The sequence below is a fragment of the Marmota flaviventris genome, chromosome 19 (genome assembly GCF_047511675.1).
Source record: "Marmota flaviventris isolate mMarFla1 chromosome 19, mMarFla1.hap1, whole genome shotgun sequence".
NCBI classification, from domain to species: Eukaryota; Metazoa; Chordata; class Mammalia; order Rodentia; family Sciuridae; genus Marmota; species Marmota flaviventris.
In genome coordinates, this window is record NC_092516.1 from 33,648,647 (window position 1) to 33,773,301 (window position 124,655).

The window sequence follows — 124,655 nt, forward strand, 5'->3', positions numbered from 1 at the left end:
TGGCTTTTCCTCACTGGAAAGAGGCAAGAACAGGAAGCTTAGACAGTTTCGAATTGTTTCTGAGAAAAAACTACAAATATAGACCTAGAGGGAGTCTGAAGCTGCCTTGTGACTGTGACACTACTGCGGGGCAAAGGGCAGGTCCCAGGCCCAGAAAAATGCAAAGGGTTAAGGTCATCTGAGCTTGGAAGCAAAAAGCTCTGACGCAGTATCGGCACCCTCCCCAGGCCCCCAGGCCATTCTTGCCATCTCATACAGGTGTCCCATGGTCCAGGTTGTCCTTGCAATGAGATGAAGGGACTCACGCTACGGCTCATGCAGCTGCCCGTGTCTGCCAGCAGGGAGCACAGCTGGGCCTCGACGCCCAAGCCTTGGGTAGCTGTGGCCTTCCTAAGGCAGGTGGGGCTCTACCTAAGCCTCATGTCAGAGCCTCACCCTGCTGGGCAGTCACTGAGGTCCCTGCAGGTCCCTGGGAGGGACACAGACGCCACCTCTGAATGGAGGTGTGGCAAGTTTCTGGAAGGACGTACCACTTGGGGAAATAACATTGTGGCCATTAATGAGAAGCTGGCCGTGGTTGGTGTTGGTGGCCTGGGTTTCACTATCATGACGGCCACATGGTCTTACCTGAGGCCACTCTTCTGTCCTCTGCAAGAGGCGAGTTACTGGAGTGGCGGAAGATTTAATGGGGGTGACAAATAGCCAGGTGTGGATGGAGGGCAGGAGGCCATCAGGGTCATCCGCCCCTGGCCTTTGGCTTCCAACTGTCATGAGTCCCAAGAGGGCACGTGGAGGTGGGAGGCAGCAAACCACTAAAGCCAGAAGCTTCACCCAGAGGCTTTTGAAGACTGGTGTTGGGAGGACGTTTTGAAAAGCAGCTTCCTCTGCCATGTTTCCCTCCTCACACGCTGGCCCAGGTTCTGTCCTTGACAGGCGAAGGGTAATGGGACAGTCACCACAGGAGGAGGGTAAGGAGAGGAGGAGCCAAGTGGGGCTCACAGACCTTCCTAAACTCGAGCTGGAGATGTCGCAGCTGTGGTGTTGACAGGTGTGGTCTGCAGGGTCCCGGGGCCATGGCGTCTAAAATGTCAAAGAAACGCACAAGCTGACTCAGCTGCTCCTCACCTGCTCTGTCAGGGGTCCCTGGGGTGCATGAGGACAGGTTGACAGATCCTCCAAGAGCCTGGCACGTCTTGGTCAAGCTGGAGGCGCTTGAGAGGAACTAAGTAGTTTGGGGTCATGACACGTCACCTGTGTCACTAGGACATCGAGCCCTGGGTCCACATGTTCCTTTCCAGGCTCAGGGTCACGACATGTCACTTCCATAGAACATCTAACCCCTGGCTGCACACGCCCTTCCCCAGGCTTTGACCAGGGGCCAAGTTGGAGAGGCCCTAGACAGAGGGAGCAGATCCCTCTTTCTACCCAAAGCCCAGACTCGCCATCCAAGGAGGGCAGAAGCATTTCACTCCTGCCCATGGTGGGAACCCTCATAGAGCAGGAGAGCTAGTGTAGCTCTGCACCCCATTTCCAGGGCTGAGTCTGAAAAGGGGTGCTGTCCTGTGAGCCAGCCCATGGGACATCTGATACAGACCCCTCTGTGATGAAAGAACTCTCCAGAGGGCTTAAAGCACAGACAAGCACTGGCTGAGTCAAGAAACTAATGGTGGGGCTGTGGTTGTGGCTCAGTGGTAGAGCGCTTGCCTAGCTTATGTGAGGCACTGGGTTCAATCCTCTATTTTTATACCTTTATTTTATTTATTTATATAAAATATAAATAAATTAAATAAAGGTATAAAAAACACAATAACCCCAGCAGCTCGGGAGGCTGAGGCAGGAGGATCGTGAGTTCAAAGCCAGCTTCAGCAAAAGTGAGGTGTTAAGCAACTCAGTGAGACCCTGTCTCTAAATACAGTACAAAATAGGGCTGGCGATGTGGCTCAGTGGTGGAGGTTCCTGAGTTCAATCCCTAGTACCAAACTAAACTAAAACAAAACAAAACAAAACTCCCCCAAAGCCACAATAACATTATTAAAAAAAAATAAATAATGGCAAGGCTCTGTTCAAATTTAGATGCCACCAAGTTCAAAGGGCATGCTACAACATTCAAGGTATATGCCCACCTATAGAAGGTCTACCCACAATCCTAAGACCAGCCACTCTCCAGACCCAAGGGTCAGGGACAGCCAGGCCTCAGAAGGATCAGCTTCTGATTCTCCACATCTTAGGGGGTCCCTCTGAGGACCAGGGGATATTGCATGCCCATCACCCTCAATTCTCAAAACAGTGTTGGCACATGTCATTGTTGACATCTGCTCTGTGGCTGTGGAGGCTGAGATGCAGCTTGGTGACCTGCCCAAGCCTCAGTGGTGGTGGAACCAAATTCAGGCTCCTTTGCCCCAGAGGGAGCCTCTTCGTTTCCCCACCATATTCCACAGGCTCCTTAGGGAAGGAAGCAAACTGGATGTGTCTGAGCAGGAAGCAGAGTGGGGGTGGCACAGGCATCTGGGGGGCTGCACCTCAGCACTGAGACACTTCCTGATATCACCAGGAAGCTCCCCAAGGAACATGGGGTGGGTGGCAGTGCTCTTAGGTGCCAACCACAACAGAGCCCGGGGTGCTGTGGCTCTGTGGACTTGCTTCTAGAAAGAGGGTGAATCCCCAGGAAGGATGCCGCCACCCAGTGGATGGAGCAGCAGGGTTTCCTGAGGACGTGCTCAGATCTGCAGGATGGAGGTCGCTTTCTCTGTGGCTCCCCTGGAGCAGCTCCAGCCAGGCTGGAAGGACACAGGTGCTGTCCGGGGAGAGGCCTGCACAGAGTGGCTCCCAGAACTGGTTTTATTTTGTGAGCCCATGAGCCTGATCCCAAAAGATGGGAGAAACACAGAAGGACCTGGTTTCGATGAAAAACCAAGGAATTTATGGCCCTTAGAACAACAGGCTGCCAAAGACACACACACTCCTGAGTAATTGAGGAATCAGGGAAAGCCCCCTGCCTCATGTAAAGGACCTCAGCTTTCGAAAGCTACTAGAATAAATGCAGATAGCCAGTGGGAATGGCTGACTGTCCTTTCCTCTCCCAGCATCACCTCAATCCACAAGAACCCAAAACAACAGGCTTATTTTTTAAAAATATTTATTTTTTTAGTTGTAGTTGAACACAGTACTTTTACTTTATTTATTTTTATATGGTGCTGAGGATAGAACCCAGGGCCTTGCATGTGCTAGGCGAGTGCTCTACTGCTGAGCCACCACCCCAGCTCCCAACAGGCTTATTTTTGAGCTTAGCTTCTTGGTAAGAAGACAACAAAAATAAGCTTCAGTCAGGGGTTTGATTTAAAAATGAATTTCCAAGAATTATCTAGGAGTTACTGGGTTTTCAGTTAATCCCTGACTCCCAGACTCCCAGTGATGGTCAGAGGCAACCAGAACACTCACAAAAAACTGGCGGGCTGCAGAGACCTGCTTCCTGCAAGGAACAGCTCCACCAGGGTAACTTACCAACCTGTCCACCCTCAGACCCTCTCCCAGATGATCCCAACTCTCCATTTTAACCATAAAGCAGAGCAGCCAGGCCCATGAGCAAGGCCACCCCAGATGCTACTACCTGGGCCTGCAAGTGAACACTGCACTCATTCTGACATGGGCCAGGCCATTGCACCTGGGCTCTCCGCTCCTCCTCTGGCCCCAGCCACAATGTCCCACCCCTCACGGCATGTGCTGTCTTACACTGTGTCCCACCCAGGCCCCTTCCTGGCATAGGGTGCCTGTCTCCCACGGGTGCCTGGTTTTCTGGTTGAAGCACAAATGCTACTTCTTGGCAAAGGTGACGTGTCTGCCCGTTTTGCCCCCATGCTCCACATGCACCTTCTGTTTCTTTATGAACTTTACCACCATCTGTAGTTTGTTTCTGGGGCTGTTACGGGTCTGTGGTCAGCAGGAGCTCACAAGGACCACGACTCTTGGGCACACACACCCACCTGCCATGCAAAGCAGCTTGGATCAATTGGAAGCCACTCCTCCTCAGGGGGCCTTTGGGGAGCAGGAACATGACTTCCTGTTTCTTCCAACACCCACCTACACGAAGGCCATGTTGCTGACCACTCTCGACTGCTGGCCTTTTTCACCTGAGGAACTGCTTTCACTGGGCTTGCTCTGTGGTCAGCGCCCAGCTGGGCCCACAGTGCGGAGGCCAATCAGGCCCAGCGGTGGAGGTCCCTGTGGTCAGCCCATCAGTGCTGATGCCCTGGAGGAGCGTGGCCTCATGGGCAGGCCTGTTGCCCTGGTTTTGTTAAACAGGGAGTCCCAGAGACCAGGAAACAGAGGTTGTCAAAGGGGCCCCTGGGAAGAGGGGACAGCACATGAGGGCCCAGTGGAGAGAAAGCACACTTTCCCTGGGGGTCACTGGAATGACTGGCAGGGGTGTGGAGGGTGCCAGTCACGGTCCAAGTGGGCAGTAGGAGAGGAGTAGGGTGGGAGCAAACATGAAAAGGTTTTGTTTTTCTGAATGAGATCGGGCCTGGGAGTGACCTACGGCATTTCCTTCATGTCCCACCAGGGGCTCCACAGGTCCCTCTAGTGGATGGGCAGGGCAGGGCAGGGCAGGGCTGGTGTCAGCATGGCACCATCCAGCTCTGAAGGGACAGAATGGAAGCTGCTGGGGCTGTGAGGGCAGGGGTCTAAATGTCAAGAATTCCCTCTCATTCCTGCTGCTGCTGCCTTCCCATCACATCTCCCTGAAGCAGTCACTTTACATGGGGCTCTTGAGAGTCATGGACCCCAAGCAGGAGAGGTGCTCATAAAAGGTGGTGGTGGGGTGTCCCAGGAGAAGTCCCCTGCCCTGGTTGCAGCACCTGGCTGTGACAGGCCTCCTGTGGTGATGGCTTGCCTGCTCACAGGGCACTGTTCCTAAGTCCACCTAAATTCAGGAATCAGTACTGAGACCACAGGTGATCGACACACAGCATGTTCTGTGTTATCCAGATTTTTTAGAGTGCTTCCCTGTTACATCTCAATACTGCTGTAAGCCCAAATCAGAAGTGTAAGTGACATGGGAGAAGTCCTCATTTCAGCTCAGTCAGTGCTTCCTGTTTGGAATGCCAAGCTCCCACGGGAGTCCCTCTACAAGGTGCCATTCCTCCTGCTTGTGGCAATGGATGGATGGTCCACTCGTCCCTGTGCAAGGCCTCCTCTGAGTCACTCTTGCTGTACTGCTGAGGATGGGCTGGGAGCCCTGGCCACGTGTCCTCATGGACATCCATACATTGAGTGACCAGCAGGCGCCTCCCATCTTCAGTCATTTGCTGGAAGTCTTAGAAAGACCTATTAAACTGTCACTTCATCAGTGCTCACGTTTCCATATTTTTGAGCCAGGGTTGAGGCTTTTGATGTGATTTAACAAAAAGGGGCATGTGTGGTGGGGGACCTCATATGCTTGTGCTCTCGTCACCGGGAGCATTTTCCCCTCGGCCCTGCCGGCCCAACCGTCCTGCTGACTTCTCATACTTCGCCCACACCTACAGGCCTGTGCTTCTGAGGGCTATTAAGTTGAAAAATGGCTGACTGTCGCTGAATAAACACTGGGTAGGATGTGAGACTGCTCCAGGGCATGAGGAAGAGCCAGTGTTCAGCACCTGGGGGGGAAGGCGGCAGAGCTAAGGAAACACAGGAGAGGGGCTGGGTCAGAGCTGGGCACGGGGCACCCACTTACCTCACTTGCCCACGCATGCATCTGACACATGCACTCTGTCCACGGTGAGGCCACAGACACCTCTGCTTCAGGAGCGGTATCAGACTGAAGATGGAGATTTACCCCAAAGCCTGTGAACCCAGCTACACCTGCACTCAAGATCCACCCAGGTCACTGTTCGGCTTTGACACAGTCAGTGGATGGTCACATTCAGGGGCACGCTGTACGGTAGTAGCCTGTGGGGTGGCAACTGGCTGTTTGATGGGAGGCGACCCATCAGGAAGACACATGTCGTTTAAGGAAACTTTTAATAGATTCATCAAAATGACATCTACAGAACCTGCTAACTAACCACCAAGGTAGGAAATACACTTTTTACCTGTCGCAGTGCAGTGGCCCCATCTGGGCAGTTCTGGTGCACATCGGTGCTTCCCAGGGAGGAGCCCAAGGCAGAGCATCAGGCTCTCAGCACTTAAGACTCCTGACAGCTCCCTGCTGTTTTGTCATGAATGCTTAGGTGCCAAAGCTACATGCCACCCCCACCTCATCCCACACCTGGGGCTTCAAGCTTCCAGCATGCACAGCTGCTCTCCATGGGTGACAAACCAAGCACGGAGAAAGTGGGCTCAGGACTAAGTGGTTCTGAATGGGGTCTGGGCATATCAACACTGAACTTCCTGATCACCTGGGGCCACAGCCAGTAACAGGCCAACTGGTTTCACTTAGTTCTAATGGAGTTAAGAAGGATGTTTAGAATGCTTTAAATCAATTTGCATAAGGTCCAAAGGTAATTCTCCAAGGTTCTAGAGAGTCACAGGCTCCATGAAAATCTATCTCTAAGTTTCTCCTAACTAGGCCTGTTGAACCCTGCAGGTGAACTCCCCATGTGATGGTGTGTATAGGTGAATGGGTTCCCCCGGCCCCTGGCCCCCAGTTCAGCACCCTTCACCCACCCCCAGGGACTGATGAGCTTCTGGCTGCCAACATGCAGGTGAACCTGGGAAACTTTTTCAGCCCGACAGCTGGTATGAGCAGAAGAGGCACAAGAACTGACTACTGCTCTGATATTGAGGTACAGGTCACTGCAATTTTTGACATCTGAGTTGCTAAGCACACCTGAGGTTCTTTAGAGAGAATGGCACCAAAAATCTGCAGGGCTGCGACACACAGAGAACTACTCATTTGCAAGGGTTTCCTATGGTCACACCCAGTGAAAGAAAACCCACCTTCCTCCTGAGGCAGGCTGCTGGCCACAGCCAGGGGAAGGCTGGGTGGGTAGCAGTCCTCACTGTGCTAATCACAGTTCCACAAGCCTGGAAGGAACCTCAAGTGTGTGTACTTTTGTGGCCCTCAATCCTGGCTTTGCATCTGAATCTCCCAGTTCTCCAGTAGGAATCCATATATATGATGTTTGAATCTGGGCAGCCGTGGGCAGTGCCCAAGTGCATCCCACAGCCACCTGGACAGCCCAGGACCCAGTGTGCTCCTGGAGGGAATCCCTCTGGGAAGTTTCTGCTTTTCTCACTTGTGGTCAGTTCCAGACACCTGGCCACACACAGACAATGGCATTGAGCAGCAGCCCCAGTCCTCTTTCTAGAAACCTGCTTTTAGGGCAAGAGACAATTAGCGGAGAACCAGTTATAGTGGAGTCCGGAGCACAAGAAAGCTCTGGCTATGAACCATACTGATGACCTCAGCGTTCATCTTCATGAGTGGTCACCCACAGGGTTCCACCTCAACACTCCCACCCTGCCATTCTCTGGGGCTTCTCTAGTCAGTCATCAAATCCCTCCCCTTGGGGCTTCCAGATCTTGCACAGTAGGGTGTCTCACTCTGATGTGCTGCCTTTATATGCTTTAAAGTTGTGCCCAGAGGCTTTAGTTCAGAGCAACATTTATGGCTGCTCCCCTATGTGCCAGACTTGGGATGTGGAAGTAAAACTGATTAATAAATAGCAATCTTCAAATGAAATTAGGATGGGAGTTATTTGCTCTGAACTTCTGGGATTGAAAAATTAAAACTAGTGTTGGTTTTGAATGCTGAGTGATATTTTATATTCAGCAAAAAAACTTTAGAATTTATTTTAACCAAATTCTAGAGACTAGGGTCTTCAAGGCAGACCCTGCCAGCAAAGGCCACCACGGGTATGTGACAGACTGGTCCTCATCCACTGGTGCGTGACAGGCTGGTCCTCATCCACTGGCCCCAACCAGTGCCTCTAACCTAGAGCATAACTAGTAAGGTGTTCAGGGACTTTCAAGTTAGTCACAGCTAATCAGATTGTTTCAACATTATGTTTTGATGTTGGAATTAAAATACTCTGACAAATTTTTCTTTTGTCAAAGAAGTAGGAAAATCACAAGAATAAAAATTCTAGACATCTCTATAAATTACAGAGCTATGGCTCAAAATCTTTGAAACAATTTCTCTATAAATGAAAGAGTTAAAGTATATATTTCAGTTAAAAACCGACATGTGCTCTTTTGTGTAAACAGCAGAATTATGAGGAAGATGTCTTATTTTGAGGAAGTTTATTGTTACATTTTTTGCAATAATAGATGAGGCACGAATACCTCCTGCTTCTTCGACATTGCAATTAAAAAAGACAACAGTCAAGGGTAACAGTGAAATTAAAATAAAAAAATACAAAAGCTTAAGGTTTTGGAGACAAAAAGAACTACAATCTATGTGTAGAAAAATTGTAAATGATTTCAGTTTGGCCTTGCAAACAGTTATCTCCTTCTCCAATGACAACACTTCACAGAGTTCATAGTAGGGATGTCCTTAAAGGTGTCCTAATCCACCCCAATTAGAAAGAGAAGGCCGTCCAGGCTCAGCTGGCGGGGGCCGTAGCCAAGGTGCCTGGACAGAGGCTGAGCTGCATGAGGACCCTGGCCTCTGGCTACCCATGGCTTTCTGTTCAGTGAAGCAAAGTTGCCCGTGCTATCACTCACATGTTTCCAGGTTTGAAAGTGACAGGCACACATACTGACTGCTGGAAGGGAAGAGCTCTTGCTGCCCACGCTGGCTATGGCGATGCCACTGGTTACCCTAGCCACGGCGGCAGAAGCCTTCAGAGCCAGGGAGAGCACCCCAACATCGTGGAGAATGGCTTGCTCCCCTCCTGGCTCTTAATCCTAATAGACGTGGGGCACACAGAGAACTGAGAAGGTAAGGAAAGCTCTCTGTGCCATGGACCAGGCCCTTCTTCACTGTGCCCAACTGAAGATGTGACCTGAGTCCATCCTGATGAGCCCTACCAAGGCTACTCATCTCCTTTAAATAAGGCCATCTGCACTATGTGACCCTGAGGTCACATCCTTTCAGCTTGAAGAGTTATAGAAAGCAGCACAAAAAAAGCAACTATTTCTTTTCAGCTAAAGAAAAGAGCCCAAACCCAGCAGACTCTGACACAGACCGTTGAGCACCACAAGGGAGAGTCTCATGTGGTATCATAATTGAAGTGTGGTGATAATAGGACGTTTCAAGCAGGCCTTCCCTCCCTTTCTGGTTTAGCATCTGCCACAAGACTCATATTATCTGGTTGCTGAAATGAGCCAAGCGTGAGAGGCAAAAGGGACACACGGTCAGGAGCAGCGTGGTGTCAGGACAGGGCTCTCAGCTATGTTAGTAAACCCCAGCAACGCTGGTGCCACTTTCACCTTTGTTTTAAGTGCCAAGAAAAGCTGTCCACCCCACCCCGACTGATGCTCAGAGGGGCAGTTTGGAGTACAGGGCATTCTGAACACAGTGAGTCACCGGGAGGCCCCTTAGATGTACCAGCCCGTCAACATGGCAGTCTTCTGTCCTCCTGGGCGAGTGTGCACTCTGAGCACTTGCTGCTCTGTGTGCACAGTCATAGGAGCTAGAGGCCCGGCAGGAATGAGGCAGAAAGAAGCCACTGCCCAAAGATGCTGGCGGACAGGCCATCTGCAGGGTCTGGGGGTTTAGGGGGGCCAGCTGACAGAACTCCCTGAGCAGCTGCAGCAGGATCAAAGGCTGCGGCTGCAGCTCGTACCTTTGCCAGCTTCCAGAAGGAGAAGAAGATCCCCACTATTTCCCAAAGAAGGAAACTCACATGCTAGCAAATGTTGGGTCAGAAGACGACTTGCAAGTAAGATGGAAAAGCCATCTGCAAGGCCACTTGGTTTATGTGTCTTTGTGCCATTAAGTGGGGAAGAAGGGTAAGGAGAAAAAAGCACCACTGTGAGCATGTGAAGGGAGTGACAGCCATGGCCCAGGGCTGCCCCCACTCCACACTGCTGCTGGGGCATTAAGGCAGGTCCATGGCTCTCAACCTCGTCCTCCATGGAAGGGAGTGGGGACCCTGACACAGATCCTCGGCTCAACCTAATATACCTGGACTGGGGGCACTTAGGACATTGGCACAAGTTCTAAAGGCAGTGAGTTCACTTGGGAGGTGGCACTCAGGCCCTGCGCCAGAGATGGAGGGCCAGCAGGCACTGTGCCCAGCAGCACTGGCATGCATCTCTACAAGCTACCACTAGGCGAAGCTTTTGGGTTAGTCTCAGTGAAGACTCAGAGGTTAGAGAGAAAAGCCATGTGCAAGGCCAGCTGGTTTTTGTGTTTTAGTCATTAAAGAGAGAATGTGTGCGCACACACCATCCTCGATTAAATTGTGTCAGGAAAGGAATGCAGTTCCTGTAAAAAGAAGGCTGTGTTATTAGGTATTGCAGATTAACACCAAAGTGAGCACTGGGATTTTCAGTAGTTTCACTAGTCCCCAAATCAGTAGCTAACATGGAGTTCCCACGTCCTCTTGCCTAGAGCTCGTGGCTGGGCTGGAGCCCAGCGTTCTTGAGCCAGGTATTCGACGGCATGGATCTGAGAAGCCCTGCAGGACCACACAGGCCACAAGTGCCAACAGCCACGCAGGCTGCCTCACAAAGGCACGAGGGGGTTTCCTCTCACTGCAGCATGATGTCCTTCAGGTTCTCCTGCAGGATCGTGTCTTTCACAGCATGGAACACGAAGCGGATGTTCTCGGTGTCTATGGCAGAAGTGAAGTGGTGGAACAGAGGCTTGCTGCGGTTCCGTCTCTTTTTGTCAAAACACTGGACCAGGTAGCGCTGGACATCCTCCAGTCGGTGAGGGTCACCCTTGAAATCTGGGAAGTGCTTCTTGATGCTGACTGTCTTCACCTTCTCCACCAGGAGGTCCATCTTATTGAGGAAAAGAATTATGGAGACATTGAAGAAGAGCTTGTTGTTGACGATGGTCTCAAAGATGTTCATGGACTCCACCAGCCGGTTGGTGCGCCTGTCCTCCATGAGGACCTGGTCGTATTCGCTAGAGGACACCATGAACAGGATTGATGTGATCCCATCAAAGCACTGGAACCACTTTTGGCGCTGGGACCGCTGGCCACCCACATCCACCATCTTAAAAGGGATTTTTTTAATAACGAAGTCATGTTCCACAATCCCCTTGGTGGCCTTCCTGGCCAGCAAGATGTCTTGCTTACTAGGGAAGTAGTTCTGCAAAATACAGGATGAGGGAGACATTTAGGAGAAAATAACAACAAAAACACAGCAAAAGGAAAAGGAGAGAAAGTTACGTGGACTTTGTAAGAAGTTTAGCCAAATATCAGAAGCAAGTTTCATTTACAGAGTTATGAACTTACTGTGCAACAAGGTGAAAGAATCAAATGCCTCATTTCAGAATGAATGGGGTCTCATCAATCTGAGGAGGAATGATCAGAACTCCTACTGCCAGGCCCCGGGGGAAAAATCTCATCCAGTTTCTTCTCCAGAGGAAACTATCTTTTTTTCCCCCCCCCTGTATCATAGATATCTTTTATATTTTTAAATTCCAGAGTATAAAAGTTCTAAAACCTTACTATGAATTAATTTAATTTAGGTTTTACAATAGCATTTATGAAATGAAATCAGATGTATATGTGATGTGTTCTTCTTGAAAACCTTTGTTTTGGGTGATGGGATGGAATCCAGGCTGTGCACATGCTAAGCCTGTGCTGTCCCACTGAACCACACCCAGCCCTTGGAAGTCTTCGGCACCACAGACAATGTGGCTACTTAAACCACTGTGGTCCTGCACTGTGACAAGCCCTTCAGTGACTTGGGCACACTGCCACCCACACAGCTAGCCCAGGACTGGGCAGAAAGTGAACAGGCCTGGACCTGGAGGCTAACTACAGTTCACAGGGGATGGAGGCATCATTAACCACACGGGGGATGGGACAGAGAAGTCCAGACTAAGACCCTACAGGATGGATGATCAGTTAGTTCAGCCAGTAAATCAAAAAGAAAAAAAAAAAAAAAAAGATGGGAGAAGAAACCTATAGATTAAAAGAAATTTAATCACATCAACTGATTGGGATGGTGGATAATATTAGGATGTTGATTCAAACTATTAAAAAAAAAAAAAAACACCAAGAAAACCTTAAGGAGATGACTGAGAAAATCTCAGGGCTGACTGGAGACTGGCCGACAGGGATCCTTGCTAATTTTTCGGGAGTACAATGGTATCGTGATGATTTTTAGAGTCTTTCTATATAGGACAGATCTATGCTAGAGCATGACATTACGTGCTGTCACAGGACCCAGGCAGGACGAGCGGGCCCATCAGCATAGCCAGGGCCCTTGTTGCTTGCTTTGGGCTGCAGAGTCCTGCGGGGTGGTCACTCACCAGCTGGCCAATCCGGTCCAGGTTATCCAGGAAGTACTTCACTGATTCACCCTGTCACAGAGAAAAACATTCGCAGCTCAGTCTTAATGGAGGAACCCCAACTGGCAAATTAAAGGACTAAACAGGCAACAGCAGGGACACTTCACTGTGCAGACAGGAAAGCAAAGTAAAAAAGACAAAGAGTATTCATGTGATTTTTAAAATTAAAACCACAGAATTTCTACAACAATGCGGTTTCTGCAGCTCTAGCCCCAAGATACGAACTCTGTTTTGAATGCTCCTGCTCCAGGCCACACTGCCAGCGGGGGACAGGAGCTTAGTTCTGTCTGCAGTTCTGTCTCTGACAAACTTGGCCCAAGGGACCCAGACATTGTTTCTAAAGACAGTAAACCCTGAACAGAAGGGGCAGTCTTTCCAGTTTCCAGAAGCGTTCCATATGATTTCACACACTTTTATGACTTGGTGCAGAACAAGGAGCACCTTTAGGTTGGGTTTCCGAGGTGGATTGATACATCCTATGGACTGGGCCAGGTCCCATGGCTGGAGGCACACTTGAGGACACGCCACTTTCTGTTTCAGAATGTGCTTAGTGTCTAGGGCAGTGGCACTCACAAGGCACAAGGGGGCTCAGGGACATTCCAGTGCTGGCTTTGGCTCCAGTGGAGCTATTGGAGGAAGGAGTAAGTGAACAGGCAAGCAAAGGCCTCTCTTAGAAGGCAGAAATGAGTGCTCCCAGGTACGAAGATCTCACCAGAACCTCACTCTGAAAGCTGGGTGGCAGTGAGGCAGGCCTGGGCTTCACACACTGCCCCTTGCGGGGTTTGTGCAAGAGCTGCTCTGTTCAGGTCACTGTGCACCTTCCCACAAAGTGTACAAGAGGCAAGGTCACCCACACACTCGGCCAGTTGACACTCTAGATTCCCAAGGAGGAAAGATCACTGGAAAGGCACCAGATTACAGCTTGTGACTTCATAAGAAAAAGGGGGAGGACCGATGGGAGCCACCAGCTCTCAAGTTAGTTTCTTATGCTCCTCTGTCTCGGATGGCCCAAAGGCAGAAGAGTGACTTCCTTTACTGAAGAGTCAGCCTTCTGCTCCAGAATGTGAGGATGACTCAAGAGAATGTTTTGTTTAAAGGGGTGGGAAGGCCCCTTTCCGGCATTACAGCACTGATGATAAGCAGTAAAGGCGATTTTCCTCCTTGCTGGTTCGGGAACACAGGCTGCTCCAAAGTAGGAAGAGCCACCCCTGTGCCTCCTGGGGTGCCCAGGGCTCTACGCAGGGTGGCTCCCGCCCCCACTTCCCCTCCCACACCAGACCCTTGCATGAGAGGAAGCCATCGTCCAACAGAGTGAGGCAGCACAGCCCTTCTGCTGGCTGTTCTGGTCCTTGGCTTTGTTTGCAATCTGCCTCCCCCATGCTCGGACAGGAAACAGCTGGGCAGTGAGAAAGCTCTGCAGGGACCGCAGTGCACCTGATTAGGACATCCCGCTTCCCTGAAATGCCCTTCTCTTCTCCCTCCTACCTCTCACCAGAATCTTGGAGGTGTGGAGACCCTGTACCTCACAGGCCCTCTGCCACTGCTGGCCACAATGGTGCCCACCATGCTCTCCAGGCAGGTTCAACAGGGACAGCACCTCAGAGCCAGGGCTGCTCCTGCCTGGTTCCACTGGGGAAGAAGGAAGCACTGGGCAGAGGAGGGCAGATGAGCTCTCTTTGCAGGGGGGTGGCAGGTTAGGCATAAAAAGTCACAGCAGCTAGGCATGGTGGTGTACGCCTGAGATCCCAGTGACTCAGGAGGCTGAGGGAAGAGGACTGATTAGGAGTTTGAGGCCAATCTTAGCAGTTTAGTGATACCCTGAGCAACTTAGGAGACCCTGTCTCAAAATAAAAATAAAAAGGACTGGGATGTAGCTTAGTGGTAAAGATCCCCTGGGTTCAATCTCTAGTACCTAAATAAATAAATAAATCACAGCAACGCAAACCACAGCCCCTACCATTCTGGCCACCAAGAGATAGGAAGACCCGGGTGCAAGTGTTTTACCCAAATGGAAGTGCCCAGACACACAACCAGAGATGAGGTAAAATATAAAGATTTAGACGTAAGGACATTCTCCCCCAGTTTAAATTTAATTTAAATATTCCTTTTGAATTTGAAATCAAGTTCATCTAACTCCTGTAAAATGTATCAGATGCCAAGATAAAAAAGATCTTTCTCTACCAGGATGGCTTCTCCCCATCTCATGGCTGCGTCTCTTTGTACTTATTTGTGATCCTTGGCCATTCTGCACACGTGGAGACCTCTATCCTCCTAGGAAGAACAGCACAGGAGGGAGGGGTCAAATCCAGTTTCAGGCCAGGTTGCCTCGTCAGGATGAGAAGGTTGTTAGAACTGCGCTGTCGACCACCCTGCTCTTCAGCAAGGGGCTGGAGGAGAGGAGGCAAGGAAGGGAGCACCAATCAACCTTGCTGAAACCAGAACTTTGGTGACTGGCATCCACACTCTGTGATGCTGTGCTGGGGCAGATCTAATTGCTTCCAGGGCAGTCATTTGCAACAGACTTCTTAGTTCCCACAGCATCAGCTCATTAACACGCCGGTTTAAAATCCCAAGATGGTCTCAACACACAGAGTGTTTCTTTGGAGAACTAGCGTGTAACAGCCATGGAGATGTTAAAATGAAATTGGCAGACAGAAAGTGCACACGGGCATGCTGAACAGGACTGCTCCTCTCAGGACAGCAGCTGAATTCATGGCCTCGCAAACAGGAGGAAGGCCCAGACTGTTTTTTTCATTCATTTGAAAATCTAAGTCACTTAAGGTGAGTAAGAACGAGGATTCATGGATTAAAACAAGAGGAAACAGTTCATCAGGTTGGGATCCTAGGCCCTGGGGCCCATGCTTGCTGGGGTCCTGCCCTCCTGAGTCAGCCCTCTCAGTGAGGCCTTCCCCTCCTAGCGCTGAGACCACTGGGTGGAGAAGCGGGTGGCTGTTTCAGGAAGCACAGCAGGTATATTTGGGGTTATGCACCTATGATAGGCACAGATAGGCGAATGGAATGAAGCTGGCTGCATCCTTCATAAGATCACCTCGGGAATAACCTGCCACCTACCCTGCAGTGGGCACATGCCCAGGTCTGCCCTACTGCAGTCTGTGGCCCCTGCTTCGATGTTGCTGCACCAGAGAAGCTGCCGTCCATGCCATCTGCTGGCCTCACACAACTCCCTGGGGCTGCAGGACCAAGAGAAAAGAACCAAGAGGGCCCTCAAAGTCAACACACTAGAGCTGACTTTGGTTCCCCCAAAGTGTGGATGGTCTACAAGGTGGTGGTAAAGTGGCTACAGAAAGCACACACCAGCTTCTAGCCTGGGGCCATAGGTTTTGAAGTCTGAATCCTATCTACACGTGTGAGTCCTCTTACTGTTAGTGACTTAGTAAGCACAACTCTAAATTCTCAAGTGGGGCAGCCTGCCAAGGTGAGCCAGGATCTTCTACTGGAAGAAAAAAACAAAAAATCCCCCCAAAACCTAAAGGACAAAATCAACTCTTCAAAACTGAAGCCAAACTGAAATGAATTAGCTAAGAACCCTCAGGTTGGAAGTTCTCCTCACGCTTTGGCCCAGCACAGGGGCAAGTGTGGAGGAAGCTGCCTCTTTTGAGCTTGAGGGGCCTCGTGTCTGTGCTGTGAACACCCCAGGTCCGACTTAAGTCCTCGACCCTCCATCCACAAGCAGCTGTCCACGGCAACTATGGGATCCCCAGGAGAAGGGCCCACAGGGCCTCGCAGAGCTGTACCTCTCCACACCTGGGAACCAGGGTCTGCCAGTCAGTTTCCTATTAAAATTCCAATGATATGCTTCATAGAACTAGAAAAAGCAATCATGAAAATCATTCGGAAAAACAGACCCAGAATAGCCAAAGCAATCCTAAGCAAGAAAAGTGAAGCAGGAGGCATCACAATACCAGATCTTAAACTATGTTACAGAATAATAGTAACAAAAACAGCATGTTATTGGCACCAAAATAGACATGTAGACCAATGGTACAGAATAGAAGACACAGAGACCAACCCACATAAATACAGTTATCTCATACTAGACAAGGGTGCCAAAAATCTATATTGGTAGCCATTTCAACAAATGGTGCTGAGAAAACTGGAAATCCATATGTAGCAAAATGAAATTAAACCTCTATCTCTCACCATGCACAAAACTCAACTCAAAAAAGACCAAGGACCCAGAAATTAGACCAGAGACCTTATGCCTAATAGAAGAAAATATAGGCCCAAATCTTCATCATGTCAGATTAGGCCCCGACTTCCTTAACAAGACTCCTAAAGTACAAGAATTAAAATCAAGAATCAATAAATGGGATGGATTCAAACTAAAAAGCTACTTCTCAGGCAAAGAAACAATCACTGAGGTGAAGAGAGCCTACATGATGGGAGCAAACTTTTACCACATGCACATCAGAGAGAACACTAATCTTCAGGTTATATAAAGAACTCAAAAAACTTAATACCAAAAAAACCAAACAACCCAACCAATAAATGGGTTAAGGAACTGAACAGACACTTTGCAGACGAAGATATACAAGTGATTAACAAATATATGAAAAAGTGTTCAACATCTTTAGTAATTATAGAAATGCAAATCAAAACTACTCTAAGATTCCATCTCACTCCAATCAGAATGGCAGTTATCAAGAATACACGCAATATTAAGTGTTGGAGAGGATGTGGGGGAAAAGGTACACTCAAAGATTGCTGGTGGGACTGCATATTGGAAAGCAGTGTGGAGATTCCTCAGAAAACTGGGAATGAAATCACCATTTGACCCAGTTATCCCATTCCCCAGTCCATACTCAAAGGACTTAAAATCAGCACACTTAGTGACACAGCCAGGCCAATGTTTATAGCAGCTGAATTCACAATAGCTAAACTGTGGAACCAACCCAGATGCCCATCAATAGACAAATGGATAAAGAAACTGTGGTATATATATACACAATGGAATATTACTCAGCATTAAAAGAGAATATAATTATGGCATTTGCAGGTAAATGGATGGAGTTGGAGAATATTATGCTAAGCGAAGAAGCCAGTCCCCAAAAACTAAAAGCCAAATGTTTTCTCTGATTAGTGGATGCTGATCTATGATGTGGGGGAGGAGGGCATGGGAAGAATGGAGAAAATTTGGATTGGGCAAAGGGAAGGGTGTGAAGAGGTTATGGGGGTAGGAAAGATGATGGAATGAGATGGATATCATTACCCTAGGTACATGTATGATTGCATAAATGGTGCATCTCTACATCATGTACAACCAAAGAATGGAAATATTGCACTCCATTTGTGTACGATGAATAGAATACATTCTGCTGTCATGTATAACTGAGTAGAACAAATAAAAAAAATAAAAAGAGCAAGTCATGAGCTGCTTTAGGCTGACAGACCCGATATCCACGAGGATTTGGACAAACAATTGTTTAAAACTCAGCTTGCCATGAGCGATGGTACATGCCTATAATCCCAGTGGCTCCCTGGTAGCCCCCCCACCCAACAAAACCCTCAGTTTACCTAAAGTGGCATGCCAGGAAACAGAAAATCTGAATAGAACTACATTTATTCTAAAAAATGAATTTGTTATAAAAGAAATCTTCCCCAAAGGTAAACTCCAGGCCTGGATGGTTTCCATCAAACACTGAGAGAAGAAAAAACACTAATCTTCTGCAAAGTTTTTCAGAAAAATCAAAGCAGAAGGGATAATCCCAGCTTCTTTTACGAGGCCAGCACAATCCTGACACCAAAACTGACAAGAATGTTACTGAAAAAGAAAGTATATTCCAATATCCCTCTTGAACATAGACACAATCAATATCCCTAAAACACCTTAGCTAATCAATCCCAACAATACACAGGAAGTATAATACATCAACAAAATAGAAAACAAACACCATTTTAACAAAATAACAAAGAACATACAAACATTTTAATAGATGCAGTAGAAAGTACTTGAAAACTTTGACGTAAGCTGGGCACAGTTGCACATGCCTGTAATCCTAGTGATTTGGGAAACTGAGGCAGGAGGATTACAAATTTGAGGCCAGCCTCGGAAATTTAGTGAGGGCCTAAACAATTTAGCAAGATCCTGTCTCAAAATAAAAAAATAAAAAGGGCTGGGCAGGTACCTCAGTTAAAGTGCCCCTGGGTTAAATCCCCAGTATCAAACCAAACCAAACCAAAAACCTTTGACCTACATACATGGTTAAAAATTCACACCAAGCCACACATAGGAAGCTTCTTAGTCTGACGAAGGGAGTCTATGAAACACCTACAGATAACATCTTAATTAATGGTGAACTTCTGAATTCTTTTACCATAACATTTGGTAGAAGGCAAGGGTGCTCACTTTTATAGCTTCCAGTCATTACTGTATGGGCAGGTTTACCGGCACATACAATGGAGACAGTAGGCAGGAGACACACAAAACAAGGAAAAGACGTGGGGACAAGGAGCAAGAAACGAAACTGAGTTTGCACATCACGGAACTGTGAGTACGAAATCCCAAGGAAGGAACCTATAAAATAGCTAACAATAGAACCATAAATGAGTTTAGCGTGTTTACAAGATAAATGGCCAGTATACAAAAATCAAGTGCATTTTCGTATACTAGCAGTAAACAACTGGAATACAAAGTTTAAAAAAAGCTATTTCAGTCAGGTGTGGGGACACATGCTGGCATTACCAGTGACTTGGGAGGTTGAGGCAGGAGAATCATAAGTTTGAGGCCAGACTGGGAAACTCTCTCAAAATAAAAAATAAAAAGGGTTGGGGAGATATGTAGCTTAGTGGTAAAGCACCCCTGGGTTCAACCCCCAGTACCAAAAACACCCCCCCTCCCCCCGCAATTCTATTTACAATAGCACTAAGAAACAAAGTATTTAAATTTTCTTATTTGCTGTATGTTTTGTATTTTAAAATGGTTACATCTTAGAAACACTTAGTACAATATCAAAAGGAGGAAACTTACTGGATGACCTGTGCATTTTATGCACTTTATCACCTGTGTGAGCTCCTGAGACACCACTACAATCAAGGTGAGCTATCCCCTACCACAAGGGGCTCCCTCGAGCTAGAATTTACAGGCACACGGGCCCCTGCCTCCACCCTCCCTGCCACTGCTAACCTGATTTCCATCTCTTGTGTATGGTCTGTCCCCTGCCTTACCGTTTTGCCTTTTTCTAGACTGTACTTTAAATGCAAATATACAGCTTTCCCAAACTGGCTTTTTCTCAACTCAGCGTAATGCCCTTGAGGTCCACCCAAGCTGTCAACAGTTTGTTCCCTTCTGTTGCTGAGTAGGGATCCACCGTTAGGACATGGCTAGAGACATCATAAGTAAAGCTGCTCTTGATATTCAAGGACAGGGATTTGTGGAATACGAGTTCTCATTTCTCTAGCATAAATGTCTAAGAGTGTGACTGCTGGGTCATAAGTGTATGTTTAGTTTTTAAACAAAACCACCCAACTATTTCGCAGAATGGCTGTGCATTTTACACCTTCACCAGTAATACATGGGGCATTCAGCTGATCAGCATCCCCACCAGCACTTGATATTTCACAAATTTTTATTTTATCTGTTCTAAAATGTATGTAGTAATATTTTGAAAAGGCCTAAGTTTACATTTCCCTTAATTTGCAAAAGCCAGTAATGCTGAGTGTCTTTATTTATTTGCCATCTGTGCATTGTCTTTGGTAAAACTCCTCATACCTTATTTTGTACTTGGACTTTAGTGCTCCTGTGTACTACTTCAGTACAGTTCTTGGAGTTCTTAAAAGATTCTAGACACGAGTCCTTTGTCAGATATGTGGTTGCAAATATCTTCTCTCAGTCTCTGGATCATCTTTTTCAATCTTGATTTCTTTCTTTAATGGGTGACACTTTAGATGTTGTGTCTGAGAATTCACCAAGGTCTAGGTCCCAGGGAGTTTCTACTACATTATCTTCTCAAAGTTTTAGAATTTTACATTTAGATCTATGATTCAGTTTCAGCTAATTTTTGTATAGGGTAAGATTTAAGACAGGGCTTAGCTTTTTGGCCTGAAGATATCAGACTGCTTAAGCATGGTTTGTTCAGAGGCCTGCTTCCTTCAAGTTTGCTTTGTCCTTGTCAGAGATCAGCTGGACATGTGGAGGAGCTGCATGAGCTGCTCCACCCACCTGGGAGTTGTCCTTCACCAACACCACATCTCCAGTGCTATAGCCATACAAGACCCGAAGTCAAGGGGCGGGCTCCTCCTGCTGGTTCCCTCCCTCCCTTCCCTATTCCAGTGCCTTCCCAGATACATTTTTGAATCATCACATCTACAGCTACAAAAAATTTTGCTGAGATTTTGGTGGGAATTGTGTTAAATGTGCCCATCATGTCTAAAGAAATGATGTCTTTACAATGTTGATTTTTCCATTCCGTGAATGCAACATGTTTCCCCATTTGCTTGGATCTTCTTGGATTTCTTTTATTGTTTTTAATCATGCAAGTCCTACACATCTTGTTAAATTTACACCAAAGTATTTCATTTTTACATGACTGTTAATGGTGTGACATTTAAAATTTCTTTCCATGTGTTCATTACCAGTAAATAGAAATAAATTTTACTTTTGTGTATTGGTTGCATATCCTCTGTAACCTTCCTAAACTGACACTAATCTACTACCTTCTTGCTGGACTCCCTGGGATTTTCCAAGCCATCTGCACCAGGAACAGTTTCATTTCTCCTTTACTGTAGATTTCCAATAAGGCCCAGGCCTTACTGCATTAACTAAAACAGGATGTGTTTTTTTTTAAATGTGACAAACCTCTTCACAGAAACTATCTGACCATTTGTGTAAAAAACTTAATACCTAAAAATTGGAGAAAGATGTCATGTTCATGAACTGAAAGAGTCAATATTGTTAAGACATCAACCCCCAAAATTGATCTACTGATTCAGGAGAAACCCAAGCAAAAATTCCAGCAGGAAGTCTTTTAATATACATGGATAAGCTTGTGTTAAAACATATCTTTTTAGGACAACACAGAAGAACTCAAACAATTCTATAAAAGAATAGAGTTTTTATAATGCCTGATTTTAAGACTTAATATAAAGTAATGCTAAGAGATTTTGGTACCGGTGGAAGAAAAGCTACATAGATCAACTGAAGAGAAATGCGCGTCCACAAAGTAGCCCAAATATCTATGACCAATATGATTTTTGAAAAGTTGTCAGAGTAATTCAACGTGAAAGGGAAGTTACATGAGAAACCCAGGAGATCTTTATGGACAAAATGACAAACACACACACACACACACACACACACACACACACACACAAAACAACGTCCCCAACCACTTCAGACACAAAACAGATGCAAAATGGACCCCAGATCTAAATGTACAAACCAAAACTCTTGATTGTAAATAGGAGAAAATCCTTGTGATTTTTCAGTTAGGAAAAAATTCTGTGCTGCAAAAATTCTCAGATGAACCTCAGTGATACATGCCCTGGTACTGTTTCATCCTCCAGAGTGTGGGAGGAGCCTGTGAACAAAAATCACCTTGACATTGTGCAGTCCTTGAAGGAGTCCTGGGACCCCAGAGCACACGCAGAGACCACTGTTATAGGGAGATGGGCACACGTGGACCAGACTGCCCTGCAGCAGGATCACCATGGTCCAAAGCAGAAGTGACCACTGTCTACCTCCAAGTGTGACAGATGAACTGCAATCCTGTACAACAGAACTGTAAAGAGCCAATGAGGAGATCATGACCACTTGTCCCAGTGTGTGGAGTCTCAAAATGCCACGGAACAAAGAAATGAGTCAGAATAAAAATTTCAAGTGATTCTTTATTTACATTCTTTATTAACTTTATTTATAGTTAAAAAACAGACAAAGCTAAACACACTAGTTATAAGAATGAAAACACATACAGTGCTCCCTCTGTGGCAGATGCTACTGCAAGTGTCTTCTGTTACTAACTCTGCTGTTCCTCACAACACCTGAGGCAGGTGTCAGCCCATCTTGCAGAGGAGAGGAGACACAGTGGTCATCTGGCTCCTTAGATGACAATTTAGGTATAGACAGATGGCAAAAATACAGGAAAAGGAAAGAAATAACTACCCCAGTATCAGAACAGTGGTTCTGCTGGGTGGAGGTAATGGGTACAGGGGTGTACAAGTTCCTGTAGAAGTTCTAAATCTGAGTGGTGGGCACTGACATGTTTGGTGTTTTTTTTTTGGGGGGGGGGGTACTGGGGATTGAACTCAGGGCACCCACCCACTGAGCCACATCCCTAGCCTTTTTTTTTTTTAATTGATTTTTTAAAAATAATGACATGGGGCTGGGGTTGTGGCTCAGTGGTAGAGTGCTTGCCTAGCATGCGTAAGGCATTGGGTTCGATCCTCAGCACCACATAAAAATGAAATAAAGATATTGTGTCCACCTACAACTAAAAAATAAATATTAAAAACAAAGAAAGTAGGGAGTATCAGTGAGCAGTGTGTGATGATTGAATAAATATATTAAAAAAATGAAAATAAATGACAGTGGAATGCATTACAATTCATATTACACATATAGAGCACAATTCCCAGCCTCTTTTTTGTATTTTTATTTAGAGACAGGGTTTGAGTTGCTTCATGCTCCGATGTTGCTGAGGCTGGCTTTGAACTTGTGATCTTCCTGCCTCAGCCTCCCCAGCCTCAGGATTATAGGTATGCGCCACTGCGTCCAACCTTGGTTTGTATTTTAATCTGTGCATGTTTCAAACCCTCTTTTGTAGTCATATAGGATATGAGGAACACTTATATATTGTAATTAAAAAAAAAAAGCAAGAGGTGGGGAGGAAAAAAATAACCCCAAACAAATTCAGAGTGAAGGCTATTAAAAACAAGTCCTTTAGGCCAGGCAACTCCTTCCAAGCAGCTTTTCAGAAGTGTGTGCAGATCTCATTAAACACAGTCCTTCCGCCTCTTCTCAAAGCCCCTTGATCGGCGAGCTCCTTTTATAAAGCCTTGCTCCTGGCTTTCTGCCACTCTCTCCACTAAGCACACTGCCCAGGCCAGAAGCAACTAGTAGCTTTGTCATATGACTGGGAACACATCAAAATGACTTATTTTTTTAAAAATAGAAAACCACCTGGTATCTCAAGGTCGAGGAATTAAAAGTTGACAAAATCACACTTGATCTTAGCCAAAAGGCCGAGAAGCGATAAAAGTTGACAAAATCAAAGACCTCTGTGTGCACCACGTAAACTGGGCACACAAGTGACTGCGGCAAGTCACTAGTTGAACAGAGGACTGCTCTTTCTTATTGCTCGTGTCTCCACCTTGGGCAAGGGGAGAACGCGGAGAGATGACTAAAGAGCCAGAAAATCACTAGCGGTTCAAGACTTCCAAGTAGGAGAAAGGTCACTTTCTACCAAAACAAATTGCTTGGGCTCACTTCTAAGCAGCCTGCCTCTCAGCATCCCCACACCGTCTGTTTGTGCCAGCCCCGAGGCCAGGCCAGGCCAGCATCGCATCAGCACAGCCCCACCAGAAGCAACCTGTCCTGAGCACGGGAAGCACCTGGGGCTAAGCCCCCCACCCCCGCCAGCGTCAGCACTGGGTTTCCTCACTGCTGGGCACAGTGTATTCTTTAGTCCAGAGACACCAGGAATGATGGCACAGTGTCGGATCTGTGGGGTGTCCAATGGCCCTGTGGAGCAGCCCGTGCAGGCTCACACACACTCCGGGAGCCATGACAAACCTGCTGCTGTCCTTTTAAGCCTTCCCAGCCCCCTCCCTGAAATCCGTCTGCACTTCCTTCTACAGGCAGCTTATCCCGAGAGCTAAGTTTAGCTACTACCATTCCTAATCTTTCCTCCAGGGACCTGGCCGAGTTCCGCCTCCCAGAGGCACCAGCCCCTAGTTCACTCTGGGCTGCAGCTGCAGGTCCTCCCAGCAGCCCAGCTTCCTCGGGTGGGCGGGCGAGCTTCCAGCTGACCTCCCTCACCCTGCATCCATCCTGCCTGGAACCAGTCTTCACACTTTTTGGGAGAGCTTGTTTAGACCCCAGGCAACCCAGCTCTGCTCTTCCATGCTGTGGATGGCAGGTCATCTCTCCAGGCCTGTTTCCCCTTCTGTCAGGTCAGAATGACACCCCTGTTCACAAGACCCTCTTCAGGCTGAGGGTGCAGGGTGACCCGGGGCAGGCACTGGAATGGCAGCCCCACCATTTGACTGAAGCCACTGCTTTGGCTCCCAATTCCAGGATGGCAGACTTGATGACAGGATTTGGGACATTACAAGAGGAAAGTAAAGTAAGAGAAAGATCCAGGAAACTTTTATTTTTTAAATTTTTATTAACCTAATGTTACTCAGGTCAACTGGAAAGAGAACACAGGCAAATTGTCCTTCATGCCTACCGGAGCTGGCACTGTCCTCTGGAAGCACCGTTTTCTATTTGATTTCTAAGGACAGAAACAATTCCCATTTTACAGAGGATCCTGCTTCCAAAACCAGCCTCCAGCCCCAAATGCAAATTAAATTTCACTTGATTTACAACTTGCAGCTCTTGGGTCTGCTTTCACCATATGCTTGGATTTGCTAAAAAACAACAAAATGAAATGCTGCAATGAATAGTTGCCAGAACGGGCTGCTGGAAAGTGAGAAGCCTGCGGCACTGCCCTCACAGAAGAGAGCGCGGCCGGGAGGTGGAGGCTGAAGCCCCGGGAGCACCAGGCCTGCCTGGAAAAGAGAAGGTGGAAAAGGCGCTAAACCTTCTCCACCTTCTTTGAAGGTAATTAAGGCCAAGTAGCTCTTCAGATCACACCAAGTCCACGTTTTCCCACCTGTCAGGTCAACAAAATGCCAGGACCTGAGAAAACAACCTGCACGGATGCCCACTCCTCTCCACCTGCCTCTCTCCAGCCCCTCCACAAACACGTGAAAACAAGACACCAAAACACCAACTGGAGACACCAAATGGCTGTGGCTCTAAGGGTGGGGAGGCAAACAGGCTTCTCTTTAGGGAGTTCTGAGGGCTCTGTGCCAAGCCCTGCTCACAACAGACCTTGGTTCATGAAAGATGGCAGAGGGTAACAGACAGCTCAGCTCAATGGCAAAGTCCAATATTGGCTGCGAGGTGCCAGGCACTGGGCGTTTGCATACGGGACATATTTTCTCTCTTTAAATCCAATGGAGCACAAGGATTCTTATTTTCCTAGTTGAAGAAACCAAAGCTTTAGAAGTTAATTTGGACAAGGTCAAAGTGCCTCTGGAGTCTGAGCTGGCGGCTGGGGCACCGGGCTGCAGGGATGAGCAGAGGCTGTCAGCTACCAAAGACCACACGCCAGGCTTTCGACTCAGAGGCCAAGTGCAACTGTATTTCCTAAACATTAGACTACAAAATCCAAACAAGGACAGCCCTCCCCCTCCCAATGGGACCTGAATGCCACACAGTGAGAGGGAGCACAAGCTGCAAGGTGTCGAGAGGAGCAGGCATGTGGAAGGGACCCCCCAGCAGTGGAGGTGCGCCAAAGGGAAAGGGTCACAGTGCCCTTTGGCTGGAGACTGACCAGGCCTTGTCCTCCCCCACCACAGGCCCAACAAAAGGAAAAGAAAAGCGTTCAAAGCGGCTTCCGTCTGCCAAACACTGAGTCATCTGCAGTGCGGGGCGGCGGGCTCTCTGGAGCAAGAACAGGCAAGCTCTGCCCATGGAGCCACTTGTGCTGTGGCCACAGGGAGGTGAGGCCAAAGCAGGGATGCCCGACTCCGCTGTGGGCGCCAGCTGGGGCCTCCGCCCCTCATAAAACACCCTGAGCTGTCCCCCCTGGCCAACAGGCCACAGGGCACAGGAGCACAGACTCAGTGTGCCAGCTCTCCACCCGCGCTCTGAGCCTGGCTGCCAGAAGACAGGGGCCAAAAGTTCCTTCTTCGTTGCTGACCAGAGTTGGCAGCAGCCTGGGAAGTCCCTTCCTCACAGAGCCATCTCTTGGATTTTTTGCTGACAAGAGGTTAGCAGGATTTCTTCAGAGATCTGCCTCAGTACACACACTCAGGAATGGAAGTTCATGGAGAATTTGTGTCCCCACACCTGAAGGAGGAATGGCACAAGCACTAAAGGGGATGCTCAGGCTCAGCACAGGTCGCCCTGTGAGAACTCATCCTCTGCCTGACTAATGGGGGGGGGGGGATCAAAGCCTCCTCTGTACAGCTGCCTGGGTGCCCTCAACCCTGCCACCAAGCCACTCCAGGACACAGCTCTATGTGCATGTACCCCATGTATCAAGAATTGTTTCAACTTGAAAGAGCTCCAGAATCAAAGCTAGCTAGAAGATAAAGAATTATTTCAAGGTCTAAAATACCTTGATAGAGCTGCAATGAAAATATTTATTTTTCCCAATGACAGACACCAAGAAGATTCTGGATGTAGGCACCCCTGGTACCTGTGTGGGTTGCTTATTGTGCCATCATATTCAAAATTTGGCATTTTCACTAACTACTCTGAATTAACCTGAAATAAATCACACTGGTAATCTCCAGTCTTTTTTTTAATATTTATTTATTTTTTTAGTTATCGGCAGACACAACATCTTTGTTGGTATGTGGTGCTGAGGATCGAACCCGGGCCGCACGCATGCCAGACGAGCGCGCTACCGCTTGAGCCACATCCCCAGGCCCGTAATCTCCAGTCTTTAAAAAAAAAATTGCCTTAGAAGGCAAATTAGACTGAACAAAATGATCTTTATGGAGGTCCTGGTGTGTCACCAAAGGAGATGACTTCAGTATAGAACAACCTGGCCAAGTCATCTGGCATGTCTAGACAGTACACAGGTCCAGGCAGAAAAGCAAAGTTTGAATGAAATTTCTTACGTGAAACCAATTTGCCAAATGATTTCGTGCTCAAACCTCAATCAGTAACCAAGCTTCATTTCCTTCCTTCCCTGCATTAGAAAATGAGATGAGAAATAAATATCCAGCCAGCTTTCCTCCCATGAGAACCGTGCCAGACACGCAAGAACTCAGGCTCCTGTAAGTGAAGTGCCACCTGGAGCCAGCCTTCATGGGACAGCCGCGGAGCCCATCCAGCCATGCCTTGGCACCGCCCAGAGCAGTGCCCAGCAAAATGTCAGCCACCAGCTTCAGCAGGAGCTTCTTGGACAGAGGGGACATTTGAAAGGTGTCAATAAATCACTTCTCAAAGCAACATGTTTTCCACCTTCTCAGAGAATTTTGCTTGATATTTCTAAAAAAACTCTAAATCTTAGTAAATAGGAGTAAATTGTAGGATTTCACAAAACTTTGCTTCTTAAAGCTGTTATTAGCTGGTATGGGAAGATATGACGTTCTCTTCTAAAAGAGAACATTCATTGATAAGTCAAGAATAGATTAAAACAACAACAGCACACCACATTTTGTTTTATCTATTCACCAACTGTGGGTGAGCAGTTGGGTCTCCATTTTAGTGGAGTCTGAAATGCACAATCGCTGCAGGGAGGGGGCATTACCAGCACTGTGGTGGCAACTCTGCTCCCTGCTCACTGTCTTCACAGTGTCCCAACCTTTGCTTGGAAAGACAAACTCACTCCTCTCCAAAGATCATTAAACCATCATTAAGAGACCCTGGTTCTGGTGCAATGTTAGATAAGAAGGGAAGAATGGGAAGAAAAAAACATTATTTATTGCAACACTCACCTCCAAAGAGTAAAACTTCAGCTCTCTCATAAGCACCATTAATATATTTATCTTTCATTTTAAAAGGGTGCTGAATAATATCCACAGCAGTATCATTTGTAATAGACAAAAAGTAGAAATGATCAACTGCTCATCCCACAATTGAAGAGATAAAACAAACTGTGATTTATCGGAGCCAGGGAATACCTTTCAGCAGTAAAAATGAATGAAATCCTGATACCTGATGATCAGTACAATCCAAGTGACCTGAAAGACATTCTGCAAAGGAAAGAAGCCAGTCACAAAGGCTATCTAACATACAATTCCATTTATAGGAAATGTCCAGAAAAATCTACAGAGTGGTTGAGTGGCTCTCTGGGGCTGGGAGCTGGGGTAAGTGCAATAGGCCTGGGAGACCTCAGTGGGATGATGGAAATGTTTTAAAAACAGGTTTATGACTGGGTATATAGCTCAGTGGTTCAGTGCTTGCCTAGCATGTACAAGGCCCTGGGTTCAATCCCCAGAACTGGAAAAAAAATTAAAAAATAAAAAATGGGTTAATGGTGATATCTGAACAATTTGGTACCTGTACTTAAAGTTATTGAATTTTGTACTTTAAAAAACTGCATAAAAAGAAAAACGTTTCTGTAAAACCAAGTTATTTACTTAATAATGGTCCTGTTTTGCTCACACTGAGAATTAATTATCCCCCATTTAGTAACACCCAAGTGGCTCAACACTGCTTCAGGTCTAAGATCCATTTCAGAGGCTCAAAGCGTTCGGGCAGGAAAGCTCCCACTGTAAAGTCTGTTACCGGCTGTTTTCATCTTTATTAAACCACAGATATTTAACCAAATAGCAGCAGGAAGTTAAACAGACCCCAAATGTCAATTAAAAGAAAACTGAGTAAGATCCCTAAGTGGAAGTACAGGCTCTGGCATGTCCCCTTCAAAGGTCCTTGCATGCTCCCAGTACAAGGAAGAAGGGGAGGAAGCGCCCAGAGGATGGAGCGGCCCCTCCTGTGCTGAGCCCCTGGAGAGAAAGGTGGGCACAGCGTAGGCTTGGTGCTGCTGGAGTCCAGGATTATTCCCCAATTGGGTTTGCAGAGGCACATTCTCAAAGAGAGGCCTGGAGAGAAGGAAGTGCACATCTCTCCTGGAGAGGCCCAGAGCTGCAGTGTGGGCTGGTGGCCAGAGGTCTGTTCTGCTTCCATTTGACCCATTTTCTCAAATTTATTTACCATCTAAATCCTTTTTCATCTAAGACCAAAACTACTCTACTCCTTCTTAAAAGCTAGACAGACAAACAAAAACAAAGAAACAAACAAAAAAACCCCAAACCCTTTTTATAATGTGCCTTATGAAAAAAGAGGGAAATCACTGTCTTTATAATTTACTGAAACACTTTAGTGCCTAACAGGAAGTCCCTAGCTTTCAGCTTTGACTTGGGACAAGGCAACAGTTAAGAGAGACACCAGTCAGAAACAATCCTATTAAAGAGAGGGGTGGGGGAGAGGGAGGGAGGGTGAGAAGGAGGAAAGGAGGGGGTAGGGAGGGAGGGGAGGGAGAGGGGGAGAGAGAGAGAGAGAGAGAGAGACAGACAGACAGACAGACAGACAGACACACCAAATACGCACATGCACAAATGAGGTAGGTGGGAAGCAGACTGCAGTTCTCAGTACTCTTACAACTTTTAGTGTGAAATTATTTCAATCTTTTTTTTTAAACAAGAGACATTATACATTCATAAACATGAGCATAAATATGACCACAAACAATATTTCAAAAAAGGAGTCAGTTAAGAGTCTGCTCCATGAAATCCTTGTACCAGATAAGGAAGCCCAGAATATCCAGTCCTGAAAGTGGTTTTCCCACACCAGATCTCCCTTCCAGTCTCTGCCTTCCCTATCGGAGGCTTGGGTGACAAGCTCCCTGGACTGGCCAGGCAGGGGCTTTGCTGCCAGATCCTACCTACTGACTTCCATGGATGATGCGCTCTGATCTGAAAGGTGAAATGGATCCTGTCTGCCCGGCAGAACACCCAGCTTTCCAATAAAGACATCACAGGAGGATGAGCACGAAGCTCTCCCTTGAGGGAGAACTGCAGGCATCTTCTAGAAGGCTCCCAGGCCCACAGCACTGGTGTCCTCCATCTGGCTTATTACTGACTGAGAAGTGTAACTGAATGCAACCTGGGATTTTTCTGACCAGGTTACAGTTGAGATTCTGTATGATGCTATTTGTTCAATTACTTCCACCCTCCAAACCATCCCAATAACAATTTGTCTTCACAATTACCAAGGTGGAGCTCAGCTTTGACTTCATAATGCAGACTTTTCTCTATTGGTATCTGGGTAGCAGGTTTGGCTTTTTTCCTAACAGATAAACAAATCATTTCTTAATCACGGGTTAGGGATCCAGGCCTGCCAGCCAACTGAATCAAAGACAGGGCTGCTCTTGGGACTGGGGCACCATCCGAGTGCACTTGAGTTTTTCTTTGATTCTGAGCAAGCCCTAATGGTTTCAGCCCCAGCTGAGCACTGGGGCTGCCTTGGGAAGCTGCCTCTCCTTCCTCCCAGCATGTGCCAGCGGGTCCTGTGGGGAATGAAGAGATTAATTACAGCTGGACTTGCTCAATCCTCTTAGAGAATGGAATCCTTAGAGACTTAAGGAAGTGTTAATTATTTTAAATGTGTCTGTCCAGGCAGAATGCACAGTGTGGAGGTAGGTGGACTGTATCTTGTAAGGCAGAAAAAGAATCCTCTGGTTGCTCTGTGTCATGAAGAAAATGAAAACCCTTCCTTAAGGAAAAGAAGCAAAATCCCAGAAACATGAATCCCAGGATCCCAAATTACTTCCCCAAACTCTAAGCCTGGATCTTTATAATGTGTTAAAATTTAAGGGGAAAATAACTTCTTGGTTTTGTCAAGTTGATGGCAAAAGTCAATACAATTAGACTTGTCAAATGAATGGGCAGAGAATAGTGGGTACTCTGTAAACCTGAGACTTCATTTCTGACTCAAATATTCAGTTAAAGGTCAAGAAAGCCAGCAACAAGTAGGGAGCTCTGCATTCTGTTTTCATCACGGTGATGTCTTTCCTGTGACCTGTTTCACATCTCCACATACATACTTTTTTTTGTGTGTAAAAAACACGTTGACATAAACTTCACCATCTCATCCACTTCTATGTGTATGTTTCAGTAGTGTCAAGTACATTTGCATTGTTTTGAAACATCTCCAGAGCTTTTTAATCTTGAAAATCTGAACCTCTATGTCCATTAAACAGAAACTCCCCTTTCCTTCTCCCCCAGGCCTTGGAATCACCATGAGCTTCTATCTCCATGAATTTGACCAGTTAGATACCTCACGCAGCTGGAACCCTATGGTATTTGTCTTTCTGTGACTAGTGTATTCCCCTCAGTATCATGTCCCACATATCCACTCCTGTTGCAGCATGCATCAGTACTTCTTTCCTTTTTAGGACTGAACACCATCCCATTTTATGTATAGACCACATTTTGTTTATAAATTCACCTGTCAATGAACACTTGAGTTGCTTCCGCCTTTTGGCTATTGCAAATAATGCTGTACAAAAAATGGACGTGCAGGGGCTGGGGTTGTAGCTCAGTGGTAGAGTGCTTGCCCACTACATGTGAGGCCTAACTAGGTTCAATCCTCAGCATCATGTAAAAATAAATAAATAAAAGTATTGTGTCAATGTACAACAATTTTTTTAAATGACATGCAAATATCTCTCTGAGATCCTCTTTTCAATTCTTTTGCATATATATCCAAAATTGAAATTGCTAGACCATATGAGAGTTCTATTTTTTATTTTTAATTTTTTGAGGAACCTCACCATTTTCTACAGTGGTTGCACCATTTTTTATTCCCCACCAGTGGTGCACAGGGCTGCAATTTTTCCAGATCTTCACCAACACTTGATATTTTCTGGTTTTCCATTGATAGCGATCATCCTATTGGGTGTCTGGTGGTATCTCAATGTGAGTTTCATTTGTACTTCTCTGATGACTAGTGATGTGGAGGTCAGTTTCATAGGCCTGTTGGTCATTTTTAGATCATCTCTGGAGAAATGTCTATTGAAGTCCTTTGCCCATTTTTAAATCAGGTAATTTGATTTTTTTTGTATGGTTGAATCACAGGAGACTTTGTATATTCTGGATGATAATCATGTGTCAGATCTACTATTTGCAACTATTTTCTCCCATTTCCAGGCTTATCTGATGTAGTGCCACATTTGTCCTTGTTTGTTGCCTGGGCCTTTAGACTCACATCCAAGGAATCACTGCCAAATCCAGTAACCATGACACTTTCTCCTTTGGTTTTATTTTCGGAGTTTTATAGTTTTAGTTCTTATTTATTTAATGCATTCTGAGTTAAGTTTTGTAAGTTTTTTTATATGATGTAAGATAAGGGTCAATTTTTTTTTTTAAATAACTGTCCAGTATTCCATTGAATTAAGTGTGCAAAAGTTACTTGCCCCTACCAATAGCCATTTTGGTGAACTATTTCCAGTGTTGTGCTACTATGAGCAATGATGGCTTGATATCCTTTGTAGAAGCTTCTCATGCTTGAGAGCAATCATCTCCCAATCTGTTTAGTAGTTAAAAATCAACTTTGGTGGGCTCATTTTTAACTTTATTTTGAAATTTTTGACTGCTTTGTTGTATTGCAATTCCTTGCCTTGAAACCCTTGGCTCCAGGTAAATTTTGGAACTCAGAATTTCAGAGTTTGGAGAAGTAATATGGTACATATGATATACATTACAAAATATCACCAGGTGGTTCTGGGGTAACAGCTCCAGTCAAATACTTCAGTATGTCTACAGTAACAAACACATGACTTCTGCTCCTACCATCAATGCCCTGGCAGCTACCCTCATGCAGCTGTATTTATGTGCCTAAGCTCGATACCTGTACATAGAACTGCTGGGTCAAAAAGTATGCACATTGAACTGGGTGCAGTGGAGCACACCCATAATCCCAGAGGCTCGGGAGGTGGAGGCAGGAGGATCATGAGTTCAAAGCCAGTGTCAGCAACAGCAAGGCACTAAGCAACACAGTGAGACCCTGTCTCTAAATAAAATACAAACTAGGGCTGGGAATGTGGCCCAGTGCCCCTGAGTTCAATACCCACTACAACCGCGACCCCCCCCCCCCAAAAAAAAAATTACACACATTGAAATTTTAAATATTTTGGCCAAATATGTCTCTCTCAAAATGGTGTGCTGATTTATATATCCCAAAGAACAAACGTTTAAGATATCTGTTTCCCCATACCCTCAGTACACTGGTATTACCTAATTTTACCCCAATTTGATGGGAGGCATAGTTTTTTTTGGATTGTTTTGTTTTTATCTTGGGGGTCAGGGGCCCATTACTTTTTAATATTTCCTTCACTTTTATAAATAATTTATAAGAAAAAGTCACATAAAAATGAATGATGGTGACATGCAGAGGTAAGATTCAATTCAAGTATTGTGTGGAAAATATGTTCTTGAGATAGATACCACAAAATAAATAAAAAATGCATGACTTTGCTGATGTTCATTGCCATACATATTACAAATGGGATAACCATTTGCCCTGGTGAGTTCCACTTTAAGCTTATTCTCTTGGCATAATTACTGCTAGGCAAATTTACTAAGTAATTTTGCTTAGTAACAAACATGCTATGATTTGGGTATCAAATGGTCACACAGAATTTAAATTTAGATCCAGTGTGCCTACACAGACTCTGAACTATATCAGGGAAGGGGAGTTCAAGGCTTGACAACTCAGCTGGGCCAGTTATAAGCAATGATGTTCCCTCCCACCTGGTTAAGTGTTATATTCAGATTTTCTGAGTACCAGAGCTAATGGGATGTGCATTTGTAATTTTGTTTCTTCATGCTGGATCCATACGAATAAGAATTGTTGAAGACACATGTCCTGCTGTACCCCCGAGGAATGGCGATGCCTATAAAGTGCTAAGACTTAGTCAACGTCTTAAGATCATAGGAATGTGGACCTGGTGGGACAGCAAGTGTTAGGTCCTGATAAGTTCCTGCCACAGCAATGAACAGTGAGAAGAATAAGTAAACCAAATAATTAAAAGCAAAGGAAAAAATCTAGAGGGCAAGATGTTTCAACATACAACTGTGCTCTGCTCAGTTTTCTAGACAAACAAAACAAAGCTGATTCTCCTCTCCACCGGCAGCCCCCTGTGACAGGTTTCTTGGGTGTCTAGGTTTTATTTGAACAGCACTGATCAAGGCATCTCTTTTCTGGTGTTGGTCTACTGCTTTTTATTTCACAATCTTATTCAGTTAAATATCACCACAAAGTTGAGAATGAGAACCAGCCAGAATTCACCAGAATGAGAACCAGCCTGAACTGCCTTGGGAGATGAGGATCTAAGTGACGGAGTCTCCGGACACACCAGAAGATAAGAAGCAGTGAAGAATAACAGAGCACAGGAAAAACACTGTGAAAACACAGGCTTGACTCTCCATCTCTCCTTAGTCACCAGAGCTCAGCAGAATCACTGTGTCCAGTGTCTCAGGAAGCTCCGGGAGCCGAAGTGCTCTGCCAGCTCTATTAATAAACATGGCAGAAAAACAGAACTGCCTGGTGTAAGAGACCTGGGGAGCCTGGGGCACTGAAGGCCTGGGTCAGATCTGAACAGCCTGTTCTAGAGTGGGCTTTCTTAAGAAGGACAGCTCCCATCACCCTGCCTAGAGTTACAGCAGAAGGAACCATGCATCCAGAGGTGCATCTGTGGTCCTCCACACAGGCTAGGCATCCCAACCACCCAAGGAGCTTCCCACAGAGCTGGCTGGGCAACTGATGCCCAACTTCCTAAACCAGACTGCCCAGGTGTATATGGCCCAGCTCTGTACTCTGAAGAGTCTGTGCAGCTGAGCTTTGATGGCACTCCTAGGTGTGGGAGCTCTGACCGTGGCTGCCCAGTAAGACTGATGCTGGTGGCCTGGGATTACAGTGGATCTTGACTGAAGTGGACACAGACTCTGGAATGGGCTTTGTTTACCCAGTGGTGGATGCACATACTCAGTGCAATAATGAACCAGAAGAGGAGACAGTTCATGGATCTGGAGGCCGACCATCATTTCTTCAGAGAAAGGATGCACTGTGCAGCCTGTGATGCCCAACATGGGCAGAGAGGCTCCTCAGAGTAACACAAGGAGAAGCAGGGCAGGCGATGGAAACACTGGTCATCTAAAACAGGGAGACAGCAGAGGGCTGGCTCACACACCTTCCTGAGCATGCACACACTTGGTGTGGTGGGGACTGAGGGAGTGTCCCCACCAGACTTTCTTGGAGTATGCTGTGTGACTGCAGGTCTTGCCCAGGGAGGAGCATACTGGTTTATGATCATAACTTTTCTTTCTTCCCCTCATTACTTCAGTCCCCCCCACCTGGGGCAGTCACAGGGCAAGGGCTGGTTCCCACACATGAAACCTGGCTACCTTTTTAAACCTATGTCAGAATTCCTCAGGGTTCTGGCTTGTGTTTGGCCATCTGGCAAAACTGGGATCAACAGTGAGTGCTACGTACTGCCTGGTGGCAAAAACAGTTCACTAGTTCTGTCTCAGGTCACCCTATCTGAATGCAAGTGGACCGAGGGAAGACCCCTCTGCTAGATCACACTGCTGCCTGGAATCTGAACCAGCAGAGTGGCCCATCTGGATGTCCCAAAGGTGGAAATGTTTGGGTACAAAGGAAGAGAAAGAGCAACAGTAGCTGAGGGTAAAGTAAGGAAGAAGTGGGCTGGGCAGAGGAACTTCGACAGTCCATGCCCTGGAAAGCAGCTCCAAGCTAGAGGTGGCTCTGCCCATTGGCTTAATTATATCAGCTGCCTGAAGGCATGAGGATGTGTGTCTGGAAATGGGGATGAAGACCAAAGGTATATTTCACAACATCGCAGCACTTGGATGGACAGAATGTTTTGTCCTCCTAGAATTCGTGTATTATAGCCCTTATCCCCAGTGGGATGGTATAAGGAGATGGAGCTTGTGGCAGGTTACTAGGATTAGATGAGCTGGGAGGGTGGAGCCCCATGATGCGGCCAATGCCCTTATAAGAAGGGACACAAAACAACAACAAGTGCTGGAGAGGATGTGGGGAAAAGGGTACTCTTGTACACTGCTGGTGGGACTGCAAACTGGTGCGGCCAATCTGGAAAGCAGTATGGAGATTCCTGGGAAAGCTGGAAATGGAACCACCATTTGACCCAGCTATTGCCCTTCTTGGACTATTCCCTGAAGACCTTAAAAGAGCGTACTACAGGGATACTGCTACATCGATGTTCATAGCAGCACAATTCACAATTGCTAGACTGTGGAACCAACCCAGATGCCCTTCAATAGATGAATGGATAAAAAAAATGTGGCATTTATACACCATGGAGTACTACGCAGCACTAAAAAATGACAAAATCATAGAATTTGCAGGGAAATGGATGGCACTAGAGCAGATCATGCTTAGTGAAGCTAGCCAATCCCTAAAAAACAAATACCAAATGTCTTCTTTGATATAATGAGAGCAACTAAGAACAGAGCAGGGAGGAAGAGCAGGAAGAAAAGATTAACATTAAACAGATACATGAGGTGGGATGGAAAGGGAGAGAAAGGGAAATTGCATGGTAATGGAGGGAGACCCTCATTGTTATACAAAATTACATATAAGAGGTTGTGAGGGGAATGGGAAAATAAACAAGGAGAGAAATGATTTACAGTGGATGGGGTAGTGAGAGAAGATGGGAGGGGAGGGAGGGGGGATAGTAGAGGATAGTAAAGGTAGCAGAATACAACAGTTACTAATAGGGCATTATGTAAAAATGTGGATGTGTAACCAATGTGATTCTGCAATCTGTATTTGGGGTAAAATTGGGAGTTCATAACCAACTTGAATCTATTGTATGAAATATGATATGTCAATAGCTTTATAATGTTTTGAACAACCAATAAAAAAATAAATTAAAAAAAAAAAAAGCTTAAAAAAAAAACTATTCCTGAAAAAGTGCTTGATAGATAAAAAAAAAAATTATATTGTTTACACATCACATTTTTAAGGTGATATTTCATTCAAATATATATATTTCCAAATTAGATGATTAAATGTATAGTTATTATTGAAAAGTATTTGCAGATGAACTATTAAGAGCCATATTATTGTTTTCTGATTAACTTATGGAAAATAGTTCATTTACTATTCACCCATCGAATGATTAATTTCCTTTTGGTATAAAGGCCCCAAATAAAATTTTCTTTTTGTGAGTAAAAAAAAAAAAAAAAAAGAAGGGACACAAGAGCTTTCCTTCCTCCTTGAGGACACAGGGAGGGCAGTGTCTACAGGACAAGAACATAGCCCTCGCCAGGAACCCAATCTGCTGGACTTGCAGTCTCCAGGGCCGTGAGAAAAAGACACCTGTGTCCCAGGCACCTGGCCTGTGGTGTTCTGTTATAGCAGCACAAACTCAGAAAACACGAGAAAACATTACCACTGTACCACTGCACAGTTCAAAAGGCTCATAAATAATGAATCAGATTTTTTTTCTAAACTTTGAACTTACAAGCAAGGAATTAAAAAAAAAAAAGTTGATAAAAAGGTTTGAGGCATTCCTGACGATCCTAGCAAAGATGTTGTCTACTTCCAGAAGACAAGGCCCTCCAGTCCCTCGACCAATTTATCAAATGGTAAATCACAATTGCATTCACATTCACAAGGAATCCCATAGCAAACACTCTGTGCAAACCAAGCCCCACCACCTACACAGCATTTTTCCAAAGACCTTAGCTTGTTCAAATGTTAATGCTGGTTTACTAGAGAGGGTTAGTGGCTGGACATGTAAGAAAAAGGCATATTTCACCACAGTTTCAACAAAGAAAAAAGCTACAAGTCAATAAATACTTAATTTGGCTTAAATGCAAAACAGAACAGCCTCCTAAGGACAGCCAGGAGAAAGCAGCCCTCACTTTTCCTAGATGTTCTTCCTGGACTAACAGCCTTTCAGAGGTGAATTATCACTCAGTTTTTCTTTACTTTTCCCTTTCAGTACTAGAGGTGGAACCCAGGGCCCCATACATGCTGGGCAAGTTCTCTACCACTCAGCTACATTCCCAGGCTTTTTAATTTTGACACAAAGCCTCCCCAAGCTGGCCTTGAACTTGTGATTCTCAGCCTCCTAAATTGCTGGGATTACAGGCGTGCACCACCACACCACGCCCGGCTACACACATTTAAACTCCAGCAATAATACTGATCTGTTTTCCAGAGCAGGCACACAGACCACATTCCATCAGCACTGGGTGTGTGAGAGCTCCTGCGTCCTTGCCACTCCTTGGAATTAACTGTCAGATGTCTTAGTGCTTGCAAGTCTGGAGAATGTACAAGAATATGATTTCTTCCTCCCAGAAGTGCCTATTCAGGGCTTGACCTCATTTTTCTCTTCAATTGCCTATTTCTTGCAGAACTGTAGAAGTTCCTGAAACAGTCTGGGTACTTAGGCCTTTGTAGGTCACGGATTTCAACCAAGTTTCTCACTCCCATAGCTGGGGAGGCCCCTGGCTGTGAAGTTCTTAATGTGACGGTACCCAATGTACTAGTCTTTTCCTCTTGGATTTGCCTTTTTAGCGCCTTAAGAAATACTTCCTTATACCAAGATCATGATTATTCTACTATATTGCCTCCTTAAAAATACAGTTTTGCATTTCATATTTACATCTCTGATCCATTGAAATTGGGTGAGTGTGCATGGGGTCCAATTTCAGTGCTCTCTAAGTAGTTGTACTATTGACCTAATTTTATACACTTTGTGTGTGTGTGTGTGTGTGTGTGTGTGTGTATAGTGCTGGGGATTGAACCCAGGGTCTCATGCATACTAGTTGAGATCTCTACCACTGAACTACATAACCAGCCCTTTACTTATCTAATTCTGTATCCATATCCCCATTGTATTGATGATGATGATGATGATGATGATGATGATGATGATGATGATGATGATTTGTACTGGAGATTGAACCCAGGGATACTTAACTCCTGAGCTACATCCTTAGCCCTTTATATTTTTTTATTTTGAGACAGGGTCTTGCTAAATTGCTTAGGGTCTTGCTAAGTCACAGAGGCTGGCCTCAAATTTGTGATCATCCTGCCTCAGCCTCCCAGGCCACTGGGATTACAGGCATGTGCCACCATGCCTGGCTGATAATTAAATAAAGTTTTTAAAAAATGAATCTTTGTACCTGATTAAGAAGCAAACTTTTGGGTGGGGGTAGAGCTCAGTGGTAGAGAACTTGCCTACCATGTGTGAGGCACTGGGTTCGATCCTTAACACCATATAAAATAAATCAATAAAGTTATTGTGTCCATCTACAACTAAAAATATATTTTCTTTAAGAAAGAACAAACTTTTTGGTAAAGAGCCAATTGATAATTGTCTTAGATTTTGTGGGCCACAAATAGTTATCTGTACTGCATATTCTTTTTTTCCAATCCTTTAAAAATATCAAAACATTCTTAGTGGGAATTGAAGAGGCATAGAAAAATATGCCACATGACATTTAGTCCATTGGCCACAGTTTGCTGACCTCTGTGATAGAGCTGGTCCTGCCTGTTTTATTCTTTAAAATTAACTTGACATCATTAGTCCTCAGGGGAATGAAGATCAAAACCACAAGGGGAAAAAGAACACAGAACTGGAGACTCACACTTCCGGATTTCAAAACTTACTACAAAGCTACAATTACCACTGTAGTGTGGCACTGCGTAAGGAAGGACGCACATGCCAATGGAAGAGAACTGAGAGTTCAGAAACGGCTCAAACCCAAACATCTGCGGGCAACTGCTTTTTGACAAGGGAGATGGGACTGTTAAATGGGAAGGAATTGACAGCCAACAAATTGCGCTGGAAAAACACATGCAAAAGAATGAGTGGGATCCCTAACTCCCTCCATATACAAAAGGTATCAACAAACTAAATGTAAAAAGAAAACACGGGAGTAAATCCTAGTGACCTTACGAGTTGGCAAGGAATTCTTGGATTTGATACAGCAAAAGAAAAAACAGAAAAGTAATGTCATTCCTTAGGCCTCAAGCCTTCTTTCTGGAATTGCTGTCCTCCTGCTTTAAGTCTAGTCCTGATGATTCCTTCCCTGAGGACTGTTGCTGGCCAGCAGTCTCTGTCACAGTTTGAAAATGTCAACTTTTTTTTTTTTTTTTTTAGGTACTAGGAATTGAACCCAGGGCCTTGTGCAAGCGAGGCAAACATTCTACCACTCTACTGAGCAGTTGGTACAGTGCTTGCCTGACAAACAAAAAGCAAACAAACAAACAAACAAAGAAACTTTTGGATACCCTTGTCTAGTATGAGATAACCATATTTATGTGGGTTTGTCTCAGTGTCCTCTATTCTGTACCATTGGTCTACAACTCTATTTTGGTGCCAATACCATGCCATTTTTGTTACTATAGCTCTGTAATATAGTTTAAGGTCTGGGATTGTGATGCTTCCTGCTTTACTTTTCTTGCTAAGGATTGCTTTAGCTATTCTGGGTCTCTTATTTTTCCAAATAAATTTCATGACTGCCTTTTTTATTTCTATAAAGAATGTCATTGGGATTTTAACAGGAATTGCATTAAATCTGTATAATGCTTTTGGTAATATGGCCACTTTGACAATATAAATTCTGCCTATCCAAGAGCATGGGACATCTTTCCATCTTCTGAATTTTTCCTCAATTTCTTTCTTTAGTATTCTGTAGTTTTCATTGTAGAGGTCTTTCACCTCTTTTGTTAGATTGATTCCCAGGTATTTTATTTTTTTGAGTCTATTGTGAGTGGAGTAGTTTTCCTAATTTCTCTTTCAGTGGGTTCTTTGCTGATGTATAGGAATGTGTTTGATTTATGGGTGTTGATTTTATATCCTGCTACTTTGCTGAATTAATTTATTAGTTCTAGAAATTTTCTGGTAGACTTTTTTGGATCTTCTAAACATAGAATCATGTCATCAGCAAAAAGTGTAGTTTGAGTTCTTTTTTCCTATACATATATCCCCTTTAATTTCTTTTGTCTGCCTGATTGCTCTGGCTAGAATTTCAAGGACTATGTTGAATAGAAGTGTTGAAAGAGGGCATCACTGTCTTAGTTCAGTTTTTAGAGGAAATGCTTCCAATTTTTCCCTGTTTAGAATGATGTTGGCCTTGGGCTTAGCATAGGTAGCTTTTACAATGTTGAGGTATGATCCTACTACTCCTAGTTTTTTCTAGTGTTTAGAACTTGAAGAGGTGCTGTATTTTATCAAATGCTTTTTCAGCATCTATTGAGATAATCATATATATATATATATATATATATATATATATATATATATATATATATATATTTTTTTTTTTTTTTTTAGGGGGGGTGCTGGGGATCGAACCCAGGGCCTTATGCATGCAAGGCAAGCACTCTACCAACTGAGCTATATCCCTAGCCCCTATCATTCTTATCTTTTAAGTCAATTGATATGATGAATTACATTTATTGATTTCCATATATTGAACTAACCTTGCATCCCTGGGAGGAACCCCACATGATTGTGGTGCACTATCTTTTTAATATGTTTTTGCATGCGACTGGCTGGGATTGTATTGAGAATTTTTGCTTCTATGTTCATTAGGGATATTAGTCTGAAGTTTTCTTTCCTTGATGCATCTTTGTCTGGTTTTGGTATCAGGGTGATATTAGCTTCATAGAATGAGTTTGGAAGGGTTCCCTCCTTTTCTATTTCAATGGATACTTTGAGGAGTATTGGTGTTAATTCTTCTTTGAAAGTCTTGTAGAACTTGGCTGAGAATCCATCTGGTCCTGGGCTTTTCTTTGTTGGTAGGCTTTTGATGGTGTTTTTCTATTTTATTACTTGAAATTAATCTGTTTAAACCATGTATGACCTCTTCATTCAGTTTGGGTAGGTCAGATGTCTCTAGAAATTTGTCGATGTCTTCGATACCTTTTATTTTCTTAGAGTATAAATTTTCAAAATGGGTTCTAATTATCTTCTGTATTTCAGACATGTCCATTGTGATATTTTCTTCTTCATCCTGTATTTTAGTAATTTTTATCTTTGGTAGCATGGCCAGGGGTTTATCTATTTATTTTTTTCAAAGAACCAACTTTTTGTTTTGTCAATTTTTTCAATTGTTTCTTTTGTTTCGATTTCATTCATTTCAGCTCTGATTTTAATTATTTCCTATCTTCTACTGCTTTTCATGTTGATTTGTTCTTCTTTTTCTAGGGCTTTGAGATGTAGTGTTAAGTCATTTATTTGTTGACTTTTTATTCTTTTAATGAATGCACTCAATGCAATAAACTTTCCTATTAGTACTGCCTTCATAGTGTCCCAGAGATTTTGATATGTTGTATCAGTGTTCTCATTTACTGCTAAGATTTTTTTTATTTCATCCTTGATTTCTTCTACTATCCATTCATCATTCAGTTGTGTATTATTTAGTCTCCATTTGTTACAGTAGCTTCTATTTTTTATTTTATCATTGATTTCTAGTTTCATTCCACTGTGGTCTGATAGATGCAGGGTATTCTCTCTGTTTTTTTTTTTTGTATTTATTAAGAGTTGCTTTGTGGAATAATATATGGTCTATTTTAGAGAAGAAGCCATGTGCTGCTGAGAAGAAAGTATACTTGCTCGTTGATGGATGAAATATTCTATATATGTCTGTTAAGTCTAAATTATTGATTGTATTATTTAGTTCCATAGTTTCCTCATTTAGTTTCTGTTTGGAAGATCTGACTAGTAGGGAGAGAGGTGTGTTAAAGTCACCCACTATTATTGTATTGTGGTCTGTTTGACTACTAAAATTGGGAAGGGTTTGTTAGATGTACATAGATGCTCCATTGTTTGGGGCATAAATATTTATAATTATTATGTCTTGCTTATATATAATTCCCTTAAGAAGTAGGGAATGTCCTTCTTTATCTCTTCTGATTAACTTTGAAGTCTACTTTATCTGAGAAGAGAATGGGAACCCCTGTTGTTTATACAATCCATATGAGTGATAAGTTTTTTCCCATCCTTTCACCTTCAGCCTCTGGATGGTTTGCCCATGAGGTGAGGCTCTTGAAGACAGCATATTGTTGGGTCTTGCTTTTTAATCAAATCTGACAGTCTGTCTTTTGATTGATGAGTTGAGGCTGTTAACATTCAAGGTTATTATTGAGATATGATTTGTATTCTCTGTTGATTTATTTCTGGTTTTTTAATTTGTCTTAGTTTCTCATTTGGTTGAATGTCCCTTTAGTGAAGATCCTCCCTTTGCTGGTTTTCACTTTTTTTTTTTTTTCCCCACATCCTCATGGAATATTTTGTTGAGAGTGCTCTGTAGTGTAGGCTTTACAGTTGTGAATTTTTTTAAATTTTTGTTTATCACAGAAAGTTTTAATTTCATCTTCAAATCTGAAACTTAATTTTGCTATATATAAAATTCTTGGTTGGCATACTTTTTTTTTTTTTTCAGAGCTTGAAATATATTATTCCAGGGCTTCCTAACTTTGAGGGTCTGGGTTGAGAAGTCAGTTGAGATCTGAATTGGTTTCCCCTATATGTAATTTGATTTTTTTTCTCTCACAGTCTTTAAGATTTTATCTTTATACTGTGTGTTAGTTGTTCTCTTTATAATGTGTCTTGGTATGGGTTTGCTGTAATTTTGTATATTTGGGGTCCCGTAAGCTTCTTGTATTTGATTTCCAATCCATTCTTTAGATTTGGGAAATTTTCTGCTATTATATCATTGAAAAGTTTGTGCATTCCTTTGGTCTGTATCTCTGCTCCTTCATCTATTCTGATAACTCTTAAATTTGGTCTTTTCATGTTATCCCATAATTCTTGGATGTTCTGTTCATGGTTTCTTACCATCCTCTCTGCATGTCCAACTCTACTTTCAAGATTATATATTTTGTCTTTGTCTGAGGTTCTGTCTTCCAAGTAGTCTAGTCTGTTGGTGATGCTTTCTATTGAATTTACAGTTTGGTTTACTGATTCCTTCATTTTGAGATTTCTGTTTTATTTTTTCACAATCTCTAACTCTTTATTGAAGTGGTCTTTCACTTCCTGTATTTTTTATTTGATTTTACTCCTTATATTATCCTTTACTTCACATATCAATTTAATGATATACAATCTGAACTCCTTCTTAGACATTTCTTCTACTGTGTTATCAGTAGCTTCTATTGTTGAAGCATCTTGGTTTGTTTGTGTGCTTTAATCCCTTGTTTTTTCATGTTGTTAGTGTGTTTTCCCATCTAAGGCAGGATAAATTCTACCCTGTAGACCTATAGTGTCCCTGAAGGTTTCCAGCGCTTTGCCTTTACTGGTGAGACCAATATCAACAGCACCCAGTGTACACAATACATGGCCTTAAACCTAATAGCTCCCACTAAGGTGTCTACTGCTTTCTCACATTAAACCAAAATGATGAGTTCAATAACTATCTACGGTACAAACAGAATATTTGTTAAAACGACTTATAATTCCAAATGGTGGATGAGAGAACAGAGGTAGTGTAGTATGCAATATTCACGAGGAAGGAAGAGAGAAGCTAGAAGTAAAAATTTACAGGAAGCCAACAGAGATTGGCTGTTGGTTGGAGAAAAACTGGAAAGAAAATCCAAGAAAACAGATGAGAGAGGAAGAATATGAACAAAGAGAAAAAATTAAAGACATAAGAATACAACAAAAATGCAAAATGCCATTCATATTTCATTGTCCTCCACACACTGATGCATAAAAAACATCCTATTCCAAATATGGTAGAGAGATTAGTGAATCAAAAAATAAAATAAAAAAATCTTTCTGTCAGTGTTCAACAGTTTCTCAGCCCTGTTTCTGAAGTCTCTCGGGATCACCAAACCTAAATCAGCCCTCTCAAACCCAATCTGTATCCCACCAATCTGGGCCTCATACCTCAGGCTCAACCACATTGCAGTCCCAAGATCTCAATGCTGCTCCTTGCAGAGGGACCATCAGGGATACACTCATGCAAAGGAGCAATTCTGAGATACAGCAACAAGACAAGGGCCACCAGCACTCTCAGCAGGAAGACCCCAGGCCACTCCAAATCTGCAGGCACCCCCACATTGGACCTGCAGGTCCCAGCTGGAGTTCCCAGACAGAGGCTCTTGTGGTGGTAAACCTGCTGGCACTCGGGCCCCAGGCCCTGGCTGGTGTCCCAAAATGGTGCAACCTTGTGCAACCAAACCTGAAGTCTCCCCTGAAGCAGTCCTCAAGGCCGTGGTAGCAGGCTAGTAGTGGCAGTGGTTGTTGGCAGCAGATAGTGGGTCAGCAATAGAGGTGGTTGCAATGGCAGCTGCAACTGCAGCTATTGGGGCAGCGTTACCATACGATCTCTGGGAGTCAGCAGCAGTGTCGGCTTCAGTTGCACCCAGGGCAGCAGTTCTTTTGGGGCAGCGGCACCCAGAAAGAAGACCTCCAGGGGATCTCAGGCTGGCAGCAGTGGAATCAGAGGCAGAAGCAATGGTGGTAGTGGTGCAGTTGGTGGCTGAGTGACAGGAGACTTCCGGTTAAGCTGCAGCGACCACGGAGGTAGCGTGGGCATTTGCACCAGAGGTAACTGAGGCTGGGCACAGAGAAGAGACCTCTGGGTGCTGCAGTGGCATCTCCGTCTGTGGCAGCGTTGTCTGCTGGGGTCACTTTTGCTGCTATTGTTGTTTTTGTAGTTGGACACAATACCTTTATTTATTTATTTATTTATTTTTATGTGGTCCTGAGGATCGAACCCAGTGTCTCACACGTGCTAGCAAGTGCTCTACTGCCCAGCCACAGCCTAAGCTCCTTGGGGTCCCTTTTAAACTGAATCTATAGCATGGAGGTTACATGGACTGCTCTAGTGTGAATCCAGCTGACAAGTCCCCAGGGGAGCTAGCCCATGGGTCTTTTTTTGTCTCCCACCCCGCCTTGCTCCCACACCCTGACTCTCTACTTTTTCTCCTTTTGTGAGTTAACTTTTTGTTCATCCTTGCCTTCTGACGTCTCAGGTCACTACAGGGGAGTCTCCAATCAGATCCCCCAACTTTGACAATCTTCAATTTCTGTCCCAATTGAGACCCAAAAAGATTTATCAAAAAGCACAGCTCGGGTTCAGAGTTTCAACCGCCAAGTGTCTCAGGAAGGCCAGTTGCCAGGGCTCCACCACTTCTCAGGGCTCTCATCCCTTATAATCCTGCTGGTGTTTAGTGGCTTTTGTAAAGTTATTTTTAACACTTTATCTAGCAGTTTCAATTATTTGCAGCAGGTCTTTGGATAACCAGTCCACTATAATTAGAAGCCGGAAATCTTACCATTATTGTTTTAGATAAATTTCTTGGGTGACAGATTACTGTCAGAGGATAGGACACTGTATGTTTTGATGCACCTGGAGAACTTGATCCCTGCTTTCTCCTACCACTTGTGTAGGACAGGACCTACTTCCTGCAACCCAGTCAGCCTGGAGTAGGACTCTCTAAAATCCCTGCTGTTTGAATCGATAGAAGGTTACATCATTATTGCTTCAATTTGAATTTCTGTGACTAGGGGCAAGTTTGGGTATCTGACCTCTTCTTTCCCTCAGTTTTCAAACTGGGGGCAAACCCCTCACTTACTGATTCGTAAGAGCTTGTCCATGCAGCCAGCTGTTGTTTCACACACACTTTTAACATACAAAACCCTCTTTTTTATATGTTGCAATTTCTCATTTGCCAGTTTCAAGCTGACTTTTGCAACACAAATTAAAAATGCTTATGAATCAAGTCCATTGTTCTTCTCCTTTGGGTTTCTGGCCTTGTTATCATGTAGGAGATTTCACTATCAATTCTACTATGTATCCCATTCCCACCTGGGCCACTGTGTCACTGGCTGACAAACCCTCCAGTGCACAGATTAGAGCAATGTGTCCCACAGGACCTGTGTTGAAATGCACATGCTTCCACTGCTTTGTCCAGGAGGGGACTTCTGGCTTGCAACCATATACTCTTGGAGACTAATGAAAAGAGAAGAAAGGCCAACAACGGGATAGATGCACAAGCTTCTCACCCATGTGAGCACAGAGAACAGCACACACCTCTGGAGCCACTCATGGGAGGGCATATGTCCCACCCCTGCGGGGCTGGCTCAGGACCCACATGAGCACCTGACTTTGCAGCTGCTGGAAGCTCTCTGGGTGCTCATGTGTCACGCAGGCTTATATGCTCATCTCTCAGATTCGAGGAGGTCTCACATCAGAAGACTTGGATTTTCAAGTCCTTCTGACCTAACAGAAAGTTTTAAGAAAGCTAAGACCTTCCACTATGAATCACTAATTTAGTTTGAAGGTTCAAATTTTAGGTTCTAATTTAGTTTGAAGGTTCACATGAATACACAGCACAAAACCAAGACAGTAATTTTGGACACCTGACTATCTGAAATATAACTCCATTTTCTCTAGAAATTATTCACTAATTCTGATATTTCTGACTGAACTTCTGAGATAAATGCATATGTGTGGGTGTGTGTGCACGCATGTGTATAAAGGATGAACTGTGGTACCGCCGCTCCATGGACTACTATTCGAAAATAAAAAGGTAAATGATTGATAAAGATGACAACCTGGAAGCTCTCCTGTGTGGCATCACTTACATAACATCCCCCAAAGGAGGAGACCTGGATAGAATGGTGGGAGTGGCCACCAAGGGGGAGCTCGAGCAAGTCTTGGTGGTGGACAGCTCTGTACTCCATCTATGGGCTAATAAAACAACACAGAACCACATGCTGGACCAATGTCAATCTCCTGGTTTCCTATGATACCATGATCACACATGATGTAGCCAAAGGGTGGCGGGGGGCTGTGAAGGAAACTGGAGACTGTCTTTACAACTTCCTCTGCATCTATAATTATTAAAAAATAAAAAAGAAGAACACCTGGTGTTCTGGTGACAGACTGGCACAAAGCAAAGGAAACTTGTTCCCAACAGAAAAACAAGAAGAGAGTGCCAACAGCCAATGGCCAATAAACGCATGAAAAGAATCTATTGATTCATGGGAACTTTTCTGATCAAGACAGTAAAATTTTAGGGTGAAAGAGCCTGGAAGGCTGGGGGCTGGCGTAAAGGGTGCATCTGGAGGAGGTGTGCACTGGATTGGTCCTATTGGTTGGCTTCAATTCTTGCTAATCAGGGAGGAGTTGGTACTTCAGGCCTGGGCCTCTCAGCTGCTCTAAACTTGCAACCTCCACCCGAAGCCTCTGCTCTGAGCATTCCCAACCAACACCCCTACTCGGGACCTGAAAGTCATGGAGACACTGGGAACATTAGGTCTAGAGCGTGTCTCCAGGCAAAGAGTGAGCTATGCCCACGACATGGTATGATGGTATGAGCTGGGGTTCAGCTCCATATGCTCTGCATTCTGGGGGCAGTTTCCCAACACGTGAGGTAGCTGGGAGCTGCTCACACAGACCTCTTCATTAAGTGTCTGAAAGTAAGAACATAAGATAAAAAAACGGGGGCTTGAACCCACCATCAGGGCTGGCGCCAGGGATCCCTAACCCAGGTGAGCAGTGAGCCTCAATGCCCTACAATCCCCTCTCCAAATCTGGACTCCCAGAAGCAGGCCACGCCCAGTGCTTCTGCAGTGCCACCTAGGCTACTGCCACCTTCCTAGTGGCTCTCCTCACTTTATCATTGGTGAAGCTGCAAAAGCAGTCCTATTAAAACGTAAACCAGACCACATCATGCCTCTGCCCGAAGTCCAAGCCTTTCTAGGACCATCCAAAGCCCTCCACAACACACAGCTGCCACTGGGACCTGGCCCCTCTCACCGATGTGCTCCTGAGGCCCCATCTCCACTGGCTCTTTGCTGTGTTCTGGCACACCTGGCCCACTCCCAGCTCAGGGACTTTGCACTCGCTATTCTCCCCCTGGGACACCTCCTCTGCAGCCTTCCAGGAAATCCAACGCAGAGGCAGGCTGGGCGCTCTGCCACACGCCATATGCCACTGCCACGTGTGGGTTCGAACTGACCACCCAGACCTTGACACTGGGCAGGAAGGGGCAGAGAAGCTGGGGCAAATGTGTCTGGCATCTTTTTAAGAGCAAGTCCCAGTAATTAGTCCCATGGCTCCTTCTAGCTGTAGAGAAAGCTAGAAGTAGCCATGGATCTGGGGCTGTATTCTCAACTCTGTCACCACGAAAGAAGAGAAAACTAAGGTGCAGGAGAACCAGAGACCAAGAACCTGCTGAAGAAACCTCTCACGGCCACCCTATGTGTCCACGTGTATACTCCCAGCTTCTCCCACTCCACACCCTTTACCCCAGTGCCTGCTTTGATTTTCTCTAGTGACATAATGCACATGTAGGTGCATGCACATATGCGTGCCATTACTTTATTGGTGCATGCACGTGTGCGTGCCATTACTTTATTGTCACTTGCTCTCTGCTTACCAGAAAGTCAGCTCCACACAAGCAGGGGTCTTGGTTTGCTTCTATTTGCCCAGCACCTACAAGAACACCAGATACAGGAGAGCAGATCCACAAAATTTTGTGGAATCAATTCCATCAAACTGAAATAGGTGCACAAAACTGAAAGTACACTTGTGATTTATCTCCACTAGCCCATATAAGAGTCATAGACTATGACATGAGATTAGAATTTCCTCCTTACCCAATAAAGAGTTAAAAGGACTTTACACGGCCCAACTCTGACCTCCTTAGTGTGGGCTCCACATGATGTACTGGTTTGCCAGGATGGAGGCAGGAAAGGCCCCAAAGCACTCTGGCAGAGAGTGCCAGATGCCTTTCCATCATACTCCCCCTCCTCCTGAGTGACAATCTGCCCACCAAGATCCTACATTTCAGGCTTCCTTGCAGGTGTGACCAGGTCAATAAACTCCAGTTGAGACTTGGGAGGAAGTGTAGGGTGGTGCTTCTAGGAAGCAACCGTGAGAGCAGAGGGTACACCTTGCCCCAGCCTCCTTCTCTCTGTTTGGAATATAGTCTGCTGGCTACACCTGAGAACAGAAGCCATGTGACAGGACACTGGAAAAGGCCTAGACAGAGACCCCCACATGGTCCCTGGACTGGCTACCTCTGGGCTTTTTTCAAGAAAGGGAAGAGACATTCACATTTGAGTCGCACTGCTATTTTGGGTTTTCAGTTGCATGCAGCCAAAATCCATCGTAAGAGCACAGACATCAGGGAGACTCGCCATCTGCGACAAATGGCAGGAGGCCACATAGTCGCTAAGCAGAAAGATTCTTTGAAATGTTCCAGCTGTTTCAATGTATAAGAAACATGGGGGGTGGAGTGGGCGAGGCTCTGTCCTCAGCAGCACTCCTGCCTTCTCCTTTCTTCCTCTGGTCTAACCTTGGATTGCAACATGTGTTTTTAAAAGTCAAGTGTATGGGACATCTTTATAACAGAAGAAATAGGAAAAGGCAAAGAATTAAACTTGTAAAGGACTACAAGTGTTCCCAGGTGCACCTAAGACAGAGACAACTGGACCAACAGAGCCCACAAGGGTACATGCAAAACACTTATGCTGTCCCTAGATGACCCCAGGACACCTCCTGTCACTTGGCAGGCATTGGAGTTCCCTTAGGTATTATTCCTAATGGAGCAGCTGCAATGAGACTTCCTCGAGCATCCACAGCAAGCAGCTCATCACTCACAGATCTCTCCTGGAAGGACAAGGTACTCACTCAGGGAGAATGCACAGACTGCACTGTTAAAAGTCACTGCTTCCTGTGGCCTCAGAGAACACTGCAAAAAGTAATTGTAGCCACAAACCTCCTTCTCTATTAGCCAGTCTACTGGTGTCCCACCAGGCTTACCAAGAAAGCTCAGGAAAAGTATGTGAAAGTCAATTAAAATAATATCAGCAAAAGTGTGGGCAGGTTTCCAAAGGAACACACCGTCAAGCCGTCTCCATAAGTAATTCTTTTCTAAAATGATGTTGCTACCACATAGGACAGACAGATAGTTGTCTCAGGAATGCAAAAGCTTTAAAAAAAAAAAAAAAGCCCTGGAACTTGTAAGCCATGTTTCTATGGCCCGTGGCCCCTAAAAAAGCACAAGACCCCAGGTGAGAACAGGAGGGGAGGGAAGAGAGTCAAGTTTGATGACAAGGACCCCAGCCTGTGTGCTACTGCCATTCATCTGGGGACACCTGGGGGCCCAGACTTCTCCAAGTGAAGGTAGCACGAGTGGCTTTCAGGGAAGGATGAGGCTGCTGATGCCAGGGATCCCTCAGCTCAGCAGGTTTTCCTTGGCAGTGCCATGCAGATGTGTCCTCCTGCAGCAGCATCCACACTGCCACCTGTCTCTCCTCTACCCCTGAAACGCACCTTGCACCTCCAGTCTTTTCTAGCAGTCTCCAAGAATGTTACAAAGATTTGATTCCTTTAATTATGGCAGAAAAAAAGTCCCTGTATCAGCCCAGTCACTTGATACCCAGAAATCAAGAAGCAATGCGCTGCAGCATCGCCTGAGTCTTTGGAGTCTCTCCCTGCATCTTCCAACTCCAAGATGTGAACACATTTTGAGAAAGCACAAGACCCTGCCACTCTGAAACAAGAACAGAAAGGTAGTGAAAATGATTCAGGGTTCAGGACTCTTCCTGACAGCTGAGAAGAGGGAAACAAGAAGTGTTTGAGGCGAGGACAGAAGAGATGGGCCACTTGGTGTGTGGCACCTCCACCCGAGAAAAGGCCCCAGCTTTGGACATGAGCACATGCTCAGCGTAACTGGGCAAAGTGCAGAGAGGACTCTGATGGGTGCGCCACACTCTGGGATAATGTCCCATGCTCTGAGGGAGACGGGGCACACCTAACCTATGGTAACAAGTTGACCCTTGCACTTGGTCATCTGGCCACAACTTCGATAGCACATTATGAAAATCAAACCAGGTTCCTTAATCCAGGTGGTTAGTCCCATACCTAGCGGTTTCCCCAGTCTGTTCACGTGGCCTGTGTATAGGAACGTATGGTGACAAAGACTAAAATTCACTAGAAAAGCAGCAAAGGATTATACTGAAGACACTGAAGCCACCTGCCCTGGTGCTGGCTTCTCAGAGCCGTGTCCCACCCTGCCTCCCTCTGGCTGCCTTTCACAATGCTTGAAGATGTTCCTGGGAAAACTGCGACTCACATCTGTTATTTTCTGCTTTCAAAACCCCAGCGATGCCTTCTGCCTACAGATCATTCCATGCCATAGTGAGATTCCCCTCCCCATGGTGTGGCATAGAGTGAGGGACACCCCACCATTCTCATACCCTGTCCAGAGACAGAAAGTTCTGCCACACCTAAACCTACCCAGGCCCAGTGTTTCCCTGGCCACATGCCTAGTCCCTCTCTGTTCCTGCTGGTGGCAGGTACATATGAGTCTGGGTCCTGCTGCTGCCATTGCCAGCACAGGAGGAGCTGGGCCAAAAATGAGCAGCACAGACAAGTGTGGGGACAGCTGAAGAAAGAGCTGAGAAATGGTTCCAACCACACACAGTGCTCCTGCCTCACCCTTGGTCACCTGTACTCTGTTTACAGCCAGTAAAGTCCCTTTATGGACCATTCTCTGTCCTTCTGCCACCTCACTCCAACTGTTCCCTGGTTCATCCCTACCTACCTTTGGAAAAATCTCCAAACACATCTCCGGGACAACTTCCTGCCAGGTGGCGTCACCTTCTTTCCCCTTTGTGGCTGGCATGGCCTGCACACTCCTCAGCTATGTTTCTCACCACATTTCACTACTACTGGTTATTTGCTTGCACATCTGTCTGTCCTACCAGCTCTTCGAGGGACTTGGACTTGACAGCACAACACAGTATCTGGTGTTCAGAGAGAACTCAGGTTTAGAAAGAATCCTGAGTACCCCAGCAAGGGGGCTCTGATGTGCAGACTGGTGGCCACCTTCAGAGCAGGAGTCACACACCAGAAAACCCAAGTGCCCAGGTCAAATCATTTTAATAAACTAGTCCCCCAGAGCAAGAGGTATAACAGAAAGTAGACACTTCCTGCTACTATCAACTGCATGCTATGCTATAAGCACATTCGTTAATAAAACATGCTATGTTTTAAAAAATTTTAAATTCCTTTTATTTAAGAAGAGGGCTTTTAGAAAGGGCTGGGGATGTAGCTCAGTGGCAGAGTGCTTCCCTTGCATGTGTGAAGCCCTGGGTCTGATTCCCCAGCACCACAAACAAAAACAAACAAAGAGGGCACATAAGAAGACATTCGTGGTAGTTAAGACAATCCCCCCATCGAGGGCCTTGCTGAGTCTTCCTTCAAGGGGCTTAGCAGGCGAGACTGGACAGGGCAAGGTCATCTTCCCTTCTCTGTTGCTGGGCCACAGAATGGACATCAACCCTGTGTGTAAGTGGCGGTGAACACAGTGAGTAGTCCCCTGGGCTCGTGGCAGGAGATGCAGGGTTGTGTCCTCTTTGGAAAGGGAGCACCCAGCCCCCACGCTCTTCAGAGGAGAGAGGCTGTCACAAAGTTGTCACCAGGCCCAACCCTCTGTCTTCCTCTTTTTGTTTCTGTCCCTGGCTGGAAGGATGCCCAGGATGGTGGAGGGGCAGGAAAAGCCACCACCTGGCCGGGAGCAGCTCTCTGAGCAATGGGGTCACAAGACTGTCAGAGGCTGTGGGTTCTGTCAGCAGGGAGAGGAAGAACAAAAACCAAGTCGCTGAAACATCAGCCAGAGAGGTTCCGACACCAAGGAAAAGAAGTGGGGGACAGAAGCTGGGGCTACTCAGGAACACAGATGACTAAAGACAGTCACCCTCTTGCACTTTGGCTGTAACTGTATATTTTGACAATAATGACTATTAAGGGCCTACTGTCTAGTTATTCAATAAAATGCTATGATATTTTAAAAATAAAGAAAAACATAGAAATGTACAAAATGTAGGAATAACACACACCCATGTATCCAATACTCAAAAAGCAAGAATTTAACACTGTCATGCTTGCTTTTAGTAACTATGGTCTTTAAAAACACATAGTTGTGGGGCTGGGGTTGTGGCTCAGTGGTAGAGTGCTTGCCTAGCACATGTGAGCTCTATCCTCAGCACCACATAAAAATAAAGATATTGTGTCCACCTAAAACTAAAAAATTTAAAACAAAACACATAGTTGTCTTGAATAGCAGACTATTCAGGTGGCCACAGCCTCAAAAGTCACGCTGCCTGAAGCGAAAGACGAACAAACAGGTGGCTGCAGGCCCCACGGCAGCCTCACCTGGCCCATGCCAGGTTGATGGCAAGACTAAAAGCTCTCTGGGGACAGACATGTCTTGAGTCTTACTTGCTGCTGTATCCCTAGCATGGAGCACAGTATCTGGCACACAGTAGGTGCTCTAAAGTGTTGAGGGAGTGAACATAGGGAGAAATAAGTGACTGGGCTTTTGGGCCCCAATTTCTCAGAATGGTTACCAGATATGACCTCAACCCAGCCACAACCTCTCTGGGCTTGTGTCCAAGTCTGAAACAATTCGAGAGCTTGATTTCCTAAGCTGGGGGTTCTTTCCAGCTCTAAAACACTGTGTCCAGAGGAACGAGGCAAATGATAAGTCTGAGGAAACCACCAGCGCACACACTGACTTCCTGGGCGGGTGCTTATTGGACATGCGTTGTGAATAATCAGCTCTGGATGTTTACATTTCCTTCTTTGGTAAGTCCTCAATCGACAGAAGCAATTTCCTTCCAATTCCAGTTCTGAATAGACTAGAATCATCTTTCCCAGACCATGTGAGCTTATGGGGGAAAAGACTTAACCCCCCAAATTCCACACTTGGACGCTAACTTATGTTCTCCCAGCTGATTCTTATGTTCCTGCCCTTAACACGATTTAGATTTTTTGTTTCTATGGTAACCAAATCTTTTGCTTCTTTTCATGCTTTTACCTTAATTATTAAATTAACTTGAGAAACAATATGCAAATGAATGAGCATTAGGACAATGTCATCCTTAAGGTTCCCTTAAGATGAAAATTAGTGGGCAAAAGCTTGATGAGAAACAGGATATGTGCATTGTCTCAAACACCTCCCCAAGTCATAGCAACACAGAGAACCTGCCAGGCACCGCCTTAACCAAGTAACCAGCAATGGACACATCCACACCACACACCTCCTGACATAGTACTCTAGGAAGGGCACAAGTCACTACCATGGTGCTCTTGCTAATGATGAGAAAACACCAGACAGACCCAACAGAGACATTCTACAAAAGCAACTGGCCAGTGTTATTTAGGTCTCCAGGTCATGGAAAACAAGTAAAGATCAAGTCACAAATCAAAGGAGACCAAGGGCACAGACAACACACTGAAGATCCCAGAGCTGGTTCTGGCACACAAGAGACATCAGAGGACAAACAGGTGACATTTAAACACTGTACCAGTGTGCGTTTCCTGGTGCCAGGGAGTGGACTATGGTTGTATAAGATGCTAGTGCTGCAGGAAGTGAGGTGAAGCATGCAGAGACTGAACTGCAAGGGTCATCGGTGCACTGCAGAATCTCTTGGCTGAATGCGGAAATTTAAAAAACTCAGAAAAAAATGGGCAAAAGAGCTGGGCAGGGTGGCGCATGCCTGTAATCTCAGCAGCTTAGGAGGCTGAGTCAGGATGATTGTGAGTTCAAAGCCAGCCTCAGCAATGGTTGAGGCGTTTAGCAACTCGGTGAGATCCCATTCCTAAATAAAATACAAAATAGGGCTGGAGATGTGGCTCAGTAGTTAAGTGACCCTGAGTTCAACCCCTCCACCCCTGCTCCCCAAAAAAGGGCAAAGGACATGAATAGGCATTTCCCGGAAGAGAAAATGCGTATGTATTTTGTTTGTATAAACAAACTCAGGGCAACTTCAACTAAGCTATAATGAGATACAATTAAAAATTGGGGGCCTGATAATTCTAAATATTGGCCCATTTGTGGAACTCATGGAACCCTCTTCCACTATTGGCAGAGGCAATAACTGGTACAGCCACTCAGGAAAATATTCTGGCAGTATCTTGTCTACGTGAAGATGCATGTGCCCCAGGATCTGACAGTTACACCGAGGTATACATCCTAGAGAAGCCCTTGAACGCAGCACCTGGAGACAGACAACAATGATCACAACAGTTTGTAACAGCAAAACACAGAAAACAATTAAAAACATGATGACAGGTGGAACATCCTCACATGACAGTGGACGAACAAAGATCACAGTGGGGGGACTTCCACAGGTGGAAAAAAGCTATTGCAGAATGGCATGCGCCCTAAGAAATAGCTTTTATAGTTTGAAAATCAGTAGAACACAAGTCTGCACTGTCTAAATACATATTATAGCAAACTATGAAGAAAGGCCAGGGACAAGGGATCGGGGAAGGCATGAGGAGGTGATCCTGTACCATGGACCCTGGGTGCACAGATGGCAGACCTGGTTAGAAGGGCAACCCATGCTTCTCCTTACATACTGTCAGTATTAAAGGGCAGTTGAGGAAAAACCAAAGGGCAAAAATGCAAAGCATCTCCAGTTCTCTGGTTACAGTTTCGCATGGTAAAGCAGTCTAAGTGACTAAAATAGCTAGGCTTTGTGACACGTTTAGCCTGTAAAGTGGAAGGAACGAATCTGAGGAGAGCAGGTCGAAAGGGGTCAGAGATCAGCTCCCCAGATTGATCTGGAAACACCCACCCCCATCTCTATCTCCCACACATCACAGCCAGAAAGCTGTGTTAAGGGGATGTTGATTTCCTACAACGGACGAGACCTTCTTGATGTCCGAGTTCCTGGGTCGCACCCCTTTGCATTACCTGGATACAAACATGCCTCTGGCCTGAGTGCACTGTACAGCACCCTTTGGTGGCTCCGTTAGCCTCTGCCAGGATTTATAACAACAGACAGCTCACCTATATTTTCACATAATTTATAAGGAAATTCTGCTAAAGGTCAAAACGGTCTTGTCAAGTGAGAGGCCACTCACCAGCTGGAACTCGCTCCTGCGGCTGAAAGCCTCCCTGATCTCCGAGTCCCTCCAGAGCGCGCTCAGGGCTGGCACATAGAGCTGGAAGGTGGCAGGCTCCACAGGCAGCCCTGCCTTGTTCTCAAAGGCCATCAAGAACATCCCATGCTTCTCGTTTTCAGAGTGCTGCTAAGGGATGCCAAGCTTGTCCCGTGCATCAACAAGCACCCTTGAGCCCTAGGAAATAAGAGAAGGGAAAAAGGATTTAATTGTGCTCTGAGACGACATCAAAATACAGAACCTTAGTACAGGCGCTGACTGTGAGAAAGCAGAAAACTCACGAGCTGTGGAACTTGCAACCAGATTTGCCTTTGGTTTGTTCTGTTGTGGAACCAATGTCTCAACTCCTGGGACCACACCCTATGAGACAGGTGTGGACACCACCACCCAAATGGGCCACCGTTTCCTACATGCATATGAAAAGCACTGAGAGGGAGGAGGAAGCAGTGCAGTCAGAAATCCAGCAGCTCCCAGAAACCAGAAGGTTGCAGTCACTTGTCCCAACTGGGTGAGAAAACACACTGGCAATTGGCAGCCATGCAGCAGGGAAAGACTAACCCCACCTGGGCAGGAACTTCGACCACATCCTGGGGATGATGCCACCACTGTTTGGGGTGAAGAGAAACTGCTTTCCATATTTTGCTTATTTCTTCACTGTTAAAAAACCAAAAGTGAGTATTTTCTGCCCCTTCTCACCTCACAGGGCAAAGGGATGGAGAAGCAGCCTACATGAAACAGTACTAGGGAAGGCCTCTGGCTGTGGGGTCGTCCATCTCTGCTGCCAGCTGAGCTGGATTGTTTCATCATTCTTAGAGCAGAGTCCAGCAAGACGGTGTCTATGGAGGTGGAGTTCTCTGAGGTCCCCAGAGTGCTCTCTTACATGGTCGATACCCTGCAGAGTAGCATAGGGCACAGAGTGTCTGCCTTTCCAACTGGAAACCAAACAGGTGACAGTTGGGTGGGACCCTGACCTCCAGTCCAGAGGACCCCAGGGTCAACACCAGGCAGAATGGCAGCCATCAAGAATACAAAGAATAACAAATGGTGGAGAGGATGTGGAGAAAAAGGAATACTTCTATGTTGTCGGAGCAATTATAAATTAGTACAACTACTACAGGAAATCAGTATGGAGGATCCTCAAAAGACTAGGCATGGAACCACCATATGACCCATTCCTTGGGGTTTATCCTAAAGAATAAAGTTCACCTTACTATAGCGATACCTACATACCCATGTTTACAGCACCACAATTCTCAATGGCTAAACTATGGAACCAGCCTAGGAGCCCATCAACAGATGAAATGATAAAGAAAACGTGGTATATATACACATTGGAACTTTATTCAGTCATAAAGAAGAATTAAATTATGTCATTTGCAGGAAAATTGGTGGAACTGGAGACCATTATGTTAAGTGAAATAAGCCAAATTCAGAAGGTCAAGGGATGGGTAGTTTTCTCTCATATGTGGAAGCTACAGAGAAAAAAAGGGGAGAAAAAGGTATGGGTCGGATCAGGGATATAATGAAAATCAAAGGGAGATCAGTAGAGGAACAGGACTGGAGGTGGAAGGTGGGGAGGGAGGGGAGAGCGTTGGGGAGTGACACTGGCCAAATTATATTGTTAAATTGTGTGCATGTATGAATACGTAACTATAAATCCCATCATTATGTACAATTATAAGGTACCAATAAAACACATGGAATGAAAAAACAAAAAGAAAACTGGTGCTTAGAAAGCAAAATAAATTTTAAAAATTCAGCTAGAAAACAGGCACAGGACACTTAGAGATATCTCTGCAGGTAGTGCAAGCAGATGACAAATCAGCAGGTGAAGAGGCTCATGCTTGCTAGACGCCAGGGAAAAGCAGAGAGGGCCGGACCTCCAGGAGCCATCTCCACACGATGGGAAACAGTGGGAAGGAACAGCAGTGACACCACCAAGTGGCAGTGAGGACGTGGAGAAATGGGAACACAACCAGCACAGATCGTGGACAGAAGTAGACAGTTTCTTTGAAAACTAAGCACATGGTTATGACACAGTGCCGCAACCTCAATCTTAAGTGTTTGTGCTGGAGAAATGAAAACTGAGGTCCACACAAAGGCATGTGCAGGAATGTCCACAGTAGCTTCATTTCCATGAGTCCCAAACTGGGAACTACAATACATTCATACTACGGAATACCACTTAGTAATTAAAAAGAATTATTGACACGCAACAATCTGGAGAGAACTACAGCACATGATGTCAAAAGAGAAAAGTCAATCTCAAAATGTCACAACTATGTGATTCTCTTAAAGAGATCTCTGAGGTCTTGACTGTTGGTCACATCAATCTATGCAGGTGATAAAATGGCACAGAACCCCTCCTACACTGTACTGGTGTCAGTTTCCTGGCTTTGATATTGTACTGTAATTATGTACGTCATAACTATGGGGGAAACTGGATGATACCTCCCTATACCATCTTTGCAACTTCCTATGAACCTATAATTATTTCAAAATAAAGTTTTTAAAAAGCTAAATAGCAGTCACAGTAATGTATGCCCTGACTATGTGGTGTGGAAAGGGAAGGTTACTAGAGGCCAAGGGAAAAGAGGTAGTAGGAAAAAGCAAGGCTCAGAAAACTCCTAATCCGAGCTGGGTCTCTAACCAAGCTTTCTGAAGAGTTGATTCTTGTACTGAGGGCAACAGTGGGTCAGAACCCATCCTGGGGGAACTGAGCCAAGTCCTCCACTTTCCTCCCTTCCTGTTCCTCACTCTCCACATTGCTGCCTCTGGAATGCTCCCATCTCACCTCTTTCTCTGACTACACCGTGATCTTCAGCCTTCCCCAAAGAGCAATATATTCACAGGTCCGAGAACTCAAGAAAAAAAGATGATTCAAATTTTCCACGTCATGCACAGCAAAAGTTACCTGCACATGCAGAAGGCAGCACTGATTTCTCTGATGAGATTTGAGCAAAGGGTCTTGAAGCCTTTGTCCAAGTCACAGAAAGGACCCCTCTTGTCCTGGTGGATGCAGTCCCAAGACTGGCAAATCCTAGACAGGATTTCAGCCTCTGTCTGTCCCCGAGTCAGGAAACCAGCCCACCTACCAGCCCTGCCAATGCACCTCAATATGCACACTATCTGACCCTTAAGGTACCCTTTCAGGTGCTATTTTTATACAACTGTTTAGCTTCATAAGGAGTGTGACCTCACTCCCAGTGAAATCTACAACCCCTGGGGAGTATCATTTCTATATGTCAGAGATGAAATCTGGGGTTGACCTCGGTTTGGCTACACACACATAGTAGACACCTGACAGTAGCCTGGTACCCCCCTGCTGGATGCCACCTGAGTAAGCCACAGTTACTCCAACCAGCTACACTTAGCCATGAAGAACAGACTCCTTACTTTATAAAAAATCATGGCAGTTGGCAAAATTAATGATGAACTTTGAATTACAACAGTTAACTGGAGTCCACTTTCTGTATCTTTTTCACTTAGTTTGCAGGAAAGGCATCAGGAGAAAAGATGGCTCTCTTTGGCCCACTTAAATTATTCAAGTCAAAAACTGCTCCCTGCCAACTTTATTCTGAAATTCCCAAACAGACTTCTAGGTAAGTTTTCTGCTGTGGGACATCTGCTCAAGTTCCAAGTCCACTCTTTCTCCTTCTTAGAGGGACATGTGGACTACCTCTGGGGCTTCAGGTCTTTGGTGACATTGTGTTTATCTTGCAGACTCATAAGAGTTGCTAGTGTCTTCAGTCAGATACTAGTATAAGAATAAGCTATGATTAAAAAAAAAAAATCTAGCCTGGTCTTTTCCAATAAAAAACCAATTTCCTGAAAGACAAAAGCCAAGTAAATCCTAAAACTCATATATACCTAACGGAAAATAGAAAACAAACAAAAAAACCCAAAAAACAAACAGGCCAGAAGACAACAGACTTAAGTTCCTTTACGACAAAGGAGAGCCTTCATCAACAGTGTTACCCAAATCCTAACTTTTTTGATAATCCTATACTTTCTCAGTTGTGCAAATACAAACAGTTAAAGTCTCAAGCAGTTTGATGACTTCATCTCAATACAATGTAACACTTTAAACAGCTCAAAGAGCATTTTTAAGACAACTTATAAATCCAGCAACTTGAACTTCCGAGTCAGAGCATATATCCCAGTCTGCTGGGGAATGTAGATGGGTGGTGGTGGTGGGGGGGATGTTGGTTTTATTGGAAGAGGACCAAAAATTGTAAAGCCTATTATTTCACTTCCAAATAGATTTTGTTAGTTTAGCTCCTAATCAAGCCAAATCTTTTTAGAATAGCTACTCCCCACTAAAACCTTCCCACAATAAATACTACAGCTAAGTTGGATATAAAATGCAAGTAAATAGAACAAGCCTTTTCTATAGGACGAGACAGTTACATTGAGGCCATTTTCCGGTTTTGAGCATGCACTTGGACGAGGCCTGTGTACTTGGAAAGCTCCATGCTTTAACTCCATCAGGCTGGCTTGTTTGCCTTTGGCCACCATCCAAATCAAAGAAAGGCTGCCAGAAATGTAAACAGGATACATTTCTTTAAATTAATGAATTCAACAAAGACAGACACTCCTCTCGGTTTCTCTCTGGAACTGAAGTGCAGGGTACCTTCTATTCAAAGGTCAGAGAGAGTGAGAAAGGAAAGCTGGAGGCGAGGAGCCTGGCCCCAAAGTTTCTAGCAGCTTCCAGTGGGAAGCTGGCTGCAGCCAAGCTGGCCACCCCTGCCTGCACCTACCCTGGCTCTCCGAGGCTGCTTTCTGGGACAAATGCATACTGCTTTGCCAGGAAAGCCACCCACAGAGTGCTACCAACTAAAGCTCAAGGGCTCTCCTTGGGCAAAGCAAAGTGCCAGGTGGCTTCTACATCGAGCACTTTCAAAACACCTCGGCAGCAGGACAGAGACAGCAGATGAGCCACAGGCCATCAGATGCAGAGTCCTGAGATAAATGCTGCAAGCGAAGGTCAGAGCAAGATGGAGGACAGCCAGAAAAGTCACCACTCTGGTGAAAGAAGTTTAAAGACAAACTGGGGTGAGCTAAGAAATCTGGAACTTCTGTAGGAAATGGGGGAAAAACAGGTTTTGAAAAAGGGCAAGGTTGGAGGTTGGAGGGCTGCCTCCAGACCCATGTGGTAGGTGGGGCTACAAGACACACCAAGGCAGGGCAGCACCAGGTGACACCACGTGTCCCACCTATCAACCCACACAGAGCTAAGAGAACGGCAGCCCAGCACAGTCTGTGCAGGCCACAGTCACCAGACAGCCGCTACCAGTCCCCAGAAAGGTAGCTCAGGAGCAGGGACACCTGAGTCAGTTACTGACAAGCTGAATTTCACAAGGCAGTGAGAAATCTCAGAAAGATTTTCAGGAAATAAATGGAACGATGGGAAAACTATAGGTTCAGGATGTGCCCACGGGAAGCTACAGTCATCCTTAGATTTTTTTTTTTCAGATAACTAGCACAAGTTTTCCTGAAAGCCAGAAGGAAAAAGGAAAAAAGGAATTCAGCATCAGTTCAGATTTCCTCAGAGCTTCCAAACTGGAATGTGGAAGAAGAATGTGTTTCAGAAATCCAGGGCTGGCATTCAGGGGACTTCTGAAATCACGTCCGGGAGCCATACATAAACCAAGTTTTTTCCCTCCCGTTCTTTCAGGTGTCAGGCTATAACCCTTGGACCCTTTTTAAATATTTCACTAAATGTTATTTGGATGAATGCTGGTACAAGAAGGAAATGAAGCCTTTTGGTTAAGAATATAAAAAATTAAAGAAACGTGAGGAAAAAAATGCTAAAGATCATTCCGAGAGAGAAAGAAGCCTGCAAATACAGGTATCTAGTTTAATGTGCTAATTCAGTGTTTTCAAATTCAAGCCAGGATGCCCACTGTGAAATAGTCTAGTAGGCATTTTAAAAAAATGAATTAGAATATAAGGGCAAATCTAAATAAACTGTACACTGCAAAGGTAAGTATTGCATAGAATTTTTGTTTTGGTTAAAATAGATACCCTATATAAGGAAAGCTAAATCTGGATGGACATGTACACACATCTGCATGTTCATATGCGCGCGCGCACACACACACACACACACACACACACACACACACACGCTGGGTCCCAACCATAACCCTTTCTCCCCCTGTGGGTAGTGGGCTGAGAGTCATGGGGCCAGACTCTTGTAGATAAGCCTGCTACGAGACCCTTTCCTATGTCCCACTCCTTCAAATCTAGCAGACTGGCTAAGAATCAGAGTACAACTGTAGCAAGTTGGGTTTTGTGAGGCACTGACAAGAGAGTGGAAAGGAACAATGTGAGGTGTGAGAAATTGTGAAACCTTGGTTCTTTGGGGGTAGCATCACTAGCCCCCTCCCTTTTTTTTTTGGATACCAGGGATTAAACCAGGGGCACTTCACCCTTTCATTTATTTATTTTTAAATTTTGATGTAGGTCCTCACTAAGTTACTGAAGCTGGATTCAAACTTAGGATCATCCTGACCAGCCTCCTGAGTTGGGATTACAGGTGTGTACCACTGTGTCTGACAACTAGGCTGGTTTTGATGAAACCCAGCCATGTCCCATTACTCAGCGCCATCTTGGATTGCAAGGTGAGGCATGGCCCATGGAGCTATCACATACTTTCTTCCACTTAAGATGCTGAAAAGAATACACAGTTAATATCCACTTAGAAAGACAGTCTCCTGACTTAGCCAAACCTCATCACTTTCAGCCCTAGGCATATAATAGTAAATGTAGGTGCAGAGGTCACAAAAGTACCTGCAAAGCCTTCCCACAGAGCCTTTAAGTACTGATGGAGATGACAAGTACACAAGCAAGTGCGGGTGTGCATAAACTGCATGCTAGTCTAACAAGCAAAGGGCTGGTTCAGAGAAGCTATAAAAATGCACACCATTCACATACTTGGTGCTTGCCCTGTTAATGGACTATGCCACATCTGTTAGCTGGTTTAATCTTTATAACTCCATGAGGTGAATGTTCCTTATAGATGAGAAAACAAGTGCAAAGCCGCCATCCACAGCCAGAAAGCATGATCTAATCTGAAGCTAGGATTTTTAAAGCTACATCTATACTGTGAGTGGGTATGCCTGGGGAATGAGAGGAGGGAGAAGCAAGAGGCAGAGGTGGCCCATACTGCTGCTACCACACAGCCAACAGCAGGCGCTGAGACTAGACCAGATCTGAGTTGACCTTTGAATCTGCAGAATGTTTTTACAAAACAGTAATTAAAATCTAGAGGTATGGGATATGCTGTAAGCCTGGCTCAGTCAATAAATTCTGTGAGTTCAGATTCTACTTCTGTCTAATCTCCAGAGAGTAGAACTTCCCTGTCCCGGAAGCACTTTAGAATATCCCTTGACTGCTCCATCATAACCACAAGTGGCCACCAAGAGGTGGAAATGTGGCCAGTGTGAATTGAGATTACTGTAAATACATAATGGATTTCAAATTCACTATGAAAAGTAAACAAAACATCTTTTTGTTAATATGATTACCTGTTGCAGTGATAATATTTTGAATATACTGGGTTAAATAAAATATAATATTAAAATTGATTTTTTTCTGTTTCTTTTTGTTTTTCTTAAAGGCTACTAGGAAATTTAAAGTTCACATGTGGCTCACATTTGTGGCTTACATTATATTGCTATTGGACAGTATTGCTGTATGGTAACATTTCTAAAAATGGAATCTGCCTCTTTCTGATTATACACATAATACATTTTTAGTGTAGAAAACATAGGAAATAGAGAAATGCATAAAAAAATCAAATCATCAAAATCATCACTACCTAGAAATAACATTTATTAACATGTTGGAATGTTAACTATCTCATTCTTCCTAGAAATCCTCTTTGTGAGTATATACTTTTTTTTTAAAAGAGTGTATAGATCTGCATCTTTTAAAAATATCTTTATTTTATTTTTTTATGCAATGCTGAAGATTGAACCCAGAACCTCCCATGTGCTAGGGAAGTGCTCTACCACTGAGCCATGACCCCAGCCCAATATATACATTTTATAGCCCTAGAAGAACATTTCTAGCAATACATCACAATCACTTTCCCAAGCCATTAATTACTTCCATCTTTTCAGGATTGGAATTGATGCACAGTAGGTCAACACATGGGACATGTGGGAGGCATTTCCAATGTATGGACCATGCAAAGCCTCCTGCACATATCTGACTATTTTCTTGTGGTGAGTTGGTAGAAACTGCATTACAGAAGGTCAAGGTCAAAACCCATACAGTTTTGAGACTTTTGATAACTAGTACTAAACTGCTCTCTGGAAAGGTTGTCCCAATTTACACATTTACACTTTTTTTGTATCTTATTTTCCTTTAACTTCCCCAATTTGTGTTTTGAATTGATTTATTTGCTTTACTAAAGTTGTTCTCCAGCAACATCTAGGCAGGCATATCCTCAGATGGGAGCCCAGAGAAAGAGCATGCTAATTGACTTAAAATGAAAAAAATTTAGCAAATACATCCCAACAATCCACAGTAGGAGGAAAAAAAAAAAAAGGAAAATTGATAGATATTTGGCTTCTATACTTCAAATAAGCTTTTATATTCACTTTTATATTTTATATGTTAATTTTTATCTCATTCCTATTTATAGTAAAATAGCCATTATTAAATAATAAAATAGATAATAGATAAAATAAAAAAGTAACTACTTTGTAGCCAAAATACCTAAATTTCACATGCATCTTAGATTTCCAATTAGAGAATCTGATTCAGCCAACTCTTCCAATGAAACTTTTAATGCCACAGCATAAAGAACAAATTTAAAACACTTAGCCTGAGTTTCTAGAGGTTTTAAAATCAGGAGAGTCTTGAATTTGATTGAAGAGTTAACCTTAATTATTGTCTATATGAACAGAAATCCCTTTGAAATAATGAAGCTTTCAAGTAAAGTGTAAGAGGCAAGGATTAGCCAGAATAACAAACCAGCCTGCTCATTATACTCCTTCCTTGCCCCTAAAACCATCTGGAGGGGACCGAGGGAGGCTTGATGGCAGAGCACTTGCCTAGCATGTACAAGGCCCTGGGTTCCATCCCCAGCACTGCAGGAAAAAAAAACAAAAAAACAGCAAAAAATTATCTGGTGGGGTTTTGGGTTGATGATAAAACCAACTGGAGAGAAGCGTAAAGAAGATAAAACTACTACTGCAGAAAATAAACTCAATGGGAACGTAAATAGTGTCAGAAATGTACTTGGGCATGTCAATAAATTTAAGTATCAGCATCAGGCAGATGCGTTCCCAACTGTCACACTGCAGCATTTCAAATTAAGTGGTAAGTCTGAGGCATAAACAGACTCGGGAGAGAGGATGGCTACTCTGCTCGTTAGAAAGAACTCCTGGGAACAGTGCTCCTCTGCCGGGTGGGGGCTCTGGCGGATTATGAGGTAAAGCACTTAAAAAGGCTCTTTTTACTCAGTTGCTTCCTTCCTTTTAGGTCTCAGGCTGCCATGCAACAACCCCGTCCTTCAGGCTTCTGCCCTCCATGGACTGGACGCTGAAAACAAGCGTCCTGAATGAGACTTCATGAGCACGTGTTTACAGAACAGCAGCATTGGGCTCTGCAGTGTTCAGTGTCTGATGCGGGAATCTGTTAATATATTTTCTTCTGGCTCAGCCCCTGCTCTTCTTTAGGCAGAGAGGCTGTTTTGCACAATGGTTTCCAGCAGTGTACACAGCAGTCCTGTTGGGCAGCTAATCCCGGCTTTGGCTGAGTTCGACCCAGGAGTCCAGGACCCTGTCACCACTGTGTCTTTGGAAAAACTACATCAGAACCCTCTGCAGATCACCAAGAGCAGTGACTGAGACACCTACTGTGCCCCTGTGGCCTGTGCCTCCCCTGCAGACTGGCCATTGGTGGCAGTCTGAATTAGCCACCCTGCAGGACTGGAGTCAGGAGGTCAAGAGGGCCTGTCCTGGACAGAGGAGGCCCATGCTCCTGCAGGCCTGTACCTGTGGGAGCGCAGTAGTGGCCTGTAGCTGGGAGTGGCACATCCCACCCATCTGGCATGCACCTGTAGCAATCCCTGGCCCCTGACTACTTCTTGCCACTCCTAGACTGTTGCTTTGGCCTGGCCACCATCTTCTCTCACCTGTGTTACCACCAAGTCTTCCAACTGGTCTCCTCATGTCTACACTTGCCCCTGTCCGACTGTTCTGAAAGCCCGCAGCCAGGTCGGCCTGCTACACCAAATCAGTTCATAACCTCAAAGGTCTGCATCACATCAAAGCAAAAGCCCAGGGCCTCACAAAGGCCCAGAAGGTCCACAGGACATGGTCTGATACCTCTGAGTTCTCTTCCTCCTCCTCAGCACTGTGATTTGCTTTACTCTAGCCTCCCCAGCCTCGTGTCTCTGCCTCAGGGCCTTTATATGTCTGGTTTCTAACAACTGAAATTCTCAAGCTCAGATCTCCATAGGGCTCACTTCCTTAGTCTCCCTCCTGTTGTCACCTGAGCAAGGTTCTCCCTGCACGGAGTATGAAATCACAACCACACCCATGCTATGCCCACCTTCCCACACACCTTCCCTGCTTTTTGTTTCTCTTAGCTAACACCCGTCACAGGTCACTCTGTCTTGTTTATTATTTCTTCCCTCACTGGACGGTCAGCAGGGGCAGATTTTTTTTCTTTTTTTGCTGCTTCCTGCATTCTGGGGCTGGCACACAGTGGATGCCCAGTGTGGGGAGAAGAGTGAGGGCTCCTAGGGTCCCCACCTGTATTTATTTTTTAGTTTTTTCGGCGGACACAACATCTTTGTTTGTATGTGGTGCTGAGGATCGAACCCGGGCCGCACGCATGCAGGCGAGCGCGCTACCGCTTGAGCCACATTCCCAGCCCAATTGCAGGTATTTTTATATGAGATATTTAGAGCAATTAGATCGCCTTGCACCAACGATGATCAATGGTGCATAAACTAAACACTATGAGTCACTTTATGGGGCATCCCCCACATAAGTACTCAATAATGAGCTTAGCAATATGGGCCCATCCTAGATTTTTAAAAAGTAGCTGTATAGTGGATCTGGAAGTTCCTTTTATATACATCTCCTTTTCATGTCAAAGAAAAGCTCAACCAAAAAGAAGACAGCTTAATTTGCTGTCACAGGTAGATTAAAACTGTGAAGTGACTGACTGTATTTACAGAGAAGCGATTTCCTACATCTGTTTTACTTCTTTTCAAAGTATACAGATGCTTTTATGATTAATAAAATTCAGATTCTCCTTTAAAGGCATTGCTGAGTCGGGGGCAGCCCTCCAGTGCCACGTCTCTCAGCCGGCAGTCACTCTCACTGGGAAATGGCTTGATACTAGAAAGGGGTCACGGTGGAGCAGTGGGACCTCTTACAAAGCATCTAAGTTTTCAGAGTTTGCTATATACCTTACCGCATTTGGGCTGCTAGAGCAAAGTACTACAGACTGGGAAGTGATAAACAGAAATTTCTCAGTTTAGAGGCTGGGAGTCCCAGAATGAGGCACAAGCACACGTGGTGAGTGGTAAGGGCTGCTTCCTGGTGCACAGACAGTGCCTTCTGGCTGTTTCCTCACGATGGTGAAGAGGTGAATGAGCTCTCTGGGGTCCCAGTAGAAAGGCACTAATGGCATTCATGAAGACTCTGTCCTTCTTACCTAATCACCTCCCAAAGGACCCATATCTGCTAATATTGTCACCTTGGGTGTTAGAATTTCAACGTAAGAATTTTAGGAGAACATATTCAGGCCACAGAACCCTAGATGGGCACAATAATACCACTAGTATTAGCAATACTACTATCACTCATCATGTCATATTCTTTAGGAGCAACTTAGCTCTAGATGACGATAATTTTATGTTGGATCCAGCAGTTGCTGCAAGATAATGAGACGAGATGTGGAGGTGGGGCCCCTGGTCAGCTCTAATTCAACAAAACACCCACCCAAACCAGCAGCTCAGCCTCTAGGGAATCATTAGAAACACATGTTTCCTGAATAGTCAGTGAGGGGATTTCATCTTCCAGCAGCAAAAGATCAGAATTTGAAAGAAAATACAAGCTTACAGGAAACCCAGTCCAAAGACCCTGGGCCAGGCCCTGGCAGGTTCAGGATTTGACTTCACACCCAGAAGGAGCTCAGTGCAGCACTGGGCAGGGCTAATCCCTCCCTGTGCTGACCTGAACCTGCTCTCTGCATGGGACCACATGCCCCTTCTCCTGGTCCACACAGCACAGTGCCCACGTTGTGCGCAAAACACACACAAGAGGCTGCTCTCACACCAACTTCCATAGAGCAAAGGCAATGCAGGAACCCGGGTTTCCCAACTGTGCAGAGAAAGCCCAGGACAACTAGAGGAGCCAACACGTTCCAAAGGTACAGGAGCATACATTTGCTGCTTCTTATTCCTCAGATAAATTTGTTTGCTTGTTTTGTTTTTAGAGACAGGGTCTGGTTGTGTTGCCAGGCTGGCCTTGAACTCCTGGGTTCAACTGATCCTTCCACTTTAGACTCAGAGTAGCTGAGACTACAGGCACATGCCATTGTGCTCGGCTACTAAGATGAATTTTATGACAAAGTAACTTTCTTGTTTACTATAAAAACTTCTTCCAAAAATCACTTGAGACAAGACTGCAATGCAAGATCAATTTAATTCAAAGTGCACAATGCACACTGCATATTTATAATCATAGTATGGAAGGGACAGGTTTCTTCTGATAGCTCCCAGTGGGCACGCTCAGCAAAAGTTCCCAGACTACATTGAGCTCAGCCATGGTTTTGATCACTAGGTCACGTCAGCAGCATGTTGTGCTGAGATTGAGGTTCCTTCAAGGGATTGTTGACCACTGGGAAATCAGTCCAGCAGCCTATACTGGACACCAGGATCCACTCATCAACCAAGCACCTTTCATCAAGAACTAGGGAAAAGCCCCAGCTCACCTCCTCATGAAGTAGGAAGAGGTCCATTATTCAACAGACGAAGCACCAGTTACTGGGGTGTGCAGATGTCCCGGCAGCACAGAGAACACCAGGATTTCAAGTGCACACAGAACCAGCATTGTGGACTGCTTGCCATCAGAAGCCTGAAAATGAGTGAGTCCCCCTGCTACTAATTCTACGAACAAACCCACTGGCCATTTCCAAGACATTAATAGTTCCTCCTTTAAAGATTCACATTTGCTTTCCTCAAAATTATGATAAATCATTGAGACCCGGCTTTCCTTAGCTTACTTGCTCTTTCTACAGCTGCTCAGATGCTGGTGCTCTGCCAACATCAGGGCTTGATGTCCCACTCGGGCAGACCTTTCCATGACTGTGCCTGACCAAAGCCACTTGAATGCAGACACTTACTACAACTACCAGGAAAACTCTACCTCTAACTAAAGGCAAAGTTGGTAAACAATGTACACTTATTTGGCTTTTTTAAAAAATGGATTTAAGGATAAATACATATATAAAATCAACAGACCTGAGTGACCTTTCAGATATAATCGCTTCACCCCCAATAGTAAGAGGGCTCAGTTTATGCTTTCCAGCTCTATCATGAAACAAGGTTTCAAAGTTATAAATATTTATAGGATTTGGTGAAACAGAATGCTCCTTCTCCGCAGAGTGATGTTTTTATTTTTAAAGTTATCTAAAAAAGGAGTAGGTGCCACAGTATAGACTTTATCAGGTTTCCAGTGATGCCTCCTTCCTGGCCTGTCTCCTGCCTCCTCTTCCTCCCTCCAGAGGAAGCGGAAGTTCCCAGTCTGTGAGGTTTGTTGCTGGGATAGACATAAAGAGACCTGGAATAAAGGACACCTGCAGGAAGTGAACTGGGATGTCCTATGCCTCAGGGGTAGAAGCTGGGGACAAAGAGCTCTCAAGTGTGGGGGCGGGGGGACAAAATATGCCTAACAAGAGACAGACCAACCTGGGAAGGAAATGAAAATGGAGATGCAGCAAGTGTCCAGTGCAAGGAACTCGATGGACCCAGAGAGGGGCAGGTTGCTGTAGAGACAAGATCTGGAGTCTGTGTCTGTGCCTGTGTCGCTTGTTTGCAAAGGCTCCTTGTCCATAACACAGGGACAGACTGCAATGTTAACTGCACGTGTCACATGACCCGCCAGAGGTGCCCAGCCAGGACGCTATCACTGGGTGTGTCTGAAGAGTCCTTGTTCATGAGATGGGAACAGACTGTGAAGCTAAATGCACATGTCACATGGCCAGGCCCCAAAAGACACTGTTTCTGGGTGTGTCTGTGGGTTGTTCCTCAACTAGATCAGCAGTAGAATCAGGGGTCTCAGCAAAGCAGACTACCCTCCCTAATATGGGTGAGTCATGCAAACCAACATGTGTCTTTAAGAATTCCAATAACCTGGACTAAAGACAACTGAAGATATGGGAATAACCCTCACCATTTTTATCCAAGTTCACAAATAACATCAAGTCCATAAGCCAAGACTTTGGGAGGATTTCTTTTGAAACTTTGAGTATTTATTCAAAAGTCCTCCTCAGTGAGGCCTATCCTATTTAAAACCACATTCCCCAGCACAAAATTCCTTATTCTCTCTCTCTCTCTCTCTCTCTCTCTCTCTCTCTCTCTCTCTCTCTTTTTTTTCTCCCATGGCACAAAATTTGAGTTGGAAGGAATCTAAAAGGTACTCTGTCAAATCTCCCTCCAGATGTGAATTCCTTATATGTAACAGCCTTGTCAAGTTTATCAGCTGTGCCTGACACTCTTTCTGGAAAGGATCCCTGACTCGCCCGCTCCAGCACTGTGTGGACCTGTCCCCTGAACTGGTAGGGAAACCTGAATTGGCTTCTCAGCCTCCCTAGCAGGCTGGGTGCCTCCTAAGTGTAGTACCTGTGACGCGTCCACCTTTTTATTCCTGGTGTCTAACAACAGGCACTCCCCGCAAGGCACGGGTGACCAGGGCACTGCTGCAGTCCTGTAGCAGTTTCATAATTCAATTCAGTGCACCCCCAAAGTCACCACGTGCCCAGTGCTGTGGCAGCACTGAGACCACAGTGAACAGGACAGATGTGACCCAGGCCCTCCTGAAGAGTACGTGCTTGGGGAATAGCAATACAAACAGCAAGTCAACAGACAGGCAGGGCGGCCCTGCTCCACAGAGAACCACCCTGCTAGAGGAAGGAGGCTGCTGCAGGGGAGGGCTGTCCCTCTAAGAAGGTGACCCTTAAGCTGACCTTCAGAGGAGGAAGAACAGGCCATGCAGAAGGCAGCAGGAGGAGCTTTCCTGGTGGGAGGAATCTCGTGGGCCAAGGCCCTGAGCCTAGCATTTCTGAAAAACTAAACACCACATCAGAGTGGCAGGAGCGTGTGCAGAGAGAACTGTTACAGCAGAGGTGGGCGCAGGGCGATGGTGGTGGCTAGGCTCCACGTGGCTCTTTCAGATATACCCTAGACTACTGTTGGAAAACACTGTAAAATAATTTAGGATGGGGAGAGGTTTAATGTCAGAATCACTTTATCAAAAAAAAAAAAAAATCTTAGAGTGCTTGCCTGGCATGTGTGAGACACTGGGTTCAATCCTCAGCAACACATAAAAAACAAATAAATAAAATAAAGGTATTGTGTCTGTCCATCTACAACTAAAAAAATAAAAGTAAAAAATAAATAAAATCTATGAAAGTTTACCAGAGTAGACTCAATTTTTGCATTTGGGAGCTTGGCATTCTTAGTCATTTGTTTACCCAAGTATGAAAGACAAAGTTGCTTTCAGATTTGTCCACAGTTGGCCCAAAAGACAATACAACAGAGGTTCCATTTCCCCATGACCCCAGTACCAGACCTTGGGAAACCAGATGTTGACTGCCAAGCAAGATGGGCTCTTTAGGGGCGGCTCCTTCCCTTGCATACCCGCCACCCCCTAAAGGTGGTCAATATACTTTCCAGCTTCTTTCTTTTTAGCTAAAACTCTGGAAAAATCCAATAGGAACCATCCAAGGCCAAAGCCACTGTGACTCCTTTTAGTTGACCTGGAATAAACTTGACTCATTAGAATACTGAACTAAGTATGCCCAAAAGTGCTCCTGTCCGCCATGTTTCCTGAATAGGTACTTGATGACCTCAAACTGGGCATGCTCAGGAGTATGCCCATCCCCTCCTGTGCTTTCCTATATGAATACATGTAGGCTCCCTGATAAAATCTTCAGCCTTCTTTGATCAGGGAGATTGTGGCTTTCAAGGACTCCAGCGCTCTCCTCACTGGTGTAATAAAGCCTTTCTCCATTCTTCTGTCTCCTGGTCGTGATTTTTGGTTTTACACTCACCAAGATATGAACCCAGTGCATTCGGCTATGGAGACCTTAAGAAATTAATTTTTCATAATTAATTTTCAAATTCAAAGCCCTGGCATTCACATTTGCTCTGGGTCATCTGAGACGGTCTTCTCCAGGGCTGAATTTTGTTACACAGCCTATAACTCAGTCTGAATCTGAGGGTGGAAGCCAGCAAAACTTCAGACCAGAATGAATGGGTCTATATTGTACTCTCACAAAACCGAAGACCAACATCAAGTCTCTCCCCTCACCACCCTGGGCTAAGAGCTGCCTGGGACAGAGAATAAGGAGGCTGATCATGCCCCCCCTCAGACACTCTGACTGCTTATCTCTTGGGGGGCAGGTGGGCCAAACCCATCCTATCTCTTGTCTCCATCTGGCCTGTGAGCTGGGGATTGTTTTTTACTGATTTCATGGTCAGGAACACTAACTTTGAACTACAATGAACTGAATGAATTGAAATGTTATTCCCTCCAGAAGGAATTCCCCACTTCTTATCAGTATACCTGTATTACAAAAAGCTGTACTCTAAGCCAGGTGTGGTGGTGCACACCTGTATCCCAGCAATTTGGAAGGCTGAGGCAGGAGGATTGCAAGTTCAAAGCCAGTCTTAGCAACTTAGCAAGGCCCTAAACAATTTAGTGAGACCCTGTGTCAAAAGAAAAATGAAAAAGGCTGGGGATGTAGCTCAGTGGTAGAGTACCCCTGGGTTCAAACCCCAGACCCCCCCCCCCAAAAAAAAAGAGCTTTGGGGTCAGTTTCAAATTCCTTGGGGGAGATGCAGCTAAGGATGAGAAGCCCTGAGGGGGGAGAGGGGCCTCGCCTACCTGCTCCTGAGGGTTGCTAATACAAGGTGAAGGCACTCTAAGAGGAAGAAGCTGAAGCACCAGAAGTTCTCATTTTTTTTTTCCTGTAAAGGTCAGATAGTGAAGACTGCAGGCTCTGCATGCCAGTAGGCACTATCAAGAATGTTACATCATTACCTTCACAATAAGAGAGAACAAATTTTTATATTGATGAAATTCAAAATATTGCTGGGATCACAGGCCTGGTCACTATGCCTGGTTACCCCAGAGCTCTTGAATCAGCATCTCCAGGGTTGAAGCCCAGGCTGAACACCTCCAAGTCCCCTCAAGTAGCTGTGCTTTCCAACTTCTGCCCAGCTGAGCCTGGAACAGTGCAGTTTGCAGAGAAAACATGATTGCCCTCATGTTTCTCAGCTCTACATAACTGTGACATAACTCTCTTTGAATAACTTCTGGTATTAATCATGTTTTCTACTTTCTGCATTTATGGTGCTTTGACATCTGGGGCCTTGCTGATCCTGGAGACACCACCCCGTCCAGGAACAGGAAGAACTGACTCCCTTATGAGAAGCTCTTCACGTGTAGCCAACCAATCCATGCCCAAACTCAGGACCCTCTTCCACCTGACCCTTACACTGCAGGAGGTGATGTTCCTCTGGCCCAGTCACCCCAGGCAATCAGGACCACCTCACAACCACGGCAGGATGTAAACTATCTGATGCAAATTACCCAGCCCCCAACTGTTTATCCTGCCTTGCTCATTTCTTCTTGACCACATCTTCCCCGTGCTCCCCTGCCTCCTATTTCTAGGGACCTATGAATATAAGCTCCTTCTTTCATGATGGTCATGTCCATGTTCTCCAGTCTTACCATGCCTGATTAAAACAAATCCCAGGTACATTTCATGTTACTCCTCTCCTCCTTTCTGTAGCACATATATTTGCTAAGTCCCAATAATCTATCTATGGTGAATTTTCCATTAATCTAAAATAAGTAATGTGGTTTTCCAGGTTATTTAATAGCTACATTGACTAAGACCTTCCTTGAGAAACTGTGTTTGGCAGCACCTAGGAGCTGGGACTGCCTGCAGCTCAGAACCAACATCCCACATCTAAGTACACGCTCCAGAGAGACTGGTCACAGTGCACCAGCAGATGTGGACAGGGACACAGTGCAGCACTGTTGGTCACAGAGAAAACGGTAAACAACCCAGCTGCGCATCAGTGTGGGAATGAATCACAAACTATGGCAAGCTATGTGAGGGCTGGAACAGACTGGTCCCACATGTATCAATGTGGACAGAATGAAAATGTAAGGCTAGGAAAATAATTTATTTGACACCATTTATATGAATCCTTAGAAACAAATTATATGTGAGTATGTAAATTATATATCAAACAAATTATATACAAATTATATAATAGATATTAATTATATAAATAAACAAAACATACATATTTTGTTTATGGATGTGCACATAAGTAACAGAAGCATAAAAACGTGGATTGAACAAATATCAAATTTGTGACAGTGGCTGTCTCTGGGGGAAGGGTGGCAGCCATCATAGTAAGAATAATACTGGAGGGGCCAGGCATGGTGGCACATACCGCTAATACCAGGTTCAAAGACAGCCTCAGCAACTACGCAAGACCCTGTTTCAGAATAAAATATAAAAAAGGGCTGGGAATGTAGCTAGTGGCTAAATGCCCCTGGGTTCAATCCCTGGTACCGAAAAAAAAAAAAAAAAAAAAAAAACAAAAAACCAAAAAAGAATAAGAATAATAATACTGGAGCTAATTCTAATCGGATACTTGCTGTGTCCAGCAAAAGTCTTGGATGTTCTCAACTCATTCCATTGTAAGGGCAACCATGAGAAAACAAAGATTATCACCACCATTTCACAGATGAGAAAACAGGCCTGTGGAATGATGAAGCGCACAGAACGCATCCCTGAGATTTCTTATTATGCACTCCTCCTCCCAGACTGAACAACCCAGGGGGTGCATCTGCACCACTGTGTCCCCCAGGCTGTGGCTCAGCATTGCAACTTCGTGGAGTCCTCCTTTTAAAGGCCTAAGTTGGATCATTTCATGTCTCTACTTCACCTAGACAGCGGCTTCCCATCCTGCTCCATTTTAAGTGAGCTGTGGCCAGCCCACTGCCCCCACATCCACTGGCTGGCTCTTCCCTTTCTCAACCTGCTGGCCTACCCCGGCCTCTCCACTGGCCACAATCCCCAGGCACACAAGACCTGAGCATCCCATCGCTGTTCCCTCTGCCTGGGGCACCTTCCCCAGAGGTTAGCACGTGGGTTCCTCTGCAAGTCCTTGCTAACACAACAAGCACAGCCTCCTAAGACAGCACATAACCACACCCACTCCGCACGAGTCTACCTCCCTCACCCTGCTGTATCGTTCTTCAGATGGCTTATCATCTAACTTTACATATTTCTTTACTTACTTGTCTCTAACCTCCCACCCCCAAGAGTACAAGTTCATGACAGCAACGACTGTGTTCCCAAAGCCGAGGACAGCACCTGGCACTCAGGTGTTGTGAAATGAATGATCCTGAGCTGGAGAGGGTGAGTTGAGTCCAGGCCAAGCAGGTTCCAGTGCTAGAGTCGGAGAGGAAAGGAGCATGGGAGAAACACTGGATGCAGACAGAGGGGAAGACACACCTGAAGCAAACATGACAGATATTATCATGTTTAACTGTGGGCAATGAACGGCTGGGATGGTTATTATATTCCCTCCTTCCTGCCCTCTAGTGACTAGTAAGTTACTAGTTTTAAATGTACTAGAACACCATAAAATAACCCTTAACATTTCAAATGGCACTAAAATTCAATGCAATACATTTAAATTAATTCATTGAACATGGAATGACTATTCAATGACTTAAAGGGTATGTCAGGGTTCAGCAGTTTCTGGGGGGAAGTTATTGCTAAGGACATTAACATTTAACACACAGAGCCATCCTGCCATGCAAAGATTGTTTGATCATCTGACACAGACGAGGATCGGCCTTGGCACCCACTGTGGGCATTTTGGGCTGGGTAGTTCTTGACTCGGAGACTGTCTTACGTACCAGAGTGTTTGGCAGCATCTCCACTCACTAAGTGCTGATACCTCCACCAGCTGTGACAACCAAAAAGGTCTCCAGACAGTTCCAAGCATCACCTGGGGAGCAAAAGCACTCCAACCAAGAACTAGTGGACCAGAGGCTAGACAAACTGACTCTAGGTGCAATAAGAAAAAAATTAATTCATATATATAAAAATAGGAGAGGTGCATCAAACCAGCCTTGCTTGTAGGTTTGATCATCTGTTTGTACTTGTTCTCTCTGAGCAGTCCCTTAACTTTTAGTGGCCCTCCCCCACAAGGCCACAAGGTGGGCCCACACTGCTGGGTGGGGATTCTATAGGTAACCTCAGTTACTCAATCTAACACTATCTAGGCACTGAGATGAAAGGACTGTGCACATGTAATTAAGGTTGCCCCTCAGCTGGCCTTAAAATAAGGCGTTTATCCTGGATCACCTTGTGTCCTGATATAATTGCATGTGTCCTTACAAGTCAATGAAGAAGGAATAGTCAAGCAGATTCCCAGGACGTACAGCATCGCACATGCCCCTGCTGGTTCTGAGGTACAGGGGTCCTGTGCAAGGCTGGGGAGAGGTCCTGGCCCTACAGCCACAGAGGGTGGACATCTGCCACAATCTATGTGAGAGTGGAAGCCGGTTCTTCCCAATAGTCTTCAGAAAGGAACGTGGCCCAGCTGACACGATCATTTCTGACTTGTGAGACGCACAGCAACTGACTGAGCTGCACTGTGTCCAGACTTCTTACCCAAGAACTGTTGAGTTAACTAGTAAGAGATTCAAGTCCCTAAGTCTGTGGTGAGTTACAGCAGCAACAGAAAACTCAAACAGCCATGGAGACTCCGCCTACATGCTACAGAGAGATTAATAAGTGAGACACACAATAATCAAAAACAGCCCCCTTAAGGAATTCCCCAGTCTCCATAATAAAAAGACAAATAAACAATGGGCAAAGGCTCCATATAGACATTTCTCCAAGGAAGAAGAAATGCAAAAGGCCAAAAAGCACATGAATAGAACCTCAGCCTCATCAGCCATCAGGAAAACGCAAATCAAAACCACAGATGTCACCTCACAGCCACCAGGAAGGGTAAATCTAAGGAAGAGCGCAAGGGCTACAGAAGGCTGCACCACGGGTACAGCTGATTTGGAAAGCAGTACAGTGGCAGCTCAAAATGTCACACACGGAGTTACCATGTGACCCAGCAATCCCACCCCACGGGATACACCTAAGAGGAATGAAAATCTGTCCCTACACACCCTGGCACACTAAAGCTTGCGGCACATTCTTAATAGCCCAAAGATAGAGACAACCCAACGTCCGTCACCTGAGCTCCATGAAATGGGTCTATCAAAATGGAGCCCTCTTTAACCACATAAAAGAATTCTACAAGGTGCATGAACTTCAAAAGAGAGAAAAGCATCGAGTCATAAAACAACACATACTGTATGATTCTAATTATCTGAAATGCTCAGAGAAACGAGTCAATGGAGATGGAAGGCTGTGGGTGCCTGGAGCTAGGAAGGAAGCTGGAGGGAAACAAGGAGACCCTCAATGGGTACAGGGTTTCTTTTTGGAGTGACAACAATGTTCTAAATATGACTATAGTGATAGTCACTCAACTCTATAAATACACTAAAATTCACTGAATTGTAGACTCTAAATGAGTGAATAGCATGCAGTGGCAGTTATGTCTCAATAAAACGGGGTTTTTTTTTTTTTTTTAAGTTGAAATAGAAAGTCCTCTCCAGTGATGTGAAATGCAGAGTAAGAAAATGACACAAAATCCATGAGCTGCTGCTTCTCCAGACCTGCTCCCACCAATCAGTTACCATCTCGTGGCCAATGGCCACCGCGCCTCTGCCTTATAACCTTACCGCCACCACCTGTCAATATGAACAGACTATGGGAGCCACTCCTGTAGGCTCTACAGAATATTCTAAGTGAAAGATGCTAATCTATGACTTTCTGATGCATGTTCTGCTCATCCTAGGCTTAAGGGTTCTATGTTCATGCTTAAGTTACAGATGTTCTACAGAGATGTTGAGAAAGGCAGCTGTATCTTGAGAAGATACTCCCTCTTCTCAAAACAGTGGGGACACACTGCTTCCTGCAGCCTGGTGCCCCTCTTGATGCTCCACAGGAATGAGCCAAACAACTTACAGGGTGTGAGAAAATGGATGTCAGGCTCCAGCTGACAGTGGAAAAATTATACCCGTGAGTAGTCAGTTCCAGAGAGTAATGGATAGAGAACTGCTTTTATCATCTGCACATGAAACTCCCAAATTGTGTGAATGACTCTATATAAGGAAATTAGGCTTGCAACTCCCAACGCACTCACTGGGTGGCCTCCAGCAAAACAATTCACCCTGAGCAATTTTTTCAACGGACAGTGAACTCCTACAGGGATTCTCTGTCTTAGCTCTCTGCTCCACTGTCCCCTCCACCTTAGCAAGACAGCAAAGCACAATACCAGGTGAGCTCTCTCTTTCTCTTCCAAGTCTGCCAGCAAAGAGCTAGTTGCCAGGAAACCCAGGCTAGCCTAGACTCCTTCTCATAGAACTCCACATTCATGTTACTAAAACGTGACAAATACTTTGTTTCAAGATAATCAATATTAAAACTGGTTTCTAAGTTCCCTCAGACTTTTTTCTCTAAAAGTATTCATTTATACATCCAATAAATATTTGAATGCCTATCCTGTGTGGGCACTGAGCCAGGTGCAAGGCCAGGTCCCTGCATGCTGCCAAGGACTGACATTCTGGGATGCATTGCCTAGAACCATGTAAAACACAATATGTGCGTAAACAGAGATGATTCAGATAAACACAGACATTTCTTGATAAAGCTTAAAAAGGTTAATATGTATTTACTTGGTTTTCCCAATCTCTGTTTTATAACTTATTGCTTAGTTGTGGGAAGAGCGCTTGCCTACCATGTGCAGGACCCTGGGTTCAATGCCTAGGAAAAAGATGAAAACGGGGTGCAACCCCCTAAAACCATTATACTTAAAGCTGCCAATCCTGAAGGCTACTCTTCCTTTGAACTGTTTCCTTGGTAGGTTTTCCTGTTTCTTTCACCTACCAGGTTTCACTGGGACAATTTCTTCCGAATTGAAAGATTTTCCTGTTGGAATGACCATCTGTCCATTAACTGAGAGTGGGAATCTGGCCCATTCTGACCTCCCAAATCTAAGATACCTCTTAAGCAAGTCCCTTCCTCAAACCCTAACAAAGATTAAAGCCAGGCACTTGCAAAGGAGTTGAACAAAACAAACATTCTGAAGCCCCCAATCCCAAGATAGTCTGCTAAAGCCACTCCTCAGAACACTAACTGAAAAGATGCTCCATGAATTTGTCATCCGAGTTCCTCTGCCCACGCTGTGACCTCACATTTACTGGAATCCAATATGGTTTAAGAGATTAGAGATAAAATGTCTATCAAGAACTGCAGTTACCAGCTACCACTATGGCCTTGAGAAAAGTAACTGTTCATACAATATTTGTAACAAAAAAAGTCAGGGTTGAGACATGTACAACAGGCTTTGGGGGAAAGACCTTTTCCACACTTTGGGAACAGTACAGGCCTAGGTCCCAGGAGCTCACCTCCCACTTCACACAATACACAAATAAGCCCAAGGGACCTGTTTTCTAACTGCAGAGACAAGAGGGAACTATTTATATAAAAAGGCTACTTATCTAACCGAAAGAACTGCTAGCAGTGAGGGCAAATGTGTGTTCCGATATTACAACTTCTCTGAGCTCAAATAAGCCTCTTTTGGTGGTGTGGGGCGAGCACCTGGGGCAGGTGATAAGGAAAGAGCACAGGGGGAAGAAGAAACTAGACTCTTAAAGAGGCAGACATTCATGCTTTGGTCTTTCAGCCATGCTAATAATAAACCTCCACAGATTTAGAAAAACAAAACTGTTTTGGAAGAGGCCAGGCATGACTCAAAATAATTAGAACAATTCATTCAATAGGCACTTAGGGAGGATCTGTCACAAGTTGGAAAAGAGGCTGGCCTCACCCTCAACCTGCTCTGTGCAGCACACAAGGCTTTGTGACCACTTGGATCATCGCATTGCTTGCTGAAGAGAGGTCATGCCAGTCTACCCTCTAAATCACTCTGGTGCTCAACAGGAAATAAACACACACTCAAATTAGTGAATTATAGGGGGGAAGGTAGAGGGGGCATAGAAATAGTATCAGAAGGAATCTGTCTCTCCCTCTGATCTCCTTCCAGGACTCCCCAGTGCTGCCTCGCAGCCAGAAAGCAGGAAGCTTACTGTTCTCATTCGTATGGGCAGTCCCCAGGCCCCAGGAAAGCAGACCCAAGCAACCCACCCATGCTTGCCCCTGCAGTGTGCCAGGAAGCTCGTCACCCTCTATGGGTGTGTTTTCATTTGACTTGATGACATTAAGAAGCCAAGTAATGGAGAAAGAGTAAAGTAAGAAAGAAGGCACTGGAGGGGAGGGGCCAGCCTATCAAGGAGTGTGCACACTTGTGCCCAAGGGTAATAGAACAACTGTGGTCATTTCTGGCTTAGAAATTACTTGATCTGATAGGAAATCAAGGCCTGCTGTCATTTCTTAAGGAAGAAAGCAGACTTAAAAAGAATGCCTGAGAAGTCTTATGGGGACAGCAGTCATGCACAGGACACCCAAGGAAGTACACAGAGGATAAACATCAGCAAGGGTGCCTGTGGAGACGCAGGCATACAGCAATCGAGACAGTCAGAAGGACGAGTCTTGGACAGACTTTCATTCCAATTATACACTCGCAACATTTTTCCTCTTCTTCTTCCTTATCATCATTATCATAATAATAATGTAACTCCCTAAAATCACTGGATATTTTCAATTCCTTGGTGCCCAAATTGCCATTAGGTCTACATACATCTTTATTATATATAAAATTTAATGAGTCTTCACATAGGTTTGATTAAACAGCAAGGAGTTAAACTCAAGAAGTCACAAAGAGTCAATCTTTGACAGAACAAACCAATAGGCTTATGAAAAGTTTTCAACACTATTAAGGAAATGCAAATCAAAACCACAATGGCTTTTAAACACACACACACACACACACAAAACAGGCAACAGCAAGTGTTGGCAAGCATGTGAAGAAACTAGAATCCATGTTCATTGCTGAAGCAAGTGTTAAATGGTGTAGCTGCTTTGGAAAACAACTTGGCAGCCCCTCAAAAAAACATAAGAGCTACTGTATGCTCCAGTGATTCCACTCCTAGGCATGCGTATAGTTTGGATCTTAAATGTCTCCCAAAAGCCATGTGTTAGAGGCTTGGTCCCCTGGCCTCTGGCCCTACTGAGAAGTGGTAGGTTAGGAGGTTGGGGCTCGTGGGAGATCTTCATGTCATAGCCAGTGTGCCCTTGAAAGGGACTGTGGAATCCAGGTCCCTTCCTCTTTCTCTCTTTTTTTCTCCTGACCACGAGGTGAGCAGTTTTGCTCTACCACATGCTCCCCACCATGATGGGCTACATTATTGGTAGACTATAAGCAATGTGGCCAACTCATCATGGACTGAAACCTCCCAAACAAGCCAAAATAAACCGTTTCTCTTTAGAAGTTGATTTATCTTGGGTATTTGTTATAGTAATGAAAAACTACCTAACAGAATATAGCCAATGAAATGAAAACAAAACATATATCACACAAAACACATCCCACATATGAATGTTCACAGCAGCATTATTCACAATAGTCAAAAAGTGGAAATGAGGGCTGGGTTGTGGATCAGTGGTAGAGTGCTTGCCTAGCATGTGTGAGGCCCTGGGTTCGATTCTCAGCACTGCATATAAATAAATAAAATAGAGGTCCACTGAAAACTAAAAGAATATTTTTTAAAAAGTGGAAATGACCCAAATGTCCATTAACTGATAAATGGATAAGCAAACTCTAGTATACTTGTACAATGGAATATTATTCAGTCATAAAAGGAATGAAGTACATGTGAATGCTGAACACATTATGCTTGAGAGGACAGGAAGATAAGCCAGAGACTGGAAGAAAACCTCTGCAACATATATCATGTATCTAAAATATAAAAAGAACTCTCAAAATTCAAGATTAAAAAAAAATAATGGACAGGGCTGGGGTTGTGGCTCAGCGGTAGAGCGCTTGCCTCGCTCCTGCGAGAACCTGGGTTCGATCCTCAGCACTACATAAAAATAAATAAGTGAAATAAAGGTATTGTGTCCAACTACAACTAAAAACTAAATATTTTTTAAAAAATAATGGACAAAAGATTTGAACAGACACCTTACCAAAGACATACATATGGCAAATAAACCTATGGAAAGATGTTCAGCACCATGCATCACTAGGGCACTGCAAAATAAAACAACCACCGCAAGACACCACTACATACCTACTAAAATGGCTAAAACCCCCAATACTGACAATGCCAAATGCTGGTGAGAGCATAGAGCAACAAGAACGCTCATCCACTGCTGCTGGGAAATCAAAATTTGGTGGTTTCTCACAAAACTAAACATACTCTTACCATGTGATTCAGCAGTAATGCTTCAAACAAGATGAAAACATGTCTATTCTAAAACTTGCACACAGGTGTTTAGGGAGCTTTATTCACAACTGCCCAAATTTAGAAGCCACCAAAAATGTTCTTCAGCAGGTAAAAGAAACAACAAACTGTGGTACAGCCACAAAGGTGTATGATTCTACAATAAAAAGAGATAAACTATCAAGCCATGAAAACTCACAGAGCAACCTTAAATATAAATTGCTAAGTGAAAGAAGACAATCTGAAAAAGCTGTATGTTGTCTGCTTACAACTATATGTTACTCTAGAAAGGTACAACTATGGAGAAAGCAAAGGATCAGAGATTGCTAAACTGGGGATGCACCTGCCTAGCATGAGTGAGGCCCTGGGTTCAATCCCTAGGACCCTCCTCCCCCCAAAAATCCTAAAAAAGACCAGTGGTTGCCAAGAGTTGGAGGGAGGGAGGGACGGACAGGTAGCACACAGGGGATTTTTAGGGCAGTGAAACTTTTCTGTATGACCTGTAATGGTGGATACATTTGTCAAAACTCACAGAACTGTACAACAGCATGAACCCTAATGTAAACTAGGGACTTTAATTAATAAAAATATGTCAATGTTCATTCACTGATGGTACTGAATGTACCACACTGCTGCAAGATGTTCCTAACAGGGGAATCTTGGGATAGGGAGGGACAGGGGAAATGTTACCAAGAATTAAGACAAGTTTCCAATTAAAAAAAAAAAATGCTGAAGATGCTGTGGTCTGTTTGGCAAATATTTATGCATTCTGAAAATATTCAAGATTACAAAAATTCTAAAGTAAGATTAAAACCAGAAATTAAGTTACAACACCTACAATTCAAAATGAAAATTTCCGGGTAACTGCAGAGGAATTAACGTGGGGAGAAAAGGTTTAATCACTAGTGGATAGTTAAATTATATTCCTAGGGATTCATACTACAAAATTGCTATGATCAATGCAGTGTCTAAAATAATGTTTACCGTAGAAAATACATTTTAAAAAACAACATGTCTATAATTGTATCCTAGAAATAAGCACTTTTTTCTAGGTCTGGTTACATATATTGTTACAACAGAATCATAGTATTTGAAATGTTTTGTACTGTGTGTGTGCATCTATGAGAGCAAATGAGTGTGAGCGTGTGTTCCTGTGCTTCCAGGTTTTGCACTGGATTCCACAAAAGACTCAGCCTGGCTCCTTCACCTGTAGCAACTATCACACATGCACAGTTCCCACATCTACTCCTAATGCAGGAAACACTGTAGCAACTTCTAGCACCATTGACACAGTTCTCCCATGTTTTAAGAAGACAGCCTAGGTGGCTCAGTCCACTGTCACCAACTTTCCGACAGGCTGAGTCACATGTTACAAAGGGCCGTTGTCCCTGTTTTCTCATCTGAAACCTGATCCCTGCCTTGCCACTTACTGTGAACAGGGAACTGTGCAACGGAGGGTGGACAACTGTGCAGCTGAGCACCAAAAAGTATCCAAGGAGGCAGCTGAGAGAAGGGCCAGAGTTGCTCTCAAACCTGTGGCAGGTACCTGGACTGCGTCTCCCACTCCCATTATGTGTGGGCACTGGTGAGACACCAGAGGAAAACTATTCCTGCTCTTGGGACCTTAGTTTAAGAGGTGGCCTAAGAGATAAACGTCCCTCTGCCCAAACAGGCCCTTCTTTAGTGGGAGTACCCACACTGCACTGCAGTGCAGGACAAAGGCCATGGCAGTGCCAGCAGAGATGGGCTCAGAGGACAAAAGGCCATCTGTAGCCCCTGGCCCAGGCCCAGGACGCCGCCTGAGGCAGTGTATACTCAGAAAGAAGAGAGGAGAACTGGCAAAGCCGCCCTTATTCCCCTCTGTAGGGACGGACTGCAGAGCACCAAGCCTTCTCTGGACACTGACACCAGATCTGTTTCACAGGCGAGCATCCAAAGGAGTCAGGTGTCCTGCGACTCCTGGCTCTACAACTGTGGGGACACCAATGCTGAGTGGGATTGGGGCACAATCCCACACACCATTAATTTACTTTTCTGTGGTAGCTTATCTTCCTTCCTGTTTTTAACACATATGAGATCTATAATGGTGTTATCTGGATTTTTAATTTATCTCATTAACTGTGCAAATCTGTTTTTATCTCAGCTATTCTTGTATGATATCCTGAAGCTTTTGTTTCATAGAATCTATATGCTTGGTAATGTTGCATGATGACAAGCACTTTTGAGCAATGCTTCTATCTTACAGTTTGGCTTTTTTTCAGATTTGGTTTTATATTTGCCTTTTGCATGCTGTTCCCCAACACTACTACTAATTTGGCTACAGTACTTCAGAACTGCCACTTCATTTCTTTAAAAGTTTCTCAAGCTTAGTTCTCCAAGCGCTGAGAACCTTTCTCAGCAGTTCTCCAGGTCAATCTCCCTGATACCATTTCTACCTATTTTCTTCTCAGGTCAGAACTGGAATGTGACAGACAGAGGTTGCTTTCAAAGCATGTTTGAGGAGGTGAACAACAGCTAAAACCTGGTCTGGGCTCAGTGAAGTCCTATTTGGTGACCTAGACCTCAAGCTCACTCACTAGCCCCTGAGCCTGGCTCCAGCCCAGGGCTCTGGAGATGGTGCAGTTTCAGCCTGACATGGTCCTCTACTTCTGAGGTCGCCTTCTAACTTTTCCCTGGGCTTATATTCCAGATCCTGGGTCTACTTCTCCCCAGATCAGAGGGTGTTGGAGAGAATGTTCGGGAAGTGCGAGGTCAAGAGGTACCACCGCACTAGAATAGTCTCTCTCCATCCTTGGCTGTAGTGTGCATCCATCCTCACAGGAGTCTCCTTTCTACTCCTGCCCCCAAGTCTAGAATCAATTTGGAAATCAAAACAGGAGTCAGATAGATGGAGATCAAAACGCTGGCTTTCTGACTACAGAGCTTGGTTTCAGATGTGCAGCCAAGTAGGGCTTGCTCACTAGCACTGCTGACAACACAGGCCGGGGGCCCTGCGGCTGGTGCAGGAAGAAAGGCACACTCCTGGGGGCAGGATGGCTTTGAAGAGGGTGCTGAGCCCTGCCTGCTCACATTCTCCTCCCGAACACACTAGACTACCAAGTTGCTCCTCCTTCCCTGAGCACAGGGGCAGAGGGATGGTGAGAGAAGGCAGGAGAATCCAGGCAGCTGAAATTCCTGTCCAGGACACAGGAGGCCAGGAAGATAAAGAATCTTACCCCAATCAGCGGAGGGCCCCCGCCTACCCTGGCAGGGTTACTCCCAGGGTCAAATGCAGTAACAGACAAGGTACTTTCAAAATGCATGCTCCCTACATGGGGTGGTTTCCCTCCCACTGGCCGGCTGCCTTCCCTGAAGTCTCAGAAGTGTCTGTCTGCACATGGACACTTAATAGGCAGTGGGTTATTTCCTTTAATGACACATCTGCTCTAACTAGTATGTTCTGGTGGTCCTGGTTTGTTTGTTTAAAAATAGTTTCACTGCTTTATAGTCATACCAAACACGTACTGATAAGAAGGTAAATGACCAGATTTCTATTTCTCAATTTCAACTTGCCAATCTCCCAGGAAGTTTCTCGTCTTGTTCCACATTACTCTGCAAGGTTAATGCTTTTTGACTTATGTCTATCTCATCAAGTCATCAGAACCCTGGGAAAAAACATTTCCTTTCCCCATCCTCAAACTAAAATTATGGAACTTCATAGCCTTGAAGGAAAAACATCTAAGTGGTCACAAAAATATAAAAAGTTACTAGTCATCTTGTGTGTGCTAAGAATTGTAGGTAAAAACTGAGTATGAGGGTGCGTGTGGTGGCACATGCCCACAATCCCAGCAACTTGGGAGGTAGAGGCAGGAGGATTGCAAGCTTAATACCAGTTTGGACAATTTATCAAGGATTTGTCTCAGAATAAAAAATAAAGAGTTGGGGATGTAGCTCAGTGGTAGGGCACCCCTGGGATCAATCCCCATAGCAATAATTAATTAATTAATTAATTAGTTTTAAAATGGAGTATATATAGATTTTTAAAAATCCTATTAATGGGGGGGGGGGGGGGCTGAAGTGTAGCTCAGTTGTAGAGTACTTGCCTAGTATGCATGAGACCCTGGGTTCTATTTCTAGGACCTCTAAAAAACTAAAAAAAGAAATAAATTCTGCTAATAAGTATTATAGAAATTGTAAAAATAATGTTTGCAGCGGCTAGTCCCTCTAAGTTAGTCAGCAGCTAGTCAGAAGTTAAGGTGAGGCTTTAAATAACAACTCCCTTTCCTTCCTTGGTTAATGTCAAGTCTTTGGCTTGGAATACTGTGTATCTTGTCTACAAAGATGAATAATATTTTCCCCTGAAAATTAATGCAACTATGTCACTTGGAGCTTTGTCAGTGACTGTGGAGGCATGCGCACCTTGACCAACACCCAGCACTGAGCTGTCCTGTAGAGATTCCTCAGCAGTCTGAACCTGGACTGGCCCTGGATGCTGCTAGCATAGCCCAGGAGAATCTAATCACACATCCAATAGGCACATTTACAGCCAGGCAAGGGCTCCCTGTCCTGCCAGTGGTATAACCAGTGATGCTTCACCCCCCCACACACATACACATTGCCCTCCTCTGTTGGGCTTCTGGTCTCAAAGGAGCTGTCTAGGAGAGGAAGCTCCAGGAGAGGAGGAAGTGTCTCTTCCACTCAGGCTGCACACATACAGAGCCCTAAGTGATAGGGAAGGTCTTCCTCCACAGCCACCTGGCCCTTCCTGGTCACAGCAGAAACCCACCTGTCTGTTCCAAACAGAAACTGGAGGGCTTGGTACAGCCACAGTGCACAGTCATGGGAATACTTCCTCAGGATAATGACAACAAAATCCAAATTATTTGCACATGAGTGTCTCCTCAGCTTCTGGTTCTGCTCAACTCAGTTCCCACAGTCATTTGATTACCTAATGCTTATAGCACTGGCTCACGCCAGTGATACTAAGATTAGTGGTCTGATGCAACAGGGCTGAAGCTTTAGACCAGATAGTAAAATAGATGCCAAAATCTAGACAAGGATGCTATTCAGTGGGCATCAGCAAGGGTCGGGGACTAATTCCCCTGGACTCCATAACAACCCATGTGCTGCTCTCTGTCTACACCTTCCTGCTCACAACCCTCCCAGGAGTAAGGACTGTCCCTTTACTGCCATATGGATGCTGTATATCCGAAGTTCAAGTTACAAACCAGCTGATTCATGAAATCAACACAGAGGCATGGGCACTTCCAACAGACAAACTATGCAGAGGGCAAGTTATGCCTTCTATTCTCGAAACCAATGTCCCTGGGCATACCTGAATATTCAATCCTGAAGTAGACACACACAGTTCTTTTCTTTTGTGGTGCTGAGGATAAAATCCAGGCCTCACCCATGCTAAGCACATGCTTTAGTACTAAGCCACATCCCCCTACCCCAGTTCCAACAACAAAAACAAAAAGAGAGATGTCTCGCTGTGTTGCCCAGGCTGGTCTTGAACTTGTGGGCTTCATAAATCCTCCTGTCTCTGCCCCTGAGTAGCTGGGTTTACAGGTGCCTTATCACACCTGGCTCTTCAAGACAAATATCTTAACTGGCAAAAGAAACATACAGAAAAACTATTGCACAGGTCAGAAACTTTACACTCTGCTTTCCCTTAAAGGACAGTTGACACTATGTAGCTTTGTCCAGCCATTTGATACAAGAGGAAAGAAGACTCAAATTAATTGTTTGAATACAAATAAATAATAATAGCTACAGAATAAAATGAACCAGCCTGTCTCTTAAGCAAAGTACCAGGTCTATTACACTATATAAGTTTCTTGGATTTAAAGATAACCCTATAATTACATCTCTAGATAAGCCTCAAGTTTAAATCTTCAGCTACATTTTAAAAAAATGACACCATCCATGTACCCACTCTCAACTATGTAACAACAAAATGATTATGAGCTGTCAACAGAACCTTGTTAAGCATCTAGCAGCTATGTTCCAAATCTCACCCTACAGGTGACTAAAGGCCAAAAACTGCTCCCTGATATGATTGGTTACAATGTAAACTTGGAAGCTGGAGGGCATTTAGGGCTCTGAATCTCAACAATGGCCAGAGGGGTGTGTCTGTATTTCTCTCAACTGATGGAAAAAGATGCTTTTGGTTTCGGGCATTTCTAAAAAACCAACCATGTGTTTCCCAGTGTAAAAGTAAATTTGCTTACTTAAATGAAATTTTCCAACAAGGCAATAAAAACTCAACTGTGCTCCAGACCCCAGAAGCAGCTTTGTGCTTCTGCTCTCACGAAAACCCACTGCAGCATCGAGTCCCAAGCAGTATTTTGTGAGCCCAACACATGCAGAATCTTGCAGGCAAGAGTTGCAAAGTGATTAAAAACACAAATTAGCAGCTGGGCATGGTGGCTTACACCTATAAGCCCAGCAGCCTTGGAGGCTGAGGCAGGGGGATCACAAGTTCAAAGCCAGCTTCAGCAACTCAGTGAGACCCTGATTGTAAAATTAAAAGAAAGGGCTGAGAATGTGGCTCAGTGGTTAAGCGCCCCTGGGTTCACTCTTGGTACAAACAAACAAAACAAAACCCAACAACAAAATACGAAAACCAAAAACCAAAAAATGCAAATCAGCAATGTTGGTGTCTTCAAAGTCTTAAACACAAAAGCAACAAAATTCTAAAACAAACAAACAAACAAACAAACAACAAAAAACACCCAAAAAGTAAAAGAAAAAGAAACTTCCAAAAAGTTAGCTTAATCTTAACTATTCTACAATAAAAGTTCTTAATAATAGTTCCTAGACCACTTGTAGGCCCACTCTTGGAACTTAGGGCATTCAGAAAACCCCTTGGAATGATGTGTATATACATGAATTTTCCAGGGATCAAACCCACAGCTTTTAGCTAGAATGTGATGAATACAGGGTATGTCACAATCTACCACAATCTGACCAGTTGCTTTGACTAGGAAATTCCATCCAGCTCCTGTGCTGAGTCTCCTTTTAATATTGCTCCCTGTTAGAGTTTTCTTCATTGATATATGAGTGTGGTGGTGTACATCTGTAATCCCAACAACTCAGGAGGTTGAGGCAGGTGGATCAAGTTTGAGGCCAGCCTGAGCAACTTAGTGAGACCTTGTTCCAAATTAGATAAAAAGGACTGGGGGTATAGCTTAGTGGTAAAGCACCCCTGGGTTCAATCACCAGCACCCCCAATAAATAAATAAATAAATAAATGAAAATAAACAACAATAACAAAACCAATTTCACTGGTAGACTTCTGTAGCACTGAGATGGTCTCATTTGTGAATCCTACTATACCTGTTGAAATCTTGTAGAGCCTCCCAAAGCCAGCTCAAATCACACCTCCTGGACAAGGCCTTTCAGCTTCTTCAGCCAGTGTTAATCTTCCCTGTTCTCCCACCAACTCACTACTTCCATAGTGGTGCTTACAGGGTGTACATTCACACTCTATGTTAAATATATTTGTGCAACTGTCTTTCCAGTTTAACAGATGAGGGTTGAGAACAGGCACTTTTCATTGACTACCCCTTCTGCCACTAGCGCCTTAGCACAAGGCCTTGCATATTTGTTGAATGTAATTTTTTCATTTCATTATCAACAGTATCAACAATTCAGTTGTCAATTATTTTGTTTCAGAGACCACCCATTCTAGTAATCAAATCTTCAAGAAGTTTCTAAAATCAGCAACACACACACACACACACACACACACACACACATACATATACATATACATAAGGTGGAACTATGTTGGAGTGGTTAGAAGAGATACCAATGCAATTATGGGCATGGTATTATGTATATTCAACAAAAAACCTTCAAACAACTTATTTACTTCTAACTGGATATGAAATTCAGTCATTAAAAATGTTCTTGAGCCAGGTGCAGTGGTATACACCTATAATCCCAGCTGCGCAGAAGACTGAGGCAGGAGGATCACAAGTTTGAGGCCTACTTGGCAACTTAATGAAACACTGTCTCCAAATAAAATAAAAAAGGGTAGGGATGTGGCTCAGAGGTAGAGCACTTGCCTCACATGTATGAAGCCTTGGGTTCAATCCCCTGAACTGCAAAAGAAAACAGAAAAAATAAAAACCCAAAACCCTCTTGTAATGCATGATATCACACACAAGAGGCTATGGAACCACTATAAATCAAATCCAAGCTGGGTTTGAGCTTGTGCCAAGTGGAGGTATTAATTTGGAGCAAACTCCAAATATCAAACACACGAACTTTAAGGAAAGCCCACTAAGGAAATGAGAGAGTTTCATCTTTAAGATTATAAAAGAATGAACCAGTCTTACTGGAACTATTTATAGCAAGTCAAAGCAACTAGTAGATTCACATAATTAACTGCAGAGGATGGTTGGAGGTAATGAAGTTAAAGAAATCACATATTTAAATTCAGGCACACCTGTGATCAAGAGGGATGAGCCCCACATCTAGAATCAAAGAACAAGGGGGATAAGACTGCCATACCATCAAGATGGAGTATCTCCACCCCTAAAAAGTCTTGGATATAACATGGCAGGCTATGGGGCGTGACAGCACATGCCTGTAATCCCAGCTACTTGGAAGGCTAAGGTAGAAGGACTGCAAGTTTGAGACCAGCCTCAGCAACTTAGCAAGACCCCGTCTCAAAATTTAAAATAAAATAAAATGGCTGGGCAGAGCACCTGGTTCAATCCCCAGTACTGCAAAACACAATATCAAGAAAACACAATAAGCAAATGTGGGAAAGAAGGTAGGCTGCCTCGGAACCTCTGGACTTGAAGGACATGCTGGTGAGTCCCCTGGGTATCCTGTTACCTCCTACCCACACAAGTCAGGTGTTGCAGAGGGCAGCTGGAAGAGACAGGAGGCAGAGGAAAAAAGAACCCCAAGATGAGCCAGTTCCTGGCAAATGCACCTAGGGAGAGGTGGGATTACAGCAGGAGACCTTGGCAATGCCTACTGTTATGGTTTGGATATGAGGTGTCCCCCAAAACTCACATGTGAGACAATGCAAGAAGGTTCAGAGGAAAAGTGATTGGGCTGTGAGTCTTAACCAATCAGTGAATTAATCCCCTCATAGGGATTAGCTGAGTGGTAACTGAAGTGGTAGGGTGTGGCTGGAGTAGAGGGGACTTGGGGGCGTGGCTTTGAAGCACATATTTGTATCTGGCAACCAGCGACTGACCTCTCTGCTTCCAGATCATCACATCACGGCCTTCCCTCTGCCACACTCTTGAGGAATGGAGCCTGCTGTCTGTGGACTGAGACCTCTGAAACCATGAGCCCCCAAATAAAATTTTCCTCCTCTGCAATTGTGCTGGTCCGGTCTTTTAGTCACAGCAGTGAAAAAGCTGACTAAAATACCCACCCTACTCCAGCCAAACACCAACAAAAACCCCACATATGCCACCCATTGAGGTTTCAGCAAAGTTGTGAGGGGAGGGAAGTTGGTTTTCCGTCATCTTCCTGCCCCGAGGAAACAGCTGGTCCTCCCAAGTGGCCCAGCAGGTAATTCCGGCAGGCCAGACAGGAATCCCCCCTCTGCCTGGAAGAGCATGGGTGTCCAAATCCCCTACAGGAATAATGTCAGCAGGGCCCTGGGGGCCTGAACCTTGGCCTCAAACAGGACCCTAACCCAATGACTAGGAGGTGGCAGGAGGCTGATGCTACAACCCCACTCAAGAAGGTAATAGTCTTGGTGACCTGGAGGTCAATAACCAAAGAGCAAAGAGCTCAGCCATCAGTTCCAGGAGAAGAGAAAACCAGTGGGACTGAGAAAGTATTTGAAGAAATAATACCTGAAAACTCCCCTGTATTTGGCAAAACACATAAAGGCACAGATTCAGTAAATTGTATAATCCCCAAATAGAATAATCTGAAAGAAACCTATGCTAAGATGAATCATAATCAAACTTCTGAAAACTAAAGATGATGGAAAAATCTTAAAAGCAACCAGAGAACAAAAAAAGCATTAATTTATAGAGGGACACCAATTCAAATGACATCTTCTCATCTGAAACTGGGTAAGGCACATTCTTCAACTACTAAAAGAACTGACAGCTTGAACTCTACAGCTGGCAAAAAATGTCCCTTAAGAATGAAGAGAGGGCTGGGGTTGTGGCTCAGTGGTAGAGCGCTTGCCTAGCACATGCGAGGCCCTGAGTTCGATCCTCAGTACCACATATAAATAAATAAAATAAAGGGAAATATATATATGAATGAAGGGGAAATAAAGAAGTTTCTTGGATGAAAGAAAGCCTGGAGAATCTACTGCAAGCAGACTTATTCTTAAAGAACAGCCAGCAGCAGTTTTTTTAAACAGAAAGGGAATGAGAACAGAAGGCTGTGAACTCCAGAAAGGAGAGAGGACGACCATCAGAAGAGTAAGAAGAGGTGCAGATATAAAAGGTAAGAAGAGGACATTAGTAATATTCCACTTTTATATTTATATTTTATATTTATATTTACTTTCTATTTAAAATACTTACATTTATATTTAAAATATTTATATTTATATTTAAAATATTTATATTTGAAAAGTGGAGAGGGTAAACTAAATGGAAACTTAATGTAGTAAAACACCCTTGTCAGGAGACTGGGTAAGTTACCTATGTATATTGTAAATCTAGAACAACTACCAAGAAATTGATTCAAAATGCAATACTAAAAAATCAATCAAAATGGAGTCCTAAAACATGTTCAGATAGCCCATAAAAAAGTAAGAACAAAACAGAAAAACAACAACAACAACAAAAACCCCAAAGAAGAGAATTTCATTGGATTAGATAAAGGGGAATGAAGGGAAGGGAGGGAGAATGGGAATAGAAGGACAATAGAATGATTGGACATAACTTTCCTATTCATATATGAATACACAACCAGTATAACTCCACATCATGTACAATCACAAAATGGGAGATTATACTCCATGTATGCATGGATATTTTTTAATATCTTTTTTTAAGTTGTAGATGGACATAATACATTCTATTGTCAATAGAATAAAAAATTTATACAAATAAAAAAATTTCAAAAACCCCAAAGGATTCTCTAAAAAATTTTCAAAAATCCAAATTATTGGGGCTGTGGTTGTGGCTCAGTGGTACTGCACTTGCCTAGTATGTGTGAGACACTGAGTTTGAGCCTTAGCACCACATAAAGATAAATAAATAAAGCTATTATGTCCATCTACAATTAACACATTAATAATAAATTAACCTTAACTTAAATGCAAATAATCTAAATATTCAAATTAATTAAAATTGGAAGATTGGATTAAAAAATCCACACAAAAGTCACTTCAAAACAATATGGGTAGGTTAAAAGAATGAAAAAACCAGACACCCTGAAAGCATTAATAAAAACAGAAGTGGAGGGGCTCAGAGGTAGAGCACTCGCCCAGCATGCATGGGGCACTGCGTTCAATCCTCAGCACCACATAAAAATAAAATAAAGGTATGTGTCCACCTACAATTAAAAAATAAATATTAAAAAAACCCAGAAGTGGGTATGTGACAATAACTGATAAAGACACTTTCAGCACACAAAAAAAATTACTATAGATGATTTCCTGACTTACTATGTTTCAGCTTTTTTGACTTTATCATAGTGCAATAGCCATCCACATTCCATAGAAACCTACTTCAATATCTTAATATTGATCTTCTCTGGTCTAGTAGAATGCAGTAAGATACTGCAACAGCTCCAGCTTAGCCTCACGTCCTCAGGATTAAAAATTGAACACAACAGTATACTGTGTTGCCAAGCTAGGATGTTCAGTAGGTTAGGTATGTATTAAATGCATTTTGACTTATAACAGTTTCAATTTACAAAGAGTTGCAAATTGACAGGATGAGTAATCACATTGTAATTTAAGGGACATCTGTAAAGACAAGAGGGGACATTACATAATGGCAAAGGCTCAATCTATCAGGTAGATAATAATCCCAATTGTTTATGTACCACATAAACACTGACAGAACTAAAGAAGAAATTGGGAGCTTTCATATCCAACCCTCAGCAAGTGATAGAACTACTGAACAAAATTTCATCAAGGATACAGAGTCAACAGCCGTGTTAACCAGTAGCATCAACTGACAATATGTAGAACACTCCAACAAATAACAGAATACATATTTTTTTCCCAAATGCCTATGGAATATTCACCAACATAGGACCACAAAACATATGACAGATAGACCATATTCTGGGTCATAAAAGTAACCTCGACAAATTTCAAAGAACTGAAATTATACAATGTGTGTTCTCTAAACATACTAGAATCAAACTAGAAATTAGTAACAGAAAGATAACAGAAAAATCTCCAAACATTTGTAAACTACAGCATACTTATAAAAATATAATCCATGAGTCAAAGAAGATATCTCAAAAGAAATAAAATACCCATGAAACTGAATAAAAATGAAAGTAGAACATTCAAATTTTGTGGACACAGCTATAGCCGTGCTGAGAGGGGAAATTGCAACACTTAAAATGTTTATATTAGAAATGAGAAAAGATCTCAATAAGTAATCTAAGTCTCTAACTCAAGAAAATGGGGGGGGGGGGAACAAAATAAATCTAAGGTAAATGGACAAAAGAAGCAAAGAACAGAAATAAATTAAATTGGAAACAAGGAAATGAAGTGAGAGTGGAATCAATGGAATCAAAAGCTGGTTCTTTTTGGTTAGGGGGCAAAAAAAAATCAATAGAATGGTAAGCTTCTATGAAGACTGACAAAAATACAGAAAGCAAAAATCATCAACATCAGATCAGAAAGAGAAGATAATCAGTACTTTAATCACTCTTACTCAACATAATACTGGAAGTTCCAGCCTTTGCAGTAAGGCAAGAAAAAGAAATAAAATTCATACCAATTGGGGAAGAAGAAGTAAAATTCTCTACTTGTAGCTAACAAACTAACATGATGGTCTATGTAGAAGGTTCAAAGAATCCACAGGAAAGCTCTTCTGATGTAATTTTCAGCAAGGTCATGGGATGCAAAACCAAGATATAAAAAACAATCACATTGTTTTCATTAACAATGAGCATGCAGAAATTGAAAGTAAGAGGACAATCTCATTTACAATTGCTTTAAAAAAATATTTAAATATTTAGGTGTAAAATTAATAAATAATGTACAGAATATATATGCTGCAATGTGGAAAAGGCTGATAAAAGAAATCAAAGACTTAAATGAAGGCATACCATGTTTAGGGATTGGAAGACTCAATTTAGCAAAGCTATCAATTTTCTCTCATTTGATTCATATTAATATAATTGCTGTTAGCATCCCAACAAAGTTTTTAAAAACAGACACAGACAAAGCTGATTTCTAAAATTTATCAGAAAAAAAAGGCACAGCCCTGAAATAAGTAAAGTGATCTTGAAAAGACAAAATAGGAGAAATCACCCTATCTGATATTAAAATTGAATTATGTAATAATCAACATAATGTGATAGTAGCACAAGGATGAACATACAGATCAATGGAACAGAAAAGAGAACTCAGAAACAGACCTACATAAATATGCCCACCTGGTTTCTGACAAACGCATGAAACTACTCAATAGAAGGATGGCCTTTTCAACAAATGGTACCTGAGCACCCGAATATTCACAGGCAGAAAAAATGAACTTTGGTCTAAATCTCATACCTTACACAAAAATTAACTCAATGTAGATCACACACTAAAATGTAAAATGTGAAACTACAAAACTTTTAGAAAAAAGTAAGGAAAAAATCTTTGAGATTCAGAGCTATGCAGAATTCTTAGACTTGATGTCAAAAGCATGATCTATAAAAGAAAAATATTGGTAAACTAGACCTCATTGAAAGCAAAAATTTTGCTCTACAAAGGTGCCTGTTAAAAAAATAAAATGCCAGCCCACAGACTGCAAGAAAATATGTATAATTCATCATCTATAACAAAGGACTAGTATTTAGAATATAAAAAAATTCCCTAAACTCAACAATAAAAAAACATACAACCTAATAAGAAAATGGACAAAAACAGGGAAACACTTTCCCAAAGAAAATAAATGAATGGCAAATAAGCACATGAAAAGATGTTTATCATCATTAACCATTAGAGAAATGCAAATTAAAACTGTAAGAATCTGGAGGCTAAGGCAAGAGGATCATGAGTTCAATAGCCAGCCTCAGCAACAGTGAGGTGCTAAGCAACTCAATGAGACCCTGTCTCTAAATAAAAATACAAAATAGGGATTATGCTCAGCCATAGAAAGCTTGCCTAGCACACGCAGGGCCCTGGGTTCGATCCTCAGCACCACATAAAAATAAATGAATGGAATAAAGGTATTGTGTCCAACTACAACTAAAAAAAAAAATATTAAAAAAAATACAAAATAGGGCTAGGAATGTGGCTCAGTGGTTGAATGCCCCTCAGTTTAATCCCTGGTACCAAAACAAAACAAAAAGCCCCCCAAACTACAAGAAGATGTCATTATACACCTATCAAAATAACTGAAATAAAAAACAGTGACACCAAATGCTGGCAAAATGCAGAGAAACTGGCTTTCTTATACATTGATAATGGCAATGTAAAATAGCACATCATTTGGGAAATAAACTGGCAGTTTCTTATGAAACTAAATGTGCAACTACCATATGAGCCAGTAATTGTATGCATGGGAATTTATCTCAGATATATGAAAAATTATGTAGATATAAATGTATGTACATGAATGTTTAAAGGAGATTTATTTGTAATAGAAACTGGAAACAACCCAAACATCCTTCAATAGGAGAAGAGTTAAATGGTGGACTACTCAGCAATAAAACGGCAAGATGGGCTGGGGTTGTAGCTCAATGGTAGAGTGTTCACCTAGCATGTGTGAGGCACTGGGTTTGATCCTCAGCACCACATTAAAAAAAATGAAGGGCTGGGGATGTGGCTCAAGCGGTAGCGCGCTCGCCTGGCATGCGTGCGGCCCGGGTTCGATCCTCAGCACCACATACAGACAAAGATTTTGTGCCCGCCGATAACTAAAAAAAAAACATTAATAAATAAATATTTAAAAAAAATGAAATAGATACTGTGTCCACCTACAACTAAAAAATAAATATTAAACAAAGGCAAGAACTATAGATACACGCAACTACTTGCACTGAATCTCCAAGGAATTATGCTAAGAGATAAGAGCTGATTTTAAAAGATCACGTTCTGCAAGATTCCATTCATACAACATTCTTCCAATGACAAAATTATAGAATTGAAGAATATATCAGTCACTGATAGGGTCTGGGAGGGGAGCATAAAAAAAAGAGATTGCAAAAGGGCAACTAGAGAGCCTTTTAGTGATGGAACTGGTCTGGGTCCTGCCTGTATCATTGCCAATATTCTGGTTGTAGTGTTGTAGTACAGTTTTACAACATATTACCATTGAGCAAAAGTGGGTAGAGGGTATATGGGATCTCTGTGTTATTCTTACAACTGCACACGACTCTGATTATTGCAAAATTAAAAGTTTGATTAAAAAAGACCAGATTTGGTTTCCAGCTCTGCCATCTGCTAATTAGATAGCCGACCTTGAGATTTTAAAACTCTATCTTCAATTTCCTTATTGGCTAAATGGGACAATACCATTTGAAAGTGTTATGAAAATTAAATGCCATACAGAAAGGGTCTGGCACAATATGCATAGCAGAGATTGCTTTAAAAATAGCCTCTATATAAATATTATTCTGAACAGTATCATTCAAATGTCCACAATTGAAGCTACTACAAAGCCATTTATTTAAAAAGTCTCTTTCTGAAGTTATTTTGTCCAAATAAAAATGGGAATGGGGGAGAGGAAAAGTTTTTTGTTGTTTCAAATTAAAAGATGAATTTCTAACTAGCTTTTAAAATCCTCACAATGGATAAAATGAGTTTAATACAGAACTACAATTAGTCAAAAACAAATTGGGGCCAGGCACGGTGGCACACACCTATAATTCCAGTGGCTTGGGAAAGTGAGGCAGGAGGATTGCGAGTTCAGCAAAAATGAGGCACCAAGCAATTCAGTGAGACCCTGTCTCTAAATAAAAGACAAAATAGGGCTGGGGATGTGGCTCAGTGGTTGAGTGCCCCTGAATTCAATCTCCAGTATTGCCACCCCCCCCCCCCCCCACCGACAGAAAAAGAAAATTTAATATTATTTAACAAATCTTATTTCTCTTGATAAGGAAGCCAGTAAAAGTTAACATTTATATGCATTGGGAAAAGGTTAAGACTGAGTTTTGTAAAATATGCTTCGGGTACCAAGTTGGATTTGAGCCCTCTGTTTCTGAATATTTTTCCTGCATCCTGAACTGAAAGAAACCAGGAGACAGTGAACCAGCCAAATTTGCCTGTTCCGAGGTCTAGGAAAGCAGCAAAAATTAAACTAGCCTTTTGAAGAGAAGTTAAGAGAGCAGGTTTTGAGAGATACTCAAGTGCACTTTACCCCAGAAGATGAGGAGATTTTTGAAGCACACAATTGATCTCTAGTGAGCTGCACTGGGCACCTCCTCTTTAAAGTTCATCCAGTGTTTGGCCAGAGCCCTGACTGGACGGGCTTTTGAAAAGGCAAGGGATGTTTTATCATTCAAATTATTTTCTTCCCATCACAATCCCAAATGACCTATTTGTGTTGAAATGAGATATTTTAGTAACAAAAATGTAAAGTGGGAATACCGGCCTGGAATTCTGGGGCTCAGGATCCTGGCACCATGGCCAGAGGGGAGCTTCCAGGGTGAAGTGAAAGAGATGTCCCAGATTCGATTCTCCTGCCCTTTGCTAAATTTAAAATCCCTCAGGCACCATAAAATTGAGTCTTCAGGCAGGTTTTCTGGTAGATAAATGTCTCTCCACGTCTGCTTGGAGACAACTGTTCCTCAGACCTGTAACTTGGCTTCTCCAAAATGGACTTGGGAAAAGTTGAGGAGTGGGGCATGAAAAGTGTATAGATAAGAAACTCAAAAAGGAAATGACCCAATCTAAGTGCAGGATTGACTCTCTCCTCTCCCCTTCTCATCAGTTTTCTCCAGATTTCCTTTCTCTGGGGCCTTTTACACAAGCTCACAGTAGTGAGACACTGGAAAGTGGACAGTCAACTCTACCGTTCCTTCTGCAAACACAGCAAAGATATAAAGGGAGCAAGACACAATGTAAGGATTTTATTTGTATCCTGGTCAAACAAATAAAACTTATAATGAAACAATGGAAGAAATATGGACACTGACTGGATATCTGGCAACATTAAGGAGTTACTACTTTTAGTAATAACCTTTTTCATTAATGGTAATGTGTTTTTTTTGTTGTTGTTGTTTTGTTTTGTTTTAAACAAGGCCTTTATCTTTAGCGATCTTATGTTTTCTAAGGCCACTGTACAACGTTTGGAATTTGCTTGGAGATCATGGGAGCATAGGTGAACCGGGCTGGCCTGGACATGATCGCTGTTGAAGCTGAGAGGTGTACATTACAGTTCTTTCTACTATCTTCGCTACTTTTGTATATGCTTTAAATTTTCCTACTATAAAGTTAAAACTTAAGATTGGTGACTGGTTCTCCTCCAGACTTCACTGCTCTTCAGGGCTTGCTGCTGGCTGGGCAGGGCAAATTCAGCTCCCTCACCCGGCCCAGCTGCAGGGGAAACCCCGGACTCCATCCTGCCAGGGTGTGTCCAGGGGGGCTTTCTCCATCACCAAGCACCCCTCCGCCCCCAAGTCGCCAGAAGTTGGCCAGCTTCTACTCTTAACGTCCCCAAACACCGGAGAAGGGGCAAAGCCACCAGGCCGACGGGGACTAGGGGGTGTGCAGGAGAGCCCCAGGTGACCCCAGGCTAGTGGCCCTCTCGACTCCGCGCAGGGGTACCTGGTCGCGGGAGCAGTGGACAACGCTGCGAGCCAGGCGGCGCCGCAGAGCGGGGGACAAAACGCGCGGCCGTGGCCCCAGCTTGCGCGCGCCTGGCCGCCGCTACCAGCGCCCACCTGGACACAGGTGTGCGGGCGGGGCAGGGCGGGCCCGCTCACCTTGAGGATGTTGTCGAAGATGGTGTCGCGGAACTCCAGCAGAGCCTTCTGGTCGAATTCGCGGCCGTGAATGATGCGCATCTGCTTGAGAAACGTGGACTTGCCGCTCTCGCCGGCGCCCAGCAGCAGGATCTTGACCAGGCGCCGCACGGCGCGCCGCTCGCGGGCCAGCAGCGCGTCGATGTCGCGGCTGCGCCTCCGGGCCTCGCGCTCCGCATCGCGCGCCGCGCCCGCCCTGCGCTCGCGGGCCCCGGCCTCGGCCGGCAGCAGGCAGCGGCTGAGGGTGCGCACCACCCCGGACATGGCCCCTCAGGCCGCGGCCGCGCCCCGCCGGAGCCCGCGCGCCATGGACGCCCGCGGCGCGCGCAGGCCGGGCCAGGCGCCGCCCGCCGCTCCCCAGGCCGCTCCGCCGCCGCCGCCCGAGGCCCGCACTCGCCCGGCCGCCGCTCAGCCCGTCGCGGGGCGGGGCGGCCGCGACGGGCGGGCGGTGCCGCGCGAGGCCCGCAGATTGGGCCGGTGGCTGTCCGTCCGGCTGAACGGGCCCTCCGATTGGCCTGGCTCGCGCCGGGAGGGCGGGCGCCCCTGTCGCCCTCGGGGCGGGGCCGGCACCGAAGAAGGCGGGATCTTTGGGGTGGAGGCGCTTCTCATTGGACTCGCGAGCGAGGTTCTTTCTTTCAGAATGAAAGGGAGGCGGGGTCGTTGAGGAGGTGGAGCGGCCGTCCTCCATGGCCAATTATAATTGCTCTGAGGACACGTCAGTCATAGTGAATGGGCTTGTTATTGGGAGTTTCGCGGAATGGGGCGTGACCAGAAGTGCCAGGTGTACAGAAAGAGTCTCCCTTGGTTCCCAGGTTGGGTCAGCCCCCGAGACAAGGACCTTAGCGGAGCGAACGGGGACGTGGCCCGAAAGCTGGAAAATACCGATAGGAGGTCCAGCTACTCTTGCTATATTTAGGGAGAAATCTGTTTCTGAACCATCTTTTCCCCAGAAACACTGGAAAGAGATAGGCCATAAATTTCAAGCAAATATACCTTTAAGAGTTGCATGGGACTCCTGGCGACTTTCGAAAAGCTGGCTAATCATCATAATCACCTGAAATTCCTCAGGAAAGTCTTTATATAGCATAGTGATCGAGAGAGGGCGACCTGGATTTGCTGAGCCTGTGAGGTAAAACCTATACTCAACCAAGTTACTGGTTATACTGGTTGCGTTACCTTTTAAGGGACTTTGTGTGTGTGTGTGTGTGTGTGTGTGTGTGTGTGTGTGTGTTTTGTTCTTAGCAAGTACCTCCAGTAGCTGTGAAAATATAAACTGAGAACATGAACTTGCAAAACAGTACAGTGTTTACCCCCAAATAGGTGCTTGAGGAATGTCAGCTGATTTTATTAGATTCCTTATGCTCACCAGATCTACTGATCTGCTGGAAGGAGCCCAGGGATCCAGGTGATTGGTTAGATTTGGGAACAGTCTTAAAGATTATTTTGTCACCGACTTGCCTTTCCACCCCGTACAGGAGAATACAATGAAGGGGAGCAGGAAAAACAAATAACCCATGATCACACAGGGCAGCTGGAACTCTGTTCTTTTAGAACATCTGTCTGCTTCTAATCAGAGAGGGATATGATCAATAGAGAAAAAAAAATGATTAGTGAATGTGATTCCATTATATTCTATGAATAATTTTTGCATGATCCTTTTTTTGCATCAAGAAACTTATACATTCGTTAGGAAGCCAGACTGTTCAAATTACTGGGCAAAACAGAGTCTAAAGGCATCCCTATTTTCTGCCATGGAGCCATGGATATTCAAGATTTAATTGAGATTTAAACTCTCTGAGGACCTTAAGTGGCCATGATTTATAGCATTTGTCACTTGCTACAAATGCTATAAATCATGGCATGAATTTGTATTCCTTTTGAGTCAACATTATTCAGTAAAACAATATGGATAAAATTCATATTATCTTTGAAAAACGATTAAAAGGAAATCTTGTTTCTTTGTGAAAAATCATCTCCCGCAAAAAGCCAAGCACCGCTATTACAACAGAAGTGAAGAGGACTAAGAAAGCAATTTTCTAAAACAGAAAATAGGGAAATTTCAAAGAGGGACAATAGTATTCAAGTCAGAGTTCATCTCATATTCAGTTAAAAAATTGAAGTAATTCACAAAATAGAATCACCAAGTGCTTCAGACAACAGGAACAAATAACTTTATATCTTTACAAATAGCTTGATGTCTATGTTTATATAATCATTAAATATTTTAAAGGGTCACTTACATTTTTTAGTGACACATTATGGCATTTTATGGGAGAAATTATATGCTGTTAGTGGTATCTAATTTGGGAATTTGACAAGGTCCCTGGACATATCCTTCACGTTGTCAAGGGGCTAAAGTGCTTCAAATAAACAAGCTTATCTGTGTAGTCAATAATAATCTCTTAATTATCCCCTATATTTATGGCAAGCTATAATTTTCAAAGTGCTTCCACATACATGATCTCATCTGTCCTTTCCACACTGCTGGGAGGGAGGCCAGTCAGAGGCACTGTAATAGAATAATCTGAGTCCTGGGCAGCTATCATTGCTCATCAGGAGAAGTCTGCTGGTAATTGTAGGACCTGGATGGGAAGCCTAACCCAGTGTGTTCATCACATACAATGGAGTTGGAGGAAAACCTGAGAGCCTGGTTGGGAGCCTGGTTCTACCACCCATTGCTCTGTGACCTTGAATGAGTTACTTAATGCTTTTGAGGCTTAGTTTCCTTATCTGTAAAGTCAGGATAAAAATAAGACCTTGATAAGTATTAAATAAGTTAACCTGCAAGGCTGCAGATGTAGCTCATTGGTAGAGTATGTCCTGATTGCACATGAGACCATGGGTTCAATCCCCAGGAAACAAAACAAGAGCCACGCGTGGTGGCAAGAGTTTGTGGTCCCAGTTACTTGGGAGGTTAAGGCAGAAATGTCACTTGAGTCCAGGAATTGAAGCCCAATCTGCGACATAGTGAGATTTCATTGCTTCAGGAAAAAAGGAAGAGAGGAGGAAATGATCTGGTTAAATTAAGGTACATTCATATAATGCAATAATATGAAGTTCCTAAAAGAATAAGCAAGACTGAGATTTGCAAACAGATGGCCCACAGACATGCTGTCTGTCTGAGACCACCATGTGTTTAAAAATTGGTTGAGGGGTGGAAGGGATATACTGAATGCTCCTCCCAATTTGTGTTCAGTTCCACCTCCTAAGCCAAGGAGCACCCAGCAGGGATTGGAACATATGTGTGAAACAGTGGACTCATCTGGAATCTCTAGAAAGGGAGCAGCCACAGGACTCTCGCTCCCTAGCTGGGTGGAAGTGAGAGGGCCTGGAGGCCTGGAATTGAGCTCAGTTTTCTGGGATTCCCCAGAGGAAGAGGATCCCTGGGATCCCATGCATGTAATTCCCTTGTGATGTCCTAGAAGGGTTTTTGGCCCTGGGGAAAATGTGGGAGAGCTACATGGGGTGGGGGGACATTTTCTCCATCTCTGAGTGAGGGAGCTTGCCAACAACTGCATTTGCTTCAACTGGTAGTCATCAGAGGAGCAGCACCTTGTCCATTACACCATTTTTCTCTACTGCATGAGAGACCTTAAAGGCTTTCTCTGAAAGGCCAAGAGCTGTGAGTACAAAAAAAAAGAACACAAACTTAAGGAGACGCATGTACCAGAGAAAAGCAGATAAAATAGAATATTTCCAATAGTGGTGAGTAGAATTTCACATCATTATCACCACCATCATGACCATCACCACCATCATCATCACTACCACCACCACACAGTCATCACCATCATTGCCACCTTCACTATGACCACCATCACCACCACTGTCATCCCACCTTAGGAAAACTGTTCATGGCATAAAATGAAAATAGCAAATCAGGATTTACAGAAGGAGGAGAGGGAGGAGGAGGAGGTAGGGACACAGGTAAAGAAATAATAAAGTTTCTTTGGCTGATGGTGTATCGGACCAAATACTCAGTAACCATTAAAAAATATCACACAAACAAATCAAAACTTTAAAAAAGTGTCACTGAGCAGAGCAAGGAAGGCCCCTGGCCAACATCAAAGTGAAAGCAGAAAGACAAAGAATTGAACTGATAAGTTGTGAAACTCCAGCTGCCTGGGGGCTCCTGCTGAAGCCTTTGAATCTGGCCTTCTATCTCCCTGGCTGTGCTGGGGACACAGGAGACCAGAGGGCAGGAGTAGAGATCATCAAAGACAGAGCCTCTGATGGGCCACTGGATAAACCCAGGGTCACAGAGATCTGTGCATACAGGGGAAAGATGAAGTAGCCAAATCAAGAGTATGACAAAGTTTATCAATACATTAGGTTTCTCAACACATATTTAAAATCCCTGAACAGGCAAACAAGACAACATGAGTGAAAACCAGCTCAGATACAGCCAGAAGAATCACCCCCACGAAAAGCTGGGGTACTGAAATTATCAAGTATAGATCACTGAATGAATGTATTTACTTCTAAAGAAATAAAAGAGGCAATTGAAAGTCTCAGTAAGAAATAAGAGAATATAATCAATGCCTGAAATGTGGAAGAAGAACCAAACAACATGTAAATATGAAAAGCAAACTAAATAGAAAGAGACTAGTATGGCAATATGTAAATCAATGGATGTGTAACTGATGTGATTCTGCAATCTGTATATGGGGTAAAAATGGGAGCTCATAACCCACTTGAATCAAATTGTGAAATATGATATATCAAGAACTATGTAATGTTTTGAACAGCCAACAATAAAAAAAAAAAAAAAAAAGAAACTTAATGGATGGGTTAAATTGCAGATTAAGACACAAAAGAAAGACTGGACTGGATTATAGGTCTGGAAAAAATTACCCTGAATCCAACACGGACCTGAGATATGGAAAGTGTGATAGGAAAATGAGAGAGAGAGAGAGAGAGAGAGAGAGAGAGAGAGAGAGAAAGAGGAGAAAATATCTAAAATATATCTAAGCAGAGTTCAGAAGGGGACAGAAAGAATGAGGAAGTGAGAATTTTAAATTGGCAAATAACAAGAAATGCTTGGTTTGGTAAATAAAAAGAAATGCAACCTATAACACACTAAAGTGTATCAAAGACAAAGGGATTTTAACAACAGCTAGAGAGAAAGTAATAACAGCTACAGTGCAGGTAGTAGTTACTAGGTTCTGGACTTTGTCTGACCCTCTGCACTTACTGGCTCTTGCAACCCTCTAAGGAACTGGGTAAACTGAGAGCCGACGTCTCCATGACAGAAGTGAGGCCAGATGGAGAAGTGGCATGTTCAAAGTGCCAAGAGAAAACAGTCACTAACCTAGAACTGGAAACTCAGTGAAAATATCTCCTGGAGAAGATAAAGATGCTTCAGATAAAAACAGGGTTGGCTGGGCATGGTAGTGCATGCCTGTAATCCCAGCAGCTTGGGAGGCTGAGGCAGGAGGATTGCAAGTTCAAAGCCAACTAGGCAACTTAGCGAGGCTCTAAGCAATTCGGGGAGGCCCTATCTCTAAACAAAATATAAAAAGGCTGGGGATGTGACTCAGGGATTAAGTCCCCATGGGTTCAATCCATGGTACCAAAAATAACCCTCCCCCCCCAAAACAGGATTATTTTATACTAATAATTTTATCCTAATCCCTCAGTGCCTCATAATGTGACTATATTTGGAGACAGGACCTTTAAAGAGGAGATTAAGGTGCATTGAGGTCATTTGGTTTGGCTCCAACCCAGTCTGACTGGGGTCTTCATAAAAAGAGATCAGGGCATAGACATACCAGAGGGATGACCCTGTGAGGACCCTGGAGAAGAAGAGTCAGACCTGTTCACACCTTAGTGTAGGACTTCTAGCCTCCAGATTTGTGAGAAAATACATTTCTATTTGTAAGGCACTCAGTCTATGGTACTTTATCATGACCACCTAGCAGACTAATATTGCATGCTATAGGAAGAGGGAAAAATAATATCAAAAGGAAGGTCTGACAATCCAAAATTTATGGCAGACATTTTGTGAACCTGTAGATAATTCTTATTTATTTATTTATGGTACTGGGGATTGAATCCAGGGGCCCTTTACTTACTGAGCCACATCTCCAGCACTTTTTATTTTTTATTTTGAGACAGAGTCTCATTACGTTGCTTAGGACCTCCCTAAGTTGCTGAGGCTGGCCTCCAACCTGTGATACTCCTGCTTCAGCCTCCAGAATTGGTGGGATTACAGGCAAGTGCCACCATGCTGGCATGTGTAGATGATTCTTATCGTTGACTGTATTAACAATAATAACTTTGACTTATAAAGTTAAGAAAAAAATGGAGCTAAAGTATTGGACACAAAAGACAATGTGGAAAAAAAAGCTGTGATAATTAAAGAATTCAAAGATCTTCTTGAGAAGAGGATAAATGTTTTGGTTAATGCTAAATTTTGTCAACTTAAATATTCATGTTAAAATTTATAGGGTAAACCCATGAAAAAAGAGGAATAGAATTTTTAAATTCTACTCTAGGAGAGGAGAAAATAATGAAATAAGGAAATAAAAATCAGTATATGATTTGAGAGAAGTGAAGAAAAAAGAAATATGAGAATTAAAAATTGCACAAATAGGACAAAATAAGAGGGTGGGAATAAATCCAAATATTTGACTAATCAAGATAAATGTAAGTAGATTAATAAAGAGTTAAAAGATGGCCTATCAGACCGGATAAAACAAACAAGGTTCAACCACAGGCTCATGAAGGACACACCTAAAGACCCAGAAAAGATAAAAAAAAAAAAAAAAAAAAGCAGAAAGATTTACCAGGCAAATACTAACCAAAAGAAGTCTGGAGTATCAATATTAATAGGAGAAAAAAATAGATTTTTTTAAGTCCAAAAGAATTACTAGTGAGAAAGAGGGCTATTGTATATAGTAAGAGATTTAATTAAGTAGTAAGATATGTAGCAATTCTAAAGTTGTATGCACCTAATAACATAGCCTCAAACACTTAAGGCAAAAAAATGGACAGAACATCAAGGAGAATCTCAAGAGTCCACCATTATTGTGGGGTGTGGGTTAAGCAATTTTGTTTCCTTCTAGTAAGAAAATAGTTCAGGCAGTTGAAAAATGTAGTTATAGTGGTCTGTGATGTCAGTAACCTCCACATGAACCTCTCCTGGTATCCATGATGTTCTATAGCTATTCCACATGAATCTGCATTGGGTCTGGAACTTATTTTGACAAATAGAATTCTGCCAGTTCTAGTCTAAGCCTTAGGAAAGCCTGATAACTTCTGATTTTGTGATAGTGAAGTCCTGAGCTGTTAGATAAGAACTCTAGCTACCCTGCAGGAGAGACTATGGGCGGAGGTAAAGGCCCTGAGAGCACCCGCTGAGCCATGCCCTCTGCCAATCCACGGGCTGCATGTAGTCAGAGGAACTGAGTCAAGCTAAGCTCAGCTCTGGTTGCAAAATCATGACCAGATAAAACGTTTTAAGCCACTAAGTTTTCGAGTGGCTTGTAATGATAAGTTTGACCTATTAAATGTACATGAACAAGAATTAAAGAGTACATATTCTGTTCAAATAAAAGGAATATTTAAAAAAAAAACTGACCAAATACTAGGTCTGAAAGCAAGTTTCAACACATGTCAAAGGACTAGTATCATATAGACCACGTTTTCTGAACCAGGTTGCCATTAAATTTGAAAGCATTAACATAAAGATGTATTCCTTTTTTTATTTGTTCTTTTTAGTTATACATGACAGTAGAATATATATTGCCATATTATACATACATGGAGTATGACTTCCCATTCTTGTAGTTGTATATGATGTGGAGTTACACTGGTCATGTGTTCATATATAAACATAGGAAAGTTATATCAGACTCATTCTACTGTTTTTCCTATTCTCATCCTCCTACCCTTCCCTTCATTCCCCTTTGTCTAATCCAATGAACTTCTATCCTACCATAAAGATATATTGAAACAACTGCATAGTTATAGAAATTAAAAATACACCCCTAAGTAATCTCATCAAGTGAAGATCTAATTTAGTGTATTTAGAACTAAACCATAGTTGAATTACTACATATCAAAAATGCATGATGAGATTCGGGAGGCTGAGGCATGAGGATCGCAAGTTTGAGGGTAGTTTCAGCAATTTAGCAAGGCCCTAAGCAACTTCGCGAGATCCTGACTCAAAATTAAAAAAAAAATAATAATAATAAAAGTGTCTGGGGATGTAGCTTATTGGTAAAGCACCCCTTGATTCAATCCCTAGTACTGCCCCCCTAAAAAAAAAACCCATGATGAGCTGGGAATATGCCTCAGTGGTAGAGCACTTGCCTCATGTGCATCAATCCCCAGCAAAACACACACACACACGCACACGCACACGCACACACAGCATCTAAAATAAGGAGCAAGAAAAAAAAAAGTACCAACAAAGTAAACCTTAAGAAGAATGAAAAATGGCACTAACAGGTTAGCAAGAACCTCCGAATCCCACAGTGAGTTAGACGTGAGCTCTCTGATGATGGACCGGAAGGCTGCAGATTAAACCCTCTGCAGGATGCTGGCCAAGGCTGGGACTGACCAGGTAACCACACCACACCTCCAGCGTGGGCTGTACTTCTCACACGCAGAACTTCTCTGGCCCTCTTCTTGCTTGGCTAGCCCAGCTCCAGACGTCTTTCTTTCTGCCTGCGGCAGTTGCTGTTGGATGATTACTTTGCATGGATTCGTCTCTTTATTTTCACCCAAAGAGGCCAGTGAAGTAGCCTTCAAAAACTGTGGTGGCAGAGGTTGGCAGTATGCTTGCCTGGGTTGGATTGGCCTCTTGTGCCCTGAGGAGGCACAGGACCAAAGAGGAGGAGTCATGGGCAGGCGACCTGGACCAACAGAGTCCAGCTGAGCCCAACTTTGATCCTCTGACTCCTGGCCAAACCAAACACATGAGTGAGAAGTACTAATTCTCTTTTGAAGCCATTGGATTTGGGATAGAGCATTGCTATGGTCATCAGTAATATAAAATCTATTAAATAATCAACTGATTTTTTTTAAAGCTGTAGTTCTAGTGTTAAAGGGGCTTTTTGTGCTTTTATATGTGGTAGCTCTGGAATCACTTTATTATCCAGCCCGCATAGGAAATGGGAGGTTGTTTTGAATCAAACAGTCTGGTCTTGTCTGGATTGCCCTGGATTCACAGGTTGCTACAATAAACAAGATCACGTTGACCTCAGCTCTTGATTTCTGTTGCCATGGTGATCAGCACCTGGGTAATTGCAGGGTCTCAGTGCCCACAAGCTGCCCTCAGATGGCTGAGTGTCCCCAGACAGACAGTGTTCAGAAGCAGGGCCCCTTGTCCAGATGAATGTGCTGCAAGAATATCTGCCCGATGCTCCTTGGTGCATTAGCCGCGGTGGCTCCTCCCTCCCCCAGAGCTGCTTTTGTCCAAGAGCAAAATAACAAAAAGAAATACGGGGGGGGGGGGGGGGGGGGACAAAAACCTCAAGGAGCGGTGCTGGGCCCTTTCAGCCCTCTCAAAGGCCCATGTGGAAAATGCAGCCTCAGTTTTCTCATCTGTAAAATGCAAAAGCCTTGGATCTCGTCTCAGTCCCGGATCTGTGCTAGGACCCTTTTGAGGCATAGGCATTATTAGCACAGGGCTGAGCAGGTGCGGGGTCTAGGCAGGGGACAGAAGACTTTGGGGTACACCCCTCTCCTCAGTTCTGTTCTGAACTGCAGATGCCCGAGACTGGGTCATTTATAAAGAACAGGGATTTATTTCCTCGCAGTCCTGGGAGGCTGGGAAGTCTAAGACCAAGACAGTGGCATGGGGAAGGCCTTATTGCTGCCATTTCACAAGGTAAAAGACAGAGAAAGGAAACTGAACTTACCCTTTGTGATGACATTAACCCCACCACAGGGTGGAGCCTCTTGGCCTAATCACCTCTTCCAGTCTCACCTTTCAGCAAGACAATGGAATGTCACCATGAAGTGTAGAGGGGACATTCAACCCCAGTAGTAGGGCTCCCGTCCTCACCTGACTTCCTGTGATGAAGACAGCGGCTGTCTTGGTTGTACTCTCAGGGCCAGAGCACCATGACTTCGACAGTTCCACAGGCCCAGCAGTGGAGTGTTAGGATGTCTGGGACTCGTATGGCAGAGGTTTGGCCCAAGTGACACTCAGATCCAGATGCTCTGGTCATCTAATGGGCAGCTGCCTCACCGCTGGCAGGGAGCTGCCCTGCTCAGACCATTTATTCCTGACCTGAAGAAGCACCTGCCAGTGCAGCCCCAGCCCTCACACAAATGAGCGCACTTTTTCATTCTGTGGTGCTGGGGATGGAACCCAGCCCTTTCGATGGGGCCAGGTGTAGGTTACCCTTCAGAAGCAGCACCATGGAGTCGAAAGGACACTTTCCTGTCACTTTGCAGTTGGGGAAATTGAAGCCTCCCGGTGTGGAGTATCCAGATCAACGTCACTTACCCAAGCTATAGCAGAGTTCTGGGTCTTCAGGTTCTCAGGCCAACAAACTTCCCACTACAAGAAATCAGGCTGTGGAAAAGTAAGGATGTTGGGTTAGAAGAGGCAATAGCTGGGTGTCTTGTCTGTCTGATCAGAGACTCCTCCAGGCATCTGGTTCCTCCATAGCAAACCGTGTTTCTGCCTCCTCCAGATCCTTGTCAGCCAAAGTCTGATTTTATTGGGTTGGCACGTGGCCCAGGGGAATGTTTCCATTCCAACCTCCCTTGCAGTGTGGGGGTGGCCAATTACATGTAGGTGGCAGTCTTCAGGAGGGACTTCCAGAAAACTGAAAGGGGCTGCCCATTAGGCAGGAGCTGGTCACTTGCCCCCTGCCCTTTCTCTCTCCTTGGGGAGCACTGAAGCCCCATGAGAGTTGAAATCTGTGGGTTCTAGAATAAATACATGTTTTACTTGAAGTTCTCCAAAGAAACAGAAACAATAGTGTAATAATGTGTGTGTGTGTGTGCGCACACACACACACACACACACACACATATGTAGATTTCTGTTTTAGTCAACTTTTTTTCACTGCTGTGACGAAAGGACCTGATCAGAACAATTGCAGAGGAGAAAAAGTTTATTTAAGGGCTCATGTACTTAGATATGACTCAGAGGTCTCAGTCCATAGACAGCTGGCTCCATTCCTTGGGGCTCGGATTAAGGCTGAACATCATGGTGGAAGAGTATGGCAGAGGGAAGCATCTCACAAGATGATCAAGAAGCAGAGAGAGATTCCACTCATCAGATACAAAATATATTCCCCAAAGCTACACTCCAAAGACCCACCTCCTCCAGGTATAACCTCCTGCCTTCAGTTACCACTCAAGTAGTCCCATTAGGGGATTAATTCCCTGATGGGGTTAAGGCTCTCATAACCCAATCATTTCTCCTCTAAACATTCTTGCATCGTCTCACACATGAGCTTTTGGGGGACACCTCACATCTAAACCAGAACAATTTATTTTAAGGAACTGGCTCATGCAATTGTGGAGGCTGGAAAGCCCAACATCTGGAGTCAGCTGGAGACCCAGAAGAGCAGGTGTCGTAGATGAAGTCGGAAGATGTCTGTTTTCTGAAGGGCCAATCTGTTCTCTGAAAGCCTTCAATTGACTGCATGAGGCCCCCCACATTATGGAGGTAATCTGCTGTATTCCAAGTCTACCAATTTAAACGTTAATCTCATCCAAAAATAGCCTTGTGGAATAAAGTTTGACTATATATCTGGGCTCTGTGACCCAGCCAAGTTGACACATAAAATTAACCATCTGAATGGATACCAGAAACACACTCCAGTCTTCCAACCAACTTTCTTGAGCAATCCCAGAGGGCACCCCAGGCTCAGCCTGCTCCTCATAGCTATCATTGCAGGAAGCTCTTCCTGTTGTTGCCATGAATGAAATGGTAACTGGGACCAGCCATGGTCAAGAGATCAAGTCACCCAGCTCTCCAAACCTCTAATTTGGTTCTCAAATTTCCTGTTAGTCCCCATAAATGTTCTCCTGGGGTTGGGGAACAACTAAGTAGAACCTAAGTTCCAATGGGGAAGGGAGGTTGGGGGTGTAGCTCATGGTAGAGCATGTGCTTGGCATGCAGGAGGCCCATCCCCAGCGCCACACCACTATGACAATAAAAATAAAACAGAAAACCCCCAAATATAGAAGTGCTTCGGAACTCAAGCCTGGGTCACACGACCAACCCTTCCTTAAAAATGTTGCTGACTTTGGGTGAGATAATCAGTCAGAAGACAGTAACTGTCTCTCCCAATGTGGCTGGCAGCATCCCAGAGGGTCCCCCGTCTAATTCCAGAGGTGTCGAAACCCATTGTAAAGAGAGGGCCTCTGGCACGGCTCTCAAGGCTCCCAGGGAGCCTTGCACTCATCATCCATCTCTAGACCCATTCACCCACTCATTCACTTATCCACCTACACACCCATTCATTTATCCACCTACCCACCTATCCATCTGCCCATCACCCACCCACCCCATTCACCTACTCCTTCATCCACCCATCTATTTTATTTACCCAAGTTCTCATTGTCAACCCACTCATCCATCCACTCATCCATCCATCCACATCCACCCACCCATCCATCCATTCATCTACCCACCCACTCATCCATTCATCCATTCTTCCTCCTACCCACCCATCTATCCGTCCATCACCCACCCACCTGCCTATCCATCTACTCATTCATCCACCCAAGTTTCCATTGTCCACTCATCCATCCACCCGCCATCCTCCTACGAACCCTTCCTTCTACCATCTACCCCACAAAACAGTGCCAGAGCTCCTCCTGTGTACAGGCACCAGGCTCCAGCTCTCCCTAGCTGGGTGCAATCCCTGCTTCATATGTAAAACTGGGGAGACAGACATTAAACATAGGTTTTTATACATATAGTTGTAGTAAATGTCAGGAATGAGATGCTTGCAGGAGTAGGAAGGGAGATCCGAGGAGTTCTGGGCCCAGTTTGGTGGGATGGAGAAGGGTTTGGGGTGGGAAAAGACTCCCTGAGAAAGCTGAGCTCTGAAGTGTGAAGGAAGGGGGGCAGGCAGTGCTGTTCTGGCCAAGGTAAGAGAGGGAGCCAAGGCCCCAAGGTGGGAGCAACCTCTGGCCGGTGCAGTGAGCAGGGCTGAGGAAGTCCTGATGGCTTTGTGGGGAGGCACACAATGCAGAGGGAGTCCAGGGAGCCAGTTTCATGTTGTATAGGATGAAGATAAAAATCGTGATGACAACACTTTTTGAGAGTTGATTTTGTGCCAGTTGCTCTTCTTATGACTTTACATGTCTGAGTAACCTGATTTTGAATTCAACCCTATTGTGCTATTGTATGTATTATTTATTATTCCCACTTTATAGATGAGACATGGTGAGGTTCAGTAATTGCTCAAGATCACACAACAATTCCAACGTAGAGAGATGGATCCCACGTTCCACATCCTTAACCCTTAGACTGCAATGCCATGTGGAAGTTCTACCAGTAAGGATAAGTTAGGTTGTGATGCAGTAACAAAAAGCTTTTGTGGCTTTCAACAGCCAAGATTTCTTTCTGGTTAAGGACTCCCCTTTGTGTCACTTCACTCCAGGATTCAGGCTGCTCCAGCAGCCACACTCTTGAACACTGTTGAAAACATCTGAAATATTTGGTTACTGCTAGCAATTGCCCCACTGATACGGCGAGATTAGAGATCATGCATGGAAAATGCCAGGTCTGGCCCCCTCTGCCACTTACTTGTGGGCTCCAACAAGATACTACCTGAGCCTGCCTCCCATTCTGTGAAATGGTGGTAAACTCCTCGATCCTAGAAGGTGAAGGTTACCTGGGGTAATACCTATCGGGCCTGTCACACAATCTGCCATCTGCAAGGCTGGTGCAAAATGTAAACACGGAGCCTCTTGTTTAAAAGGGCTAAGAAGGGCTGGGATGCAGCTCAGTGGTGGAGCACTTGCCTAGCATGTGCCAAGCTCTGGGTTTCATCCCTAGCTCTGGAAAAAAGAAGAAGAAGAAGAAGAGAAAAAAAAAAGTATTAAACACAGGGCCCTTCTGGGGAGGGGAGGCCATTGTGGAATAGCCAGTCCAGGATGTACATCACTGAGTGCTGGACGCTCCGACCTCTGTGGGAACACACAGGAAATGGTTCATCTTCTCCCTGCTGCTGACTCACTCTGTTCAGCCTTGGCCTTTCCAATCCCAGCTTCCTGTCCCTTCCCTGCGGCCTGGGCACTTTGGGGCAATAAAAAGCCCGGAGTGGTTGAATCTAAAACTTCCATCTCAGATCCAAGTTCATGATCATCTTGTTCCCTCCCATGGAGTTGGCGTGGGGGGGATAGGATGAGGGAGTGAGGGGGGAGGAGAGGGAGGAGGAAAGCTAGAATGTTTTACTCACCTCCAGCTATCACCCGATGCCACCTGCCTTTGGGTCACTGCGTCTGTCCAAGGCAGCCTCTTTGTGGTTAGTATCCAAAGGGACCAGGGGTGGGGTCCCCAGGACTTTGGTATTCCTCACAGGTCTCAGCTACCTTCTGTTGATAGGGCTGCTGGCTAGCACACTGGCTCTAGTTTGGAGTCCTACATGTCACTTTGGGGGCAGTGGGAAAAGGCATGCTCAGTAGGATAAGACAACAAGACACTCACAGCCTAGGGCCATGCCAGGCAACAAGCCAGCCCTGGTCTGGTGCTTTGGCCCCATGATGACATCCGTGGCACTAAATGCTCGAAGCATTTTCTCTGGGCCAGGAACAGCCCCAAGCATTTTACTGAGAAGTGTCTGAGTTTCACAACTAGGAGGTGAGTCCTCTTATGAACCCCATTTTTCTCTGTCAAGGAAATTGAGGCTGAGACAGGTTCAGAATTGTGCCCAAGGTTATGACATTAGGACGTGGCAGTCATGGTCAGGACCCAAGGTCTTCCAAATCCATTTCTGACACTTGGTGAGCTCTCAGGGCAAGGAGGGAGGGAGGCACTGAGGTCAGAGTGAAAAGTGTGTGCCAGGGCCTGAGGCCTGGAGGGCATCTGACCAGGACTGGCTGGGAGCTTCATGAGGTCAGGCCAGGGCCTGGGTCAAGGTGAGGTTTGAGAGATAAGGTTGGGGTTTACTGAAGGGGCTCTAAGGATTTGGACTCTCTTCCTGAACACACTTAACAGTCTGAATTATCTTATCACGTACATGCTTGTCACCTGCCTCTCTCTTAGGATGTCAATTCCATGAAGCCAGCCAAGTGGCCATTTTGTTCATCTCTGTCCCTTACGTCCAGGAGGCACTCAGTAAATGCGTGGAGGAATGAATGAACAAATGAATGAAATGTCTCCTGGATGGGAGGTGTGGCCACTGTATTACACCTCCTTACCACTGCCAGGTCCTCAGGTGCTCAGTGTGTGGGGTGGTTGGTTGGGGCACATCCCACCTTTGCCCAGACAATAGTGCATTTGGGATGGGGTGCCCCTGGGCATCCTGGAGAACGGGTCTTGAAATTCCACACATTACCACCAGGTGTCGCTCATGTCACACAAGGAAACCCAGTGATGGGGCTTGGCTGAATTTGGGTGTCTGGAGCTGGAGTCTCAGTCTGTGAGTCACAGATGAGTTCTCAAGGCTTCCTTTGGTTCTCATTAGCACTCGGATTTCCTTCCCTAGAAACATACAAGCTTGACCATCATTGCGGGCCAAAGGCTCCGTAGCCCCTCTCCCCAGTTCTGAGCTGTAAGTGAGAAAACAGGAGGGTGATGGGGGATGGGGACCTTGGGCCTGAGGCTGGACACTGCTAGCCCTGACTCCACCCACTTCCCACCCACAAGCTTTGGCCTTGGCCACCCAAGAAAAGGCTTGCTGGCCAGGCCATTCATCAGCTGCCTAGACCCCTCGCCCTGGCTGCCAAGCCCTCCCCCTGCCTGAGGAGCTAATTTGGCTTCCTGCCACCACTCCTCAGGAACTTACCAGATCTTAACTCAGGGTGTATGCTCCAAGCCCAGGGGGCCCCTCAATAGCTTGCTGAGGCTGGGTTGGCCAATCTTGCCTTCAGACCAAACAATTGAGTTCTGGAAGCTTCCTGACTGCTATGGGAGGACATGGTTAGTCACTGAATCATAGTTCACTCAGGACTGAGTGAAGCAAAACCAGGACTGTGTTTATAGAACTCAACCTAATGGCTGTTTCCAGCCCCTAATCTCCTTTTCTCTCTCTCCTTCTCTCTCTTTCCTTTTTCCTTCCTTCCTTCCTTCGTTCCTTTTTATGAGAGATTGAACCCAGGAATGCTCTGCCACTGAGCTACATCTCCAGCTCTTCTTATTTTTTTAAATAAATAAGTTGCTGAGGCTGACCTTGAACTTGTGATCCTCCTGCCTCAGCCTCCCGAGTTGCTGGGACTATAGGTGACCACCACCACATCTGGCCTCTGTTTCCCATCTGTCCACTGAATAATTCCTACTAGAGTCCTTTGACCCACAGATGACAGTGACCCTGCACCCCTGGAGATGCGCTCTTGGCCTCTTTTCAAGAGAGAAATTGCTGAAGAGGAGCAGGGAGCATCCCCGAGTTCCCCCCTGGCAGGTGAACTCTGGACGTTTCCATGGACATGATGTCTATTGAGTGATGGCTACATCTAAAGCTGTACTCAGGGCTGCGTGGAAGAGGGTGCGGTCTCCTGTGCTGCCCTTGGAAACTTGAAGTGCTTCATTTGCACTGATTCCTGAAACAGCCCCTAACTGAGGTCCAGCATCACCCTGTCCACAGGGGGCTTCCTAAAGCCCTGGGCATGCCCAGAACCCTGGAGAGCACCGAACCCCACATGGTAAGGCTTTTCCCATCTTCACTTATCACACACTGGGGCCATAATTCTTGCAGTTGGAGGTGCAGCAGCAAAACTAGCATGATTTTTTTCCCTTCTTCACAATTTCATGGGTAGAAGATTCTTTCTTAGCAACCTCGGCACGCGATTTTTCCCTTTCTTTCTTAAGTCAAGGACTTTCACCCTTTCAAACTTGAAGGAGGCACTTCCTGACTTCTCTGTTGCACTTATGAATTGCCAGCGTCGTTATTCTTGCGCTTCGGAGTCCCCGGGGTAAAATGAGGGCTACTTGAACACAGCACGGGACAGCGATGTGATGACCCAGGTGGCTGCTAAGTGACAGACAGGCAGGTGGCATGTGAACGCAGAGTCTCTGTCCAAAGGGATGAGTCGTGCCTGGGGTGGGCTGGAGTGAGAGGGCTCAAGATTTTGCCCAGCTATTTGGAATGCAAATTTAAAGCTTATGAATTGTTTATTTCTGGAATTTTCCATTTAATATTCTTGGATCAAAGCTGACTGGATAGCTGAAACCTTGCACAGATGGGGACTCTAATGCAGTCCTATGATAAGGGAGGGAGAAGGAAGGAGCAGCAGTGTGAGTGGCCAGCTCTGCTTTCATCTGTCCAGTGTCCTTTGTTTCTTACTCCAGTGTCAGCTCCCCATCTCCCCATTTCAGTGTTGGGAAGCTTCCTGAGACACACACACATGCACACACCCCCCGCCCCCCATGGAGTCACAGACAGGTGCCCAGGCACCACACAGTCACACATAAAGAGCACATGGGTCACACACATGTGCATGCACCATACACCTCTGTGTGCACAGAGTCGCGGGTACACATGCCATATAGTCACACACTCACACACATGTAGAGCCACACATGTGCGCACACACAGAGGCATGGGGCCTGTGACCTGGACCTGCTTGCTCCTTTGGCAACAGTGACGTGAGCCAAAGGGGAGGTGCAGACGTGGGGGAGTGAGTCTGGTTGCATCCCCAGAAGGAAGGAGTGGGTGGCCGTATGGTTTCCCCATGGAGATGACTTGGCTGCAGAGGACAGGGACAGAGCTATCTTTGTGGAGCTGCAGCCCAGGCAGTGTTGGGAGAGGGACAAGCTGGAGCTGAGTACCTCCTGGCCTGGGCCTGACCTGGTGGCTTTTAGAAAAGCTCATGGCCCCCATCCCTTCCTCTTTCTCACCCTAATGGGCCAGGAGCATGTTGGTGTCCTTGATGCTGTTGGTGTCCTTGCTACCTCCAGCCCTCTCTGGGCCTCCCTTCCCCACATGCACAGGAGAACCTCCACTCGGACTCCACTAAGGCAGTCCCCTGTTGCAGAGCATCCTAACCTTGCTGCCAGCTCCTCCCTCCCCCTCTCCAGAGCTCCAGGACCGGCCTGGCCATGCAGAGCGTCACCAGAAGGCCCACTATCTAGATTCCAATCCCTGCTCTCCCACCTACTGGCTGTGACCTTGGGTTTGCAGGTCACCTTGCCTCCCTCTGCCTCCTGCTACTCATCTGCAAAACAAGGTTGTCGTGAGAACAGTCGGTCCCTCTGGAGGTGGTGATTCCAAAGCCAGGCTTGGGATATTGTGAGTGCTCTGTGACAGTGCATTTGGCTGGAAGAATGTTGGCCTATGCCTCAGCCAACCCCCTGGCTGTGCTGGTGGGGTATTGAAGCCCCGGGAGGAGTGAGGACACCACTCTGCACCCACTCTGCTCCCCTCAAGACCAGGTTAGAGGCTGCAGGCTCCGTGGCCTGCTGGTCTCTGTCCACCCACAGGTTGCTTATCTCTAAACCTCTCCCCTGGCCCAACCATCAGCCTTAGGAAGATGCTGCCCAAGCTCTCTCCTAGTATGGCTGGCCATCATGATGTCACAGGACGAGGTTGATAATCCTTTGTAGGGTGGGGTTTGGAGTTCAGTGCCACTCAGAATGTGACCTGTGAGCAGCAGCATTGCCTGAGAGCTTGTTGGATTGAGGACTCCCTGGCTCCCATGGATATGCAGAATCAGAGGGCCTGGAGGTCGAGACCAAGAGTCCATGTTTTAGAAGCTTGCCGAAGTTCTCACGCTCACTCACGTCTGAGAAACATCCCCTGGCCTGGTACAGTCTCATTCCACATGCTCAGGGCTCAGGTTGAGGTTTGCTCTGTAGGCCACTGTAGAAAGTGCCCTACTGGGGACAGACTCAGCACATCAGGCCTTTGGACTGCAAAGCACATGACCAAAGCCTTCAGTAAAAAGTACACCCGAGGGCAGGCCCAATTTATGACCTGTCAAAACCTACCTGAGGGACCATCTTGAAATCGAGCTCATAGACTAATTCTTCTGGAAAAGGAATCCACTTGCCCGCTTGAGGTCAGAGCAGGATGTTCAAGTCACACAGATTGCAGAGCTGGGTACCATGGTAACGACATGCCCTAGTCCTGTCCTGAACACAATCTCTGAGACAGAAAAAGAAAACTGCTCTCTAAGTTGTTCACATTCAGACCTGCTCTCCCAGAATGTGGCCTTCTGTTCCCCACTCCTTCTGCATGTTGGGCTCCTACTCACCCTTTGATACCCAGCCCAAATGTCCCCTCCTTCCCATTTATTTTTTTCTTTGCCAATGTTTTATCCTCCTTCCCATTTATGCCCATCAGCTTCTTCACCCCAGTCTACGTGTCCTAGACACATGGCCTGTGCTTTTGTTCTGCAACTGATTTTGTTCCTTTGTGGAGGCAGGCTCACCTGTCCCCCTGCTAAGCCATGGCCGTTGGGGGCATCTGGATAGTTATGGCCGATGTGAGGTATGGCACAGTGAGGTTCTCAGGGAGTGTCATGGATTGAATAGAAACTATGTCAGTGAGGACTGTGGCTGGGAGATGTTGGTCACAGGCTACCTGCTTTGTCCTTGCTGGAGTGGCTGAAGTGATCTTTTCACAAGAGGGAAGTCAAGGCCTTCTTCCTGAAAGTCCCATTGTGCCTCATCCCAGCATTGCCAACTCAGCAAGTTTATGCTTTGATGAGCATTGGAACACCAAATTCTTGGACTTGCATACATTGTGGGGTGTATGGTTGACATTGTTGTTCACAACCATGCACTTTTCTGCACCCAACTTTGGACCCTGGGAGAGACCTGCTTTGGCCCGTGAATGTGTGCCCATTTGAAATGCACTTGGTGTTGGACTTGCCCTCTCAACCTTTCTCTTTTCCACCATAGAATAAACATTCTTGGTCAGTCCTTGTGCCATGGGCCGTAACCCAGACTAAATCAGTAAGATATGAGAAATACTGTCCATGTCACTGAAGTTGGGGCTGTTTGTTATGCAGCCAAAGCTGACTAAAGCCAAGGGGACTGATGTGGAATTAGACAGGCCTCTTCTTCCTTTCATCTTCACATCTCCTAGCTTCAGCCATATCCCCTGATTTGCAGGGGGCCTGGAGTCTGCTAGGAAGGAATTTGAACCATATTTCCAATCAGGCTTTAGAGGTGTGTGAGGTTGGATAGATGGGGTGAGGATGGGTGGAACTATCAGCAGTGGAAATCAAGCTGTGGGAGGAACAAAGGGGCCTCTCAAGGTGTGTGGGGGGCGGTAACTGCATAAATGCAAGAGCTAGCAGCATGGGAAAGCTCAGGAAGAAGGCCCACGGGAGATGTGCAAAGGTTGGCTCAAGGTCAACCTCAACCTGTGTTGCTACCCTACCTCACCTGCCCTGCTCTGTTCTCTGGGTGAATGAGAGGCTGTCTTCCTGCTGGGAGGAGACCACTTAGCCAGGGCTGCTGGAGCCTCTGCTGCAGAGGGATGGGAGCAGGAGGTAGTCCCCTAGAGGCAGGTGAAGAAGGAGGGTGCTGGGGCTTGGAGGGCAGGTGCCATCAGCTCTAAGCTGCAGGGGAGTGAGAAACCCCAGCAACATGAGAGGTCAGGAGCAGGCCAGTGGCATGCGGGGGAGTGGAGGTAGTGACCTGAGAGATGAGGACAATGAAACGCTACAGTGCAGTTGGCATGGACGAGGGTGGTCCAAGCCACAGGGTGACAGGGCAACCACCTAGAGAAGCCCGCACACAAAACACCAAGGACTTACACGTGCCTGGCTCATCCGCCTGCCTGTCTATGACTTTCCCCAGAGGCTGATCCTGAGGCCAGGCTACAAGTCGTTTATTTGGGAGGTGACCCCCTTGTTGACCATAGAGTTGGGTACTAAGATAAGGCAGGGAATTAGACCACACAGGGTGAGGACTGAGCAGAGACAAAGGGTATCTAATTGATCACTGGAGGGTGTGATGTTGATTCTGGCTTCCAGGGACCAGCTGGCCAGGTGCTGCCTGAGGCCGGGTTTGCCCATGAAAGTGAGCAGCTGACTCCAGCTCAGCAGAGTCCCCGCTGTACTGACAGGTGTGGCCAAAGGGCAAAGGGTGTTATTATGAAAGAGAGACTGCATGATTTACAGCAGCAGTGGCAGCAGCCCCGGACAGCCAGTGGTGGACAGCAGGAAGATGGAAGAGCGCTGGCCGGCCGCTAACAGGATGAAGGATCTGCATTTCATTGAGACGGTGTGTTGGAGTCCACGCAGCCGAGATTAAATAGCCCGTCGCCTGAATGCAGAGAGGCAGAAATAAATCTGGCTTTACCGCGAGCGGGGTGGCAGGGAGTTAATTAGGAAAAGGGAAAAATACATTTCGACTCACAAAGAGAAAGGAGGAGCAGTCCCGCTGTCCCCCCCTCCCACTGGAGGCCATGCAGGGCCCAGAGCGACGCACCAGCAGAGGTGCCAGGGTTCAGGTGGCAGAGAATGACCTCCTGCTGCCCCACAGCACCGGGCCGGGTCCTGACCTTCCTGGATGGGGACCCAGTTTGCAGGACTGTGCTGGTGTAGGGAGGGCCAAATGTGTCACACTTAATTAGTGCTTGGTGACATACTGACCCGGGGTGGGGGCCCGTTGCCCTGAATCTCACTGGCTGACCTCTTGCTACCTGCCCCCAGCCTGATGGGGCCCCTCACTGTCTCCTTGTCCTTCCTCTTGGGGTCCCTTCCTCCTCTGGGCTGGGGCATGCCGAGCAGGACACCTCTCCTGGAGTCAAGAAACTAATGGTGGGGCTGTGTTCAAATTTAGATTCCCTCCAAGGTCAAATGGGATGCTAGAACATTCCAAGGATGTGCCCATGTTCAGAAGGTTCACACACAATGCTAAGACTAGCCACTCTCCAGACCCAAGGGGCAGGGACAGCCAGGCCTCAGAAGGATCAGCTGCTGATCTTCCACCTCTTAGCAGTCCCACTGAGGACCAGGGGATATTGCATGCCCATCACCCTCAATTCTCAAAACAGCAGTGGCAGATGTCATTGTTGACATCTGCTCTGTGGCTGTGGAGGCTGAGATGCAGCTTGGTGACCTACCCAAGCCTCAGTGGTGGTGGAACCAAATTCAGGCTCCTTTGCCCCAGAGGGAGCTTCTTCGTTTCCCCACCATATTCCACAGGCTCCTTAGGGAAGAAAGCAAACTGGATGTGTCTGAGCAGGAAGCAGAGCGGGGGCGGCACAGGCATCTGGGGGTTGCACTCCAGCACTGAGCCAGTTCCTGATATCACCAGGAAGCTCCCCAAGGAACATGGGGTGGGTGGCAGTGCTCTTAGGTGCCAACCACAACAGAGCCCGGGGTGCTGTGGCTCTGTGGACTTGCTTCTAGAAAGAGGGTGAATCCCCAGGAAGGATGCCGCCACCCAGTGGATGGAGCAGCAGGGTTTCCTGAGGACATGCTCAGATCTGCAGGATGGAGGTCGCTTTCTCTGTGGCTCCCCTGGAGCAGCTCCAGCCAGGCTGGAAGGACACAGGCTGGAAGGAACTGCGGTCTTCTGTGAGCACATGAGCCTGATCCTGAAGGTGGAGGAGGGGGGAACTGCACACAGAGGGACCTGGTTTCAGTGAAACCCAAGGAAAGAGCAAATGACAACCCTTAGAACAACAGGCTGC

General features: G+C 44.9%; 1 protein-coding gene across 1 annotated transcript; it reads right to left on the minus strand.

Annotated features, from left to right (window-relative positions):
• Positions 1 to 8,203: 8,203 nt before the first annotated feature.
• LOC139702852 (guanine nucleotide-binding protein subunit alpha-12-like) lies at positions 8,204 to 102,183 on the minus strand. The gene is given in 4 exon segments (XM_071605270.1): positions 8,204 to 11,187; positions 12,359 to 12,409; positions 57,044 to 57,259; positions 101,881 to 102,183. Coding segments are annotated over 4 exon segments (1,140 nt in total). The 3' UTR covers positions 8,204 to 10,617.
• Between the last annotated feature and the right edge of the window lie 22,472 nt (positions 102,184 to 124,655).